The sequence below is a fragment of the Scomber japonicus genome, chromosome 2 (genome assembly GCF_027409825.1).
Source record: "Scomber japonicus isolate fScoJap1 chromosome 2, fScoJap1.pri, whole genome shotgun sequence".
NCBI classification, from domain to species: domain Eukaryota; kingdom Metazoa; phylum Chordata; class Actinopteri; order Scombriformes; family Scombridae; genus Scomber; species Scomber japonicus.
The window spans coordinates 2,465,196-2,588,637 of NC_070579.1; the positions used below are offsets into that span (position 1 = coordinate 2,465,196).

The window sequence follows — 123,442 nt, forward strand, 5'->3', positions numbered from 1 at the left end:
GATTATTAAGTGGTTTCTTAGGTACTGTATGCTCAGGTGTTCATTTATAATGATAATTATAATACTGAGATCTAACATAACAATAATACATTTGATCCAATCTAATTTAGAGTATGTCAGATTAGATTGCATCAGATTCAATGTGAAGGTCAGCACTTCACACTAAAATGACGAGTGATAAGAGGAAGTTGATAAGAGGAAGTAAAAACGTCATAACCAAGCTGCAAAACAAAAAAGCTTAAAGTCCTTAAATATACTAAGAAACACAAATTCAGAGTATGATAAGAGGAAGTAAAAACCTCATAACCAAGATGCAAAAGAAAAAACCACAAATAGACTCAGAAACACGAAGAGTTGCTGGCGACGCAACTCTTTTCACTCCATTCTCAACGACCGACTGAAACACTGGTGAGTACAGCTGATTATATTTACTGTGTTTCAACAACCAGCATGAACACAAAACTTACGTCTCTCCTCACAAGCTAATATACAAACCAACTGTGACTGGTTTCCAGTATCACCTCAGTACTGGGATGAACTGCAACACAGTTAAACAGCTTAAAGTCAGAGTCATTTGTTCCTCTGAGTGACTTTAAAGTTTAATTAGCTGCTATTCTTCAGATTGTTTGTGATTGTGATGTGAATGAACCGTCTTATTGTGATCTCTGTGTGTGGCTTACCTGTTCCATAAAGCACGATTACCCAATAAGCCAGGCTTATTTTGTTATTCTGGCTCATTTTCCAGCAGATTCGGTTCCATAAAGCAAACATAGTCAACTTAACGTGTGTATGTAGGCAAAAATGTTTGGACAAGATATGTAATATTTAAATCCACATGTCTTTAAAAGCTATTTTCCTGGTAGGAGGCGCTGTTTTAAAAGGTATTGGTTGTTGATTAGTACATTTAAAATAATGTATAAAAAGTAAAATAAGACGTGTTTAGTGGATGCATGTCTCAGCTTTTCCCTTTTTCTGTTAATTGATTAAGGTCCAGTCTATATAACGACCTCAACCCATGCCCTGTTTCTCTGTTAGTGAAGGCCTGTCCCTTGATTGAGGAGCTTGTACATGACAGAGCTGCTATAGTACACAGGGCACTGCAACAAGAGTACACCTTCAGAGACAGATCAGACCCATTCAATCAGTCAGCTATTTCCGTCCAGCCTTTCTCTTGGATTTTATTTATTGTTGTTTATGATCATATGTTTAAATTCTTCAAATGTCTTCAGCAGAAGTGTGCAGAGACCAAACTGGAATGCTCTTTTTCTCTCACATGAGGAAGTTTCAGTTCCTGTTTGAGATGTTAATCTCTCTTCATGTGTCTCAGCTCAGCTGACCGGCTCATAAAGACTCCACAGATTAAGTTCTCTCAGTCTGCAGAAGAATCTACAAGCAACAAGACATCAGTCAGGAAAAAGACAGCTGTTGTCTCTCTGTGAGTGTTAAACACATCTTCCTGAATCTCAGACTGTGAGTTATCTTCCATTTATGATTCACATTCATCACACAACCTGACAAAAATCTTCAAACTGATATCAAACAGTCAAACACAGAGTGTGACTGAGACTTTGTTGGTGCTGTCTGACACAGTGTGACATGTAATAAACTTTATTACACAATTTCTTTTAGTCTTGTTGACTGAAAGTTATCAGCTCTTCTAGCCCCACACTCCAATACCAGTTTACAAATCTGAACCGAGCCTTTACTGCTCAGTCAGTCATAAACATTATTACTGTCCTTCAATTCTCACTGTAATTAAACTTTAGAGCACATTTAGCCTGCAATACATGTGATACATTTATAATTTTCATTTTTTATGTTTCTGGTAGTTATTTTTTGGACTAAAAAGTAAGACTAAGCAACAGGTAAGATGAACATTTAAAGAGTTTTTAACTCAAGACAAAGTTTAGTTGGCAGACAGCAGAATGAAAAAGGGAAGCAGGAATGATCAGAGACTTAAACACAACGACAGGTGAAAGTCTGGCTGTGGACTGGTGTTTGTGGGAATGGCAAATCTTTCATGTTGAAAATATTCTGTAATTTTAACAGGCAAAGATGGTGAGAAAGAAGGACCTCTTGAAAACTCTGGAGGGTTTGAAAGATGAGGAATTCGAGGACTTCAAGTGTCTCCTAAAGTATGAAAGTCTGGCAGGCTACCAAACCATCAAAGCATCCTGGCTGCAGAATGCAGAGAGACGACACACCGTGGATCTGATGGTGCAGACCTACCAACTTCCTGGAGCTGTGGAGGTGACCAAGAAGCTTTTAGAGAAGATCAACAGGAATGATCTGCTGCAGAGTTTATCAGACATAAGCTCAGGACCAGAAGGTCAGTCACAGGAAGAGTAGAAAAGTCTTCACTTCCACTCTGATACAGTCATTCTCAGTTTAATCGAAGCTTGACAAGCGCAGTTTCAGGAGCGGGAACACACACCAATTACACCCCTTCCGGCTCCTATATAAACAGACCTAACAGCTTCCCCCTCGTTCACTCTCGCTTTCGAGTTTCACGTGCAGGCAGTCTCAGTCAAGCTTTCATGGTCATCCCAGAAACAGATCGTACTTCCCGCATTGCATCAACACAACTTGAACAAATGCTACGATTACTACTCCAAGAGTGAACTCACCACGGATCACGAACTACAGATCAACCCGTCCGACTTGACTGAAGATTCGTGGGAAACCGGTTCTCCTCTCGTCACACAGCAGCAGACCGCAGCCCAGCGTCCCGCGGGGCACATGCCGGCCCCGCAGTCACATACCGGCCTTGCAGGCTCTTCAACCCACACGATGTGACACTCCCGGTAGATCTCCGGCTTCCTCTCCTCCACTAGCGAGGGCAAAAACCAGGGAAGCAACGCACAAAGCCGCTGGAGCAGCAGCTTCAACTCTCCCCTCCTCAGCCGCTTCAACAGTCCAGATAACTCTCCACCACACCGGACTCGCACTCTCCGTCCGGCCGCCTTTACATCATCAAACGGACCCCGACATCAGCGACCGAACTGCCAATGATTCCTGCATAGGATGCATTCCCTATCAACCTTAGCCACATTAAACTAAAGCTTCATTGTTTACTCAGCATCAACAACAGCAACCGGCGCTCCCGCCTTCCGGGTTTTCGTCTAAGCCAATCACCGCCCGGTTCGGCACGCGTGACGTCACAGAGCCCCGTAGCCCCACGGCCACAGCGCCCCCCGGCAGGGGCCAGGTAGTATTGCGCTACTCATTCTACTCAGACTTGTCAGTATTATCGTTTTGGTGTCATAAAAGAAAAAGAAGGAAAATAATTAATTAATTAATTAATTAATAAATAAATAAATAAAAGTGGCTCCCGAGCAGCAATCCACAAACCAGTGGGTGACGTCACATTGTTACGTCCATTTCTTCTATACAGTCTATGGCATTATACCAACGGCATCAGTCCTGCATTATACGTACTGCATCTCCAGTACTTTGTAGTAAAGATTCATAATTAATTTAAAGTTACTTCCACATTGTCTTTTCCATATACCAGCTGGAAGCTTCTCGCGCAGCTACTCTAACGTCACTTTGCCATTGCACACCGTTACATGTGCTTGAACATTACAAACACTAGGTTGCACGTTGCCAGCATATCGAGTCAATCGTCATTTTAGGCATCATCTGCCATTAAACGCATCGTATTGCACGTTACTAACACAGTTATCACAATACTAACCAAAATCACTCTGTATCGTCCACGTTAAAAGCTGGATCGCAAGCTACTAACACAATTTATCACAAATACAACTAACCTGAAATTGCTTCTATATTGTCTGAGTCATAAACCCCCTGCCGTCTCCTCACTCCAACCGCAGAGCCGCTCCTAGACAGGGACATCAGGCACCGGGATGCCTGCGACCCATGCGGTTTTCTTTACTCCAGCCACAGTGTTCTGTTTAGATGGAACATCAGTCACAGTGATACCAGCAACCACGCCATTTCCTCAATACGACCGCAGCGCTTCGTTTAGACAGGGAAATCAGGCACCGGGATGCCTGCGACCATGCTGTTTTCTAAATCCAACAGCAGCACTTTGCTTAGTCGTCTACATCAGGCACCGGGATGCCTGCGACCTATGCGGTTTTCTTTACTCCAGCCACAGCATTTCGTTTAGACAGGGACATCAGGCACCGGGATGCCTGCGACCCATGTGGTTTTCTAACTCCAACCAGTGTTCCGCTTAGACGGGAACATCGGGCACAGTGATACCAGCAACCATGGTGTTTCCTCACTACGACCCCAGCGCTTCGCTTAGACAGGGACATCAGCCACCGGGACGTCTGCGACCATGCTGTTTTCTAAATCCAACAGCAGCACTTCACTTAGTCGTGTACTTCAGGCATTGAGATGCCTGCGACCGATGCTGTTTCCTTAAATCCAACAGCAGCACAGCGCTTGTTTAGACAGGGACATCAGGCACCGGGATGCCTACGACCCATGCTGTTTATTTGTCCAACCACAGCACTTCGTTCCAACGGGAACATCGGGCACCGGGATGCCTACAACCCTTGCCGTCCCTTCATTCCAATCACAGCACTCGGCTTAGGCCAGAACATCAGCACCAGGATGCCAATGACCCCTGCTGTTTTTCACTACATCTGCACCAACCTTGGCTCGCCTAGTTCGACAGCAGGCAGCTTTTATCATGGACATCCTGCTCTAGTTGCCACAGAAGCCTGCTCTAGTCAAGGCTCCTGGCACCGAGAGCTGCCAGCACTCTGCTCCAACCGGAACATCTGCCCCCGGGCTTCCAGCGCCCCGCTGTCTCATCATCAAGGTACCAGGATAACCCATATTTGACTACACTGATCCCTGCAGCTCATTTCTCCCGGGCAGTGACACCGGGATGTCATTGCCCCCAAGTGCTACTCCCGCAACTTCATCAGACAGAACGATGCATCGTTCTCCGCCAAATGGCCAGCTGAGACCATCCCCTTTCACACGTTTAACGTAAACTACCTGTCGTTCTCTCTCGTCACTTCGACCATTTCATTATCAACGCCCCTTTCATATGTTTAACGTAACCTACACTTCGTCCTATCTCATCACTTCTACCATTTCATTATCAATGCCCCTGTCACACGTTCAAAGTAACATATATATGTCGTCCTATTTCACCACCATAACTATTTCATTATCGACGCGCTATCGTATCGTCCTGTTGCTTCTGTCTTCCTTGTCACGGAACCAATCCTGTCTCGCCGAGCTTCGCTTGTGGTTCCATCTCCTCTCTAGCCGGAACGGTATCTCCTTCTTTTATGATGATCAGCTGACTAACTCCCTTGACATCCAGCTACACTGATGCCGCTCCTTCTGCTGATTTTTGGGGTTTCTACAATGGTAGATGGTCAGTTCCTCCATATTCTGCACTGACTTCAATCTGTAAATCCATCTTTAATACTCCTGATCTTCGAATTCCAAACATTCCGAATTACCAAAAGCTTGGATAAGTTCCAACACTTTCATGACCGACACAACATCATTTCCCCCTCGTTCTATCTCACCACCGTCATCTGCTACATCACCTATGCTCATTCTGCCATGAACATAAAACACCTACTATCAAATCCTACTTCAGCGGTACTAGTTTTTCTCCAAACTAATCACAGGTAATCCCAGTCCAGCCATAAACCATCCCCAAGTAAGTCACTTCTCGCTGGTCTCGTCAGCCAAGAACCAGCCAAACAGCTTTCTCTTACCGCCGATCTGCTGTCCACTTGCTTACACACCATTCGCTGAGGATACCAAACTCCTCACATCGCCCTGACCCTCAAAGCGAGGTTCATATTCCATATTCCATATAGCATCTTCAGTTTCCTTGGATGCTCAGAATTCACTGTGTCACCATCACACTTCGACCCGTGCCGTCTTGCTTGTATCTTGGACTCTCACTATTAACGCTCATTAACGTATCACAGCTATATCTGCTCAGACTCAACGATCTAAGATCCGCACGAGCACGTCTCAAATAATTGAAGGTTTTTGGGGGTTCGTCACTGCCCGGGCGCAGCGGCGGATCCTTCGTCCGACCTCCCCACACCGCATCAAGAATCACCGTATCAAGAATCGTTCCGCATCAAGAATCGTTCCGCATCAAGAATACACAATTCATTCAAATTCTGTCAATAAATCTGTTAAAACGTATCTCGTTGGTGATGTGTTCCTTGCTCGTGAAATCAGTTTTATTAACACTAACACTGTAATATTATTGTCATCCATAAACAGCATATTATAATATTTTATTAATTATTAATTACTGATATCTCTCTCAGTGAATTTCAGTGATGATCTGGGCGCTTCCGAGAACAGAGGACCTTCCTCCCGTCAGACTCCTCCTCCTCGTCCTCCTCCTCGTCTTCTTCCACTTGAAGTTCATGACGGTAAAGCTGCTCAAAGCTGCACATGCTCAGTTGTGTCTGCCTTACACAGAACTACTCTCTGAAAACATGATCACTGTTATTAGTCTTTGGAGCCATTTCTAAACAAACCAACATGACCAAGCTCCAGTGTTTTAATAAAAAGTCTGGATCATACTTACAGGCCAACTTATTATTCTCTTCTTTCTACCACCTGCTGTCTTTTTGTGGGAAAACAGAGGAAATCAGCTGCAGGGCTCTCTTTCAGTTAGGTACAATGTATATTAATTACATTGACTTACATTCTCAGAGCAACAAGCTGCCAAACCAAGAGTCTGTGCTGGAACCAAACTGAAGGCCTGTCTGATGTTTCTGGGGATTCTGGTGTTTCTGGTGATTCTGGTGTGTCGTGTCTTCATCCGCTGTGAGGCTCAATTCAATTCATTAATATATACATATAACTAAAGGAGATGGCAGTGAGTAGAATATGGTCATTTGAAGTGAATGTCTACCTGTTGTGACAGGAAGTTCATCTCAAGCTTTGTAAATGATTGCTCTCTAATATTTCTGTAGTATTGGCATCCAAAGACGGGACTGTGATCAGCGTCCACCATCCATCATCATATAATGAGACAACAACTGTGGCTCAGCTGGAGGAGACGCTCAGCACACAGATGAAGAACCAGTTTGAGGCTGAGCTGAAGAGGGTCCAGCAGTATGCAGTGGATGTGACTCTTGATCCTGATACAGCAAATCCTTATCTCATCCTGTCTGCTGATGGGAAACAGGTTTACTGTGGTGATGTGGAGAAGAAACTCTCAGACAACCCAAAGAGATTTACACTTTATGCAAATGTTTTAGGAAAGCAGAGTTTCTCTTCAGGCAGATTTTACTTTGAGGTTCAGGTTAAAGAGAAGACTAAATGGACTTTAGGAGTGGCCAGAGAGTCGATCAACAGGAAGGGAAACGTCACACTGAGCCGTCAGAATGGTTTCTGGACTATATGGTTGAGAAATGGAAATGAGTACAGTGCTCGTAATAGCCCTGCAGTCCGTCTCTCTCTGAAGTCTCGTCCTCAGAAGGTGGGGGTGTTTGTGGATTATGAGGAGGGTCTGGTCTCCTTTTATGACGTAGATGCTGCAGCTCTTATCTACTCCTTTACTGGCTGCTCCTTCACTGAGAAACTCTACCCATTCTTAAGTCCCTCTAATAATTATGGTGGTAAAAACTCCGCGCCTTTGATCATCCGTCCTGTCAATCAAACTGCCTGATCTCGTTTCTATGATCAACAATTTATTGAGCAGCACCAACAATTAATTTACTTCATGTGTTAATGATTGTTTTACATCCTCTGTGTAAATATGCACAGTAGTCTATACTAGCAGTCAGTGGATTAGAGACCAAACTTGTCTTTTTACTGCTTCAGTATCCTCCCATTATTCATTCATTAACCTCTTCATAGTTGATGGATCCATCATGAGAAACGTGTGAAGAGAAACTTTGTTCAAACCAACAGAGCTTTAAAATCGAGTGAACATCTCAAAGTTTGTAAAGATACCAAGTCTGTATCAAGACTGATGTTAGGGAAATATATCTACAGTGATGTTCAATATATCTATATCTATAGTTTTTCATTAGATGTATTGATGCAGTCATAAAATTCAATATAGTGAGCTTGAATATTTTATTGTGTATCTTTTAGCTTCAAGGTTTGAAAATGACCAGAACAATAATATTCAGTTACAGCCTGATTTCATATTACTCTTTAATTTGCTGAATATTTTAAATTTATTGAATATTTGTAAAAATCCCTTAACTGCTGTTGCTTACTCAAAAATATGATACTGTGTATTAAATTAGAATTGATTGAACTTGTTTTTAAATCTTCATTGATTATATTCTTTCAATGTTTCTACTGTTTTACTTTTGATATCTTTGATGTTTTTATTACCTTCATAGTTTCATGTAAAGAACTTTGGATGGCTGATCTGTGTTTGAATAATTACCAAATAATCCCTCTTACTGATTTTATTCATTTTTTGTTTGTTTTATGTTTTTAATCTATTTTATTGAGTTTTTACTCTAGTTTATAAGTATTTTTTCATTAGATGTATTGATGCAGCCATAAAATTCAATATTGTTTTTATTGAATATTTCATTATGTCTTTTAGCTTCAAGGTTTGAAAATGAACAGAAAAATAATATTCAGTTACAGCCTGATTTTATATTACTCTTTTTTAATTTGCTGAATATTTTAAATTAATGAATAGTTATTGAATATTTGTAAAAATCCTTTGACTGCTGTTGCTTATTCAAAAATATGATACGTGTATTAAATTAGAATTGATCAACTTGTTTTTAAATCTTCATTGATTATATTCTTTCAATGTTTCTACTGTTTTATCTTTGATATCTTTGATTTTTTTATTACCTTCATAGTTTCATGTAAAGAACTTTGGATGGCTGATCTGTGTTTGAATAATTACCAAATAAAATTGTTTAAAAAGCTTCAAAATAAATTCATGATAGATTATTTTAAACATGTGACTTAGTCCATCATTTAGTCCTCAACTTTCTTCCTAAAAGATAGAAAATGTGGATGTATGTCAGAGACTAAAACAGATGCTATAAAGTGAATAAAAAGACATTTTGTGGTGAATGAAACTACTCTGCTATACAGTATCACTGCAGTTAAATTCTGTGCAGAAGAAGAAACTGTGTGTGGAAGTGTTTTATTTTGCTGTCAGAGTCTTCCTCTCAAAGTCACTGAGGTTTGTACAAGTTGTCTGTGTTTCCCTCCTGTGTCCAGCAGAGGGCAGCATAACAGCACACATCAGAGAGAGGACAGTTTGATAAAGGCAGGGACAGACTGCACACACCTCTCAACTTCCTCATCTCATAAATAACTTCCTCATTATTATATGTTCCATCTACTGGTGAAACAGCAACTTGCTAAACATCTCTCAGCCCTCAGAACCCCAGATTAATGAAAGTCTTACAGTTTTGCAAAAAATACACTTAGATATTTTACTACAATATATTGATAGCAGAACTGGCTGTCAGCTCATTACAGATCACCTGATTCAGCAACAGTTAAAAGAAAGGAGGAAATAAAATTAGAAATACATGAACAGGTTAAAATATTACAGTGAGCTGAACTTTGGACTGACTGATTCTTTCAGAGCTGAAATAAACCAACACTGCAGAAAAAGAAGATAACAGGAGTTCAATCAGGAGGGAATTCATTTTTTAAAGTGACATTTCTTTTATTGAACATGCATATAATGAAGAAATGTGGTAAAGTCTGTGGTGATTAGACCCCATCATGATGTCATCATATCTATAATGGTATATCCCCTGTTAGAGTCTAGATACTGGTGGTGGTGATGAATAAAGGCAGAGCTGAGATCTGGATGATGAGAGGAAGACCAGATTCTGGTGATCTCAAAACTGACACAGATCAATAGAAAACAATAAGTCAAAAGAAATGTAGATATCTCACAATTATACATGTTGATGAGAGTTTTATTGCCCCCTAACTTGATGTGTGTTAGGAGAAGTGGTTGGAAACCCGGCTGCCGCTGAAGCTATGGTGGTCGCTGTACATATTAACACAGAGGCAGACAACATTAGCTTCCTTTCCACCTGGCTGCAGGATTTTAGGTTCCTCCTAACCACTATGCGCCCTCTGCTGACATCTTTTAGTATTACACAACCACTGTAACCAGCAGAAAGCAGAAAAACAGTTGTGGCATCGGTACAGCCAAAATGATGAAAACCAGCCACACAACGTTACAGGCTAAACGTGTTTAAGCTAGTTTTTTAAGCCTTAAAAACTCATCTCTACAGGTAAAAAGAACCACAGAGAATTACACAACTCATCTATAATAACAATATTAAGAATGAATACACTGCTGTATGCACTTAAACACCATTCAAACTTCAAATTCACACTTTATGATCGCACTGCCTTGAATACGTAACTCTCAGTCAGGATAAATGCAGACTGACGAGAGACGGGAAATGAAGCAGTGTCTGCAGGTCAGCAGAGGGCGCTAGAATACCAACAATACATGAATGGGGGATTTCGGTGAAATTACTGCATATTACAACAAAATACAGAAACAAAAATTACAAAGATAATATTGCAAAACTATCTCTACTCAAAATAAGGTTTGGACAGAACAGAATTGTTTGCCAGTTGTGTTATATTTTTATAGACTTTAATGCGTGATTGAATGAGCTTTCAGCCTTGACAGAGTCTCTTTTCCTTAACTCAGAATTATTTAATGTGGAAATTAAAACCGCTTGATAATCGCCTGAACTATTATGATGCATTTTGTAAAACAGTATTATGGGGGGGGGGGGGGGGGGTGTCGTGTTTTGTATCTGTACAACATTGTAATTCATTCAGGTTGGTTCAAATCTAATCTGTTGTTACGGATGCATGATTTTAGATTTTTGTTGATATGTCCCAGCTCATTTGAACACACAGCTGAGGAGACTATTAAGCATACATTTCACTAAGTATGATCAACAAAGACAATACAGTATACAATACAGTACAGAAGGAGGAACTTTAATAAACCAAGTGGGTGGAGCAGTAGAGTTTTCTTTGAGTTAATAAGACAGACAGGTTTAATGATTAGGATTTAATATCTGATCCACACTCTGGAGCAGAAGGTTGCAGTAATGCACCCAATATGCACTTCTAAACCAAAAAGAAGAAGTTTCTTTCAAAACACATTAGTACATCCTGTCAGCTGTGGCGCTTCCTATCTGTGCAGACAAATAGACCTGCTGCTTCTTCCCACTTTAACCTGAATACTGAACTGGGGCTCGGTCCTCCAGAGGGATCCACAGCCTGTAGAGGAAGCACTTAGACTGAGAGGGTGAAACAGTCTGGAGGGAAGCACAGCCAGTCAGCAAAGGAGAAGTCATTTCATTTTGAAGGCTTTGTCAGCTGATACCAATGATGCACTAGTAGTATCATGCATCCCTCTGTACTATGTCCATTAAAATAAGAGACAATTAATGTGGAGTTCAGGGTTGATTGTTAAAATGTGAGCTTGAACTAACTGAAATATACCTCTTCTCCACTCCTGGAACCAAGTAAAACAGCCAGCAGTCTGCACTTCATACACAGGGTTATGTCAATTGCGACCAGCCTCACCAACAGATAGTGAACTGGTTATAGGGAACTTACAGCTTTGGAGCTGCTGCCTCTGCCAACTGCGTTCAAAGGCCTCCAGTGCTGCTGTCGCAGGCATCTAGCCTGCTCTCACCCCTCGCCAAGGCCTCCTCTGCTGACTCGACACCTCCAGGTATCATCCACTGGTCATCCAAAGGCCTCCTCTGCTGACTCACCACCAGAGGCCTTTACTACGAAGCTGGATTTTCTCTTATCGAGGGAACTTCAGGGTTAACCCTGGGTTTTCCGTACTACGAAGCTGGTTCACTTTTTACCAGGGTAAATCACCATGGTAACTTATGCTGAACGGCTAACCTGCTCCGGAGCAGGTTATCTTCTGGATAAGAGATCAATGAGTACAAAAGCACCACCTCCTGACCAATCAGCTCTCTTAGAAAATGGCCTGCCCATTCTTAAAAGATCCTGTCAACATTGGTACGCGGATCGCGAGAGGAGCGCTTAGGAGAGAAAGAGTTTTTAGGGATAGATGCAATTTTTTAATTGGCCAAAATATATATTTAAAAAATAATCCTTGAGGCACATGAGGGATATTATTCTGTATGTTATGCAGTTGGTTTGAAATCATTCACTCAAATGGTTGAAGCGCAAAATAGGTTTGTATTTTGAATGTTGAATATTAAACTAACTTAATGCCTCTATGAAAGGAAGGGCACTGAGGAAGCACTCTGCCCGAAACGTCTGTGCCGTAATAAAGTGACATTGTGTGATCAGAGTGCTGTCCGTTTATATTGTCAAATGTATTAACATTGTGTAATCTCACGAATTTATGCATTAACAGAGTCTGCAATTTTCTGCCAGCACTCCTTCCTGGCTTTTGCAGCAGCAACAGTGTTGCTTTTGGCCTGGATGATGTGTTTGAATTCTTCATATAGTTGAAGAATAATTGTCTGTTCCTCCATGGTAAAGGGTAAAGTAGTCTGCTCTGCAGGGTTTCTGCATGTTTGTGATTGGTCAGACACTGCAAACACCTCCCCTTTATGTGAGTGTGCAGTGATCCAGATTGGAAAACCCTGGGTTCAATTACCGAGTTGATAACCAGCTTCGTAGTACCGCTTATCAGGATTGCGAATGTAAGTCAACCCAGGTAACGGATAGATATCCTGGAAATGTTAATCCAGCTTCGTAGTACAGGCCTCAGGTATCATTCACTGGTCATCCAAAAGCCTCCAATACACTACTTCATCTGTCCTCCGGCCTGCATGGGCATCCTCCACTACTTGCAAGATGTGTGGGCTCAGTCTAACCTGCTGCTCTGTCTACATAGATGGAGAGAAACCCTCCCCTGGGTCACCATTGGCTGGTGTGGCCAGCCTGTAGCCATTGATTGGCTGAAGCAGATGTCAGTCCATGTCTGCAATCACTGCCTCCATTGTGTTCACCTGTGTCAATTAACTCAAGCATGCTTGTCAATACACTCAAACTAAGAAAATGCTGCACTCACAATAATAACTAAAGAAAGCACTTAAACACAAACATGCAAATAAATGTTTAACATACATGTAAATAAACAAAATACTCAAACACAACAATGATTTCAACTGCAGACAGCAACACAACACAGCATAGTACTCAGTATGACAAGAAGACAGTGGAGTAACAGAAAAGCAACCAAATCTTTCTAAATGAATGATTGACAGGTGTTAGCAGCATATGACTCTTATATAACTTATAGGTATCTGCCTGAACTACTTTAAGTCTCTACTCAGTTTATATTAAAGTTCAATTAAGAGAGTGACCCCAAAATGTTGCCATGAGTTCAAAGAGCAACTGTTTCTCTTATGTGTTAAAGTGTTTGTTTGAAGGAGTCTTATGATGCAAACTTGATCATCATTGGAGGATAAAACCTCCACAGTTCAGCTGATGTTGTAACCACATTTATGTCTAAACACTTCTGTCTCAGTTCTTAGAAAAACACATTTAGCTAGAATAAGGAACCACTACATTTTTTTCATGTTTTCAGTTCAAACTGCCTCGTTAATATACTGAAACATTACAATAATTATAATTACCGTGATGAAGTTAATTTTACTCTTGTTGTCTTTCTCTCTAACAATATTTCTCCAATTTAGGAACAGAAGGATGCTGATGATGATACAGTGACATTATTCTGCAATGTGTTGAAATATGAGTATTGTCAGGACACAGTGGAGTGGCTGTATAAGTGTAATACAAATCAACTGGATGAAACAAAAGGTTCCTGTGAAGCCAAAGTGACATTTAAGACTTCCAAGGTTGATCAGAAGTCATTTAAGTGTAAACTGACTGAATGTAAGTGGCGAGACACGGCTGTGTAACTTCACCCCTCGGTCCTCATGTAAGAAAGAGTATATGTTTTTTTTATTTTAGTGGATTTAAATTCATACAATGATATAATTGTTTCTCAGTTACTGCAGATGTTATAAAATTAGATATTTTTGTCATCTTTTTTTGCGTTTTTCTATCTAATTTCATGGTCAGGCAACTCAGCGGAAACAGAAAACACAACAATAGTAGACAATAACAACAACAACGCGTCTGCAAACAATGATGATGATGATCCAGTAAAACTACCTGGTAGAGACTTGACATTTACATACGTCTCTTTACAGTATTTTGGTGTCTCTTTTTACGTAGAGATTGGTTTGGATTTGTGTAAAAAGAACAACAGGAGAAAAGAAGCATCTTAGAAAGACAAAACAAGCTGTATACTTATTTAACTCTGTGGTGAGTTTGCATGTTCTCTCTGTGTTCCTCCCACCACTAAAGACATGGGTGTTATGGGTGAAGCTTTGATCTCAGTGATTCTCCTTCTCTCTCCCTGTTTAATTATAGGAACTAAATTCTCAACCCCTGGTGACCTTTCAACCCTCCCCTCAACTCCTATCATCCCACCGACCAAGACCGACCCCAGCTCCGACCCCCTCCTCCACCCTAGTCATCCAACCACTATCGACCTCATGCGATTCTTCCAGAAACTTCTTCCCAAACCCAATAAACTAAACACAGAGATTGTGGTCTTTGTTAATGAAGAGTGCGTGCGTCTTCTTCCGCTTTATCCGGGGTCAGATGCCTCCCTGGTGAGGTGTTCAGGGCCTGTCCCACCGGTAGGAGACCCAGGACACGCTGGAGAGACTTTGTCTCTCGGCTGGCCTGGAAACGCCTCGGAATCCTCCGGGAAGAGCTAGACGAAGTGGCTGGGGAGAGGGAAGTCTGGGCTTCTCTGCTTAGGCTGCTGCCCCCACGACATGAACTCCTCTACTTGGGGCAGGATCTTGTCCCCGACCCGGAGAGTGCATTCCACCCTTTTCCGGTTGAGAACCATGGACTCGGATTTGGAGGTGCTGATTCTCATCCCGGCCGCCCCTCCAGGTCTCACTGTCGCTGCCAACGTGAGCATTGAAGCCCCCTAGCAGAACAAAGGAATCCCCAGGGGGAGTACTCTCCAGCACCCCCTCCAAGGAGTCCAAAAAGGGTGGATACTCTGAGCTGCTGTTTGGACCATAGGCACAAACAACAATCAGGATCCCTCCCCCCACCCAAAGGCAGAGGGAGGCTACCCTCTTGTCCACTGGCGTAAACTCCAACATACAGGCACCAAGCCGGGTGGCAATAAGTATTGCCACCCCTGCCCCTGCCCCCCGGCGCCTCTCACCAGTGGCAACTCCAGAGTGGAAGAGAGTCCAAACCCTCTCGAAGACACTGGTTCCAGAGCCCTTGCTATGCGTCGAGGTGAGGCCGACTATATCTAGCCAGAACTTCTCAACCTCGTGCACCAGCTCAGGCTCCTTCCCCACCAGAGAAGTGACGTTCCACGTCCCTAGAACTAGCTTCTGCAGCCGAGGGTCGAACCGCCAAGGTCCCTGCCTTCGGCGGCCGCCCAGCTCGCAGCGCACCCGACCCCTTTGGTCCCTCTCACTGGTGGTGAGTCTGTGGGAGGAGGGTCCCATGTCCCGTCTTTGGGCTGTGCCCGGCAGGGCCCCATGGGCGAAGGCCCGGCCACCAGGCGCTTGCCACCGAGCCCCATCCCCAGGCCTGGCTCCGGGGGGGGGGGCCTTGTGACCCACGTCCGGGCGAGGGACACGCAAAACCATTTTTCTTGATCATCATAGGGGTCTTGTGAGCTACTCTTTGTCTGGCACCTCCTCCCTGACCTATTTGCCATGGGAGACCCTACCAGGGGCATAAAACCCCCGACAACTGAGCTCCTGGGGTAATTGGGACAAGCAAACCCCTCCACCACGACAAGGTAGTAGCTCAGGGAGGGGTGTTTCTAAAACTGCATTTTGAAATTGATTTTGAAATTATTTATTTAGGAATTCATTAGTATATTTTCTAAATGGTTTAAATTGTACAATTAGTTATTAATTAATGAAATGCATTTCTACCGAGCAGCACTTGGTGACAGTGGCAAGAAAAAACTCCCATTTAATGGGAAGAAACCTCAGGCAGAACCAGTCTTCAATGTGCCTTGACCGGTTGGGGATAAAAGGAATAGATAGAAGGAGAAGTAGAAATGAAGAGGAGAGAGAGAAAGTAGAGGAGAGAGAGGCACATAGAAAATCAACATTGAAAGTAGTAGGTCCAGGACAGGAATTGGTCATCCCGACATCCCCACCTCCACCTTTGAAGGGGTGTTCTATATCGATATCTATATCTATATCTATATATATATATATCTACATCTCAAGTCTAAATTTCATAACTGGCTGACATTGAACTGTTCACAAATCCTCAGTCTTTGGTGTTCCTAAGCCCTCAGTGAACCAGGCAGCCACAGCCCTCGTCCCATCTGACTAGATGCAGCCTTACCAACAGACAGTGAACTGGTTATAGAGAACTCACAGCTTTGGACAGAAGCTCCTGCCTCTGCCAACTGCGTTCAAAGGCCTCCAGTGCTGCTGTCTCAGGTGTCCGGCCTGCTCTCACCTCTCGCCAAGGCCTCCTCTGCTGACTCGACACCTCCAGATATCATCCACTGGTCATGCAAAGGCCTCCAATACACTACTGCATCTTTCCTCCAGCCTGCATGGGCATCCTCCACTACTTGCAAGATGTGTGGGCTCAGTCCAAAAAAGCCTCCAGTCTAACCTGCTGCTCTGTCTACCAGGCATGTCAAACTCATTCCACAAAGGGCCATGTGGCTGCAGGTTTTCATTCCAACCAAGCAGGAGCACACATGTGCACCAATCAGCTGACTGAAGAGTGAGTTCAGCTGATTAAATGAGTTGAGCCTGGTGTGCTCCTGCTTGGTTGGCATGAAAACCTGCAGCCACATGGCCCTTTGTGGAATGAGTTTGACATACCTGACATAGATGGAGAGAAACCCTCCCCTGAGTCACTATTGGCTGGTGTGGCCAGCCTGTAGCCGTTGATTGGCTGAAGCAGATGTCAGTCCATGTCTGCAATCACTGCCTCCATTGTGTTCACCTGTGTCAATTAACTCAAGCATGCTTGTCAATACACTCAAACTAAGAAAATGCTGCACTCACAATAATAACTAAAGAAAGCACTTAAACACAAACATGCAAATAAATGTTGAACATACATGTAAATAAACAAAATACTCAAACACAACAATGATTTCAACTGCAGACAGCAACACAACACAGCATAGTACTCAGTATGACAAGAAGACAGTGGAGTAACAGAAAAGCAACCAAATCTTTCTAAATGAATGATTGACAGGTGTTAGCAGCATATGACTCTTATATAACTTATAGGTATCTGCCTGAACTACTGTAAGTCTCTACTCAGTTTATGTTAAAGTTCAATTAAGAGAGTGACCCCAAAAATGTTGCCATGAGTTCAAAGAGCAACTGTTTCTCTTATGTGTTAATAAAGTGTTTGTTTGAAGGAGTCTTGTGATGCAAACTTGATCATCATTGGAGGATAAAACCTCCACAGTTCAGCTGATGTTGTAACCACATTTATGTCTAAACACTTCCGTCTCAGTTCTTAGAAAAACACATTTAGCTAGAATAAGGAACCACTACATTTTGTTCATGTTTTCAGTTCAAACTGTCTCGTTACTAGACTGAAACATTACAATAATTATAATTACAGTGATGAAGTTAATTTTACTCTTGTTGTCTTTCTCTCTAACAATATTTCTCCAATTTAGGAACAGAAGGATGCTGATGATGATACAGTGACATTATCCTGCACTGTGTTGTAATATGAGTATTGTCAGGACACAGTGGAGTGGCTGTATGAGTGTAATACAGATCAACTGGATGAAACAAAAGGTTCCTGCGAAGCCAAAGTGACATTTAAGACTTTCAAGGTTGATCAGAAGTAATTTAAGTGTAAACTGACTGAATGTAAGTGGCGAGACACGGCTGAGTAACTTCACCCCTCGTGCAGCATACATGTGCCTAGCTATCGGAACATACCAGTTGCATAAATACATATCGAAGCCATACCACATAAAGATATGTTCACAGGTTCAGAAGTGCGTCTTACCGGAGCGCCTTGGTAGCTGAATGGTTATGGGACCTTTGCTGCAGGGAGGAGTTATATAACTTATGGGAGTGGTCTCACCATGATTGACAGTTTATGCTGGTTGTATGAAGAATAGAGACTGGTGATTTAACAAGTACACTGGCCACCACTGACTGATAAAACATGCAGCATTTCATACATCAAATGACCTCGGTCTGCGGAGGAAGGAGAAGCTGCTCTGCCCCTTGTGGTACACTGCGTCTGTGTTAGTGGACCAGTCCAGCTTGTTATACAGGTTTACATCTAGATACTTATAGCTTTGTACCACGTCAATGACCTCTCCTTGGATGATGACAGGCTGAAATTGAAGTGTTTTGGAGGTGTTAAGCAGGAGGCAGTTGGCAGTGAAGGCTTCTGCAAGGTCTCTGTTCTCCTGTTCCTGTCCATCTCTGACACACGCCACAATGGCCTTGTCATCAGAGTACTTCCTGAGGTGACATGACTCTGTGCTGTATCTGAAGTCAGCGGTGTACAGAGTTAATAGGAACGGAGCAAGGACCGTTCCCTGAGGAGCCCCAGTGCTGCTCATCACCATCCTGGAGACACTTTCCCCCCCAGGTGAACATACTGTGGTCGTCCAGTCAGATAGTCAGTGATGTTAGGATCCACCCCCTATCACCTCAAGCTAGTCTCTCAATAAAGAAGGTTGGATGGCGTTAAATGCACTTGAAAAGCCAAAGAGAAGAATCCTTACATAACCTCCTGGCACATCCAGATGAGCATAGGCCTTGTGGAGCATATGTCTCCTGTATTACATTACACTGGATTGGGTTACTCTTATTCTGGACTCACTGTTATTATCTTTAACATTTCTGCTCTTCTGAACAGCAATCAGGATGTTATCAAATGGTTGCTTAGGTACTATATGTTCAGGTGTTAATTTATAATGGTAATTATAATACTGAGATCTAACATAACAATAATACATTTGATCCAATCTAATTTAGAGTATGTCAGATTAGATTGCATCAGATTCAATGTGAAGGTTAGCACTTCACACTAAAATGACGAGTGATATGAGGAAGTTGATAAGAGGAAGTAAAAACCTCATAACCAAGCTGCAAAAGAAAAAAGCTTAAAGTCCTTAAATATCCTAAGAAACACGAATGATGAAGAAATGTGTAACAGTTAGCACTTCACACTAAAATGACAGTTGATAAGAGGAAGTAAAAACCTCATAAAAAAGCTGCAAAAGAAAAAAGCCTCAAACATACTCAGAAACACGAAGAGCTGCTGTCGACGCAACTCTTTTCTCTTCATTCTCAACGACCGACTCAAACACTGGTGAGTACAGCTGATTATATTTACTGTGTTTCAAAACTTACGTCTCTCCTCACAAGCTAAAATACAAACCAACTGTGACTGGTTTCCAGTATCACCTCAGTACTGGGATGAACTGCAACACAGTTAAACAGCTTAAAGTCAGAGTCATTTGTTCCTCTGAGTGACTTTAAAGTTTAATTAGCTGCTATTCTTCAGATTGTTTGTGATTGTGATGTGAATGAACCGTCTTATTGTGATCTCTGTGTGTGGCTTACCTGTTCCTTAATGCAGGATTACCCAATAAGCCAAGTTTATTTTGTTAGTCCGGCTCATTTTCCAGCAGATTCGGTTCCATAAAGCAAACATAGTCAACTTAACGTGTGTATGTATGCAAAAATGTTTGGACAAGATCTGTAATATTTAAATCCACATGTCTTTAACTGCTATTTTCCTGGTAGGAAGCGCTGTTTTAAAGGTATTGGTTGTTGATTAGTACATTTAAAATAATTTATAAAAAGTCAACTAAGACGTGTTTAGTGGATGCATGTCTCAGCTTTTCCCTTTTTCTGTTAATTGATTAAGATCCAGTCTATATAACAACCTTAACCCATGCCCTGTTTCTCTGTTAGTGAAGGTGTGTCCCTTGATTGAGGAGCTTGTACATGACAGAGCTGCTATAGTACACAGGGCACTGCAACAAGAGCGCACCTTCAGAGACAGATCAGACCCATTCAACCAATCAGCTTTTTCTGTCCAGCCTTTCTCTTGGATTTTATTTATAGTTTTTTATGATCATATGTTTAAATTCTTCATATGTCTTCAGCAGAAGTGTGTCCTGCAGACTGCTGCTGCTCTGTGGCTCTTTTGTGGTGGATTTTGTGATTGTGAATCCATTAGATCTGTGTTCGACGTTGTGGGCTGCTCATGAATGGCGTGCACACGCAATTAGTCTGAATACTTGTCTTGCCTGTCTTGTATTAGTTTGATTGCGTGAACGTGGATCGGCCTTTATGGAACCACTTTAGCCTGATCTCATTTGTTAGGCTCATTCCCCCAGAAAATTCAGCAGTGTCTGCATTATATTTTCCACAGGCATCTCTCTATAGTATAGACTAAATTAGGTTGTTATAAAAATATAAACATTTAATAATACCGATGGGGGTTTTTTTCTGTCACCTTTCATTATGTCTCGTTTGGGTTGCAAATATTTACTAAATAGAGAAAAACTTGAGTTTTGTGAGACCTTGAGATAACTTACTATAAAAATAGTTTGTAAACCTCAGGGGAGCTAACCTGGAAAAAGGTATCCAGTTGATTGAGTCTCATTATGAGAATGATTCAGTTTCAATAAATATAATAAGTTATACTATATAACTACAAACACAATTACCATATGCCTCCCTGAGCTACTACCTTATCGTGGTGGAGGGGTTTGCATGTCCCAATGACCCTAGGAGCTCAGTTGTCGGGGGCTTTATGTCCCTGGTAGGGTCACCCATGTCCTGGGGGAGGGACCACACAAAACGTAGCTCAAAACAACCCTATATGATATATGATTGAAAACATATATGGAACCACGTTCTCCTCCCCCGGGCACGGGTGACCCCCCCGCCCCTCCACCCCCCACCCCCCACCCCCCACGGAGCCAGGCCTGGGGGTGGGGCTGCGTGGTGAGCATGTGGCGGCCGGGCCTGCAGCCATGGGGCCCGGCCGGGCACAGCCCGAAGAGGTGGTAGACACCGGTGGTGAAGGATGCTGTCAAGCTGAAGAAGGAGTCCATTGGGCCTTTTTGGCCTGTGGGACTCCGGAGGCAGCAGGCAGGTACCGGCAGGCCAAGCGGAGTGCAGCTACGGCGGTCGCTGAGGCAAAAACCCAGACATGGAACGAGTTCGGTGAGGCCATGGAGAACGTCTTCCGGATGGCTTCGAAGAGGTTCTGGACCACCATCCGGCGTCTCAGGAGGGGGAAGCAGTGCATCGTCAACACTGTACGGTGGGGACGGCGGCGATGGCTGCTGACCTCGACTCGGGACATTGTGGATCAGTGGAAGGAATACTTCGTAGACCTCCTCAATCCCACCGAGCCTGGCGACCCGGTTGTGAGCTCTCCTATCTCTGGGACTGAGGTCGCCAAGGTGATCAAAAAGCTCCTCGGTGGCAGGGCCCCAGGGGTGGATGAGATCTGCCTGGAGTTCCTTAAGGCCCTGGATGTTCTTTTAGTCTTGTTGACTGAAAGTTATCAGCTCTTCTAGCCCCACATTCCAATAACAATTTACAAATCTGAACCAAACCTTGTGACAAAGTGGGTGAGAGCACACCATTTGTTCCAATCGACTACATTTGTACCATAACTTATTAATTTAATTATACTTGATGTTCGTTGCTTGAACAATAAGTTAGTCAGTAATCATACTCTGCAGATACTTACTATCCCGGGTTTGTTTGTGTTTTGCAGTATATTTGGTTAAGTTACATCTCAGCAGACTTTTGGTTAAAATAAAACACACTTGTATTGAAGTTAGAGTTTATTGGTTTAGTTTGAGGACATAAGTTTTGTATCATCTTTCTTTGTTACTCACCATACTTACATGTGCTCAGGAAACAAAGGGAGGAGGCGGCCTATGTCTCCTGAATTTATAGACTGGTGACATCATTAGTAATGTCACTAGGGAAGAACCATGTGGAGGGGTGGTTGGTGAATTGTTGTATTAATTAGTAAGATTGTTGTAATTTGATTTAAGTTTCGTTGCAGAGGTAATGGTACCTCCATTACCGTATAAAAGTGATGTCATGTGAATGTTGTTTAACTGCTAATCGTGTTGTTACTTACCTGTTTCAGGAGGGGCTCAGGAATTACCTGAGGAGTGGTATAGTCCACTTTCATTCAGAGGGCAGGCTGATAGAGGGCTCTATATAAGGAGCTGTGAGACTGCTAAGGGGGGTTGTTCTGCTAGAGTGTAGCTGTGTACACATTATTTTAATTTTATTTCATTATGCTTATGAGTTAATTGTTTGTTTTGTAATTAACTCATAAGTTTGTTTTGTTCTTATTGTTTGTACAACTTTTTGTTACATTATATAATTTATAAGAATTAAAATGCCGTTGGACAACTGATTCAGCCTTCTGTGTCTGCCTCCTACTAAAGATTAGACCACTTTGGTCGGCCTGTACCACTAACCTTTACTGCTCAATCAGTCATAAACATTATTATTGTCCTTCAATTCTCACTGTAATTAAACTTTAGAGCACATTTAGCCTGCAATAAATGTGATACATTTAACTTAAACACAATGACAGGTGAAAGTCTGGCTGTGGACTGGTGTTTGTGGCAAATCTTTCATGTTGAAAATATTCTGTAATTTTAACAGGGAAAGATGGTGAGAAAGAGGGACCTCTTGAAAACTCTGGAGGGTTTGAGAGATGAAGAATTTGAGGACTTCAAGTGTCTCCTAAAGTATGAAAGTCTGGCAGGACACCAAAGCATCAAAGCATCCCAGCTGAAGAACGCAGAGAGACGAGAAACTGTGGATCTGATGGTGAAGACCTACCAACTTCCTGGAGCTGTGGAGGTGACCAAGAAGCTTTTAAAGACGATCAACAGGAATGATCTGCTGCAGAGTTTATCAGACATCAGCTCAGGACCAGAAGGTCAGTCACAGGAAGAGTGGAAAAGTCTTCACTTCCACTCTGATACAGTCATTCTCAGTTTAAATCAGTTTTATTGACACGAACGCTGTAATATTATTGTCATTCATGAACAACATATTATAATATTTTATTTTATTAATTATTAATTACCGATATCTCTCTCAGTGAATTTCAGTGATGATTTGGGCGCTTCAAAGAACAGAGGACCTTCCTCCCGTCAGACTCCTCCTCCTCTTCCTCCTCCTCGTCCTCTACTTGAAGTTCATGAAGGTAAATCTGCTCAAAGTTGCACATGCTCAGTAGTGTCTGCCTTACACAGAACTACTCTCTGAAAACATGATCACTGTTATTAGTCTTTGGAGCCATTTCTAAACAAATCAACATGACCAAGCTCCAGTGTTTTAATAAAAAGTCTGGATCATACTTACAGACCAACTTATTATTCTCTTCTTTCTACCACTTGCTGTCTTTTTGTGGGAAAACAGAGGAAATCAGCTGCAGGGCTCTCTTTCAGTTAGGTACAATGTATATTAATTACATTGACTTACATTCTCAGAGCAACAAGCTGCCAAACCAAGAGTCTGTGCTGGAACCAAACTGAAGGCCTGTCTGGTGTTTCTGGGGATTTTGGTGTTTCTGGTGATTCTGGTGTGTCGTGTCTTCATCCCCTGTGAGGCTCAATTCAATTCATTAATATATACATATATAACTAAAGGAGATGGCAGTGAGTAGAATATGGTCATTTGAAGTGAATGTCTACCTGTTGTGACAGGAAGTGACATATTTAGCAGTTTCATCTCAAGTTTTTGGAAATGATTGCTCTCTAATATTTCTGTAGTGTTGGCATCCAAAGACGGGACTGTGATCAGCGTCCACCATCCATCACCATATAATGAGACAACAACTGTGGCTCAGCTGGAGGAGACGCTCAGCACAAAGATGAAGAAGCTGATTGAGGCTGAGCTGAAGAGGGTCAAGCATTATGCAGTGAATGTGACTCTTGATCCTGATACAGCACATCCTAATCTCATCCTGTCTGCTGATGGGAAACAAGTAAATTATGGTGATGTGAAGAAGAATCTCCCAGACAACCCAAAGAGATTTACACGTTATTTAATTGTCTTAGGAAAGCAGAGTTTGTCTTCAGGCAGATTTTACTTTGAGGTTCAGGTTAAAGAGAAGACTAAATGGGATTTAGGAGTGGCTAGAGAGTCGATCAACAGGAAGGGAAACACCACACTGAGCCCTCAGGATGGTTTCTGGACTATATGGTTGAGAAATGGAAATGAGTACAAAGCTCTTGCTGGCCCTTCAGTCTGTCTCTCACTGAAGTCTCAGCCTCAGAAGGTGGGGGTGTTTGTGGATTATGAGGAGGGTCTGGTCTCCTTTTATGACGTAGATGCTGCAGCTCTTATCTACTCCTTTACTGGCTGCTCCTTCACTGAGAAACTCTACCCATACTTCAGTCCCTCTAATAATGATGGTGGTAAAAACTCCGCCCCTCTGATCATCTGTCCTGTCAATCAAACTGCCTGATCTAGTTTCTATGATCAGCAACTTATTAAGCAGCACCAACAATTAATTTACTTCATGTGTTAATGACTGTTTTACATCCTCTGTGTAAATATGCACAGTAGTCTATACTAGCAGTCAGTGGATTAGAGACCCAACTTGTCTTTTTACTGATTCAGTATCCTCCCATTATTCATTCATTAATCTCTTCATAGTTGATGGATCCATCATGAGAAACATTTGAAGAGAAACTTTGTTCAAACCAACAGAGCTTTAAAATCTAGTGAACATCTCAAAGTTTGTAAAGATACCAAGTCTGTATCAAGACTGAATGTTAGGGAAATATATCTACAGTGATGTTCAATATATTTATATCTATCGTTTTTCATTAGATGTATTGATGCAGCCATAAAATTCAATATAGTGAGCTTGAATATTTTATCATGTGACTTTTAGCTTCAAGGTTTTAAATTAACAGAAAAATAATATTCAGTTACAGCCTGATTTCATATTACTCTTTTTTCATTTGCTGAATATTTTAAATTTATTGAATATTTGTAAAAATCCTTTGACTGCTGTTGCTTATTCAAAAATATGATAAGTGTATTAAATTAGAATTGATCAACTTGTTTTTAAATCTTCATTGATTATATTCTTTCACTGTTTCTACTGTTTTATCTTTACATATCTTTGATTTTTTTTACCTTCATAGTTTCATGTAAAGAACTTTGGATGGCTGATCTGTGTTTGAATAATTACCAAATAAAATTGTTTAAAAAGCCTCATAACAAGTTCATGATATATTATTTTAAACATGTGACTTAGTCCATCATTTAGTCCTCAAATTTCTTCCTAAAAGACAGAAAATGTGGATGTATGTCAGAGACTAAAACAGATGCTGTAAAGTGAATAAAAAGACATTTTGTGGTGAATGAAACTACTCTGCTATACAGTATCACTGCAGTTAAATCCTGTGCAGAAGAAGAAACTGTGTGTGGAAGTGTTTTATTTTGCTATCAGAGTCTTCCTCTCAAAGTCACTGAGGTTTGTACAAGTTGTCTGTGTTTCCCTCCTGTGTCCAGCAGAGGGCAGCATAACAGCACACATCAGAGAGAGGACAGTTTGATAAAGGCAGGGACAGACTGAATATAAATTACCGAAGCTCAAACAAACCCAGCAACTCAAAACAGGAGAGACTAGACTGAATGCTCAGAGCTCTATTTATAAAGGAACATTCACACCAATCCAGGTGCTGCCCATCTCTCATGATGAGCTACCTCCCAAACAACCAATCAGAGGCCATGAGGCCGTCACAATGTGAACAATCTGAAGAATTTTCTACAATTTGAACTATTTTAGTATTATGGCAAAGCACACTACAGATGAGAGTGTTTTTCATTATGCCCAACAGTGTGTAGTCTGTTAGACAAACATCTGGTAATATGAATGAAGTGTGTGCCATTTGGTGCAATAGTTTGATTTTGATCATGCTATATGTAGTTTTGGTTGCAGTGCTTCATTTTGCAGGATATACTGTATGAGGTATTTTGCAGTTTGGATGTGTGGTTTTGTGAATTGTGTTAAGTATTTTGATAAAAACCAGCCTAGTTTGTGTTTCAGCAATTGTAAAAAACTGTATTATGTTTTCAGATATCTGTGCAGTCTGTCAACTATTTCACTGACATTGCTGTCAAAGTCTAGATCAAACACCAATAACAAGAGCATGACCTACAAACATATCTACAGGTTTCACTGGAAATAACTTCCTTTCCTGTTTGACTCATCAAAGCGTTGGCAGTTAATTTCAGCTGCTCAGTCTATATATATATATATATATATATGATATGAATGAATGAAAGAAAGAGAAAGAGAGAGAGAGAGAGAGAGAGAGAGAGAGAGAGAGAGAGAGATTACTTGTTGCACTACTGCCATCTAGTGGAATTACATCAGTACTACATCCGCCAATACTATTAGTACCAGGGAGAGAGAGAGAGTGAGAGTGTGTGTGTGTGAGAGTGTGTGTATGTGTGTGTGTGTGTGTGTGTATGTGTGTGTGTATGTGTGAGTGTGTATGTGTGAGTGTGTCTGTATGTGTGCGTGTGTGAGTGTGTATGTGTGAGTGTGTCTGTGTGTGTGTGTGTGTATGTGTGAGTGTGTCTGTGTGTGTGAGTGTGTGTGTGTGTGTGTATGTGTGAGTGTGTCTGTGAGTCTGTGAGTGTGTGTGTATATGTGTGTGAGTGTGAGTGTGTGTAATGTATATCTACTTATCACAGTGTCTGATAAAAGCCGGGTCTGAGGGCATCTAAATGCCCCTAACAGAAACCTGATGAGCACAGGGGTCCGGCCCAACGCTGCTTGCAGCTTTAATGCAATATGTTTACTGATGTCAAACCCAGCAGAGGCAGAGAGTGTGCTCTGGTTAAGAGACAGTGGAGTGGAGGCAAGCTACAGAGCCCTCACATAGAGATGCATTGCTTGCACCTCAAGCTGTTTATTTCGAGTCTCCACCTCCTTTATCCGGAGGGCTAGGCGGAGATCCTCTGTGGACATTTTACCAACAGGAGGACCAGAGGCTTTGTTACATTTCCTGCTTAAAATTGGTCATAACATCATATCCTCATACCATCACCAACAGTACATTTGTTAAATTGAGCACATAATAAATAGTGAGATGATCACACAACACTTGCATCATTTAAATCATTTTACATGTGTTGCATAAGTGTATATGTGCACATGTGTATGTTCCCTAATTCATGGCAATACTGTGTATAATGTATATAGGTGTGTGTGTCTATGTGCACGCATGCATGAAGTCTTAATGAGTACGTGTGTGTGTGTGTGTGTGTGTGTGTGTGTGTGTGTGTGTGTGTGTGTGTGTGTGTGTGTGTGTGTGTGTGTGTGTGTGTTTCAATCTGTGTGTTCATGTCACATGCATGTGTGCATGCACAAGTGCATTAAAGTCACTGAGGTTTGAACTTTGGACGGACTGGTTATTTCAGAGCGGCAGAAGACCTGATATCTGATTTTGAAAACTGTTCTGTGAGCTACAATAAACCAACAGATAAATGAAGATAACAGAAGTTCAATCAGGACAGAAATCATTTTTAGTTACAGTTATTTTATTGTCCCATTGTGATGTCATCTTATTTATAAAGGAGTATCCCCTGTTGGAGTCTAGATACTGGAGGTGGATTAGGGTTATAATTAAGACAGGGCTGAGATGAGAGGATGATTCACACTTCACACTGAAGTGACAGACAACAGGAAATGAACAGGCTGCAGTAAGGGTTAGGGTTAGAATTAAGACAGGGCTGAGATGAGAGGATGATTCACACTTCACACTGAAGTGACAGACAACAGGAAATGAACAGGCTGCAGTAAGGGTTAGGGTTAGAATTAAGACAGGGCTGAGATGAGAGGATGATTCACACTTCACACTTAAGTGACAGACAACAGGAAATAAACAGGCTGCAGTAAGAGGTGGAGCATCACTAAAAAAGAGAAATGTTTCAATTCCTCAAATAAAACTTAATTTGTCAGAAACACGAGGAGCTGCTGTCGACAACTCTCATCTGTCTGAAGAAACAATCTGAGTTCTTCACTTCTCTCTCAACAACTGACTCAAACACTGGTGAGTAAAACTGATAATATTTACTGTGTTCCAACAACCAGCATTAACACAAAACTTAGCAGACGGCTACGGTTACATGAGAAGGTCAGAGGTCGTCTATGAAGCCTTGTTATCTAAGTCACAGTTATTAAAAACCTTTAGTTGAGTTCAGAGCTGCTAACCATGACACAGATCACAGAGCAGAGGCCTGTACTACGAAGCTGGATTTTCTCTTATCGAGGTAACTTCAGGGTTAACCCTGGGTTTTCCGTCCTACGACACTGGTTCACTTCTTACCGGGGTAAATCACCATGGTAACTTAAGCTGGATGGCTAACCTGCTCCGGAGCAGGTTATGTTCTGGATGTTCTTCAGATTATAAGAAGATCCTGCCGACATTGGTGCACGGATCGTGAGAGGAGCGTTTAGGAGAGCAAGGGCTTTTAGGGAGATGCAATCCTTTTGATGTCCTATACGAAAGGTACAGAATGACTTTCAAGCGATATTAAGTTAGTTTAATATTCAGCATTCATTTGACATTAAATGTATAAACCTATTAGGTGCTTCAACTATTTGAGTGAATGATATCAAACCAAGTGTTTGACAAATAGAATAATAAAAATAGAATAATAATAATTAGGCTTCAAAGTTGTGTAAAAATCTGCCTGAATCAGCGCTGAAGCCCCGCCCCCTATCAAGTGTCACCTGTCAATCAAAGTCACCACCTCTACCAGAAACATGGACGCGTCTGAGAGCTTTCTGCTGCTAACTCAGCTGCTAGCTCGGCAGCTAACTCGGCTGCTAGCTTGGCAGCTGACTCGGCTGCTGGCTCAGTGGTTAACATTGAAAACAGTAGGTCCAGGAGAGGAACTGGTCATCCCGACATCCCCACCTCCACCTTTGAAGGGGTGTTCTATGTCTATATCGATATCTCAAGTCTAAATTTGATAACTGGCTGACATTGAACCAGGCAGCCACAGCCCTAGTCCCATCTGACTAGATTTGGGGATGAACCTAGGCAATGTGGAGACGCTGCCCTACATGTCCACTGGCCTACTGACAGAGTCTGGGACTCTTAGGCAAGTCCTCCCTTATCCACTTCTATCACCAGACATGAAGGTTTCACTCACAATCCAACTTTCACCATTAATAAAGCAAAGCAATGTGCAATGAGTCTTTTTTACCTTTTGCTCTACAGACAAAGTTTAAAGAAGCAATTCTGCAACAGGAAGTATCTTCCGCGGGGAGATGCTTTCAGCAAGCCTCTAACCACAGGAAGCGCTGTTTATACACGTCCTACTACAGACCCCACGTGCAGCATGCATGTGCATAGCTATTGGAACATACCAGTTGCATAAATACATATCGAAGCCATACCACATGAGGATATGTTAACAGGTTCAGAAGTGCGTCTTACCGGAGCGCCTTGGTAGCTGAATGGTTATGGGACCTTTGCTGCAGGTCATTCATCTCTCTCTTTCTCTGTTTCCTTTCTACCTCTTTCCCATCTACTAAAATAAATCTATATACATTGATGTTTCATGTTTCAAAATAGACTAACCAAATGTAAATGACTACATGCTTTACGCTTAAATGATTCATAACAAATGAGTAACTTAAACAGACCATTAAATGGTTAACAGAGCTATATAACCACATTTAGATACAGGATCCTGGAACACTTTTCTATACAAAGACATTAAAATAAAATAAATAAGGGTTACAACTCTGTATATTAGACAAAGAATAGTAACAAATTAGGATATTATTTAATTTACATTAGATAATGCATCCACAATCTGGAACGTTACTATTTCTCCTTACATAAATTAACTCAGGTATCTGGTACAATAAATAAGAAAACAATCAGTTAATGGTCAATACTCGACACATCAAGAAAATAATCATGAAAGGTAAAAAGTCCATGAAGAACTCACATGAGTTCTCCTTTGTTTCTCTCTGGTATGGTGTGGAGGGAAAAAGGGGTTGCAGGCCTGAAGCCCTCAGTGAACCAGGCAGTCACAGCTCTAGTCCCATCTGACTAGATTTGGGGATGAACCTAGGCAATGTAATATGTTCTGGTCAACCGTGTCAGATGCAGCACTGAGATCCAGTAATACTAACATGGAAATACTGCCATTAACCTGAAGTCCTTAACAAGAGCAGTCTCAGTGCTGTGGTCAAGCTGCTGCTCAACTAAGTGTGAAAACCACAAAGAAAAGTAGAGCATGACGTGTGGGAAACTACGAAGAGAGGCTAAAATAGAAGAGGTGTCAATAAATGCTCAAAGTGAAGGGCAACTGTTATAGCTGTAAAAGTTATGCATCTAACAATGTATGTGGAGACGCTGCCCTACATGTCCACCGGCCTACTGACAGAGTCTGGCATTCTTAGGCAAGTCCTCCCTTATCCACTTCTATCACCAGACATGGAGGTTTCGCTCAAAATCCAACTTTCACCATTTATCAAGCAATGCAATGGGCAGTGAGAATTAAAGTCTATTTTAACTTTTGCTCTACAGACTAAGTTTAAAGAAGCAATTCTACAACAGGAAGTATCTTCTGTGGGGTGATGCTTTCGGCAAGCCTCTAACCACAGGAAGCGCTGGTCATACACGTCCTCACACAGACCCCACATGCAGCATGCATGCACCTAGCTATCGGAACATACCAGTTGCATATCGAAGCCATACCACATAAACATATGTTCACAGGTTCAGAAGTGCGTCTTACTGGACCGCCTTGGTAGCTGAATGGTTATGGGACCTTTGCTGCAGGGAGGAGTTATATAACTTATGGGAGTGGTCTCACCATGATTGACAGTTTATGCTGGTTGTAGGTAGAATAGAGACTGGTGATTTAACAAGTACACTGGCCACCACTGACTGATAAAACATGCAGCATTTCATTACATACATCAAATGACCTTGGTCTGCAGAGGAAGAAGAAGCTGCTCTGCCCCTTGTGGTACACTGCATCCATGTTAGTGGACCAGTCCAGCTTGTTATACAGGTTTACTCCTAGATACTTATAGCTTTGTACCGTGTCAATGACCTCTCCCTGGATGATGACAGGCTAAAGGGGGGCTTAGTTCTACCACCATCTCCTTTGTTTTGGCAGTGTTCAGCAGATGGCAGTTGACATTGCTCCAGACAGTGAAGGCTTCTGCAAAGTCTCTTCAAGGAATTTGGGGGCCCCAAGCAAAATGGACTTGGAGGGGATCAAAACAGGGATCATCCCTATGTTCCCCCAGGTCCTATGTTACCCGCTTTGTATGTGACCGGGGAACATAAAGATGATCCCGTCTACAGTTAGCCAATTAGCTGAGTTAGCCGTCGAGTTAGCCGCCGAGCTAGCCGCCGAGTTAGCCTCCAAGCTAGCCGCCGAGCTAGCAGCCCCTACTGTGGGGGGATTCCGATAACAGTGACGCACAGTTTGTTGTTGCATTCAATTCATAACCAGTCGTTGTCTGGCGGCCCCCGGCCAGCTCGGGGCCTAAGGCAATTGCTTGGTTTGCCAAGACACAAATACACACGCCACAATGGCCATGTCATCAGAGTATGTCCTGAGGTGACATGACTCTGTGCTGTATGTGAAGTCAGCGGTGTACAGAGTGAACAGGAAGGTTAAATGCACTTGGAAAATCAAAGAGAAGACTCCTTACATAACCTCTACACCCTCTGCAGGATCCTTGAGGGTGTATGGGAGTTTTCCCAACCAGTCCACATGTGTTTTGTGGACTTGGAGAAGGCATTCCACCGTCCTGTGGGGGGTTCTCCGGGAGTACGGGGTAACGGACCCCTGATACAGGCTGTCCGTTCCCTGTATGACCGGTACGAGTACGAAGCGGCCGGGATGAGAATCAGCACCTCCAAATCCATGTCCATGGTCCTCAACCGGAAAAGGGTGGAGTGCACTCTCTGGGTCGAGGATGAGATTCTGCCCCAAGTGGAGGAAGGGAAGCAGGAAGGATCAGAGACTTAAACACAACGACAGGTGAAAGTCTGGCTGTGGACTGGTGTTTATGGGAATGGCAAATCTTTCATGTTGAATATATTCTGTAATTTTAACAGGGAAAGATGGTGAGAAAGGAAGACCTCTTGAAAACTCTGGAGGGTTTGAGAGATGAGGAATTCGAGGACTTCAAGTGTCTCCTAAAGTATGAAAGTCTGGCAGGCTACCAAACCATCAAAGCATCCCAGCTGCAGAATGCAGAGAGACGAGACACCGTGGATCTGATGGTGCAGACCTACCAACTTCCTGGAGCTGTGGAGGCAACGAAGAAGCTTTTAAAGAGGATCAACAGGAATGATCTGCTGCAGAGTTTATCATATATCAGCTCAGGACTAGAAGGTCAGTCACAGGAAGAGTGGAAAAGTCTTCACTTCCACTCTGATACAGTCATTCTCAGTTTAAATCAGTTTTATTGACACAAACACTGTAATATTATTGTCATTCATAAACAGCATATTATAATATTTTATTAATTATTAATTACTGATATCTCTCTCAGTGAATTTCAGTGATGATCTGGGCACTTCAGAGAACAGAGGACCTTCCTCCCATCTGATTCCTCCTCCTCCTCCTCCTCCTCTTCCTCCTCCTCGTCCTCTACTTGAAGTTCATGAAGGTAAATCTGCTCAAAGCTGCACATGCTCAGTAGTGTCTGCCTTACACAGAACTACTCTCTGAAAACATGATCACTGTTATTAATCTTTGGAGCCGATTCTAAACAAACCAACATGACCAAGCTCCAGTGTTTTAATAAAAAGTCTGGATCATACTTACAGACCAACTTATTATTCTCTTCTTTCTACCACCTGCTGTCTTTTTGTGGGAAAACAGAGGAAATCAGCTGCAGGGCTCTCTTTCAGTTAGGTACAATGTATATTAATTACATTGACTTACATTCTCAGAGCAACAAGCTGCCAAACCAAGAGTCTGTGCTGGAACCAAACTGAAGGCCTGTCTGGTGTTTCTGGGGATTCTGGTGTTTCTGGTGATTCTGGTGTGTCGCGTCTTCATCCGCTGTGAGGCTCAATTCAATTCAATAATATATACATATAACTAAAGGAGATGGCAGTGAGTAGAATATGGTCATTTGAAGTGAATGTCTACCTGTTGTGACAGGAAGTGACATATTTAGAAGTTTCATCTCAAGTTTTGGAAATGATTGCTCTCCAATATTTCTGTAGTGTTGGCATCCAAAGACGGGACTGTGATCAGCGTCCACCATCCATCATCATATGAGACAACAACTGTGGCTCAGCTGGAGGAGACACTCAGTAAAAAGATGAAGGACAAGTTTGAGGCTGAGCTGAAGAGGGTCCAGCAGTATGCAGTGGATGTGACTCTGGATCCTGATACAGCAAATCCTTATCTCATCCTATCTGCTGATGGGAAACAAGTTTACTGTGGTGATGTGAAGAAGAATCTCCCAGACAACCCAAAGAGATTTACACGTTATGCAAATGTGTTAGGAAAGCAGAGTTTCTCTTCAGGCAGATTTTACTTTGAGGTTCAGGTTAAAGGGAAGACTGAATGGGATTTAGGAGTGGCCAGAGAGTCGATCGATAGGAAGGGAGACACCACACTGACACCTCAGGATGGTTTCTGGACTATAGTTTTGAGAAATGAAAATGAGTACAAAGGTTGTAATAACCCTCCAGACCGTCTCTCTCTGAAGTCTCCTCCTCAGAAGGTGGGGGTGTTTGTGGATTATGAGAAGGGTCTGGTCTCCTTTTATGACGTAGATGCTGCAGCTCTTATCTACTCCTTTACTGGTTGCTCCTTCACTGAGAAACTCTACCCATGCTTCAGTCCTAGTCTTAATTATGTTGGTAAAAACTCTGCCCCTCTGATCATCTGTCCTGTCAATCAATCTGCCTGATCTATTTTCTATGATCAGCAATTTATTGAGCAGCACCAACAATTAATTTACTTCATGTGTTAATGATTGTTTTACATCCTCTGTGTAAATATGCACAGTAGTCTATACTAGCAGTCAGTGGATTAGAGACCAAACTTGTCTTTTTACTGCTTCAGTGTCCTTCTACTATTTATTCATTAACCTCTTCATAGTTGATGGATCCATCATGAGAAACGTGTGAAGAGAAACTTTGTTCAAACCAACAGAGCTTTAAAATCTAGTGAACATCTCAAAGTTTGTAAAGATACCAAGTCTGTATCAAGACTGAATGTTAGGGAAATATATCTACGGTGATGTTCAATATATCTATATCTATAGTTTTTCATTATATGTATTGATGCAGTCATAAAATTCAATATAGTGAGCTTGAATATTTTATTGTGTGTGTTTTAGCTTCAAGATTTTAAATGAACAGAAAAATAATATTCAGTTACAGCCTGATTTCATATTACTCTTTTTCAATTTGCTAAATATTTTAAATTTATTGAATATTTGAGAAAATCCTTTGACTGCTGTTGCTTATTCAAAAATATAAGTGTATTAAATTAGAATTGATCAACTTGTTTTTAAATCTGCATTGATTTTATTCTTTCAATGTTTCGACTGTTTTATCTTTGATTATTTTATTCTCTAATTATTTTATTGTTGATGTTTCATGTAAAGAACTTTGGATGGCTGATCTGTGTTTGAATAATTACCAAATAAAAGTTCATGATATGTTGTTTTAAACATGTGACTTAGTCCATCATTTAGTCCTCAACTTTCTTCCTAAAATACATAAAATGTGGATGTATGTCAGAGACTAAAACAGATGCTGTAAAGTGAATGAAAAGACATTTTGTGGTGAATGAAACTACTCTGCTATACAGTATCACTGCAGTTAAATCCTGTGCAGAAGAAGAAACTGTGTGTGGAAGTGTTTTATTTTGCTATCAGAGTCTTCCTCTCAAAGTCACTGAGGTTTGTACAAGTTGTCTGTGTTTCCCTCCTGTGTCCAGCAGAGGGCAGCATAACAGCACACATCAGAGAGAGGACAGTTTGATAAAGGCAGGGACAGACTGCACACACTTCTCAACTTCCTCATCTTATAAATAACTTCCTCATTATTATATGTTCCATCTACTGGTGAAACAGCAACTTGCTAAACATCTCTCAGCCCTCAGAACCCCAGATTAATGAAAGTCTTACAGTTTTGCAAAAATACACTTAGATATTTTACTACAATATATTGATAGCAGAACTGGCTGTCAGCTCATTACAGATCGCCTGATTCAGCAACAGTTAAAAGAAAGGAGGAAATAAAATTAGAAATACATGAACAGGTTAAAATATTACAGTGAGCTGAACTTTGGACTGACTGATTCTTTCAGAGCTGAAATAAAACAACACTGTAGAAAAAGGAAATAACAGGAGTTCAATCAGGAGGGAATTCATTTTTTAAAGTGACATTTATTTTATTGAACATGCATATAATGAAGAAATGTGGTAACGTCTGTGGTGATTAGACCCCATCATGATGTCATCATATTTATAATGGTATAGGCTATCCCCTGTTAGAGTCTAGATACTGGTGGTGGTGATGAATAAAGGCAGAGCTGAGATCTGGATGATGAGAGGAAGACCAGATTCTGGTGATCTCAGAATTGAAACAGATCAATAGAAAACAATAAGTCAAAAGAAACGTAGGTATCTCACAATTATACATGTTGATATGAATCAGTCCATGAATTATTGCTGGATGGTCTGGTATGAAGCAAAGATTGAGACAACAGGACTGATTGATACGGAGAAGCTGCAGCTGAGAGTCCAGGTGAACAGAGTTAACTGATGAGGAGGCTGATTAGCAGGAGAAGGAGTTGAGGAGGAGTTGATGTGAGTTTTATTGCCCCCTAACTTGATGGGTGTTAGTCCAAGTGGTTGGAAACCCGGCTGCCGCTGAAGCTATGGTGGTCGCTGTACATATTAACACAGAGGCAGAAAACATTAGTTTCCTTTCCACCTGGCTGCAGGATTTATTCTGCAATGCTGCCTCTGTGGGGTTTTAGGTTCCTCCTAACCGCTATGCGCCTTCTGCTGACAGCTTTTAGTATTACACAACCACTGTAACCAGCAGAAAGCAGAAAAACAGTTGTGGCATAAGTACAGCCAAAATGATGAAAACCAACCACACAACGTTACAGGCTAAACGTGTTTAAGCTAGTTTTTTAAGCCTTAACAACTCATCTCTACAGGTAAAAAGAACCACAGAGAATCACACAACTCATCTATAATAACAATATTAAGCATGAATACACTGCTGTATGCACTTAAACACCATTCAAACTTCAAATTCACACTTTCTGATCGCGCTGCCTTGAATACGTAACTCTCAGTCAGGATAAATGCAGACTGACGAGAAACGGGAAATGAAGCAGTGTCTGCTAATGGCCAGCAGAGGGCGCTAGAATACAACCTAATACAGTACTCCCAATACCAACAACACAAGAATGGGGGATTTCGGTGAAATTACTGCATATTACAACAAAATACATAACATAAGAAACAAAAATTACAAACATGATATTCCATCTGTTACATAAACTGGCAGTGAGTTCACCCTTAACCATCAAAACTATCTCTACTCAAAACAAGGTTTGGACAGAACAGAAGTGTGGCTGGTTGGGAGAGGAGGAGGACGACGAGGAAAAGCCTGCTGCCACCAGACAGGCATGAACCCCTTCCACCAATCATCGCTGCATCATGGTGCACACCTATCTGCATATAAAAATTAAAAATTAAAAAAATCTAAACAAAGGCACACACAGCAGACAGAAACAAATGGCCACAGTCATAACAGTTTTCTTTGTCTCCTTTTTCAGGTGTAAATGTAGACTTTCTGTTCTCCACTATGTATTCAATCTAAACACAATAAATCTATAGATGTTTTATAAGAGCTGGATCCATGAGTTTCCTGCTCGGCCCACAGACTTTACATATCCTTTGGGGATATCGATATGGTAAATACAACTCCTTAAAAAGGCTTGTTGCGACATCCCCAACAGTTTCAGCTGTTGACCCTTCGTCTCTCTTATCGTTCTCACATTTTACCATGATGATGTATCTCTGTTAAAGAAGTACTCAAACAGACACGTCAACCGTTCACAGCAACACAATGGTTGAATTCAAATGGATTAAAATATCTTTATTTCTGATTGTGCGTCTTCAGTTTAGAAGTAAGGATACAAATAATACATATTTACAGTTATTTCCTCATTAAAGCTGATTTTTCATGTTTCTCTCTGTCGTCTTCTCAGCAGCAGTAACAGGACAAGATGACTACATCACTGTCAGAGATGGAGATGACGTCACTTTGCCTTGTAAAAATGTGATAGAGGGTCAGGACAAATGTGACAGAACTACCTGGATGTACAGTCAAGGACAAGGGTCACCAGAAGTAGAGCTGATTACCCTTGGAAATATTAATAACAATGTCAACGATAAATCACACAGACTGAGTGTTACAGCGGACTGCTCTCTGGTTATAACGAATGTCACATTTAACGATGTTGGTCGTTACGTCTGCAAACAGTTCGACACATCAGGACAACAACAAGGTCCAGACTCTGTGGTTTATCCGTCTGTTGTTACCAGTGAGTATTCATTTCTTTAAGTTTTCAGCTCCAACTGTCTTTTACTCTTGTTGTCTTTTTCTCACAAAATTGTGATGATAAAGTGACATTATCCTGTTCTATGATGACGTATGGAGAATGTCTAGGCAGAGTGATGTGGCAGTTTGAGGGTAATAGTGATGATTTCCCAGACGTGGGGGGGTTTGGAGTTCCCTGCAGATCCCATGTGAAATTTACAGCTTCCAGTCCTGAGGAGCCCCAGTGCTGCTCATCACCATCCTGGAGACACCCCCCCCCCCCCCCCCCCCAGCTGAACAAACTGTGGTCGTCCAGTCAAATAGTCAGTGATATTAGGATCCAGCCCCATCACCTCAAGCTAGTCTCACAATAAAGAAGGTTGGATGGTGTTAAATGCACTTGAAAAGTCAAAGAGAATAATCCTTACATAACCTCCTGGCACATCCAGATGAGCATAGGCCTTGTGGAGCATATGTCTCCTGTATTACATTACGCTGGATTGCATTACTCTTATTCTGGACTCACTGTTATTATCTTTAACATTTCTGCTCTTCTGAAAAGTCCTCAATCTGAGTTACTTAATCTGAAACTGTTAAAAGCCAACAGCGATCAGGATGATTATTAAGTGGTTGCTTAGGTACTGTATGTTCAGGTGGTCATTTATAATGATAATTATAATGCTGAGATCTAACATAACAATAATACATTTGATCCAATCTAATTCAGAGTATGTCAGATTAGATTGCATCAGATTCAATGTAATTAGATTTGACCAAAATTTAAAGCAGAATTTACCGTCAGCTCATTGAAAGTGCTTTAACGTGCACATAATGAAGAAATGAGGAAAGATCAGCACTTCACATTAAAATAAGGAGTGATAAGAGGAAGTTGATAAGAGGAAGTAAAAACCTCATAACCAAGCAGCAAAAGAGAAAACCCACAAATATACTCAGAAACACGAAGAGCTGCTGTCGACGCAACTCTTTTCTCTTTATTCTCAACGACCGACTCAAACACTGGTGAGTACAGCTGATTATATTTACTGTGTTTCAACAACCAGCATTAACACAAAACTTACGTCTCTCCTCAAAAGCTAATATACAAACCAACTGTGACTGGTTTCCAGTATCACCTCAGAACTGGGTTGAACTGCAACACAGTTAAACAGCTTAAAGTCAGAGCCATTTGTTCCTCTGAGTGACTTTAAAGTTTAATTAGCTGCTATTCTTCAGATTGTTTGTGATTGTGATGTGAATGAACCGTCTTATTGTGATCTCTGTGTGTGGCTTACCTGTTCCATAAAGCACGATTACCCAATAAGCCAGGCTTATTTTGTTAGTCTGGCTCATTTTCCAGCAGATTCGGTTCCATAAAGCAGACATAGTCAACTTAACGTGTGTATGTATGCAAAAATCTTTGGACAAGATATTTAAGATTTAAATCCACATGTCTTTAAAAGCTATTTTCCTGGTACGAAGCGCTGTTTTAAAAAGGTATTGGTTATTGATTAGTACATTTAAAATAATGTATAAAAAGTCAACTAAGACGTGTTTAGTGGATGCATGTCTCGGCTTTTCCCTTTTTCTGTTAATTGATTAAAGTCCAGTCTATATAACGACCTCAACCCATGCCCTGTTTCTCTGTTAGTGAAGACGTGTCCCTTGATTGAGGAGCTTGTACATGACAGAGTAGGCCACTCTGAATAGGTGCGTTTTTAGGCGGGATTTAAAGGTGGAGACGGAGTCTGAAGTGCGAATGTCTGGTGGGAGAGAGTTCCATAGGCGGGGGGCAGATCGGATGAAAGCTCTTGACCCCATGGTGGTTAAGTTGGCAGATGGGGCGAAGAGCTGGTTGGCAGAGGAGGATCGGAGAGTTCGAGAAGGTGTGTAGATGTGAATAAGTTCAGAGAGATATGATGGTGCCAGATTGTGAAGGTTCTTGAATGTGAGGAGTAGAATCTTAAAGTCAATGCGGGATTTGATAGGGAGCCAGTGAAGTTGCTGCAGGGCAGGAGTGATGTGTTCTGGTTATGATATGAGCGGCTGCGTTCTGTACCAGTTGGAGTTTGTGGAGAGATTTCCACGGAAGACCAAAGAGGAGAGAGTTACAGTAGTCCAGACGGGATGTGATCAGGGTGTTTACCACATGTGTTTTGTGGATTTGGAGAAGGCATTCGACCGTGTCCCTCGGGGAGTCCTGTGGGGGGATCTCCGGGAGTATGGGGTATCGGACCCCCTGATATGGGCCGTCTGTTCCCTGTATGACCGGTGTCAGAGCTTGGTCCGCATTGCCGGTAATAAGTCGGACTCGTTTCCAGTGAGGGTTGGACTCCGCCAGGGCTGCCCTTTGTCACTGGTGACCTCAGGATTGGGTCACTGCTTTTTGCGGATAAAGTGGTCCTGTTGGCTTCATCAGACCGTGACCTCCAACTCTCACTGGACTGGTTCGCTGCAGAGTGTGAAGCAGCCGGGATGAGAATGGTCCTTAGCCGGAAAAGGGTGGAGTGCACTCTCCGGGTCGGGGATGAGATCCTGCCCGAAGTGGAGGGGTTCAAGTACCTCGGGGTCTTGTTCACGAGTGAGGGAAGGATGGAGCGTCAGATCGACAAGCGGATCGGTGCAGCGTCTGCAGTAATGCAGACTCTGCACAGATCCGTCGTGGTGAAGAGGCAGCTGAGCCGAACCAAGTGGCTGCTTAGGCTGCTGCCCCCGTTACCCGACCATATCAATAGTTCGTACAGATTGAAGGATTTTGTAGTTATGTGTAAAGGAGAGTTTGGCAATATTCACTCCTGTACAACATTAAATAGACACTCTGTGTGTGTGTGTGTGTGTGTGTGTGTGTGTCTGTGTGTGTGTGTCTGTGTATGTTCATGTGAAAACAGGCAAAACTCAAAAGATTTAAAATGGCTGATGGACTCATGTTCAAGATGGTGTCTGAGACCACATGTTGCTTTATTGGGCAACAGGCAAAGACACAGCAGTTGAACTCAGATCGTATGTTGACTGAGGTCACGGAAACTTGGCCAGAAACAAAGAGTATGTGAAGCAGAGCTCTAAACCTTTTGTTAAATGTGTGTAGCTTAAATTTATTTCAGTTCAGTTTTATTTATATGGCCTCAAACCACAACAGAAGTTATCTCAGGGCACCAGGGTTCAAAATTTTAAAAAATTACAATATGATGCAAACAGACACAAACTGGTATTTCTAGACACAGAATGTGCAGACCTCTTGTATTCTTTAGACCAGAGGGGGAAATCCAGACTGAAATGAAAAAATGACCATGACAATAATCAAGTAGGAATTATTCATCACTGATTGGGTCCATGTGGGTTTTCTGTTGGTTGCCCACAGTCCAAAGTCCAAGAGGGCACGATGACTATGGGACCCACATGGGCATGTTTGCCGGGTGGTTTATAGTCCATGTGAATTGAATGTAAATTGAATGTGTCACGAGTTGTGTAGAGACACAACATACTGGAATACTTTTAACCTATCATGCTCTTTTTCTCTCACATGAGGAAATGTGTAGTTTTAGTTCCTGTTTGAGACGTTCATCTCTCTTCGTGTCTCAGCTCTGCTGACTGGCTCATAAAGACTCCACAGATTCAGTTCTCTCAGTCTGCAGAAGAATCTACAACCAAGAAGACATCGGTCAGGAAAAAGACAGCTGTTGTCTCTCTGTGAGTGTTAAACACATCTTCCTGAACCTCAGACTGTGAGTTATCTTCCATTTATGATTCACATCCATCACACAATCTGACAAAAATCTTCAAACTGATATCAAACAGTCAAACACAGAGTGTGACTGAGACTTTGTTGGTGCTGTCTGACACAGTGTGACATGTAATAAACTTACACAACTGATGTTGTGGCACAATTTCTTTTAGCCTTGTTGACTAAAATTTATCAGCTCTTCTAGTCCCACACTCCAATACCAGTTTACAAATCTGAACCAAGCCTTTACTGCTCAATCAGTCATAAACATTGTTATTGTCTTTCAATTCTCACTGTAATTAAACCTTACAGCACATTTAGCCTGCAATACATGTGATACATTTAACTTAAACACAATGACAGGTGAAAGTCTGGCTGTGGACTGGTGTTTGTGGGAATGGCAAATCTTTCATGTTGAAAATATTCTGTAATTTTAACAGGAAAGATGGTTAGAAAGGAAGACCTCTTGAAAACTCTGGAGGATTTGAGAGATGAGGAATTCGAGGACTTCAAGTGTCTCCTAAAGGAGGAAAGTCTGGCAGGACACCAAACCATCAAAGCATCCCAGCTGCAGAATGCAGAGAGACAAGACATCGTGGATCTGATGGTGCAGACCTACCAACTTCCTGGAGCTGTGGAGGCGACCAAGAAGCTTTTAAAGACGATCAACAGGAATGATCTGCTGCAGAGTTTATCAGACATCAGCTCAGGACCAGAAGGTCAGTCACAGGAAGAGTGGAAAAGTCTTCACTTCCACTCTGATACAGTCATTCTCAGTTTAAATCAGTTTTATTGACACGAAGGCTGTAATATCATTGTCATTCATAAACAGCATATTATAATATTTTATTAATTATTAATTACTGATATCTCTCTCAGTGAATTTCAGTGATGATCTGGGCGCTTCAAAGAACAGAGGGCCTTCCTCCTGTCTGACTCCTCCCCCTCCTCTTCTTCCTCCTCTTTCTCTACTTGAAGTTCATGAAGGTAAATCTGCTCAAAGCTGCACATGCTCAGTAGTGTCTGCCTTACACAGAACTACTCTCTGAAAACATGATCACTGTTGTTAGTGTAACCCTCTTGTAGGAAACACATTCAATGATTAGGTTCGAAAAGAGCTCATTTGTCATAGACCTAAATAACCAGAATGAACAACACCAAACACCCAGAATTTGCAAAAGTAAACTCTTTAGTGAGTATTATGAGGTAAAGGTTTACAACATTTGAATAAACAGTAATATGAAAAATAATAAAGAAAAGAAAATGGCGCCTTTCAAATATTAAAGTCTTATTCCCCTTTTAGTTAAGTACCGGTACTGTTTTGTGTTTCAAGATGTTTCTCTGATCAATCCATGTGTGTTGTCCCTTTATGTATCACTGTTGTGTGACAGTCACCAACTGTAGTTAGTAGAATTTCTCAAGGATCTGCGGGAGGCTCGCCATCTATGGATCATCGAATCACTCCATCCAAGCTCTGGATCCTCTTCATATGCAGGGACTTCTATGAAGACCAGGGGTCTCCAAAAAACCTGACCTGTTTATTTAAGTAAACAGGACCTTTAAGTTAAATCTAATTGTTGTACAACATAACTAAAGCATAATGACAGTTTCCTTTATCTTTTAATCTACATTACACTAAAGTTCAAATATTTTCAAGTTATAAATCAAGTGCTTATAAATGAATCATTGAATAATAATTCAAACATTTAAACAATAATTTTAAATCATGAGCAAATGTATTCATCATGAGTTTCAATTTTAGAGATCATGAGATTAACTTTTTAACTCACAACTGAGGTTTTAAGTGCAATTCTTAACACTATAATTCTTATAACAAAATAAATTCCCTTTTCTTAAAGTTAGAAAAATAAATCCTTCAAACATTTCCTTTAAAACACATATTGACACAAGTGCTAATCACATAAACACGTACTTTGTGCTGCCTGCAGTCACATGTACTAAAAATTATACTGTTAACTAATTAGCAATGTTCATTTTAGTGCATTAAATACAGACTAAAGAATGAAATAATTACACCATGAAACATAATGCAACAATTCACTAAAGTATCTCCACATAGCTAACCCGTTCAGACATAAACAGCAGCAGCAGCGGCTAACATATCACTCTCACCGATGCGTTTTCTTCCAATGCCGAGTGTCGTGGGCTCTCAACTCTCAAGAAGGGAAAAGCGGTTCGTCTGCGTTACCGCTGAATCACAGTGCTAAACTGTAAACAAAGAGACTAATTGAAGCTAACAATAACTTTAATAATTTGCGGTAGCTTTACTACAATCAATATCTTACCGCTTTTGCTCAGTAGATAGCTGTCTGTTCGCTGCTGCGGCTGGAGTCAAAAGGAAGTGGAACATGCTGCTTACTGACTTATTTTCTACAAAATAGGTTGAACGTGCTCGCTAATTGGCTAATCAACGGTTAGCTGCATTTGTTTGGTCAGACCGTGAACCTGAGTGCCGCCTTCAAGTGTGGTTGAAAACCAGTGTTGCATTCAAGTGCGACTAGGAAAAACATGTTACATTCGAGTGCAACTCGGAAAAAACATTAAAGATGTTTTAACACATAACAGTAAATTAAACATTAATTTCCTTTTCAGGATAACTCTATGGTTTAGTTAACCGGGTTTTACACCTGGGTTACATTAGTATTTGGAGCCATTTCTGAACAAACCAACATGACCAAGCTCCAGTGTTTTAATAAAAAGTCTGGATCATACTTACAGGCCAACTTATTATTCTCTTCTTTCTACCGCCTGCTGTCTTTTTGTGGGAAAACAGAGGAAATCAGCTGCAGGGCTCTCTTTCAGTTAGGTACAATGTATATTAATTACATTGACTTACATTCTCAGAGCAACAAGCTGCCAAACCAAGAGTCTGTGCTGGAGCCAAACTGAAGGCCTGTCTGGTGTTTCTGGGGATTCTGGTGATTCTGGTGTGTTGTGTCTTCATCCCCTGTGAGGCTCAGTTCAATTCATTAATATATACATATAACTAAAGGAGATGGCAGTGAGTAGAATATGGTTATTTGAAGTGAATGTCTACCTGTTGTGACAGGAAGTGACATATTTAGCATTTTCATCTCAAGTTCTGGAAATGATTGCTCTCTAATATTTCTGTAGTGTTGGCATCCAAAGACGGGACTGTGATCAGCGTCCACCATCCATCATCATATGAGACAACAACTGTGGGGACAACTGAGGGGACAACTGTGGTTCAGCTGGAGGAGACGCTCAGCACACAGATGAAGACGCTGTTTGAGGCTGAGCTGAAGAGGGTCCAGCAGTATGCAGTGGATGTGACTCTTGATCCTGATACAGCACATCCTGAACTCATCCTGTCGGCTGATAGGAAACAAGTATATCATGGTGATGTGAGGAAGAATCTTCCAGACAACCCAAAGAGATTTACACGTTATGCAATTGTGTTAGGAAAGCAGAGTTTCCCTTCAGGCAGATTTTACTTTGAGGTTCAGGTTAAAGAGAAGACTAAATGGGATTTAGGAGTGGTCAGAGAGTCGATCAACAGGAAGGGAAACATCACTTTGAGTCCTAAGGATGGTTTCTGGACTATATGGCTAAGAAAAGGAAATGAGTACAAAGCTCTTGATAGCCCTTCAGTCGTTCTCTCTCTGAATCCTCAGCCTCAGAAGGTGGGGGTGTTTGTGGATTATGAGGAGGGTCTGGTCTCCTTTTATGACGTAGATGCTGCAGCTCTTATCTACTCCTTTACTGGCTGCTCCTTCACTGAGAAACTCTACCCATACTTTGATCCCTGTTTTAATGATGGTGGTACAAACTCTGCCCCTCTGATCATCTGTCCTGTCAATCAAACTGTCTGATCTAGTTTCTATGATCAGCAATTTATTGAGCAGCACCAACAGTTAATTTACTTCATGTGTTAATTATTAAGTTTTACATCTACAGTGTAATGAAGAGTTGGATTCTACTTTTAACTTCAGTATCCTCCCATTATTCATTCATTAATCTCTTCATAGTTGATGGATCCATCATGAGAAACATGTGAAGACAAACTTTGTTCAAACCAACAGAGCTTTAAAATCGAGTGAACATCTCAAAGTTTGTAAAGATACCAAGTCTGTATCAAGACTGAATGTTAGGGAAATATATCTACAGTGATGTTCAATATATCTATATCTATATTTTTTCATTAGATTTATTGATGCAGTCATAAAATTCAATATAGTGAGCTTGAATATTTTATTGTGTGTCTTTTAGCTTCAAGGTTTGAAAATGACCAGAAAAATAATATTCAGTTACAGTCTGATTTCATATTAATCTTTTTTAATTTGCTGAATAGTTTAAATTTATTGAATATTTGTGAAAATCCTTTGACTGCTGTTGCTTATTCAAAAATATGATACTTGTATTAAATAAAAATTGATCAACTTGTTTTTAAATCTTCATTGATTATATTCTTTGATTGTTTCTACTGTTTTATCTTTGATTGTTTTATTCTCTAATTATTTTATTGTTGATGTTTCATGTAAAGAACTTTGGATGGCTGATCTGTGTTTGAATAATTACCAAATAAAATTGTTTAAAAAGCCTCATAACAAGTTCATGATATATTTTTTTTAAACATGTGACTTAGTCCATAAGTTAGTCCTCAACTTTCTTCCTAAAAGACAGAAAATGTGGATGTATGTCAGAGACTAAAACAGATGCTGTAAAGTGAATAAAAAGACATTTTGTGGTGAATGAAACTACTCTGCTATACAGTATCACTGCAGTTAAATCCTGTGCAGAAGAAGAAACTGTGTGTGGAAGTGTTTTATTTTGCTATCAGAGTCTTCCTCTCAAAGTCACTGAGGTTTGTACAAGTTGTCTGCGTTTCCCTCCTGTGTCCAGCAGAGGGCAGCATAACAGCACACATCAGAGAGAGGACAGTTTGATAAAGGCAGGGACAGACTGCACACACCTCTCAACTTCCTCATCTTATAAATAACTTCCTCATTATTATATGTTCCATCTACTGATGAAACAGCAACTTGCTAAACATCTCTCAGCCCTCAGAACCCCAGATTAATGAAAGTCTTACAGTTTTGCAAAAATACACTTAGATATTTTACTACAATATATTGATAGCAGAACTGGCTGTCAGCTCATTACAGATCGCCTGATTCAGCAACAGTTGAAAGAAAGGAGGAAATAAAATTAGAAATACATGAACAGGTTAAAATATTACAGTGAGCTGAACTTTGGACTGACTGATTCTTTCAGAGCTGAAATAAACCAACACTGCAGAAAAAGATGATAACAGGAGTTCAATCAGGAGGGAATTCATTTTTTAAAGTGACATTTATTTTATTGAACATGCATATAATGAAGAAATGTCTTAAAGTCTGTGGTGATTAGACCCCATCATGATGTCATCATATTTATAATGGTATATCCCCTGTTAGAGTCTAGATACTGGTGGTGGTGATGAATAAAGGCAGAGCTGAGATCTGGATGATGAGAGGAAGACCAGATTCTGGTGATCTCAAAATTGACACAGATCAAGAGAAAACAATAAGTCAAAAGAAACGTAGGTATCTCACAATTATACATGTTGATGTGAGTTTTATTGCCCCCCTAACTTGATGGGTGTTAGGAGAAGTGGTTGGAAACCCGGCTGCCGCTGAAGCTATGGTGGTCGCTGTACATATTAACACAGAGGCAGACAACATTAGCTTCCTTTCCACCTGGCTGCAGGATTTATTCTGCAATGCTGCCTCTGTGGGGTTTTAGGTTCCTCCTAACCGCTATGCGCCTTCTGCTGACATCTTTTAGTATTACACAACCACTGTAACCAACAGAAAGTAGAAAAACAGTTGTGGCATCGGTACAGCCAAAATGATGAAAACCAGCCACACAACGTTACAGGCTAAACGCGTGTAAGCTAGTTTGTTAAGCCTTAAAAACTCATCTCTACAGGTAAAAAGAACCACAGAGAATTACACAACTCATCTATAATAACAATATTAAGCATGAATACACTGCTGTGTGCACTTAAACAACATTCAAACTTCAAATTCACACTTTCTGATCGCGCTGCCTTGAATACGTAACTCTCAGTCAGGATAAATGCAGACTGACGAGAGTCGGGAAATGAAGCAGTGTCTGTTAATGGCCAGCAGAGGGCGCTAGAATACAACCTAATACAGTACTCCCAATACCAACAACACATGAATGGGGGATTTCGGTGAAATTACTGCATATTACAACAAAATACAGAAACAAAAATTACAAAGATGATATTCCACATGTTACATAAACTGGCAGTGAGTTCACCCTTTACCATCAAAACTATCTCTACTCAAAACAAGGTTTGGACAGAACAGAAGTGTTTGCCAGTTGGGTTATATTTTTACAGTCTTTAATGTGTAGTTGAATTACCTTTAAGTCTTGACAGAGTCTCGTAAAAAAGTATTATGGCTTTACTATAAAAGGTGAATATTGTTTGTAATAAACTGATATAAATTGTAGGGGAGGGTTCATGTTTTGTATTTGTACAACATTGTTGTAATTCATTCAGGTTGGTTCAAATCTTATTTGCAAGAGAGAATATCTACTGTTATGGATGCATGATTTCAGATTTTTGTTGCCATTTCCCAGCTCATTTGAACACACAGCTGAGGAGACTATTAAGCATAGATTTCACTAAGTATGATCAACAAAGACAATACATGAAGGAGGAACTTTAATAAACCAAGTGGGTGGAGCAGTAGAGTTTTCTTTGAGTTAATAAGACAGACAGGTTTAATGATTAGGATGTAATATCTGATCAACACTCTGGAGCAGAAGGTTGCAGTAATGCACCCAATATGCACTTCTAAACCAAAAAGAAGAAGTTTCTTTCAAAACACAGTAGTACATCCTGTCAGCTGTGGCGCCTCCTATCTGTGCAGACAAATAGACCTGCTGCTTCTTCCCACTTTAACCTGAATACTGAACTGGGGCTCGGTTCTCCAGAGGGATCCACAGCCTGTGGAGGAAGCACTTAGACTGAGAGGGTGAAACAGTCTGGAGGGAAGCACAGCCAGTCAGCAAAGGAGAAGTCATTTCATTTTGAAGGCTTTGTCAGCTGATACCAATGATGCACTAGTAGTATCATGCATCCCTCCGTACTATGTCCATTAAAATAAGAGACAATTAATGTGGAGCTCACAAAAATGTGAGCTTGAACTAACTGAAATATACCTCTTCTCCACTCCTGGAACCAAGTAAAACAGCCAGCAGTCTGCACTTCATACACAGGGTTATGTCAATTGCGACCAGCCTCACCAACAGATAGTGAACTGGTTATAGGGAACTTACAGCTTTGGACAGAAGCTCCTGCCTCTGCCAACTGCGTTCAAAGGCCTCCAGTGCTGCTGTCGCAGGCATCTAGCCTGCTCTCACCCCTCGCCAAGGCCTTCTCTGCTGACTCAACACCTCCAGGTATCATCCACTGGTCATCCAAAGGCCTCCTCTGCTGACTCACCACCAGAGGCCTTTACTACGAAGCTGGATTTTCTCTTATCGAGGGAACTTCAGGGTTAACACTGGGTTTTCCGTACTACGAAGCTGGTTCACTTTTTACCGGGGTAAATCACCATGGTAACTTATGCTGAACGGCTAACCTGCTCCGGAGCAGGTTATCTTCTGGATAAGAGATCAATGAGTACAAAAGCACCACCTCCTGACCAATCAGTTATCTTAGAAAATGGCCTGCCCATTCTTAAAAGATCCTGTCAACATTGGTGCGCGGATCGCGAGAGGAGCGCTTAGGAGAGAAAGAGTTTTTAGGGATAGATGCAATTTTTTATCAATTGTTTGACATCATTCACTCAAATGGTTGAAGCGCATAATAGGTTTGTATTTTGAATGTTGAATATTAAACTAACTTAATGCCTCTATGAAAGGAAGGGCACTGAGGAAGCACTCTGCCCGAAACGTCTGTGCCGTAATAAAGTGACATTGTGTGATCAGAGTGCTGTCCGTTTATATTGTCAAATGTATTAACATTGTGTAATCTCACGAATTTATGCATTAACAGAGTCTGCAATTTTCTGCCAGCACTCCTTCCTGGCTTTTGCTGCAACAGTGTTGCTTTTGGCCTGGATGATGTGTTTGAATTCTTGATATTGTTGAATAATAATTGTCTGCTCCTCCATGGTATAGTTGTCTGCTCCGCAGGGTTTCTGCATGTTTGTGATTGGTCAGACGCTGCAAACACCTCCCCTTTATGTGAGCGTGCAGTGATCCAGATTGGAAAACCCTGGGTTCAATTACCGAGTTGATAACCAGCTTCGTAGTACCGCTTATCAGGATTGCGAATGTCTGGGTAAGTCACCCTAGGTAACGGAGAGATATCCTGGGTATGTTAATCCAGCTTCGTAGTACAGGCCTCACGTATCATTCACTGGTCATCCAAAAGCCTCCAATACACTACTGCATCTGTCCTCCGGCCTGCATGGGCATCCTCCACTACTTGCAAGATGTGTGGGCTCAGTCTAACCTGCTGCTCTGTCTACATAGATGGAGAGAAACCCTCCCCTGGGTCACCATTGGCTGGTGTGGCCAGCCTGTAGCCGTTGATTGGCTGAAGCAGATGTCAGTCCATGTCTGCAATCACTGCCTCCATTGTGTTCACCTGTGTCAATTAACTCAAGCATGCTTGTCAATACACTCAAACTAAGAAAATGCTGCACTCACAATAATAACTAAAGAAAGCACTTAAACACAAACATGCGAATAAATGTTGAACATACATGTAAATAAACAAAATACTCAAACACAACAATGATTTCAACTGCAGACAGCAACACAACACAGCATAGTACTCAGTATGACAAGAAGACAGAGGAGTAACAGAAAAGCAACCAAATCTTTCTAAATTAATGATTGACAGGTGTTAGCAGCATATGACTCTTATATAACTTATAGATATCTGCCTGAACTACTGTAAGTCTCTACTCAGTTTATATTAAAGTTCAATTAAGAGAGTGACCCCAAAAATGTTGCCATGAGTTCAAAGAGCAACTGTTTCTCTTATGTGTTAATAAAGTGTTTGTTTGAAGGAGTCTTATGATGCAAACTTGATCATCATTGGAGGATAAAACCTCCACAGTTCAGCTGATGTTGTAACCACATTTATGTCTAAACACTTCCGACTCAGTTCTTAGAAAAACACATTTAGCTAGAATAAGGAACCACTACATTTTTTCCATGTTTTCAGTTCAAACTGTCTCGTTAATATACTGAAACATTACAATAATTATAATTACAGTGATGAAGTTAATTTTACTCTTGTTGTCTTTCTCTCTAACAATATTTCTCCACTTTAGGAACAGAAGGATGCTGATGATGATACAGTGACATTATCCTGCACTGTGTTGTAATATGAGTATTGTCAGGACACAGTGGAGTGGCTGTATGAGTGTAATACAGATCAACTGGATGAAACAAAAGGTTCCTGCGAAGCCAAAGTGACATTTAAGACTTCCAAGATTGATCAGAAGTCATTTAAGTGTAAAATGACTGAATGTAAGTGGCGAGACACAGCTGTGTAACTTCACCCCTCGGTAAGAAAGAGTATATGTTTTTTTTATTTTAGTGGATTTAAATTCATACAATGACATAATTGTTTCTCAGTTACTGCAGATGTTATAAAATAAGATATTTTTGTCATCTTTTTGGCGTTTTTCTATCTAATTTCATGGTCAGGCAACTCAGCGGAAACAGAAAACACGATAATAGTAGACAACAACAACAACAACGCGTCTGCAAACAACGATGATGATGATCCAGTAAAACCACCTGGTAGAGACTCGACATTTACATACGTCTCTTTACAGTATTTTGGTGTCTCTTTTTACGTAGAGATTGGTTTGGATTTGTGTAAAAAGAACAACAGGAGAAAAGAAGCATCTTAGAAAGACAAAACAAGCTGTATACTTATTTAACTCTGTGTGAGTTTGCATGTTCTCTCTGTGTTCCTCCCACCACTAAAGACATGGGTGTTATGGGTGAAGCTTTGATCTCAGTGATTCTCCTTCTCTCTCCCTGTTTAATTATAGGAACTAAATTCTCAACCGCTGGTGACCTTTTAACCCTCCCCTCAACTCCTATCATCCCACCGAACAAGACCGACCCCAGCTTCGACCCCCTCCTCCATCATCCAACCACTATCAACCTCATGCGATTCTTCCAGAATCTTCTTCCCAAACCCAATAAACTAAACACAGAGATTGTGGTCTTTGTTAGTGAAGAGTGCGTGCGTCTTCTTCCGCTTTATCCGGGGTCAGATGCCTCCCTGGTGAGGTGTTCAGGGCCTGTCCCACCGGTAGGAGACCCAGGACACGCTGGAGAGACTTTGTCTCTCGGCTGGCCTGGAAACGCCTCGGGATCCTCCGGGAAGAGCTAGACGAAGTGGCTGGGGAGAGGGAAGTCTGGGCTTCTCTGCTTAGGCTGCTGCCCCCACGACTTGAACTCCTCCACTTGGGGCAGGATCTTGTCCCCGACCCGGAGAGTGCATTCCACCCTTTTCCGGTTGAGAACCATGGACTCGGATTTGGAGGTGCTGATTCTCATCCCGGCCGCCCCTCCAGGTCTCACTATCGCTGCCAACGTGAGCATTGAAGCCCCCTAGCAGAACAAAGGAATCCCCAGGGGGAGTACTCTCCAGCACCCCCTCCAAGGAGTCCAAAAAGGGTGGATACTCTGAGCTGCTGTTTGGACCATAGGCACAAACAACAATCAGGATCCCTCCCCCCACCCAAAGGCAGAGGGAGGCTACCCTCTTGTCCACTGGCGTAAACTCCAACATACAGGCACCAAGCCTGCCCTGCCCCTGCCCCCCGGCGCCTCTCACCAGTGGCAACTCCAGAGTGGAAGAGAGTCCAAACCCTCTCGAAGACACTGGTTCCAGAGCCCTTGCTATGCGTCGAGGTGAGGCCGACTATATCTAGCCAGAACTTCTCAACCTCGTGCACCAGCTCAGGCTCCTTCCCCACCAGAGAAGTGATGTTCCACGTCCCTAGAACTAGCTTCTGCAGCCGAGGGTCGAACCGCCAAGGTCCCTGCCTTCGGCGGCCGCCCAGCTCGCAGCGCACCCGACCCCTTTGGTCCCTCTCACTGGTGGTGAGTCTGTGGGAGGAGGGTCCCATGGCCCGTCATTGGGCTGTGCCCGGCCGGGCCCCATGGGCGAAGGCCCGGCCACCAGGCGCTTGCCACCGAGCCCCATCCCCAGGCCTGGCTCCGGGGGGGGGGGGGGGGGCCTTGTGACCCACGTCCGGGCGAGGGACACGCAAAACCATTTTTCTTGATCATCATAGGGGTCTTGTGAGCTACTCTTTGTCTGGCACCTCCTCCCTGACCTATTTGCCATGGGAGACCCTACCACGGGCATAAAACCCCCGACAACTGAGCTCCTGGGGTAATTGGGACAAGCAAACCCCTCCACCACGACAAGGTAGTAGCTCAGGGAGGGGTGTTTCTAAAACTGCATTTTGAAATTGATTTTGAAATTATTTATTTTGGAATTCATAAGTATATTTTCTAAATGGTTTAAATTGTACAATTAGTTATTGATTAATGAAATACATTTTTACTGAGCAGCACTTGGTGACAGTGGCAAGAAAAAACTCCCATTTAATGGGAAGAAACCTCAGGCAGAACCAGTCTTCAATGTGCCTTGACCGGTTGGGGATAAAAGGAATAGATAGAAGGAGAAGTAGAAATGAAGAGGAGAGAGAGAAAGTAGAGGAGAGAGAAGCACATAGAAAATCAACATTGAAAGTAGTAGGTCCAGGACAGGAATTGGTCATCCCGACATCCCCACCTCCACCTTTGAAGGGGTGTTCTATATCAATATCTATATCTATATCTATATCTATATCTTTATATATATATATATATCTATATCTCAAGTCTAAATTTCATAACTGGCTGACATTGAACTGTTCACAAATCCTCAGTCTTTGGTGTTCCTAAGCCCTCAGTGAACCAGGCAGCCACAGCCCTCGTCCCATCTGACTAGATGCAGCCTTACCAACAGACAGTGAACTGGTTATAGAGAACTCACAGCTTTGGACAGAAGCTCCTGCCTCTGCCAACTGCGTTCAAAGGCCTCCAGTGCTGATGTCTCAGGTGTCCGGCCTGCTCTCACCTCTCGCCAAGGCCTCCTCTGCTGACTCGACACCTCCAGATATCATCCACTGGTCATGCAAAGGCCTCCAATACACTACTGCATCTTTCCTCCAGCCTGCATGGGCATCCTCCACTACTTGCAAGATGTGTGGGCTCAGTCCAAAAAAGCCTCCAGTCTAACCTGCTGCTCTGTCTGCATAGATCAGGCATGTCAAACTCATTCCACAAAGGGCCATGTGGCTGCACGTTGTCATTCCAACCAAGCAGGAGCACACATGTGCACCAATCAGCTGACTGAAGAGTGAGTTCAGCTGATTGGTGCACATGTGTGCTCCTGCATGGTTGGCATGAAAACCTGCAGCCACATGGCCCTTTGTGGAATGAGTTTGACATACCTGACATAGATGGAGAGAAACCCTCCCCTGAGTCACTATTGGCTGGTGCGGCCAGCCTGTAGCCGTTGATTGGCTGAAGCAGATGTTAGTCCATGTCTGCAATCACTGCCTCCTTTGTGTTCACCTGTATCAGTTAACTCAAGCATGCTTGTCAATACACTCAAACTAAGAAAATGCTGCACTCACAATAATAACTAAAGAAAGCACTTAAACACAAACATGCAAATAAATGTTGAACATACATGTAAATAAACAAAATACTCAAACACAACAATGATTTCAACTGCAGACAGCAACACAACACAGCATAGTACTCAGTATGTCAAGAAGACAGAGGAGTAACAGAAAAGCAACCAAATCTTTCTAAATTAATGATTGACAGGTGTTAGCAGCATATGACTCTTATATAACTTATAGGTATCTGCCTGAACTACTGTAAGTCTCTACTCAGTTTATATTAAAGTTCAATTAAGAGAGTGACCCCAAAAATGTTGCCATGAGTTCAAAGAGCAACTGTTTCTCTTATGTGTTAATAAAGTGTTTGTTTGAAGGAGTCTTATGATGCAAACTTGATCATCATTGGAGGATAAAACCTCCACAGTTCAGCTGATGTTGTAACCACATTTATGTCTAAACACTTCTGTCTCAGTTCTTAGAAAAGCACATTTAGCTAGAATAAGGAACCACTACATTTTATTCATGTTTTCAGTTCAAACTGCCTCGTTAATATACTGAAACATTACAATAATTATAATTACAGTGATGAAGTTAATTTTACTCTTGTTGTCTTTCTCTCTAACAATATTTCTCCACTTTAGGAACAGAAGGATGCTGATGATGATACAGTGACATTATCCTGCACTGTGTTGTAATATGAGTATTGTCAGGACACAGTGGAGTGGCTGTATGAGTGTAATACAGATCAACTGGATGAAACAAAAGGTTCCTGCGGAGCCAAAATGACATTTAAGACTTCCAAGATTGATCAGAAGTCATTTAAGTGTAAACTGACTGAATGTAAGTGGCGAGACACGGCTGTGTAACTTCACCCACTCCAGAATCTTCTTGCCAAACCCAATAAACTAAAACACAGAGATTGTGGTCTTTGTTAGTGAAGAGTGCGTGCGTGCGTCTTCTTCCGCTTTATCCAGGGTCAGATGCCTCCCTGTTGAGGTGATGCCTCCCTGTTGAGGTGTTCAGGGCCCGTCTCACCAGTAGGAGACCCAGGACACGCTGGAGAGACTTTGTCTCTCGGCGGGCCTGGAAACACCTCGGGATCCTCCAGGAAGAGCTAGACGAAGTGGCTGGGGAGAGGGAAGTCTGGGCTTCTCTGCTTAGGCTGCTGCCCCCACGACTTGAACTCCTCCACTTGGGGCAGGATCTCGTCCCCGACCCGGAGAGTGCATTCCACCCTTTTCCGGTTGAGAACCATGGACTCGGATTTGGAGGTGCTGATTCTCATCCCGGCCGCCCCTCCAGGTCTCACTGTCGCTGCCAACGTGAGCATTGAAGACCCCCAGCAGAACAAAGGAATCCCCAGGGGGAGTACTCTCCAGCACCCCCTCCAAGGAGTCCAAAAAGGGTGGATACTCTGAGCTGCTGTTTGGACCATAGGCACACACAACAATCAGGATCCATCCCCCCACCTGAAGGTGAAGGGAGGCCACCCTCTCGTCTACTGGGGTAAACTCCAATATACAGGCACCAAGCCGGGGGGCACTAAGTATTGCCACCCCTGCCCGGCGCCTCTCACCAGTGGCACCCCCTCTCGTAGACACTGGTTCCAGAGCCCTTGCTATGCGTCAAGGTGAGGCCGACTATATCTAGCCAGAACTTCTCAACCTCGCGCACCAGCTCAGGCTTCATCCCCACCAGAGAGGTGACGTTCCACGTCCCTAGAACTAGCTTCTGCAGCCGAGGGTCGAACCGCCAAGGTCCCTGCCTTCGGCGGCCGCCCAGCTCACAGCGCACCCGACCCCTTTGGTCCCTCTCACTGGTGGTGAGTCTGTGGGAGGAGGGTCCCATGTCCCGTCTTTGGGCTGTGCCCGGCCGGGCCCCATGGGCGAAGGCCCGGCCACCAGGCGCTCGCCACCGAGCCCCACCCCCAGGCCTGGCTCCGGGGGGGGGGGGAGCCTGGTGACCCACGTCCAGGCAAGGGACATGCAAAACCATTTTTCTTGATCATCATAGGGGTCTTGTGAGCTACTCTTTGTCTGGCCCCTCCTCCCTGACCTATTTGCCATGGGAGACCCTACCACGGGCATAAAACCCCCGACAACTGAGCTCCTGGGGTAATTGGGACAAGCAAACCCCTCCACCATGATAAGGTAGTAGCTCAGGGAGGGGTGTTTCTAAAACTGCATTTTGAAATTGATTTTGAAATTATTTATTTTGGAATTCATAAGTATATTTTCTAAATGGTTTAAATTGTACAATTAGTTATTGATTAATGAAATGCATTTCTACCGAGCAGCACTTGGTGACAGTGGCAAGAAAAAACTCCCATTTAATGGGAAGAAACCTCAGGCAGAACCAGTCTTCAATGTGCCTTGACCGGTTGGGGATAAAAGGAATAGATAGAAGGAGAAGTAGAAATGAAGAGGAGAGAGAGAAAGTAGAGGAGAGAGAAGCACATAGAAAATCAACATTGAAAGTAGTAGGTCCAGGACAGGAATTGGTCATCCCGACATCCCCACCTCCACCTTTGAAGGGGTGTTCTATATCGATTATATATATCTCAAGTCTAAATTTCATAACTGGCTGACATTGAACTGTTCACAAATCCTCAGTCTTTGGTGTTCCTAAGCCCTCAGTGAACCAGGCAGCCACAGCCCTCGTCCCATCTGACTAGATGCAGCCTTACCAACAGACAGTGAACTGGTTATAGAGAACTCACAGCTTTGGACAGAAGCTCCTGCCTCTGCCAACTGCGTTCAAAGGCCTCCAGTGCTGCTGTCTCAGGTGTCCGGCCTGCTCTCACCTCTCGCCAAGGCCTCCTCTGCTGACTCGACACCTCCAGATATCATCCACTGGTCATGCAAAGGCCTCCAATACACTACTGCATCTTTCCTCCAGCCTGCATGGGCATCCTCCACTACTTGCAAGATGTGTGGGCTCAGTCCAAAAAAGCCTCCAGTCTAACCTGCTGCTCTGTCTACCAGGCATATCAAACTCATTCCACAAAGGGCCATGTGGCTGCACGTTGTCATTCCAACCAAGCAGGAGCACACATGTGCACCAATCAGCTGACTGAAGAGTGAGTTCAGCTGATTAAATGAGTTGAGCCTGGTGTGCTCCTGCTTGGTTGGCATGAAAACCTGCAGCCACACGGCCCTTTGTGGAATGAGTTTGACATACCTGACATAGATGGAGAGAAACCCTCCCCTGAGTCACTATTGGCTGGTGCGGCCAGCCTGTAGCCGTTGATTGGCTGAAGCAGATGTCAGTCCATGTCTGCAATCACTGCCTCCATTGTGTTCACCTGTGTCAATTAACTCAAGCATGCTTGTCAATACACTCAAACTAAGAAAATGCTGCACTCACAATAATAACTAAAGAAAGCACTTAAACACAAACATGCAAATAAATGTTGAACATACATGTAAATAAACAAAATACTCAAACACAACAATGATTTCAACTGCAGACAGCAACACAACACAGCATAGTACTCAGTATGACAAGAAGACAGAGAAGTAACAGAAAAGCAACCAAATCTTTCTAAATGAATGATTGACAGGTGTTAGCAGCATATGACTCTTATATAACTTATAGGTATCTGCCTGAACTACTGTAAGTCTCTACTCAGTTTATATTAAAGTTCAATTAAGAGAGTGACCCCAAAAATGTTGCCATGAGTTCAAAGAGCAACTGTTTCTCTTATGTGTTAATAAAGTGTTTGTTTGAAGGAGTCTTATGATGCAAACTTGATCGTCATTGGAGGATTAAACCCCCACAGTTCAGCTGATGTTGTAACCACATTTATGTCTAAACACTTCCGACTCAGTTCTTAGAAAAACACATTTAGCTAGAATAAGGAACCACTACATTTTGTTCATGTTTTCAGTTCAAACTGTCTCATTAATACACTGAAACATTACAATAATTATAATTACAGTGATGAAGTTAATTTTACTCTTGTTGTCTTTCTCTCTAACAATATTTCTCCACTTTAGGAACAGAAGGATGCTGATGATGATACAGTGACATTATCCTGCACTGTGTTGAAATATGAGTATTGTCAGGACACAGTGGAGTGGCTGTATGAGTGTAATACAGATCAACTGGATGAAACAAAAGGTTCCTGCGAAGCCAAAGTGACATTTAAGACTTCCAAGATTGATCAGAAGTCATTTAAGTGTAAATTGACTGAATGTAAGTGGCGAGACACAGCTGTGTAACTTCACCCCTCGGTCCTCATGTAAGAAAGAGTATATGTTTTTTTTATTTTAGTGGATTTAAATTCATACAATGACAATTGTTTCTCAGTTACTGCAGATGTTATAAAATTAGATATTTTTGTCATCTTTTTGGCGTTTTTCTATCTAATTTCATGGTCAGGCAACTCAGCGGAAACAGAAAACACGTCAATAGTAGACAACAACAACGACACGTCTGCAAACAATGATGATGATGATCCAGTAAAACCACCTGGTAGAGACTCGACATTTACATACGTCTCTTTACGTTTATGTTACTCTTATTCTGGACTCACTGTTATTATCTTTAACATTTCTGCTCTTCTGAAAAGTCCTCAATCTGAATTACCTAATCTGACACTGTTAAAAGCCAACAGCGATCAGGATGTTATCAAGTGGTTGCTTAGGTACTGTATGTTCAGGTGGTCATTTATAATGATAATTATAATGCTGAGATCTAACATAACAATAATACATTTGATCCAATCTAATTCAGAGTATGTCAGATTAGACTGCATCAGATTGTAATTAGATTTGACTACAATTGAAAGCAGAATTGACCGTCAGCTCATTGAACGTGCTTTGAACGTGCACATAATGAAGAAATGTGGAAAGGTCAGCACTTCACATTAAAATAACAAGTGATAAGAGGAAGTTGATAAGAGGAAGTAAAAACCTCATAACCAAGCTGCAAAAGAAAAAAGCTTAAAGTCCTTAAATATACTAAGAAACACAAATGAGGAAGAAATGTGTAACTGTCAGTACTTCACACTTAAATGACAGTTGATAAGAGGAAGTAAAAACCTCATAAAAAAGCTGCAAAAGAGAAAAGCCTCAAATATACTCAGAAACGCGAGGAACTCTTTTCACTTCATTCTCAACGACCGACTCAAACACTGGTGAGTACAGATGATTATATTTACTGTGTTTCAACAACCAGCATTAACACAAAACTTACGTCTTTCCTCACAAGCTAAAATACAAACCAACTGTGACTGGTTTCCAGTATCACCTCAGTACTGGGATGAACTGCAACACAGTTAAACAGCTTAAAGTCAGAGTCATTTGTTCCTCTGAGTGACTTTAACGTTTAATTGGCTGCTATTCTTCAGATTGTTTGTGATTGTGATGTGAATGAACTGTCTTATTGTGATCTCTGTGTGTGGCTTACCTGTTCCTTTTAGCAGGATTACCCAATAAGCCAGGTTTATTTTGTTAGTCTGGCTCATTTTCCAGCAGTTTCGGTTCCATAAAGCAAACATGTCTTTAACTACTATTTTCCTGGTAGGAAGCGCTGTTTTAAAGGTTTGGTTGTTGATTAGTACATTTACAATAATGTATAAAAAGTCAACTAAGACGTGTTTAGTGGATGCGTGTCTCAGCTTTTCCCTTTTTCTGTTAATTGATTAAGGTCCAGTGTATATAACGACCTCAACCCATGCACTGTTTCTCTGTTAGTGAAGACCTGTCCCTTGATTGAGGAGCTTGTACATGACAGAGCTGCTATAGTACACAGGGCACTGCAACAAGAGTGCACCTTCAGAGACAGATCAGAACCATTCAATCAATCAGCTATTTCCGTCCAGCTTTTCTCTTGGATTTTATTTATAGTTTTTTGTGATTATATGTTTAAATTCTTCATATGTCTTCTGCTGCTCTGTGGCTCTTTTGTGGTGGATTTTGTGATTGTGAATCCATTAGATCTGTGTTCGACGTTGTTGGGTGCTCATGAATGGCGTGCACACGCAATTAGTCTGAATACTTGAGGCTGTCTTGTATTAGTTTGATTGCGTGAACGTAGATCGGCCTTTAAAAATATAAACATTTAATAATACCGAAGGGTGGTTTTTTCTGTCACCTTTCATTATGTCTCGTTTGGGTTGCAAATATTTTCTAAATAGAGAATAACTTGAGTTTTGTGAGACCTTGAGATAACTTACTATGAACATAGTTTGTAAACCTCAGGGGAGCTAACCTGGAAAAAGGTATCCAGTTGATTGAGTCTCATTATGATAATGATTCAGTCTCAATAAATATAATAAGCTATACTATATAACTACAAACACAATTACTATACCCCTCCCTGAGCTACTACCTTATTGTGGTGGTGGGGTTTGTGTGTCCCAATGACCCTAGGAGCTCAGTTGTCAGGGGCTTTATGCCCCTGGTAGGGTCAGCCATGTCCTGGGGGAGGGACCAGACAAAACGTAGCTCAAAACAACCCTATATGATATATGATGGAAAACATATATGGAACCACGTTTCCCTCACCCGGACGCGGGTCACCGCCCCCCCCCCCCCCCTCCAAGAAGCCAGGCCTGGGGGTGGGGCTGGGTGGTGAGCCCCTGGCGGCCGGGCCTAGCCCGAAGAGGTGGTAGACACCGGTGGTGAAGGATGCCGTCAAGCTGAAGAAGAAGTCCATAGGGACTTTTTGGCCTGTGGGACTCCGGAGGCAGCAGGCAGGTACCGGCAGGCCAAGCGGAGCGCAGCTACGGCGGTCGCTGAGGCAAAAACCCGGACATGGGGCGAGTTCGGTGAGGCCATGGAGAACGTCTTCCGGATGGCTTCGAAGAGGTTCTGGACCACCATCCGGCGTCTCAGGAGGGGGAAGCAGTGCATCGTCAACACTGTGTACGGTGGGGACGGCGGCGTGCTGCTGACCTCGACTCGGGACATTGTGGATCAGTGGAAGGAATCCTTCGTAGACCTCCTCAATCCCACCGAGCCTGGTGACCCGGGTGTGAGCTCACCTATCTCTGGGACTGAGGTCACCAAGGTGATCAAAAAGCTCCTCGGTGGCAGGGCCCCGGGGGTGGATGAGATCTGCCTGGAGTTCCTTAGGGCCCTGGATGTTCTTTTAGTCTTGTTGACTGAAAGTTATCAGATCTTCTAGCCCCACACTCCAATACCAGTTTACAAATCTGAACCAAACCTTTACTCTAAACATTATTATTGTCCTTCAATTCTCACTGTAATTAAACTTTAGAGCACATTTAGCCTGCAATACATGTCATACATTTAACTTAAAGACAACGACAGGAGAATGTCTGACTGATTGGGTCCATGTGGGTTTTCTGTTGGTTGCCCACAGTCCAAAGTCCAAGAGGACAAGATGACTATGGGACCCACATGGGCATGTTTGCTGGGTGGTTTATAGTCCATGTGAATTGAATGTAAATTGAATGTGTCATGACTTGTGCAGAGACCAAACATACTGGAATACTTTTAAGCAACCATGCTCTTTTTCTCTCACATGAGGAAATGTGTAGTTTTAGTTCCTGTTTGAGACATTCATCTCTCTTCGTGTCTCTCAGCTCTGCTGACTGGCTCATAAAGACTCCACAGATTCAGTTCTCTCAGTCTGCAGAAGAATCTACAACCAACAAGACTTCAGTCAGGAAAAAGACAGCTGTTGTCTCTCTGTGAGTGTTAAACACATCTTCCTGAACCTCAGGCTGTGAGTTATCTTCCATTTATGATTCACATTCATCACACAATCTGACAAAAATCTTCAAACTGATATCAAACAGTCAAACACAGAGTGTGACTGAGACTTTGTTGGTGCTGTCTGACACAGTGTGACATGTAATAAACTTACAAAACTGATGTTGTGGCACAATTTCTTTTAGCCTTGTTGACTAAAAGTTATCAGCTCTTCTGGCCCCACACTCCAATACCAGTTTACAAATCTGAACCAAGCCTTTACTGCTCAATCAGTCATAAACATTGTTATTGTCCTTCAATGCTCACTGTAATTAAACCTTACAGCACATTTAGCCTGCAATATATGTGATACATTTAACTTAAATACAATGACAGGTGAATGTCTGACTGTGGACTGGTGTTGGTGGGAATGGCAAATCTTTCATGTTGAAAATATTCTGTAATTTTAACAGGGAAAGATGGTGAGAAAGAAAGACCTCTTGAAAACTCTGGAAGGTTTGAGAGATGAGGAATTCGAGGACTTCAAGTGTCTCCTAAAGTATGAAAGTCTGGCAGGCTACCAAACCATCAAAGCATCCCAGCTGAAGAATGCAGAGAGACGAGACACCGTGGATCTGATGGTGAAGACCTACCAACTTCCTGGAGCTGTGGAGGCGACCAAGAAGCTTTTAAAGACGATCAACAGGAATGATCTGCTGCAGAGTTTATCAGACATCAGCTCAGGACCAGAAGGTCAGTCACAGGAAGAGTGGAAGAGTCTTCACTTCCACTCTAATAAAGTCATTCTCAGTTTAAATCAGTTTTATTAACACGAACGCTGTGATATTATTGTCATTCATAAACAGCATATTATAATATTTTATTAATTATTAATTACTGATATCTCTCTCAGTGAATTTCAGTGATGATCTGGGCGCTTCCGAGAACAGAGGACCTTCCTCCCGTCCGACTCCTCCTCGTCCTCTACTTGAAGTTCATGAAGGTAAATCTGCTCAAAGTTGCACATGCTCAGTAGTGTCTGCCTTACACAGAACTACTCTCTGAAAACATGATCACTGTTATTAGTCTTTGGAGCTGATTCTAAACAAACTAACATGACCAAGCTCCAGTGTTTTAATAAAAAGTCTGGATCATACATACAGACCAACTTAGTAGAAATCAGCTGCAGGGCTCTCTTTCAGTTAGGTACAATTAATTACATTGAATTACATTGACTTACATTCTCAGAACAACAAGCTGCCAAACCAAGAGTCTGTGCTGGAACCAAACTGAAGGCCTGTCTGGTGTTTCTGGGGATTCTGGTGTTTCTGGTGATTCTGGTGTGTCGCGTCTTCATCTGCTGTGAGGCTCAATTCAATTCATTAATATATACATATAACCAAAGGAGATGGCAGTGAGTAGAATATGGTCATTTGAAGTGAATGTCTACCTGTTGTGACAGGAAGTGACATATTTAGCAGTTTCATCTCAAGTTTTGGAAATGATTGCTCTCTAATATTTCTGTTGTGTTGGCATCCAAAGACGGGACTGTGATCAGCGTCCACCATCCATCATCATATAATGAGACATCAACTGTAGTGACAACTGAGGCGACAACTGTGTTGATAACTGAGGGGACAACTGAAGGGACAACTGTGGCTCAGCTGGAGGAGACGCTCAGCACACAGATGAAGAACCAGTTTGAGGCTGAGCTGAAGAGGGTCCAGCAGTATGCAGTGGATGTGACTCTTGATCCTGATACAGCGAATCCTAATCTCATCCTGTCTGCTGATGGGAAACAAGTTTACTGTGGTGATGTGAAGAAGAATCTCCCAGACAACCCAAAGAGATTTACACGTTATGCAATTGTGTTAGGAAAGCAGAGTTTGTCTTCAGGCAGATTTTACTTTGAGGTTCAGGTTAAAGAGAAGACTGAGTGGGATTTAGGAGTGGCCAGAGAGTCGATCAACAGGAAGGGAAACATCACACTGACACCTCAGGATGGTTTCTGGACTATAGTTTTGAGAAATGGAAATGAGTACAAAGGTTGTAATAGCCCTACTGTCGAGCTCTCTCTGGAGTCTCAGCCTCAGAAGGTGGGGGTGTTTGTGGATTATGAGGAGGGTCTGGTCTCCTTTTATGACGTAGATGCTGCAGCTTTTATCTATTCCTTTACTGGCTGCTCCTTCACTGAGAAACTCTACCCATACTTCAGTCCTGGTAATAATTATGGTGGTAAAAACTCCGCCCCTCTGATCATCTGTCCTGTCAATCAAACTGCCTGATCTAGTTTCTATGATCAACAACTTATTAAGCAGCACCAACGGTTAATTTATTTCATGTGTTAATGGTTGTTTTACATCCTGTGTGTAAATATGCACAGTAGTCTATACTAGCAGTCAGTGGATTAGAGACCAAACTTGTCTTTTTACTGCTTCAGTGTCCTCCCACTATTTATTTATTAACCTCTTCATAGTTGATGGATCCATCATGAGAAATGTGAAGAGAAACTTTGTTCAAACCAACAGAGCTTTTAAAATCTAGTGAACATCTCAAAGTTTGTAAAGATACCAAGTCTGTATCAAGACTGAATGTTAGGGAAATATATCTACAGTGGTGTTCAATATATTTATATCTATAGTTTTTCATTAGATGTATTGATGCAGTCATAAAATTCAATATAGTGAGCTTGAATATTTTATTGTGTGTCTTTTAGCTTCAAGGTTTTAAATGAACAGAAAAATAATATTCAGTTACAGCCTGATTTCATATTACTCTTTTTTTAATTTGCTGAATATTTTAAATTTATTGAATATTTGTGAAAATCCTTTGAATGCTGTTGCTTATTCAAAAATATGATACATGTATTAAATTAGAATTGATCAACTTGTTTTTAAATCTTCATTGATTATATTCTTTCACTGTTTCTACTGTTTTATCTTTTGATATCTTTGATTTTTTTATTACCTTCATAGTTTCATGTAAAGAACTTTGGATGGCTGATCTGTGTTTGAATAATTACCAAATAAAATTGTTTAAAAAGCCTCATAACAAGTTCATGATATGTTATTTTAAACATGTGACTTAGTCCATCATTTAGTCCTCAACTTTCTTCCTAAAAGACATAAAATGTGGATGTATGTCAGAGACTAAAACAGATGCTGTAAAGTGAATAAAAAGACATTTTGTGGTGAATGAAACTACTCTGCTATACAGTATCACTGCAGTTAAATCCTGTGCAGAAGAAGAAACTGTGTGTGGAAGTGTTTTATTTTGCTATCAGAGTCTTCCTCTCAAAGTCACTGAGGTTTGTACAAGTTGTCTGTGTTTCCCTCCTGTGTCCAGCAGAGGGCAGCATAACAGCACACATCAGAGAGAGGACAGTTTGATAAAGGCAGGGACAGACTGCACACACCTCTCAACTTCCTCATCTTATAAATAACTTCCTCATTATTATATGTTCCATCTACTGGTGAAACAGCAACTTGCTAAACATCTCTCAGCCCTCAGAACCCCAGATTAATGAAAGTCTTACAGTTTTGCAAAAATACACTTAGATATTTTACTACAATATATTGATAGCAGAACTGGCTGTCAGCTCATTACAGATCACCTGGTTCAGCAACAGTTAAAAGAAAGGAGGAAATAAAATTAGAAATACATGAACAGGTTAAAATATCAATCTAATATTTCAATCTAACACACAATAAATCTATAGATGTTTTATAAGAGCTGGATCCATGAGTTTCCTGCTCAGCCCACAGACTTTACATGTCCTTTGGGGATATCGATATGGTAAAAACAACTCCTTTAAAAGGCTTGTTGCAACATCCCCATCTGTTTCAGCTTCGTCTCTTTTATCGTTCTCACATTTTACCATGATGTTGTACCTCTGTCAAAGAAATACTCGAACAGACACGTCGACCGTTCACAGCAACACAATGGTTGAATTCAAATGGATTAAAATATCTTTATTTCTGATTGTGCTTCTTCAGTTTAGAGGTAAGGATACAAATAATACATATTTACAGTTATTTCCTCATTAAAGCTCATTTTTCATGTTTCTCTCTGTCGTCTTCTCAGCAGCAGTAACAGGACAAGATGACTACCTCATTGTCAGAGATGGAGATGACATCACTTTGCCTTGTAAAAATGTGATAGAGGGTCAGGACAAATGTGACAGCACTACCTGGATGTACAGTCAAAGACATTGGTCACAAGAAGTAGAGCTGATTACCCTTGGAAATATTAATGCCAACGATAAATCAGACAGACTGAGTGTTACAGCGGACTGCTCTCTGGTTATAACGAGTGTCACATTTAACGATGTTGGTCGTTACGTCTGCAAACAGTTCGACACATCAGGACAACAACAAGGTCCAGACTCTGTGGTGTATCCGTCTGTTGTTACCAGTGAGTATTCATTTCTTTAAGTTTTCAGCTCCAACTGTCTTTTACTCTTGTTGTCTTTTTCTCACAAAATTGTGATGTTAAGGTGACATTATCCTGTTCTATGATGACATATGGAGAATGTCTAGGCAGAGTGATGTGGCAGCTTGAGGGTAATAGTGATGATTTCCCAGACGTGGGGGGGTTTGGAGTTCCCTGCAGATCCCATGTGACATTTACAGCTTCCAGTCCTGAGGAGCCCCAGTGCTGCTCATCACCATCCTGGAGACACTTTCCCCCCCAGGCGAACAAACTGTGGTCGTCCAGTCAGATAGTCAGTAATCCAGCTGGTGATGTTAGGATCCAGCCCCATCACCTCAAGCTAGTCTCTCAATAAAGAAGGTTGGATGGTGTTAAATGCACTTGAAAAGTCAAAGAGAAGAATCCTTACATAACCTCCTGACACATCCAGATGAGCATAGGCCTTGTGGAGCATTTGTCTCCTGTATTACATTACACTGGATTGTGTTACTCTTATTCTGGACTCACTGTTATTATCTTTAACATTTCTGCTCTTCTGAAAAGTCCTCAATCTGAGTTACTTAATCTGAAACTGTTAAAAGCCAACAGCGATCAGGATGTTATCAAGTGGTTGCTTAGGTACTGTATGTTCAGGTGTTCATTTATAATGATAATTATAACGCTGAGATCTAACATAACAATAATACATTTGATCCAATCTAATTCAGAGTATGTCAGATTAGATTGCATCAGATTCAATGTAATTAGATTTGACCAAAATTTAAAGCAGAATTTACCGTCAGCTCATTGAAAGTGCTTTAACGTGCACATAATGAAGAAATGAGGAAAGGTCAGCACTTCACATTAAAATAAGGAGTGATAAGAGGAAGTTGATAAGAGGAAGTAAAAACCTCATAACCAAGCAGCAAAAGAGAAAACCCACAAATATACTCAGAAACACGAAGAGCTGCTGTTGACACAACTCTTTTCTCTTTATTCTCAACGACCGACTCAAACACTGGTGAGTACAGCTGATTATATTTACTGTGTTTCAACAACCAGCATTAACACAAAACTTACGTCTCTCCTCACAAGCTAAAATACAAACCAACTGTGACTGGTTTCCAGTATCACCTCAGTACTGGGATGAACTGAAACACAGTTAAACAGCTTAAAGTCAGAGTCATTTGTTCCTCTGAGTGACTTTAAAGTTTAATTAGCTGCTATTCTTCAGAGTGTTTGTGATTGTGATGTGAATGAACCGTCTTATTGTGATCTCTGTGTGTGGCTTACCTGTTCCATAAAGCACGATTACCCAATAAGCCAGGCTTATTTTGTTAGTCTGGCTCATTTTCCAGCAGATTCGGTTCCATAAAGCAAACATAGTCAACTTAACGTGTGTATGTAGGCAAAAATGTTTGGACAAGATCTGTAATATTTAAATCCACATGTCTTTAACTGCTATTTTCCTGGTAGGAAGCGCTGTTTTCAAGGTATTGGTTGTTGATTAGTACATTTAAAATAATGTATAAAAAGTCAACTAAGTCGTGTTTAGTGGATGCATGTCTCAGCTTTTCCCTTTTTGATTAAGGTCCAGTCTATATAACGACCTCAACCCATGCACTGTTTCTCTGTTAGTGAAGACGTGTCCCTTGATTGAGGAGCTTGTACATGACAGAGCAGCTATAGTACACAGGGCACTGCAACAAGAGTGCACCTTCAGAGACAGATCAGACCCATTCAATCAATCAGCTATTTCTTCATATGTCTTCAGCAGAAGTGTGTCCTGCAGACTGCTGCTTCTCTGTGGCTCTTTTGTGGTGGATTTTGTCATTGTGAATCAGTGGCGGCTGCTGGTGTTTTAAACAGGGGAAGCTCACTTTACATCTTCATCATAAAACTTGTCATATTGAAGAGAGGCAGTTACAAGAAAAGGAGTGTTTAATTGAGGCTGTTGTATGCTTCATCTATGCCATAAAACCACATCAACACACAAACACTTAACACCTGAATTATTCAACATAAACGTGTTAATTCATATTTAATATATAAGACCTAATCTAATCTAATTAATTAGACCAATCATATTGTTTTCTGTACCATTTTGCAATGTAACTCTCCTCTCTGCTCGGACTGCAACTGGGACTGCTGTACGAGGCTGCTGTGAACCTGACTGTGAGTGCTTTGGGACGGGGGGGGGGCAGGGCTCGCAGCAGCACCCGCTGCTCGTTGAGGACAGAGTGATACGTGCTTTCATGTCAGAGTCTCTAAAACATCAGAAAACTCTCTAATAACACCAGAAAAACTCGCTAGATTTGTCGATAGTCGCTTTTGAGAAAAAAAGTCGCCAAGAAGAGTTGGAAAGTCGCCAGATTTAGCGAGAAAGTCAAGCTACAAAACTACACTCAGAAGAGTCAGCCTATCCAAAGCTGTCTGTCAAGGGCTTTGAGACCTACAAAACATTTCATCCAATCATCATACAGAAGCAGAGCGTCCGACCCCGCCCACTGCTCCATTGACCGCCAGAGACGCTCAGCGTCCAGGGGCGGGACGAGTTTGTCGTATATTATCGTATTCAATGAGCGTCTTATCCTGGCTTGTCCCGCCCTAGCCCAAAACAGCTGTTGGGAGAAGCTTCATTGAACATCATTGACGCTCAGCGTCCGCAGCGGACTGCAATGGTGTGATGGGAAATCACGTCGGAAAATAAGTGTTGGCAATAAACAGCTGGTTACAGGAAGTCATAGTTGTAAAATTGAACGCATTCAAGTGCAGATTTGATGTAAATATAATTTTAGTGTGAATTTAATATGACAGTTGTGACAATTTATTTGATGAAATTTTAGGGGAAGCCGAGCTTCCCTTGTTGTCTCAGAGCAATCGCCCCTGTTGTGAATCCATTTGATCTGTGTTCGACATTGTGGGCTGCTCATGAATACTTGAGCCTGTCTTGAATTAGTTTGATTGCGTGAACGTAGATCGGCCTTTATGGAACCGCTTTAGCCTGATCTCATTTGTTAGGCTCATTTCCCCAGAACATTCAGCAGTGTCTGCATTATATTTTCCACAGGCATCTCTCTATAGTATAGACTAAATTAGGTTGTTATAAAAATATAAACATTTAATAATACTGAAGGGTGTTTTTTTCTGTCACCTTTCATTATGTCTCGTTTGGGTTGCAAATATTTATTAAATACAGAAAAACTTGAGTTTTGTGAGGCCTTGAGATAACTTACTGTGAAAATAGTTTGTAAACCTCAGGGGAGCTAACCTGGAAAAAAGGTATCCAGTTGATTGAGTCTCATTATGAGAATGATTCAGTTTCAATAAATACAATAAGCTATACTATATAACTGCAAACACAATTACCATACCCCTCCCTGAGCTACTACCTTATCGTGGTGGAGGGGTTTGCATGTCCCAATGACCCTAGGAGCTCAGTTGTCGGGGGCTTTATGACCCTGGTAGGGTCACCCATGGCAAACAGGTCCTGGGGGAGGGACAAGACAAAGCATAGCTCAAAACAACCCTTATGATGGAAAACATATATAGGAGCCCGTTCCTTCCCTGTATTACCGGTGTCAGAGCTTGGTCCGCATTGCCGGTAATAAGTCGGACTCGTTTCCGGTGAGGGTTGGACTCCACCAGGGCTGCCCCTTGTCACCAATTCTGTTCATAATCTTTATGGACAGGATTTCTAAGTGCAGTCAGGGCATTGAGGGGGTCTGGTTTGGTGACCTCAGGATTGGGTCACCTCCAACCGTGATGGGATGGGAATCAGCACCTCCAAATCCGAGTCCATGGTCCTCAACCCGGAAAAGGGTGGAGTGCACTCTCCGGGTCGGGAATGAGATCCTGTCCCAAGTGGAGGAGTTCAAGTACCTCGGGGTCTTGTTCACGAGTGAGGGAAGGATGGAGCGTGAGATCGACAAGGCGGATCGGTGCGGTGTCTGCAGTAATGCAGGCTCTGTACAGATCCATCGTGGTGAAGAGGGAGCTGAGCCGAACCAAGTGGCTGGGGAGAGGGAAGTCTGGGCTTCCCTGCTTAGGCTGCTGCCCCCGTTACCCGACTCCGGATAAACGGAAGAAGACGGACGGACGGACAATTACCATATCAATAGTTAGTACAGGTTGAAGGATTTTGGAGTTATGTGTAGAGGAGAATTTGGCAATATTCACTCCTGTACAACATTAAATAGACAGTGTGTGTGTGTGTGTGTGTGTGTGTGTGTGTGTGTTCATGTGAAAACAGGCAAAACTCAAAAGATTTAAAATGGCTGATGGACTCATGTTCAAGATGGTGTCTGAGACCACATGTTGCTTTATTGGGCAACAGGCAAAGATACAGCGGTTGAGCTCAGATCGTATGTTGACTGAGAGCACGTATACTTGGCCAGAAACAAAGAGTATGTGAAGCAGAACTCTAAACCTTTTGTTAAATGTGTGTAGCTTAAATTTATTTCAGTTCAGTTTTATTTATATGGCCTCAAACCACAACAGAAGTTATCTCAGGGCACCAGGGTTCAAAATTTAAAAAAATTACAATATGATGCAAACAGATACAAACTGGTATTTATAGACACAGAATGTGCAGACCTCTTGCATTCTTTAGACCAGAGGGGGAAATCCAGACTAAAATGAATAAATGACCATGACAATAATCAAGTAGGAATTATTCACCACTGATTGGGTCCATGTGGGTTTTCTGTTGGTTGCCCACAGACCAAAGTCCAAGAGGGCAAGATGACTATGGGACCCACATGGGCATGTTTGCTGGGTGGTTTATAGTCCATGTCAATTGAATGTGTCACGAGTTGTGCAGAGACACAACATACTGGACTACTTTTAACCTATCATGCTCTGTTTTTCTCTCACATGAAGAAATGTGGGGTTTTAGTTCCTGTTTGAGACGTTCATCTCTCTTCATGTCTCTCAGCTCTGCTGACTGGCTCATAAAGACTCCACAGATTCAGTTCTCTCAGTCTGCAGAAGAATCTACAACCAACAAGACTTCAGTCAGGAAAAAGACAGCTGTTGTCTCTCTGTGAGTGTTAAACACATCTTCCTGAACCTCAGACTGTGAGTTATCTTCCATTTATGATTCACATTCATCACACAAACTGACAAAAATCTTCAAACTGATATCAAACAGTCAAACACAGAGTGTGACTGAGACTTTGTTGGTGCTCTCTGACACAGTGTGACATGTAATAAACTTACACAACTGATGTTGTGGCACAATTTCTTTGAGTCTTGTTGACTGAAAGTTAAACATAAACACAATGACAGGTGAAAGTCTGGCTGTGGACTGGTGTTTGTGGGAATGGAAAATCTTTGATGCTGAAAATATTCTGTAATTTTAACAGGAAAAGATGGTGAGAAAGAAGGACCTCTTGAAAACTCTGGAGGATTTGAGAGATGAGGAATTCGAGGACTTCAAGTGTCTCCTAAAGTATGAAAGACTGGCAGGCTACCAAACCATCAAAGCATCCCAGCTGCAGAATGCAGAGAGACGACACACCGTGGATTTGATGGTGCAGACCTACCAACTTCCTGGAGCTGTGGAGGCGACCAAGAAGCTTTTAAAGACGATCAACAGGAATGATCTGCTGCAGAGTTTATCAGACATCAGCTCAGGACCAGAAGGTCAGTCACAGGAAGAGTGGAAGAGTCTTCACTTCCACTGTTCCGTGTTCTCCCCACGGAAAGGGCAACCCAGTGTACAAAACGGATATTACTCGGTATTCCACATTTGTTTTTGTTTATTTTTTCCACAAAAGGGAACCAGTCAGGTAATAAACCTAAAAAGAATGAGGAATGCAGCGTTTCAAATTTCATGTGCATACTACAAACACAGCCCATCAATCTTTTACCTCAATAGCCCAATAAGCAACAATAAGTAACATTAAATAACATTAACCCATATCCCATTATAAATAACATTTATCAAATCATACATTCATCAAAATACAAATATATAAATCATTTCATTTCGAAATACTAATTTCATAATTTGAATGTGCGCTTCACAAGTCAAATATTAAGCACCATATTAAATTCAATCAAAAAGCAAAAAGTGCATTCGTTTTGTATAGGCTAAGCAGGAAACTACAGCTGAACTACAGCTCCCAAAATGCCCCACGGCAAACCAGGAAATATACCGGCCCGCGATTCATTCAAACATTTATAAAGCTAAGGAGAATAGATACAAACGGACACACGGAAGGTACAATGCAATATTAGAAGTCTAAATGTCAGCTTTACATCCCACAGCTTGCCACCGCATCAGCTTTTAACTTTGGAGAATAGCGTTGTCTTTATCACTTGACTGAACTGCTTAACTTCCGTCTACCGGAGCATAGCGTCTCTAACATGCAACGGACATAAGCACAATAAACAACATAGCATGGCGACAGCAGACGACATGAAGCGTACAACATAAAAACAGACAAGAAAGCATTTGAAATTAAGAGAGAACTTACCAAGTTTATTGTCATTATTGTCATTCATAAACAGCCCATTATAATATTTTATTTTATTAATTATTAATTACTGATATCTCTCTCAGTGAATTTCAGTGATTATCTGGGTGCTAAAGAGAACAGAGGACCTTCCTCCCGTCCGACTCCTCGTCCTCTACTTGAAGTTCATGAAGGTAAATCTACTCAAAGCTGCACATGCTCAGTAGTGTCTGCCTTACACAGAACTACTCTCTGAAAACATGATCACTGTTGTTAGTATTTGGAGCCATTTCTAAAAAAACTAACATGACCAAGCTCCAGTGTTTAAATAAAAAGTCTGGATCATACTTACAGACCAACTTATTATTCTCTTCTTTCTACCACCTGCTGTCTTTTTGTGGGAAAACAGAGGAAATCAGCTGCAGGGCTCTCTTTCAGTTAGGTACAATGTATATTAATTACATTGACTTACATTCTCAGAGCAACAAGCTGCCAAACCAAGAGTCTGTGCTGGAACCGAACTGAAGACCTGTCTGGTGTTTCTGGGGATTCTGGGGATTCTGGTGATTCTGGTGTGTCGTGTCTTCATCTGCTGTGAGGCTCAATTCAATTCATTAATATATACATATAACTAAAGGAGATGGCAGTGAGTAGAATATGGTCATTTGAAGTGAATGTCTACCTTCTGTGACAGGAAGTTCATCTCAAGTTTTGGAAATGATTGCTCTCTAATATTTCTGTAGTGTTGGCATCCAAAGACGGGACTGTGATCAGCGTCCACCGTCCATCATCATATAATGAGACAACAACTGTAGTGACAACTGAGGGGACAACTGAGGGGACAACTGTGTTGACAACTGTGGGGACAACTGAGGGGACAACTGTGGGGACAACTGAGGGGACAACTGAGGGGACAACTGTGGTGACAATTGAGGGGACAACTGAGGGGAAAACTGTGGCTCAGCTGGAGGAGACGCTCAGCACAAAGATGAAGAACCAGTTTGAGGCTGAGCTGAAGAGGGTCCAGCAGTATGCAGTGAATGTGACTCTTGATCCTGATACAGCTCATCCTGATCTCATCCTGTCTGCTGATGGGAAACAAGTATATCATGGTGATGTGATGAAGAATCTCACAGACAACCCAGAGAGATTTAAACGTTATTCAAATGTGTTGGGAAACCAGAGTTTGTCTTCAGGCAGATTTTACTTTGAGGTTCAGGTTAAAGGAAAGACTAGATGGGATTTAGGAGTGGCCAGAGAGTCGATCGACAGGAAGGGAAAAACCTCTCTGAGCCCTCGGAATGGTTTCTGGACTATATGGTTGAGAAATGAAACTGAGTACAAAGCTCTTGAATACCCTGCAGTCCGTCTCTCTCTGAAGTCTCATCCTCAGAAGGTGGGGGTGTTTGTGGATTATGAGGAGGGTCTGGTCTCCTTTTATGACGTAGATGCTGCAGCTCTTATCTACTCCTTTACTGGCTGCTCCTTCACTGAGAAACTCTACCCATTCTTCAATCCCTGTAATAATAATGGTGGTAAGAACTCCACCCCTCTGATCATCTGTCCTGTCAATCAAACTGCCTGATCTAGTTTCTATGATCAGCAATTTATTGAGCAGCACCAACAATTCATTTACTTCATGTGTTAATGACTGTTTTACATCCTCTGTGTAAATATGCACAGTAGTCTATACTAGCAGCCAGTGGATTAGAGACCAAACTTATCTTTTTACTACTTCAGTGTCCTTCTACTATTTATTCATTCATTAACTTCTTCATAGTTGATGGATCCATCATGAGAAACATGTGAAGAGAAACTTTGTTCAAACCAACAGAGCTTTAAAATCTAGTGAACATCTCAAAGTGTGTAAAGATACCAAGTCTGTATCAAGACTGAATGTTAGGGAAATATATCTACAGTGATGTTTAATATATATATATATATAGTTTTTCATTAGATGTATTGTACAATCATAAAATTCAATATAGTGAGTTTGAATATTTTAGTCTTTTAGCTTCAAGGTTTGAAAATGAACAGAAAAATAATATTCAGTTACAGCCTGATTTCATATTACTCTTTTTTAATTTGCTAAATATTTTAAATGTATGAATATTTGTGAAAATCCTTTGACTGGTGTTGCTTATTCAGAAATATAATAAGTGTATTAAATTAGAATTTATCAACTTGTTTTTAAATCTTCATTGATTATATTCTTTCAATGTTTCTACTGTTTTACTTTTGAGTATTGTAAAGAACTTTGGATGGCTGATCTGTGTTTGAATAATTACCAAATAAAATTGTTTAAAAAGCCTCATAACAAGTTCATGATATGTTATTTTAAACATGTGACTTAGTCCATCATTTAGTCCTCAACTTTCTTCCTAAAAGACAGAAAATGTGGATGTATGTCAGAGACTAAAACAGATGCTGTAAAGTGAATAAAAAGATATTTTGTGGTGAATGAAACTACTCTGCTATACAGTATCACTGCAGTTAAATCCTGTGCAGAAAAAGAAACTGTGTGTGGAAGTGTTTTATTTTGCTATCAGAGTCTTCCTCTCAAAGTCACTGAGGTTTGTACAAGTTGTCTGTGTTTCTCTCCTGTGTCCAGCAGAGGGCAGCATAACAGCACACATCAGAGAGAGGACAGTTTGATAAAGGCAGGGACAGACTGCACACACCTCTCAACTTCCTCATCTTATAAATAACTTCCTCATTATTATATGTTCCATCTACTGATGAAACAGCAACTTGCTAAACATCTCTCAGCCCTCAGAACCCCAGATTAATGAAAGTCTTGTAGTTTTTCAAAAATACACTTAGATATTTTACTACAATATATTGATAGCAGAACTGGCTGTCAGCTCATTACAGATCGCCTGATTCAGCAACAGTTAAAAGAAAGGAGGAAATAAAATAAGAAATACATGAACAGGTTAAAATATTACAGTGAGCTGAACTTTGGACTGACTGATTCTTTCAGAGCTGAAATAAACCAACACTTCAGAAAACGAAGATAACAGGAATTCAATCACGAGGGAATTCATTTTTTTAAGTGACATTTATTGTATTGAACATGCATATAATGAAGAAATGTGGTAAAGTCTGTGGTGATTAGACCCCATCATGATGTCATCATATCTATAATGGTATATCCCCTGTTAGAGTCTAGATACTGGTGGGGGTGAATAAAGGCAGAGCTGAGATCTGGATGATGAGAGGAAGACCAGATTCTGGTGATCTCAGAATTGACACAGATCAATAGATGCCATAAGTCAAAAGAAACGTAGGTATCTCACAATTATACATGTTGATATGAATCAGTCCGTGAATTATTGCTGGACGGTCTGGTATGAAGTAAAGATTGAGACAACAGGACTGATTGATACGGAGAAGCTGCAGCTGAGAGTCCAGGTGAACAAAGTTAACTAATGAGGAGGCTGATTAGCAGGAGAAGGAGTTGAGGACGAGTTGATGTGAGTTTTATTGCCCCCTAACTTGATGGGTGTTAGTCCAAGTGGTTGGAAACCCGGCTGCTACTGAAGCTATGGTGGTCGCTGTATATATTAACACAGAGGTAGACAACATGAGCTTCCTTTCCACCTGGCTGCAGGATTTATTCTGCAGCGCTGCCTCTGTGGGGTTTTAGGTTCCTCCTAACCGCTATGCGCCCTCTGCTGACATATTTTAGTATTACACAACCACTGTAACCAGCAGAAAGCAGAAACAGTTGTGGCATCTGTACAGCCAAAATGATGAAAACCAGCCACACAACGTTACAGGCTAAACGTGTTTAAGCTAGTTTTTTAAGCCTTAAAAACTCATCTCTACAGGTAAAAAGAACCACAGAGAATTACACAACTCATCTACAATAACAATATTAAGCATGAATACACTGCTGTGTGCACTTAAACAACATTCAAACTTCAAATTCACACTTTATGATCGCTCTGCCTTGAATACGTAACTCAGTCAGGATAAATGCAGACTGACGAGAGACGGGAAATGAAGCAGTGTCTGCTAATGGCCAGCAGAGGGCGCTAGAATACAACCTAATACAGTACTCCCAATACCAACAACACAAGAATGGGGGATTTCGGTGAAATTACTGCATATTACAACAAAATACAGAAACAAAAATTACAAAGATAATATTGCAAAACTATCTCTACTCAAAATAAGGTTTGGACAGAACAGAATTGTTTGCCAGTTGTGTGTGTGTGTGTGTGGGGGGGGGGTGTCGTGTTTTGTATCTGTACAACATTGTTGTAATTCATTCAGGTTGGTTCAAATCTAAAAATCTAATCTGTTGTTACGGATGCATGATTTTAGATTTTTGTTGATATGTCCCAGCTCATTTGAACACACAGCTGAGGAGACTATTAAGCATAGATTTCACTAAGTATGATCAACAAAGACAATACATGAAGGAGGAACTTTAATAAACCAAGTGGGTGGAGCAGTAGAGTTTTCTTTGAGTTAATAAGACAGACAGGTTTAATGATTAGGATTTAATATCTGATCCACACTCTGGAGCAGAAGGTTGCAGTAATGCACCCAATATTGCACTTATAAACCAAAAAGAAGAAGTTTCTTTCAAAACACAGTAGTACATCCTGTCAGCTGTGGCGCTTCCTATCTGTGCAGACAAATAGACCTGCTGCTTCTTCCCACTTTAACCTGAATACTGAACTGGGGCTCGGTTCTCCAGAGGGATCCACAGCCTGTGGAGGAAGCACTTAGACTGAGAGGGTGAAACAGTCTGGAGGGAAGCACAGCCAGTCAGCAAAGGAGAAGTCATTTCATTTTGAAGGCTTTGTCAGCTGATACCAATGATGCACTAGTAGTATCATGCATCCCTCCGTACTATGTCCATTAAAATAAGAGACAATTAATGTGGAGCTCACAAAAATGTGAGCTTGAACTAACTGAAATATACCTCTTCTCCACTCCTGGAACCAAGTAAAACAGCCAGCAGTCTGCACTTCATACACAGGGTTATGTCAATTGCGACCAGCCTCACCAACAGATAGTGAACTGGTTATAGGGAACTTACAGCTTTGGACAGAAGCTCCTGCCTCTGCCAACTGCGTTCAAAGGCCTCCAGTGCTGCTGTCGCAGGCATCTAGCCTGCTCTCACCCCTCGCCAAGGCCTTCTCTGCTGACTCGACACCTCCAGGTATCATCCACTGGTCATCCAAAGGCCTCCTCTGCTGACTCACCACCAGAGGCCTTTACTACGAAGCTGGATTTCTGCATGTTTGTGATTGGTCAGACGCTGCAAACACCTCCCCTTTATGTGAGCGTGCAGTGATCCAGATTGGAAAACCCTGGGTTCAATTACCGAGTTGATAACCAGCTTCGTAGTACCGCTTATCAGGATTGCGAATGTCTGGGTAAGTCACCCTAGGTAACGGAGAGATATCCTGGGTATGTTAATCCAGCTTCGTAGTACAGGCCTCACGTATCATTCACTGGTCATCCAAAAGCCTCCAATACACTACTGCATCTGTCCTCCGGCCTGCATGGGCATCCTCCACTACTTGCAAGATGTGTGGGCTCAGTCTAACCTGCTGCTCTGTCTACATAGATGGAGAGAAACCCTCCCCTGGGTCACCATTGGCTGGTGTGGCCAGCCTGTAGCCGTTGATTGGCTGAAGCAGATGTCAGTCCATGTCTGCAATCACTGCCTCCATTGTGTTCACCTGTGTCAATTAACTCAAGCATGCTTGTCAATACACTCAAACTAAGAAAATGCTGCACTCACAATAATAACTAAAGAAAGCACTTAAACACAAACATGCGAATAAATGTTGAACATACATGTAAATAAACAAAATACTCAAACACAACAATGATTTCAACTGCAGACAGCAACACAACACAGCATAGTACTCAGTATGACAAGAAGACAGAGGAGTAACAGAAAAGCAACCAAATCTTTCTAAATGAATGATTGACAGGTGTTAGCAGCATATGACTCTTATATAACTTATAGGTATCTGCCTGAACTACTTTAAGTCTCTACTCAGTTTATATTAAAGTTCAATTAAGAGAGTGACCCCAAAAATGTTGCCATGAGTTCAAAGAGCAACTGTTTCTCTTATGTGTTAATAAAGTGTTTGTTTGAAGGAGTCTTATGATGCAAACTTGATCGTCATTGGAGGATAAAACCTCCACAGTTCAGCTGATGTTGTAACCACATTTATGTCTAAACACTTCCGTCTCAGTTCTTAGAAAAACACATTTAGCTAGAATAAGGAACCACTACATTTTGTTCATGTTTTCAGTTCAAACTGTCTCGTTAATATACTGAAACATTACAATAATTATAATTACAGTGATGAAGTTAATTTTACTCTTGTTGTCTTTCTCTCTATATTTCTCCAGTTTAGGAACAGAAGGATGCTGATGATGATACATTGACATTATCCTGCACTGTGTTGTAATATGAGTATTGTCAGGACACAGTGGAGTGGCTGTATGAGTGTAATACAGATCAACTGGATGAAACAAAAGGTTCCTGCTAAGCCAAAGTGACATTTAAGACTTCCAAGATTGATCAGAAGTCATTAAAGTGTAAATTGACTGAATGTAAGTGGCGAGACACAGCTGTGTAACTTCACCCCTCGGTCCTCATGTAAGAAAGAGTATATGTTTTTTTATTTTAGTGGATTTAAATTCATACAATGACAATTGTTTCTCAGTTACTGCAGATGTTATAAAATTAGATATTTTTGTCATCTTTTTTTAATTTCATGGTCAGGCAACTCAGCGGAAACAGAAAACACGTCAATAGTAGACAACAACAACAACAATGACGACACGTCTGCAAACAACGATGATGATGATCCAGTAAAACCACCTGGTAGAGACTCGACATTTACATACGTCTCTTTACGTTTATGTTACTCTTATTATGGACTCACTGTTATTATCTTTAACATTTCTGCTCTTCTGAAAAGTCCTCAATCTGAATTACCTAATCTGAAACTGTTAAAAGCCAACAGCGATCAGGATGTCATCAAGTGGTTGCTTAGGTACTGTATGTTCAGGTGTTCATTTATAATGATAATTATAACGCTGAGATCTAACATAACAATAATACATTTGATCCAATCTAATTCAGAGTATGTCAGATTAGACTGCATCAGATTCAATGTAATTAGATGTGACTACAATTGAAAGCAGAATTGACCGTCAGCTCATTGAACGTGCTTTGAACGTGCACATAATGAAGAAATGAGGAAAGGTCAGCACTTCACATTAAAATAACAAGTGATAAGAGGAAGTTGATAAGAGGAAGTAAAAACCTCATAACCAAGCTGCAAAAGAAAAAAGCTTAAAGTCCTTAAATATACTAAGAAACACGAATGATGAAGAAATGTGTAACTGTCAGCACTTCACACTTAAATGACAGTTGATAAGAGGAAGTAAAAACCTCATAAAAAAGCTGCAAAAGAGAAAAGCCTCAAATATACTCAGAAACGCGAGGAACTCTTTTCACTTCATTCTCAACGACCGACTCAAACATTGGTGAGTACAGCTGATTATATTTACTGTGTTTCAACAACCAGCATTAACACAAAACTTACGTCTCTCCTCACAAGCTAATATACAAACCAACTGTGACTGGTTTCCAGTATCACCTCAGTACTGGGATGAACTGCAACACAGTTAAACAGCTTAAAGTCAGAGTCATTTGTTCCTCTGAGTGACTTTAAAGTTTAATTAGCTGCTATTCTTCAGATTGTTTGTGATTGTGATGTGAATGAACCGTCTTATTGTGATCTCTGTGTGTGTCTAACCTGTTCCTTAAAGCACGATTACCAAATAAGCCAGGCTTATTTTGTTATTCTGGCTCATTTTCCAGCAGATTCGGTTCCATAAAGCAAACAGTCAACTTAACGTGTCTATGTAGGCAAAAATGTTTGGACAAGATATGTAAGATTTAAATCCACATGTCTTTAACTGCTGTTTTCCTGGTAAAAAGCGCTGTTTTAAAGGTATTGGTTGTTGATTAGTACATTTAAAATAATGTATAAAAACTCAACCAAGACGTGTTTAGTGGATGCATGTCTCAGCTTTTCCCTTTTTCTGTTAATTGATTAAGGTCCCGTCTATATAACGACCTCAAACCATGTCCTGTTTCTCTGTTAGTGAAGACGTGTCCCTTGATTGAGGAGCTTGTACATGACAGAGCTGCTATAGCACACAGGGCACTGCAACAAGAGCGCACCTTCAGAGACAGAACAGACCCATTCAATCAATCAGCTATTTCCGTCCAGCCTTTTCTCTTGGATTTTTATTTACATATGTCTTCAGCAGAAGTGTGTCCTGCAGACTGCTGCTGCTCTGTGGGGTTTGCGTGTCCCAATGACCCTAGGAGCCCGTTCGTTCCCTGTATGACCGGTGTCAGAGCTTGGTCCGCATTGCCGGTAATAAATCGGACTTGTTTCCGGTGAGGGTTGGACTCCGCTAGGGCTGCCCTTTGTCACCAATTCTGTTCATAATCTTTATGGACAGGATTTCTAGGTGCAGCCAGGGCATTGAGGGGGTCTGGTTTGGTAAACTCAGGATTGGGTCACCTCCAACCGTGACCTCCAACTCTCACTGGACTGGTTCGCTGCAGAGTGTGAAGCAGCCGGGATGAGAATCAGCACCTCCAAATCCGAGTCCATGGTCCTTAGCCGGAAAAGGGTGGAGCACACTCTGGGTTGGGGATGAGATCCTGCCCCAAGTGGAGGAGTTCAAGTACCTCGGGGTCTTGTTCACGAGTGAGGGAAGGATGGAGCGTCAGATCGACAGGCAGATTGGTGAGGCGTCGGCAGTTATGCAGACTCTGCACAGATCCGTCGTGGTGAAGAGAGAGCTGAGCTGAACCAAGTGGCTAGGGAGAGGGAAGTCTGGGCTTCCCTGCTTAGGCTGCTGCCCCCGTTACCCGACTCCGGATGAACGGAAGAAGACGGACGGACGGACAATTACCATATCAATAGTTAGTACAGGTTGAAGGATTTTGGAGTTATGTGTAGAGGAGAGTTTGGCAATATTCACTCCTGTACGACATTAAATAGACAGTGTGTGTGTGTGTGTGTGTGTGTGTGTGTATGTGTGTGTGTGTGTGTGTGTGTGGTCATGTGAAAACAGGCAAAACTCGAAAGATTAAAAATGGCTGATGGACTCATGTTCAAGATGGTGTCTGAGACCACATGTTGCTTTATTGGGCAACAGGCAAAGATACAGCGGTTGAACTCAGATTGTATGTTGACTGAGAGCACGTATGCTCACCACATAGGAATATGTGCTGACACAACATATGAATATGTGTTGACTGAGAGCACGTAAACTTGGCCAGAAACAAAGAGTATGTGAAGCAGAACTCTAAACTTTTTGTTAAATGTGTGTGTAGCTTAAATTTATTTCAGTTCAGTTTTATTTATATGGCGTCAAACCACAACAGAAGTTATCTCAGGGCACCAGGGTTCAAATTTTTTTAAAAATACAATATATATAAGTATTCTTTAAACCAGTGGGGGAAATCCAGATTAAAATGAAAAAATGACCATGACAATAATCAAGTAGGAATTATTCACCACTGATTGGGTCCATGTGGGTTTTCTGTTGGTTGCTCACAGTCCAAAGTCCAAGAGGGCAAGATGACTATGGGACCCACATGGGCATGTTTGCTGGGTGGTTTATAGTCCATGTGAATTGAATGTAAATTGAATGTGTCACGAGTTGTGCAGAGACACAACATACTGGACTGCTTTTAACCTATCATGCTCTTTTCCTCTCACATGAGGAAATGTGTAGTTTTAGTTCCTGTTTGAGACGTTCATCTCTCTTCATGTGTCTCAGCTCTGCTGACTGGCTCATAAAGACTCCACAGATTCAGTTCTCTCAGTCTGCAGAAGAATCTACAACCAACAAGACTTCAGTCAGGAAAAAGACGGCTGTTGTCTCTCTGTGAGTGTTAAACACATCTTCCTGAATCTCAAACTGTGAGTTATCTTCCATTTATGATTGACATTCATCACACAATCTGACAAAAATCTTCAAACTGATATCAAACAGTCAAACACAGAGTGTGACTGAGACTTTGTTGGTGCTGTCTGACACAGTGTGACATGTAATAAACTTACACAACTGATGTTGTGGCACAATTTCTTTTAGTCTTGTTGACTGAAAGTTATCAACTCTTCTAGCCTCACACTCCAATACCAGTTTACAAATCTGAACCGAGCCTTTACTGCTCAATCAGTCAGAAACATTGTTATTGTCCTTAAATTCTCACTGTAATTAAACTTTAGAGCACATTTAGCTTTCAATACATGTGATACATTTAACTTAAACACAATGACAGGTGAAAGTTTGACTGTGGACTGGTGTTTGTGGGAATGGCAAATCTTTCATGTTGAAAATATTCTGTAATTTTTACAGGTAAAGATGGTGAGAAAGAAGGACCTCTTGAAAACTCTGGAGGGTTTGAGAGATGAGGAATTCGAGGACTTCAAGTGTCTCCTAAAGTATGAAAGTCTGGCAGGCTACCAAACCATCAAAGCATCCCAGCTGAAGAATGCAGAGAGACGAGACACTGTGGATCTGATGGTGAAGACCTACCAACTTCCTGGAGCTGTGGAGGCGACCAAGAAGCTTTTAAAGACGATCAACAGGAATGATCTGCTGCAGAGTTTATCAGACATCAGCTCAGGACCAGAAGGTCAGTCACAGGAAGAGTGGAAGAGTCTTCACTTCCACTCTGATACAGTCAGTCTCAGTTTAAATCAGTTTTATTAACACAGATGCTGTAATATTATTGTCATTCATAAACAGCATATTATAATATTTTATTAATTATTAATTACTGATATCTCTCTCAGTGAATTTCAGTGATGATCTGGGCGCTTCAGAGAACAGAGGACCTTCCACCCGTCCGACTCCTCCTCCTCTTCCTCCGCCTCGTCTTCTTCCACTTGAAGTTCATGAAGGTAAAGCTGCTCAAAGCTGCACATGCTCAGTAGTGTCTGCCTTACACAGAACTACTCTCTGAAAACATGATCACTGTTATTAATCTTTGGAGCTGATTCTAAACAAACCAACATGACCAAGCTCCAGTGTTTTAATAAAAAGTCTGGATCATACTTACAGACCAACTTATTATTCTCTTCTTTCTACCGCCTGCTGTGTTTTTGTGGGAAAACAGAGGAAATCAGCTGCAGGGCTCTCTTTCAGTTAGGTACAATGTATATTAATTACATTGACTTACATTCTCAGAGCAACAAGCTGCCAAACCAAGAGTCTGTGCTGGAACCAAACTGAAGGCCTGTCTGGTGTTTCTGGGGATTCTGGTGTTTCCGGTGATTCTGGTGTGTCATGTCTTCATCCACTGTGAGGCTCAATTCAATTCATTAATATATACATATAACTAAAGGGGATGGCAGTGAGTAGAATATGGTCATTTGAAGTGAATGTCTACCTGTTGTGACAGGAAGTGACATATTTAGCAGTTTCATCTCAAGTTTTGGAAATGATTGCTCTCTAATATTTCTGTAGTGTTGGCATCCAAAGACGGGACTGTGATCAGCCTCCACCATCCATCATCATATAATGAGACAACAACTATGGGGACAACTGAGGGGACAACTGTGTTGACAACTGTGGGGACAACTGTGGGTCAGCTGGAGGAGACGCTCAGCACACAGATGAAGAATCTGTTTGAGACTGAGCTGAAGAGGGTCCAGCAGTATGCAGTGGATGTGACTCTTGATCCTGATACAGCATATCCTCATCTCATCCTGTCTGATGATGGGAAACAAGTATATCATGGTGATGTGAGGAAGAATCTCACAGACAACCCAGAGAGATTTACACGTTATGCATTTGTTTTAGGAAAGCAGAGTTTGTCTTCAGGCAGATTTTACTTTGAGGTTCAGGTTAAAGAGAAGACGAAATGGGATTTAGGAGTGGCCAGAGAGTCGATCAACAGGAAGGGAGAAACCTTTCTCAGCCCTAAGTATGGTTTCTGGACTATATGGTTGAGAAATGGAAATGAGTATGAAGCTCTTGATGACCCTTCAGTCGATCTCTCTCTGAAGTCTCCTCCTCAGAAGGTGGGGGTGTTTGTGGATTATGAGGAGGGTCTGGTCTCCTTTTATGATGTAGATGCTGCAGCTCTTATCTACTCCTTTACTGGCTGCTCCTTCACTGAGAAACTCTACCCATACTTTGGTCCCTGTAATAATGATGGTGGTAAAAACTCTGCTCCTCTGATCATCTCTCCTGTCAATCAAACTGTCTGATCTAGTTTCTATGATCAGCAATTTATTAAGCAGCACCAACAGTTTATTTACTTCATGTGTTAATGATTGTTTTACATCCTCTGTGTAAATATGCACAGTAGTCTATACTAGCAGTCAGTGGATTAGAGACCAAACTTGTCTTTTTACTGCTTCAGTATCCTCCCATTATTCATTCATTAATCTCTTCATAGTTGATGGATCCATCATGACAAACATGTAAAGAGAAACTTTGTTCAAACCAACAGAGCTTTAAAATCTAGTGAACATCTCAAAGTTTGTAAAGATACCAAGTGTGTATCAAGACTGAATGTTAGGGAAATATATCTACAGTGATGTTCAATATATTTATATCTATATTCTTTCATTAGATGTATTGATGCAGTCATAAAATTCAATATAGTGAGTTTGAATATTTTATTGTGTATCTTTTAGCTTCAAGGTTTGAAAATGAACAGAACAATAATATTCAGTTACAGCCTGATTTCATATTACTCTTTTTTAATTTGCTGAATATTTTAAATTAATTGAACTTGTTTTTAAATCTGCATTGATTATATTCTTTCACTGTTTCTACTGTTTTATCTTTGATTATTTTATTCTCTAATTATTTTATTGTTGATGTTTCATGTAAAGAACTATGAAATGGCTGATCTGTGTTTGAATAATTACCAAATAAAATTGTTTAAAAGCCTCATAACAAGTTCATGATATGTTATTTTAAACATGTGACTTAGTCCATCATTTAGTCCTCAACTTTCTTCCTAAAAGACAGAAAATGTGGATGTATGTCAGAGACTAAAACAGATGCTGTAAAGTGAATGAAAAGACATTTTGTGGTGAATGAAACTACTCTGCTATACAGTATCACTGCAGTTAAATCCTGTACAGAAGAAGAAACTGTGTGTGGAAGTGTTTTATTTTGCTATCAGAGTCTTCCTCTCAAAGTCACTGAGGTTTGTACAAGTTGTCTGTGTTTCCCTCCTGTGTCCAGCAGAGGGCAGCATAACAGCACACATCAGAGAGAGGACAGTTTGATAAAGGTAGGGACAGACTGCACACACCTCTCAACTTCCTCATCTCATGAATAACTTCCTCATTATTATATGTTCCATCTACTGGTGAAACAGCAACTTGCTAAACATCTTTCAGCCCTCAGAACCCCAGATTAATGAAAGTCTTACAGTTTTGCAAAAATACAATTAGATATTTTACTACAATATATTGATAGCAGAAATGGCTGCTCATTACAGATCGCCTGATTCAGCAACAGTGAAAAGAAAGGAGGAAATAAAATTAGAAATACATGAACAGGTTAAAATATTACAGTGAGCTGAACTTTAGACTGATTCTTTCAGAGCTGAAATAAACCAACACTGCAGAAAAAGAAGATAACAGGAGTTCAATCACGAGGGAATTCATTTCTTTTAAGTGACATTTATTTTATTGAACATGCATATAATGAAGAAATGTGGTAAAGTCTGGTGATTAGACCCCATCATGATGTCATCATATCTATAATGGTATATCCCCTGTTAGAGTCTAGATACTGGTGGTGGTGATGAATAAAGGCAGAGCTGAGATCTGGATGATGAGAGGAAGACCAGATTCTGGTGATCTCAGAATTGACACAGATCAATAGAAAACAATAAGTCAAAAGAAACGTAGGTATCTCACAATTATACATGTTGATGTGAGTTTTATTGCCCCCTAACTTGATGGATGCCGCTGAAGCTATGGCTGACACCTTGCCTGAGTCAGTGTTCAACCTTATGTCATTTAACACTCTAATAAGAGCTGTTTCTGTACTGTGGTGAGGTCGGAAGCCTGATTGAAATTTGTCATAAAGGCCACTGAAGTTCAAGAAATTGCTGTGAATCAACCTGTCAATCAGGACGTAGCCACGCCCTAATACATACCCTGCTTTATCGTCACATATAAAATCAGGGAGGCCAAAATGTCCCAAATGAACATCATACTGCATTGAAGAAGGCTTTAAACTAGCGATTGAGACCATAAACACATTTTGAAAACGTTTACTGAGGTTAGAAATCAAGTGAGAAGTTGGTGAATTCTCCATTGACTTGTATAGAGACGGTCGCCCCCTGGTGGCCTTTTGATAGAATGCAGCTCTAAGTTACTTCCTGGTTGGCCTCATTTCAGAGGACTGGAGCTCCTGGTTGGCATACAAGTCTTTGCTGACCCTGTCAATAACTCAGGTAGCCTGTGAGCGGTCATTTTCAACACTCCGCTACCGAATAGGGAAGAACTGGAAGTGGCTGTGGAGAGGGAAGTCTAGGCTTCCCTGCTTAGGCAGCTGCCCCCACGACCCAACCAGGATAAGTGGTAGAAGATGGATGGACATTGTTTTTTTGTGAGCATATTTTTGTTCACTCCAATGTAAATATATCTGCTGTGCAAATGTTGCTCTGACTTGTTTGGTGAAAATTGGTGTGTTTGTGCGTGTATATTACCACCAATACTATGTTAGTGCAAGACCAGGGAGAGAGAGAGAGAGAGAGAGAGAGTGTGTGTGTGTGTGAGTGTGTTTGTGAGTTTGTGTGTGTATGTGTGAGTGTGTATGAGTGTGTATGTGTGAGTGTGTGTGAGTGTCTGTATGTATGTGTGTGTGTGTGTATGTGTGAGTGTGTGTAATGTATATCTACTTATTACAGAGTCTAAATGCCCCTAACAGAAACCTGATGAGCACAAGGGTCCGGCCCAACGCTGCTTGCAGCTTTAATGCAATATGTTTACTGATGTCAAACCCAGCAGAGGCAGAGAGTGTGTTCTGGTTAAGAGACAGTGGAGTGGAGGCAAGCTACAGAGCCCTCACATAGAGATGCATTGCTTGCACCTCAAGCTGTTTATTTCGAGTCTCCACCTCCTTTATCCGGAGGGCTAGGCGGAGATCCTCTGTGGACATTTTACCAACAGGAGGACCAGAGGCTTTGTTACATTTCCTGCTTAAAATTGGTCATAACATCATATCCTCATACCATCACCAACAGTACATTTGTTAAATTGACACATAATAAATAGTGACATGATCACACGACATGTGCATCATTTAAATCATTTTACATGTGTTGCATAAGTGTATATGTGCACATGTGTACATGTGTATGTTCCCTAATTCATGGCAATACTGTGTATAATGTATATAGGTGTGTGTGTCTATGTGCACGCATGCATGAAGTCTTAATGAGTATGTGTGTGTGTGTGTGTGTGTGTGTGTGTGTGTGTGTGTGTGTGTGTGTGTGTGCATGTGTGTGCGTGTGTTTTTCAATCTGTGTGTTCATGTCACATGCGTGTGTGCATGCACAAGTGCATTAAAGTCACTGAGGTTTGAACTTTGGACGGACTGGTTATTTCAGAGCTGCAGAAGACCTGATATCTGATTCTGAAAACTGTTCTGTGAGATACAATAAACCAACAGATAAACGAAGATAACAAGTTCAATCAGGAGAGAAATCATTTTTAGTGACACTTATTTTATTGTCCCATTGTGATGTCATCTTATTTATAAAGGAGTATCCCCTGTTGGAGTCTAGATACTGAGATGAGAGGATGATTCACACTTCACACTAATGTGACAAACAACAGGAAATGAACAGGCTGCAGTAAGGGTCAGGGTTAGAATGAAGACAGGGCTGAGATGAGAGGATGATTCACACTTCACACTGAAGTGACAGATAGCAACAGGAAATGAACAGGCTGCAGTAAGAGGTGGAGCATCACTACAAAAGAGAAACGTTTCAATTCCTCAAATAAAACTTAGTCTGTCAGAAACACGAGGAGCTGCTGTCGACAACTCTCATCTGTCTGAAGAAACAATCTGAGTTCTTCACTTCTTTCTCAACAACTGACTCAAACACTGGTGAGTAAACCTGATAATATTTACTGTGTTTCAACAACCAGCATTAACACAAAACTTAGCAGACGGCTACGGTTACATGAGAAGGTCAGAGGTCGTCTATGAAGCCTTGTTATCTAAGTCACAGTTATTAAAAACCTTTAGTTGAGTTCAGAGCTGCTAACCATGACACAGATCACAGAGCAGAGGCCTGTACTACGAAGCTGGATTTTCTCTTATCGAGGTAACTTCAGGGTTAACTCTGGGTTTTCCGTACTACGAAGCTGGTTCACTTCTTACCGGGGTAAATCACCATGGTAACTTAAGCTGAACGGCTAACCTGCTCCGGAGCAGGTTATGTTCTGGATGTTCTTCAGATTATAAGAAGATCCTGCCGACATTGGTGCACGGATCGTGAGAGGAGCGTTTAGGAGAGCAAGGGCTTTTAGTGATAGATGCAATCCTTTTGATGTCCTATACGAAAGGTTCAAAATGACTTTCAAGCGATATTAAGTTAGTTTAATATTCAACATTCATTTGACATTAAATGTATAAACCTATTAGGTGCTTCAACTATTTGAGTGAATATCAAACCAAGTGTATAACAAATAGAATAATAAAAATAGAATAATAATAATTAGGCTACAAAGTTGTGTAAAAATCAGCCTCTTTCTCTGCTCCCAAACGCTGTGGGCGTGACCGCCGAGTCCGTTGAAGCCCCGCCCCCTACCAAGTGTCACCTGTCAATCAAAGTCACCACCTCTACCAGAAAAATGGACGCTACGTTTGAGAGCTTTCTGCCGCTAGCTCACCTGCTAACTCAGCTGCTAGCTCGGCAGCTAACTCGGCTGCTGGCTCAGTGGTTAACATTGAAAATAGTAGGTCAAGGAGAGGAACTGGTCATCCCCACATCCCCACCTCCACCTTTGAAAGGGTGTTCTATGTCTATATCGATATCTATATCTATATATATCTATATCTCAAGTCTAAATTTCATAACTGGCTGACATTGAACTGTTCACAAATCCTCAGTCTTTGGTGTTCCTAAGCCCTCAGCGAACCAGGCAGCCACAGCCCTAGTCCCATCTGACTACAGCCTGGCACTCTTAGGCAAGTCCTCTCTTATCCACTTCTATCACCAGACCAGATGGAGGTTTCGCTCACAATCCAACTTTCACCATTTATCAAGCAATGCAATGTGCAATGAGAATTAAAGTCTATTTTAACTTTTGCTCTACAGACTAAGTTTAAAGAAGCAATTCTGCAACAGGAAGCATCTTCTGCGTTGTGATGCTTTCAGTAAGCCTCTAACCACAGGAAGCGCTGATCATACACGCGCTACCACAGACCCCACGTACAGCATGCATGTGCCTAGCTATTGGAACATACCAGTTGCATAAATACATAGACATATCGATACAAATAGACTTAGAAACACGAAGAGCTGCTGTCGACGCAACTCTTTTTACTTCATTCTCAACGACCGACTCAAACACTGGTGAGTACAGCTGATTATATTTACTGTGTTTCAACAACCAGCATTAACACAAAACTTACGTCTCTCCTCACAAGCTAATATACAAACCAACTGTGACTGGTTTCCAGTATCACCTCAGTACTGGGATGAACTGCAACACAGTTAAACAGCTTAAAGTCAGAGTCATTTGTTCCTCTGAGTGACTTTAAAGTTTAATTAGCTGCTATTCTTCAGATTGTTTGTGATTGTGATGTGAATGAACCGTCTTATTGTGATCTCTGTGTGTGGCTTACCTGTTCCATAAAGCACGATTACCCAATAAGCCAGGCTTATTTTGTTAGTCTGGCTCATTTTCCAGCAGATTCGGTTCCATAAAGCAAACATAGTCAACTTAACGTGTGTATGTATGCAAAAATGTTTGGACAAGATCTGTAATATTTAAATCCATTAAAGTTTAACTAGCTGCTATTCTTCAGATTGTTTGTGATTGTGATGTGAATGAACCGTCTTATTGTGATCTCTGTGTGTGGCTTACCTGTTCCATAAAGCACGATTACCCAATAAGCCAGGCTTATTTTGTTATTCTTGCTCATTTTCCAGCAGATTCGGAGAGAATATGGTTCCATAAAGCAAACAGTGTCAGGTTCAGGCAACCTGAAACACTTAAAATATCAAACAAAGGAGACAAGACAACAGGATTAGAGTTTCTACTTGCAAGGAGAACGCCAGAGATCTGCTCAGTTTCAATCTCCAACTCGTTCTGAGCAAACCTTGCCGAACCCTTTTTTTATTGGTTTCAGGATTTCCCTAATTTACATAGTCATTTTTGCTCTAAGGAGTGGGGGTCACAAGTCAGTCACACACAGTTTAAAGATTTTCTGATCAGAGTCACAAGTTAATCAATGGTGGTCACACACTTCCAGGACTTCCTCAGCAGGGTCACAGGTTGGTCACAGAACTTCCAAGACGTCTTGAGCAGGGTCACAGGTCCTGAAAAACAACTTTAAAACAGCACGCTTGTAGACTATAAAGACTAATGATTATAGAAAGGGTAAATATGGGATAACTTATATACGATAATTCCAACACATAGTCAACTTAATGTGTAAGATATGTAATACTTAAATCCACATGTCTTTAACTGCTATTTTCCTGGTAGGAAGTGCTGTTTTAAAAGGTATTGGTTGTTGATTAGTACATTTAAAATAATGTATAAAAAGTCAACTAAGACGTGTTTAGTGGATGCATGTCTCAGCTTTTCCCTTTTTCTGTTAATTGAAAAAAGGTCCAGTCTATGTAATGACCTCAACCCATGCCCTGTTTCTCTGTTAGTGAAGACGTGTCCCTTGATTGAGGAGCTTGTACATGACAGAGCTGCTATAGTACACAGGGCACTGCAACAAGAGCGCACCTTCAGAGACAGATCAGACCCATTCAATCAATCAGCTATTTCCGTCCAGCCTTTTCTCTTGGATTTTATTTAGATCTGTGTTCGACGTTGTGGGCTGCTCATGAATGGCGTGCACACGCAATTAGTCTGAATACTTGAGCCTGTGTTGAATTAGTTTGATTGCGTGAACGTGGATCGGCCTTTATGGAACCGCTTTAGCCTGATCTCATTTGTTAGGCTCATTCCCCCAGAACATTCAGCAGTGTCTGCATTATATTTTCCACAGGCATCTCTCTATAGTATAGACTAAATTAGGTTGTTATAAAAATATAAACATTTAATAATACCGAAGGGTAAATTTCTGTCAGGTGTCAAATCTTCCAGAAATTTAAAAGGTTGCACGACAACGCCACCCTGGGAATTTCACCCAGGGAGTAGACACAGGTTCGCTCTATTCAATAGGCTTTGAGACGTGGTTCAAGGTATAAAAATAATTTTTTTATTTACAATTATTTAAAATAATATCATCAAACTCACTCACACCAAAGGAAGGAAACTAAGTCAGGTCAGAGGCTTACCGGGTGGATAAGTAGTAGACGGGAGTAGTTCACCCAAAATAGAATAAAATAAAATAAAAGTCACCCACACACACACACTGAAGTATCCACCACCAAAGAGCACAGCACACCAACGAAGGGGAGACACCACCACCAGTCACCGCCACCACCACCGGCCTCCGACATTGAAACAAAGATAAAATAATTAATGGAGGGGTTGCAACTCAAACAAAACACTAAATAAACAAATCAAATTTAGAAACAGAAATGAATATAAATATATTTATGTAAAATATAAAATAACTAAACCCTTAATTAAAACACTTAATTCAAAGAAAATACACAATATAATTAAACACAAAAAACAAAATCAAAAGAAAATAAATAAACCTATGCAAATAACCCAAATTAATTCATACAACCCACACCTCACACTCATACAACGGAACAAATAAAAACACGGAGTCACTTAGCCCAAGCATGCGTGGCTATGCCATGCAAAGCTGCTGTGGCAACCAGACTGCAGCAAGAGTCTTTTAATGGAGAGCCAGCAGCTTAATTGTTCGTTGAGAGAAGGCCGCAGTCAAAACGCCGCCTTAGTAGGCCGCACAGCAGAGCAGCAGCAAAGCAGCAGCCAAACAAACAGAGCAGCAGCAAGCAGGCAAAAAGAGCCGAGACAAAGCAGCAGCAGTCCGATCTGTGGTTCCACCTGACCAAAACATAATGTTAGCACTATTCAATTTAAACTGAAAATGATACAGTTGCGGGAGAGACAAATGTACCTGTAGCAGAAATGGAGGCGCACACACACTCATACAGGCAGGAGGAGGAGCGCGACAGATCCGGACATCAGCATTTCCTATGACCACACTAGCATTAGCTGTTGAACACAACCACCACTATGCAGAGAGAGGGGACACTTACCACGCCAAAGGAGAGCTCATGAACAACACAGAGCAACACCTGCAGCAGCACACATGCTGTAGCGGAGAGGAAGAACGACCTCTTACCCGGAAGTGATGTGGCAGCTAGAGAGCAAGAGAGAGCCGTCCTAAATACGGGCCTCTGCCCTGGGATAGGCTAACAGGCCATCGGGGTGCGTTCAAGATCGTACAATGCATAGGCTCAGCAATACTGCCACACTGTCACCTTTCATTATCTCTCGTTTTGGTTGCAAATATTTACTAAATAGAGAACAACTTGAGTTTTGTGAGGCCTTGAGATAACTTACTGTGAAAATAGTTTGTAAACCTCAGGGGAGCTAACCTGGAAAAAGGTATCCAATTGATTGACTCTCATAATGAGAATGATTCAGTCTCAATAAATATAATAAGTTATACTATATAACTGCAAACACAATAACCATACCCCTCCCTGAGCTACTACCTTATTGTGGTGGAGGGGTTTGCGTGTCCCAATGACCCTAGGAGCCTGTTCGTTCCCTGTATGACCGGTGTCAGAGCTTGGTCCGCATTGCTGGTAATAAGTCGGACTCGTTTCCGGTGAGGGTTGGACTCCGCTAGGGCTGCCCTTTGTCACCAATTCTGTTCATTATCTTTATGGACAGGATTTCTAAGTGCAGCCAGGGCATTGAGGGGTGCTGGTTTGGTGACCTCAGGATTGGGTCACCTCCAACCGTGACCTCCAACTCTCACTGGACTGGTTCACTGCAGAGTGTGAAGCAGCCGGGATAAGAATCAGCACCTCCAAATCCGAGTCCATGGTCCTCAACCCGGAAAAGGGTGGAGTGCACTCTCCGGGTCGGGGATGAGATCCTGCCCCAAGTGGAGGAGTTCAAGTACCTCGGGGTCTTGTTCACGAGTGAGGGAAGGATGGAGCGTGAGATCGACAGGCCGATTGGTGCGGCGTCTGCAGCAATGCAGACTCTGCACAGATCCATCGTGGTGAAGAGAGAGCTGAGCTGAACCAAGTGGCTGGGGAGAGGGAAGTCTGGGCTTCCCTGCTTAGGTTGCTGCCCCCGTTACCCGACCCCGGATAAACGGAAGAAGACGGACGGACGGACAATTACCATATCAATAGTTATTACAGGTTGAAGGATTTTGGAGTTAAGTATAAAGGAGAGTTTGGCAATATTCACTCCTGTACAACATTAAATAGACAGTGTGTGTGTGTGTGTGTGTGTGTGTGTGTGTGTGTTCATGTGAAAACAGGCAAAACTCAAAATATTTAAAATGGCTGATGGACTCATGTTCAAGATGGTGTCTGAGACCACATGTTGCTTTATTGGGCAACAGACAAAGACACAGCAGTTGAGCTCAGATCGTATGTTGACTGAGGTCACGGAAACTTGGCCAGAAACAAAGAGTATGTGAAGCAGAACTCTAAACCTTTTGTTAAATCTGTGTGTAGCTTAAATTTATTTCAGTTCAGTTTTATTTATATGGCCTCAAACCACAACAGAAGTTATCTCAGGGCACCAGGGTTCAAAATTTTAAAAAATGACAATATGATGCAAACAGACACAAACTGGTATTTATAGACACAGAATGTGCACACCTCTTGTATTCTGTAGACCAGAGGGGGAAATCCAGACTAAAATGAATAAATGACCATGACAATAATCAAGTAGGAATTATTCACCACTGATTGGGTCCATGTGGGTTTTCTGTTGGTTGCCCACAGTCCAAAGTCCAAGAGGGCACGATGACTATGGGACCCACATGGGCATGTTTGCTGGGTGGTTTATAGTCCATGTGAATTGAATGTTAATTGAATGTGTCACGAGTTGTGCAGAGACACAACATACTGGACTACTTTTAAACTATCATGCTCTTTTTCTCTCACACGAGGAAATGTGTAGTTTTATTTCCTGTTTGAGACGTTCATCTCTCTTCATGTCTCTTAGCTCTGCTGACCGGCTCATAAAGACTCCACAGATTCAGTTCTCTCAGTCTGCAGAAGAATCTACAACCAACAAGACTTCAGTCAGGAAAAAGACAGCTATTGTCTCTCTGTGAGTGTTAAACACATCTTCCTGAATGTCAGACTGTGAGTTCCATTTATGATTCACATTCATCACACAATCTGACAAAAATCTTCAAACTGATATCAAACAGTCAAACACAGATTGTGACTGAGACTTTGTTGGTGCTGTCTGACAAAGTGTGACATGTAATAAACTTACAAAACTGATGTTGTGGCACAATTTCTTTTAGTCTTGTTGACTGAAAGTTATCAGCTCTTCTAGCCCCACACTCCAATACCAGTGAACCAAGACTTTACTCTAAACATTATTATTGTCCTTCAATTCTCACTGTAATTAAACTTTAGAGCACATTTAGCTTTCAATACATGTGATACATTTATGATTTTCATTTTTTATGTTTCTGGTAGGTATATTTTGGACTAACAAGTAAGACTAAGCAACAGGTAAGATGAACATTTAAAGAGTTTTTAACTCAAGGCAAAGGTTAGTTGGCAGACAGTAGAATCAAAAAGGGAAGCAGGAAGGATCAGAGACTTAAACACAAGGACAGGTGAAAGTCTGGCTGACTTTGTGGGAATGGCAAATCTTTCATGTTGAAAATATTCTGTAAATTTAACAGGAAAAGATGGTGAGAAAGGAAGACCTCTTGAAAACTCTGGAAGGTTTGAGAGATGAAGAATTCGAGGACTTCAAGTGTCTCCTAAAGTATGAAAGTCTGGCAGGACACCAAACCATCAAAGCATCCCAGCTGCAGAATGCAGAAAGAAGAGACACCGTGGATCTGATGGTGAAGACCTACCAACTTCCTGGAGCTGTGGAGGCGACCAAGAAGCTTTTAAAGACGATCAACAGGAATGATCTGCTGCAGAGTTTATCAGACATCAGCTCAGGACCAGAAGGTCAGTCACAGAAAGAGTGGAAGAGTCTTCACTTCCACTCTGATACAATCATTCTCAGTTTAAATCAGTTTTATTGACACTAACGCTGTAATATTATTGTCATTCATAAACAGCATATTATAATATTTTATTAATTATTAATTACTGATATCCCTCTCAGTGAATTTCAGTGATGATCTGGGCGCTTCAGAGAACAGAGGACCTTCCTCCCATCCGACTCTTCCTCCTCCTCTTCCTCCTACTCGTCTTCCTCTACTTGAAGCTCATGAAGGTAAATCTGCTCAAAACTGCACATGCTCAGTAGTGTCTGCCTTACACAGAACTACTCTCTGAAAACATGATCACTGTTGTTAGTATTTGGAGCCATTTCTAAACAAACCAACATGACCAAGCTCCAGTGTTTTAATAAAAAGTCTGGATCATACTTACAGACCAACTTATTATTCTCTTCCTCCTACCACCTGCTGTCTTTTTGTGGGAAAACAGCGGAAATCAGCTGCAGGGCTCTCTTTCAGTTAGGTACAATGTATATTAATTACATTGACTTACATTCTCAGAGCAACAAGCTGCCAAACCAAGAGTCTGTGCTGGAACCAAACTGAAGGCCTGTCTGGTGTTTCTGGGGATTCTGGTGTTTCTGGTGATCCTGGTGTGTCGTGTCTTCATCCGCTGTGAGGCTCAATTCAATTCATTAATATATACATATAACTAAAGGAGATGGCCGTGAGTAGAATATGGTCATTTGAAGTGAATGTCTACATGTTGTGACAGGAAGTTCATCTCAAGTTTTGGAAATGATTGCTCTATTTCTGTAGTGTTGGCATCCAAAGACGGGACTGTGATCAGCATCCACCATCCATCACCATATAATGAGACAACAACTGTGGCTGAGCTGAAGAGAGTCCAGCAGTATGCAGTGGATGTGACTCTTGATCCTGATACAGCACATCCTGATCTCATCCTGTCTGCTGATGGGAAACAAGTATATGATACTGATGTGACGAAGAATCTCCCAGATAACCCAGAGAGATTTTCTCGTGGCGCTAATGTTTTAGGAAAGCAGAGTTTGTCTTCAGGCAGATTTTACTTTGAGGTTCAGGTTCAAGAGAAGACTGACTGGGATTTAGGAGTGGCCAGAGAGTCGATCAACAGGAAGGGAAAAGTCCCACTGAGCCCTCAGAATGGTTACTGGACTATATGGTTGAGAAATGGAAATGAGTACAAAGCTCTTGCTGGGCCTGATGCCATTCTCTCTCTGCAGTCTCCTCCTCAGAAGGTGGGGGTGTTTGTGGATTATGAGGAGGGTCTGGTCTCCTTTTATGACGTAGATGCTGCAGCTCTTATCTACTCCTTTACTGGCTGCTCCTTCACTGAGAAACTCTACCCATTCTTCAGTCCCTCTAGTAACGATGGTGGTAAAAACTCTGCCCCTCTGATCATCTGTCGTGTCAATCAAGCTGCCTGATCTAGTTTCTATGATCAGCAATTTATTGAGCAGCACCAACAGTTAATTTATTTCATGTGTTAATTATTAAGTTTTACATCTACAGTGTAATGAAGAGTTGGATTTTACTATTAACTTCAGTATCCTCCCATTATTCATTCATTAATCTCTTCATAGTTGATGGATCCATCATGAGAAACGTGTGAAGAGAAACGTTGTTCAAACCAACAGAGCTTTTAAAATCTAGTGAACATCTCAAAGTTTGTAAAGATACCAAGTCTGTATCAAGACTGAATGTTAGGTAAATATATCTACAGTGATGTTCAATATATCTATATCTATAGTTTTTCATTAGATGTATTGATGCAGCCATAAAATTCAATATAGTGAGCTTGAATATTTTATTGTGTGATCCTTTGAATGCTGTTGCTTATTCAAAAATATGATACGTGTATTAAATTAGAATTGATTGAACTTGTTTTTAAATCTTCATTGATTATATTCTTTGATTGTTTCTACTGTTTTACTTTTGATATCTTTAATTTTTTATTACCTTCATAGTTTCATGTGAAGAACTTTGGATGGCTGATCTGTGTTTGAATAATTACCAAATAAAATTGTTTAAAAAGCCTCAAAATAAGTTCATGATGTAATTTTAAACATGTGACTTAGTCCATCATTTAGTCCTCAACTTTATTCCTAAAAGACAGAAAATGTGGATGTATGTCAGAGACTAAAACAGATGCTGTAAAGTGATGAAAAGATATTTTGTGGTGAATGAAACTACTCTGCTATACAGTATCACTGCAGTTAAATCCTGTGCAGAAGAAAAAACTGTGTGTGGAAGTGTTTTATTTTGCTATCAGAGTCTTCCTCTCAAAGTCACTGAGGTTTGTACAAGTTGTCTGTGTTTCCCTCCTGTGTCCAGCAGAGGGCAGCATAACAGCACACATCAGAGAGAGGACAGTTTGATGAAGGCAGGGACAGACTGCACACACCTCTCAACTTCCTCATCTTATAAATAACTTCCTCATTATTATATGTTCCATCTACTGGTGAAACAGCAACTTGCTAAACATCTCTCAGCCCTCAGAACCCCAGATTAATTAAAGTCTTGCAGTTTTTCAAAAATACACTTAGATATTTTACTACAATATATTGATAGCAGAACTGGCTGTCAGCTCATTACAGATCGCCTGATTCAGCAACAGTTAAAAGAAAGGAGGAAATAAAATTAGAAATACATGAACAGGTTAAAATATTACAGTGAGCTGAACTTTGGACTGACTGATTCTTTCAGAGCTGAAATAAACCAACACTGTAGAAAAAGAAGATAACAGGAGTTCAATCAGGAGGGAATTCATTTCTTTTAAGTGACATTTATTTTTATTGAACATGCAGATAATGAAGAAATGTGGTAAAGTCTGTGGCGATCAGACCCCATCATGATATCATCATATCTATAATGGTATATCCCCTGTTAGAGTCTAGATACTGGTGGTGGTGATGAATAAAGGCAGAGCTGAGATCTGGATGATGAGAGGAAGACCAGATTCTGGTGATCTCAGAATTTACACAGATCAATAGAAAACAATAAGTCAAAAGAAACGTAGGTATCTCACAATTATACATGTTGATATGAATCAGTCCGTGAATTATTGCTGGACGGTCTGGCATGAAGTAAAGATTGAGACAACAGGACTGATTGATACGGAGAAGCTGCAGCTGAGAGTCCAGGTGAACAGAGTTAACTGATGAGGAGGCTGATTAGCAGGAGGAGGAGTTGAGGAGGAGTTGATGTGAGTTTTTTTGTCCCCTAACTTGATGGGTGTTAGGAGAAGTGGTTGGAAACCCGGCTGCCGCTGAAGCTATGGTGGTCGCTGTACATATTAACACAGAGGCAGACAACATTAGCTTCCTTTCCACCTGGCTGCAGAATTTATTCTGCAGCGCTGCCTCTGTGGGGTTTTAGGTTCCTCCTAACCGCTATGCGCCCTCTGCTGACAGCTTTTAGTATTACACAACCACTGTAACCAGCAGAAAGCAGAAAAACAGTTGTGGCATCGGTACAGCCAAAATGATGAAAACCAGCCACACAACGTTACAGGCTAAACGTGTTTAAGCTAGTTTTTTAAGCCTTAAAAACTCATCTCTACAGGTAAAAAGAACCACAGAGAATTACACAACTCATCTATAATAACAATATTAAGCATGAATACACTGCTGTGTGCACTTAAACAACATTCAAACTTCAAATTCACACTTTATGATCGCGCTGCCTTGAATACGTAACTCTCAGTCAGGATAAATGCAGACTGACGAGAGACGGGAAATGAAGCAGTGTCTGCTAATGGCCAGCAGAGGGCGCTAGAATACAACCTAATACAGTACTCCCAATACCAACAACACAACAATGGGGGATTTCGGTGAAATTACTGCATATTACAACAAAATACAGAGACAAAAATTACAAAGATGATATTCCACATGTTACATAAACTGGCAGTGAGTTCACCCTTAACCATCAAAACTATCTCTACTCAAAACAAGGTTTGGACAGAACAGAAGTGTGGCTGGTTGGGAGAGGAGGACGACGAGGAAAAGCCTGCTTCATGCCGCATCATGGTGCACACCTATCTGCATGTAAAAGAAACAAATGGCCACAGTCATAACAGTTTTCTTTGTCTCCTTTTTCCAGGTGTAAATTTAAACTTTCTGTTCTCCACTATGTATTCAATCTAACACACAATAAATCTATAGATGATTTATAAGAGCTGGATCCATGAGTTTCCTGCTCGGCCCACAGACTTTACATATCCTTTGGGGATATCGATATGGTAAATACAACTCCTTTAAAAGGCTTGTTGCGACATCCCCATCTGTTTCAGCTGTTGACCCTTCATCTCTCTTATCGTTCTCACATTTTACCATGATGATGTATCTCTGTTAAAGAAGTACTCGAACAGACACGTTGACCGTTCACAGCAACACAATGGTTGAATTCAAATGGATTACAATATCTTCATTTCTGATTGTGCTTCTTCAGTTTAGAGGTAAGGATACAAATAATACATATTTACAGTTATTTCCTCATTAAAGCTCATTTTTCATGTTTCCCTCTGTCGTCTTCTCAGCAGCAGTAACAGGACAAGATGACTACATCATTGTCAGAGATGGAAATGACGCCACTTTGCCTTGTAAAAATGTGATAGAGGGTCAGGACAAATGTGACAGTACTACCTGGATGTACAGGCAAGGACAAGGGTCACCAGAAGTAGAGCTGATTACCCTTGGAAATATTAATAACAATGTCAACGATAAATCAGACAGACTGAGTGTTACAGCAGACTGCTCTCTGGTTATAACACATGTCACATTTAACGATGTTGGTTGTTACGTCTGCAAACAGTTCAACACATCAGGACAACAACAAGGCCCAGACTCTGTGGTTTATCCGTCTGTTGTTACCAGTAAGTATTCATTTCTTTAAGTTTTCAGCTCCAACTGTCTTGTTAGAAGCTAATTTTACTCTTGTTGTCTTTTTCTCACAATATTTCCCCAGTTGATGAACAGAAGGATGCTGATGATAAAGTGACATTAACCTGTTCTATGATGACATATGGAGAATGTCTAGGCAGCGTGATGTGGCAGTTTGAGGGTAATAGTGATGATTTCCGAGACGTGGGGGGGTTTGGAGTTCCCTGCAGATCCCATGTGAAATTTACAGCTTCCAGTCCTGAGGAGCCCCAGTGCTGCTCATCACCATCCTGGAGACACTTTTCCCCCCAGGTGAACAAACTGTGGTCGTCCAGTCAAATAGTCAGTAATCCAGCTGGTGATGTTAGGATCCAGCCCTATCACCTCAAGCTTGTCTCTCAATAAAGAAGGTTGGATGGTGTTAAATGCACTTGAAAAGTCAAAGAGAAGACTCCTTACATAACCTCCTGACACATCCAGATGAGCATAGGCCTTGTGGAGCATATGTCTCCTGTATTACATTACGCTGGATTGCATTTCTCTTATTCTGGACTCACTGTTATCATCTTTAACATTTCTGCTCTTCTGAAAAGCCCTCAATCTGAATTACCTAATCTGAAACTGTTAAAAGCCAACAGCGATCAGGATGTTATCAAGTGGTTGCTTAGGTACTGTATGTTCAGGTGTTCATTTATAATGATAATTATAACGCTGAGATCTAACATAACAATAATACATTTGATCCAATCTAATTCAGAGTATGTCAGATTAGACTGCATCAGATTCAATGTAATTAGATTTGACCAAAATTTAAAGCAGAATTTACCGTCAGCTCATTGAAAGTGCTTTAACGTGCACATAATGAAGAAATGAGGAAAGGTCAGCACTTCACATTAAAATAACAAGTGATAAGAGGAAGTTGATAAGAGGAAGTAAAAACCTCATAACCAAGCAGCAAAAGAGAAAACCCACAAATAGACTCAGAAACACAAAGAGCTGCTGTCGACGCAACTCTTTTCTCTTCATTCTCAACGACCGACTCAAACACTGGTGAGTACAGCTGATTATATTTACTGTGTTTCAACAACCAGCATTAACACAAAACTTACGTCTCTCTTCACAAGCTAATATACAAACCAACTGTGACTGGTTTCCAGTATCACCTCAGAACTGGGATGAACTGCAACACAGTTAAACAGCTTAAAGTCAGAGTCATTTGTTCCTCTGAGTGACTTTAAAGTTTAATTAGCTGCTATTCTTCAGATTGTTTGTGATTGTGATGTGAATGAACCGTCTTATTGTGATCTCTGTGTGTGGCTTACCTGTTCCTTAATGCAGGATTACCCAATAAGCCAAGTTTATTTTGTTAGTCCGGCTCATTTTCCAGCAGATTCGGTTCCATAAAGCAAACATAGTCAACTTAACGTGTGTATGTAGGCAAAAATGTTTGGACAAGATCTGTAATATTTAAATCCACATGTCTTTAAAAGCTATTTTCCTGGTAGGAAGCGCTGTTTTAAAGGTATTGGTTGTTGATTAGTACATTTAAAATAATGTATAAAAAGTCAACTCAGACGTGTTTAGTGGATGCATGTCTCGGCTTTTCCCTTTTTCTGTTAATTGATTAAGGTCCAGTCTATATGACGACCTCAACCCATGCCCTGTTTCTCTGTTAGTGAAGACGTGTCCCTTGATTGAGGAGCTTGTACATGACAGAGCTGCTATAGTACACAGAGCACTGCAACAAGAGTGCACCTTCAGAGACAGATCAGACCCATTCAATCAGTCAGCTATTTCCGTCCAGCCTTTTCTCTTGGATTTTATTTATAGTTTTTTGTGATTATATGTTTAAATTCTTCATGTCTTCAGCAGAAGTGTGTGCTGCTCTGTGGCTCTTTTGTGGTGGATTTTGTGATTGTGAATGCATTAGATCTGTGTTCGACGTTGTGGGCTGCTCATGAATGGCGTGCACACGCAATTAGTCTGAATACTTGTCTTGCCTGTCTTGTATTAGTTTGATTGCGTGAACGTGGATCGGCCTTTATGGAACCGCTTTAGCCTGATCTCATTTGTTAGGCTCATTCCCCCAGAAAATTCAGCAGTGTCTGCATTATATTTTCCACAGGCATCTCTCTATAGTATAGACTAAATTAGGTTGTTATAAAAATATAAACATTTAATAATACCGAAGGGTGTTTTTTTCTGTCACCTTTCATTATCTCTCGTTTGGGTTGCAAATATTTACTAAATAGAGAAAAACTTGAGTTTTGTGAGGCCTTGAGATAACTTATTATGAAAATACTTTGTGAACCTCAGGGGAGCTAACCTGGAAAAAGGTATCCAGTTGATTGAGTCTCATTATGAGAATGAGGTGTTGAGGGGTGCTGGTTTGGTGACCTCAGGATTGGGTCACCTCCAACCGTGACCTCCAACTCTCACTGGACTGGTTCGCTGCAGAGTGTGAAGCAGCCGGGATGAGAATCAGCACCTCCAAATCGGAGTCCATGGTCCTTAGCCAGAAAAGGGTGGAGTGCACTCTCTGGGTCGGGGATGAGATCCTTCCCCAAGTGGAGGAGTTCAAGTACATCGGGGTCTTGTTCACGAGTGAGGGAAGGATGGAGCGTGAGATCGACAGGCGGATCGGTGCGGCGTCTGCAGCAATGCGGACTCTGCACAGATCCGTCGTGGTGAAGAGAGAGCTGAGCTGAACCAAGTGGCTGGGGAGAGGGAAGTCTGGGCTTCTCTGCTTAGGCTGCTGCCCCCGTTACCCGACCCCGGATAAACGGAAGAAGACGGACGGACGGACAATTACCATATTAATAGTTAGTACAGGTTGAAGGATTTTGGAGTTATGTGTAGAGGATAGTTTGGCAATATTCACTCCTGTACGACATTAAATAGACAGTGTGTGTGTGTGTGTGTGTGTGTGTGTGTGTGTGTGTGTGTGTGTGTGTGTGTGTGTGTGTGTTCATGTGAAAACAGGCAAAACTCAAAAGATTTAAAATGGCTGATGGGCTCATGTTCAAGATGGTGTCTGAGACCACATGTTGCTTTATTGGGCAACAGACAAAGATACAGCGGTTGAGCTCAGATCGTATGTTGACTGAGGTCACGGAAACTTGGCCAGAAACAAAGAGTATGTGAAGCAGAACTCTAAACCTTTTGTTAAATCTGTGTGTAGCTTAAATTTATTTCAGTTCAGTTTTATTTATATGGCGTCAAACCACAACAGAAGATATCTCAGGGCACCAGGGTTCAAAATTTTAAAAAATTACAATATGATGCAAACAGACACAAACTGGTATTTATAGACACAGAATGTGCAGACCTCTTGTATTCTGTAGACCAGAGGGGGAAATCCAGACTAAAATGAAAAAATGACCATGACAATAATCAAGTAGGAATTATTCACCACTGATTGGGTCCATGTGGGTTTTCTGTTGGTTGCCCACAGTCCAAAGTCCAAGAGGGCAAGATGACTATGGGACCCACATGGGCATGTTTGCTGGGTGGTTTATAGTCCATGTGAATTGAATGTAAATTGAATGTGTCACGAGTTGTGCAGAGACACAACATACTGGAATACTTTTAACCTATCCTGTTCTTTTTCTCTCACATGAGGAAATGTGTAGTTTTAGTTCCTGTTTGAGACGTTCATCTCTCTTCGTGTCTCAGCTCTGCTGACCGGCTCATAAAGACTCCACAGATTCAGTTCTCTCAGTCTGCAGAAGAATCTACAACCAACAAGACTTCAGTCAGGAAAAAGACAGCTGTTGTCTCTCTGTGAGTGTTAAACACATCTTCCTGAACCTCAGACTGTGAGTTATCTTTATGATTCACATTCATCACACAATCTGACAAAAATCTTCACACTGATATCAAACAGTCAAACACAGAGTGTGACTGAGACTTTGTTGGTGCTGTCTGACACAGTGTGACATGTAATAAATTTACACAACTGATGTTGTGGCACAATTTCTTTTAGTCTTGTTGACTAAACGTTATCAGCTCTTCTAGCCCCACACTCCATTACCAGTTTACAAATCTGAACCAAGCCTTTACTTCTCAGTCAGTCATAAACATTGTTATTGTCCTTCAATGCTCACTGTAATTAAACCTTACAGCACATTTAGCCTGCAATACATGTGATACATTTAACTTAAACACAATGACAGGTGAATGTCTGACTGTGGACTGGTGTTGGTGGGAATGGCAAATCTTTCATGTTGAAAATATTCTGTAATTTTAACAGGGAAAGATGGTGCGAAAGGAAGACCTCTTGAAAACTCTGGTGGATTTGAGAGATGAAGAATTCGAGGACTTCAAGTGTCTCCTAAAGGAAGAAAGACTGGAAGGCTACCAAACCATCAAAGCATCCCAGCTGCAGAATGCAGAGAGACGAGACACCGTGGATCTGATGGTGCAGACCTACCAACTTCCTGGAGCTGTGGAGGCGACCAAGAAGCTTTTAGAGAAGATCAACAGGAATGATCTGCTGCAGAGTTTATCAGACAGCAGCTCAGGACCAGAAGGTCAGTCACAGGAACAGTGGAAGAGTCTTCACTTCCACTCTGATACAGTCATTCTCAGTTTAAATCAGTTTTATTAACACTAACACTGTAATATTATTGTCATTCATAAACAGCATATTATAATATTTTATTAATTAATAATTACTAATATCTCTCTCAGTGAATTTCAGTGATGATCTGGGCACTTCAGAGAACGGAGGACCTTCCTCCTGTCTGACTCCTCCTCCTCCTCTTCTTCCTCCTCTTTCTCTACTTGAAGTTCATGAAGGTAATCTGCTCAAAGCTGCACATGCTCAGTAGTGTCTGCCTTACACAGAACTGCTCTCTTAAAACATGATCACTGTTGTTAGTCTTTGGAGCCATTTCTAAACAAACCAACATGACCAAGCTCCAGTGTTTTAATAAAAAGTCTGGATCATACTTACAGACCAACTTATTATTCTCTTCTTTCCACCACCTGCTGTCTTTTTTTGGGGAAACAGAGGAAATCAGCTGCAGGGCTCTCTTTCAGTTAGGTACCATGTATATTAATTACATTGACTTACATTCTCAGAGCAACAAGCTGCCAAACCAAGAGTCTGTGCTGGAACCAAACTGAAGACCTGTCTGGTGTTTCTGGGGATTCTGGTGTTTCTGGTGTGTTGTGTCTTCATCCCCTGTGAGGCTCAATTCAATTCATTAATATATACATATAACTAAAGGAGTTGGCAGTGAGTAGAATATGGTCATTTGGAGTGAATGTCTACCTGTTGTGACAGGAAGTGACATATTTAGCAGTTTCATCTCAAGTTTTTGGAAATGATTGCTCTCTAATATTTCTGTTGTGTTGGCATCCAAAGACGGGACTGTGATCAGCCTCCACCATCCATCATCATATAATGAGACAACAACTGTGGGGACAACTGAGGGGACAACTGAAGGGACAACTGAGGGGACAACTGTGGCTCAGCTGGAGGAGACGCTCAGCACAAAGATGAAGAACCAGTTTGAGGATGAGCTGAAGAGGGTCCAGCAGTATGCAGTGGATGTGACTCTTGATCCTGATACAGCACATCCTAAACTCATCCTGTCTGCTGATGGGAAACAAGTACATCATGGTGATGTGAAGAAGAATCTCCCAGACAACCCAGAGAGATTTACACTTTATGCTGATGTGTTTGGAAAGCAGAGTTTCTCTTCAGGCAGATTTTACTTTGAGGTTCAAGTTAAAGAGAAGACTGATTGGGATTTAGGAGTGGCCAGAGAGTCGATTGACAGGAAGGGAGAAATCCCACTGAGCCCTCAGTATGGTTTCTGGACTATATGGTTGAGAAATGGAAATGAGTACAAAGCTCTTGATAACCCTTCAGTCGATCTCTATCTGAAGTCTCCTCTTCAGAAGGTGGGGGTGTTTGTGGATTATGAGGAGGGTCTGGTCTCCTTTTATGACGTAGATGCTGCAGCTCTTATCTACTCCTTTACTGGCTGCTCCTTCACTGAGAAACTCTACCCATTCTTAAGTCCTAGTTTTAATTATGGTGGTAAAAACTCCGTCCCTCTGATCATCTGTCCTGTCAATCAAACTGCCTGATCTAGTTTCTATGATCAGCAATTTATTGAGCAGCACCAACAATTAATTTACTTCATGTGTTAATTATTAAGTTTTACATCTACAGTGTAATGAAGAGTTGGATTTTACTATTAACTTCAGTATCCTCCCATTATTCATTCATTAATCTCTTCATAGTCGATGGATCCATCATGAGAAACATGTGAAGAGAAACTTTGTTCAAACCAACAGAGCTTTAAAATCTAGTGAACATCTCAAAGTTTGTAAAGATACCAAGTCTGTATCAAGACTGAATGTTAGGGAAATATATCTACAGTGATGTTCAATATATCTGTATCTATAGTTTTTCATTAGATGTATTGATGCAGTCATAAAATTCAATATAGTGAGCTTGAATATTTTATTGTGTCTTTTAGCTTCAAGGTTTTAAATGAACAGAAAAATAATATTCAGTTACAGCCTGATTTCATATTACTCTTTTTTAATTTGCTGAATATTTTACATTTATTGAATATTTGTAAAAATCCTTTGACTGCTGTTGCTTATTCAAAAATATGATAAGTGTATTAAATTAGAATTGATTGAACTTGTTTTTAAATCTGCATTGATTATATTCTTTCACTGTTTCTACTGTTTTATCTTTTGATATCTTTGATTTTTTATTACCTTCATAGTTTCATGTGAAGAACTTTGGATGGCTGATCTGTGTTTGAATAATTACCAAATAAAATTGTTTTAAAAGCCTCATAACAAGTTCATGATATGTTGTTTTAAACGTGTGACTTAGTCCATCATTTAGTCCTCAACTTTCTTCCTAAAAGACATAAAATGTGGATGTATGTCAGAGACTAAAACAGATGCTGTAAAGTGAATAAAAAGACATTTTGTGGTGAATGAAACTACTCTGCTATACAGTATCACTGCAGTTAAATCCTGTGCAGAAGAAGAAACTGTGTGGAAGTGTTTTATTTTGCTGTCAGAGTCTTCCTCTCAAAGTCACTGAGGTTTGTACAAGTTGTCTGTGTTTCTCTCCTGTGTCCAGCAGAGGGCAGCATAACAGCACACATCAGAGAGAGGACAGTTTGATAAAGGCAGGGACAGACTGCACACACCTCTCAACTTCCTCATCTTATAAATAACTTCCTCATTATTATATGTTCCATCTACTGGTGAATCAGCAACTTGCTAAACATCTCTCAGCCCTCAGAACCCCAGATTAATGAAAGTCTTACAGTTTTGCAAAAATACACTTAGATATTTTACTACAATATATTGATAGCAAAACTGGCTGTCAGCTCATTACAGATCGCCTGATTCAGCAATAGTTAAAAGTTATTTAAATTAAATTAGAAATACATGAACAGGTTAAAATATTACAGTGAGCTGAACTTTGGACTAACTGATTCTTTCAGAGCTGAAATAAACCAACACTGCAGAAAAAGAAGATAACAGGAGTTCAATCAGGAGGGAATTCATTTTTTAAAGTGACATTTATTTTATTGAACATGCATATAATGAAGAAATGTGTTAAAGTCTGTGGTGATTAGACCCCATCATGATGTCATCATATCTATAATGGTATATTCCCTGTTAGAGTCTAGATACTGGTGGTGGTGATGAATAAAGGCAGAGCTGAGATCTCGATGATGAGAGGAAGACCAGATTCTGGTGATGTCAGAATTGACACAGATCAATAGAAAACAATAAGTCAAAAGAAACGTAGGTATCTCACAATTATACATGTTGATATGAATCAGTCCGTGAATTATTGCTGGACGGTCTGGTATGAAGTAAAGATTGAGACAACAGGACTGATTGATACGGAGAAGCTGCAGCTGAGAGTCCAGGTGAACAGAGTTAACTGATGAGGAGGCTGATTAGCAGGAGAAGGAGTTGAGGAGGAGTTGATGTGAGTTTTATTGCCCCCTAACTTGATGGGTGTTAGTCCAAGTGGTTGGAAACCCGGCTGCCGCTGAAGCTATGGTGGTCGCTGTACATATTAACACAGAGGCAGACAACATTAGCTTCCTTTCCACCTGGCTGCAGGATTTATTCTGCAATGCTGCCTCTGTGGGGCTTTAGGTTCCTCCTAACCGCTATGCGCCCTCTGCTGACATCTTTTAGTATTACACAACCACTGTAACCAGCAGAAAGCAGAAAAACAGTTGCGGCATCGGTACAGCCAAAATGATGAAAACCAGCCAAACAACGTTACAGGCTTAACGCGTTTAAGCTAGTTTTTTAAGCCTTAACAACTCATCTCTACAGGTAAAAAGAACCACAGAGAATCACACAACTCATCTATAATAACAATATTAAGCATGAATACACTGCTGTGTGCACTTAAACAACATTCAAACTTCAAATTCACACTTTCTGATCGCGCTGCCTTGAATACGTAACTATCAGTCAGGATAAATGCAGACTGACGAGAGACGGGAAATTAAGCAGTGTCTGCTAATGGCCAGCAGAGGGCGCTAGAATACAACCTAATACAGTACTCCCAATACCAACAACACATGAATGGGGGATTTCGGTGAAATTACTGCATATTACAACAAAATACAGAAACAAAAATTACAAAGATGATATTCCACATGTTACATAAACTGGCAGTGAGTTCACCCTTAACCATCAAAACTATCTCTACTCAAAACAAGGTTTGGACAGAACAGACGTGTGGCTGGTTGGGAGAGGAGGACGATGAGGAAAAGCCTGCTGCCACCAGACTGGCACGAACCCCTCTGCATGTAAATTTTTTTTAAAACAAACACACACACACACACACAGCAGGCAGAAACAAATGGCCACAGTCATAACAGTTTTCTTTGTCTCCTTTTTCAGGTGTAAATGTAGACTTTCTGTTCTCCACTATGTATTCAATCTAACACACAATAAATCTATAGATGTTTTATAAGAGCTGGATCCGTGAGTTTCCTGCTCGGCCCACAGACTTTACATATCCTTTGGGAATATCAATATGGTAAATACAACTCCTTTAAAAGGCTTGTTGCGACATCCCCATCTGTTTCAGCTGTTGACCCTCGTCTCTCTTATCGTTCTCACATTTTACCATGATGATGTATCTCTGTTAAAGAAGTACTCAAACAGACACATCGACCGTTCACAGCAACACAATGGTTGAATTCAAATGGATTACAATATCTTCATTTCTGATTGTGCTTCTTCAGTTTAGAGGTAAGGATACAAATAATACATATTTACAGTTATTTCCTCATTAAAGCTCTTTTTTCATGTTTCTCTCTGTCGTCTTCTCAGCAGCAGTAACAGGACAAGATGACTACATCATTGTCAGAGATGGAGATGACGTTACTTTGCCTTATAAAAATGTGATAGAGGGTCAGGACAAATGTGACAGCACTACCTGGATGTACAGGCAAGGACAAGAAGTAGAGCTGATTACCCTTGGAAATATTAATAACAATGTCAACGATAAATCAGACAGACTGAGTGTTACAGCGGACTGCTCTCTGGTTATAACGAATGTCACATTTAACGATGCTGGTCACTACGTCTGCAAACAGTTTCGACACATCAGGACAACAACAAGGTCCAGACTCTGTGGTTTATCCGTCTGTTGTTACCAGTGAGTATTCATTTATTTAAGTTTTCAGCTCCAACTGTCTTTTACTCTTGTTGTCTTTTTCTCACAATATTTCCCCAGTTGATGAACAGAAGGACGCTGATGATAAGGTGACATTAACCTGTACTATGAGGACATATGGAGAATGTTTAGGCAGTGTGATGTGGCAGTTTGAGTGTAATAGTGATGATTTCCGAGACGTGGGGGGGGGGGGTCCTGAGGAGCCCCAGTGCTGCTCATCACCATCCTGGAGACACTTTCCCCCCCTGGCGAACAAACTGTGGTCGTCCAGTCAGATAGTCAGTGATGTTAGGATCCACCCGCATCACCTCAAGCTTGTCTCTCAATAAAGAAGGTTGGATGGTGTTAAATGCACTTGAAAAGTCAAAGAGAAGAATCCTTACATAACCTCCTGACACATCCAGATGAGCATAGGCCTTGTGGAGCATATGTCTCCCGTATTACATTACGCTGGGTTGCATTACTCTTATTCTGGACTCACTGTTATTATCTTTAACATTTCTGCTCTTCTGAAAAGCCCTCAATCTGAGTTACCTAATCTGAAACTGTTAAAAGCCAACAGCGATCAGGATGATTATTAAGTGGTTGCTTAGGTACTGTATGTTCAGGTGGTCATTTATTTTTTTTTATTTTTTTGATGATTCTTTTTATTGGAAGGATTTACACAGGTAACAACATACCAGTACAACATGACAGAAGACTTCCAACCCAACATTTTCCCCCATTTTTTCCCTCCCACAATCCCAACCCACTCTCAGGTGACTCAGGTGGTCATTTATAATGATAATTATAACGCTGAGATCTAACATAACAATAATACATTTGATCCAATCTAATTCAGAGTATGTCAGATCAGATTGCATCAGATTCAATGTAATTAGATTTGACCAAAATTTAAAGCAGAATTTACCGTCAGCTCATTGAAAGTGCTTTAACGTGCACATAATGAAGAAATGAGGAAAGGTCAGCACTTCACATTAAAATAAGGAGTGATAAGAGGAAGTTGATAAGAGGAAGTAAAAACCTCATAACCAAGCAGCAAAAGAGAAAACCCACAAATAGACTCAGAAACACGAAGAGCTGCTGTCGACGCAACTCTTTTCTCTTCATTCTCAACGACCGACTCAAACACTGGTGAGTACAGCTGATTATATTTACTGTGTTTCAACAACCAGCATTAACACAAAACTTACGTCTCTCCTCACAAGCTAATATACAAACCAACTGTGACTGGTTTCCAGTATCACCTCAGTACTGGGATGAACTGCAACACAGTTAAACAGCTTAAAGTCAGAGCCATTTGTTCCTCTGAGTGACTTTAAAGTTTAATTAGCTGCTATTCTTCAGATTGTTTGTGATTGTGATGTGAATGAACCGTCTTATTGTGATCTCTGTGTGTGGCTTACCTGTTCCATAAAGCATGATTACCCAATAAGCCAGGCTTATTTTGTTAGTCTGGCTCATTTTCCAGCAGATTCGGTTCCATAAAGCAAACATAGTCAACTTAACGTGTGTATGTAGGCAAAAATGTTTGGACAAGATCTGTAATATTTAAATCCATATGTCTTTAAAAGCTATTTTCCTGGTAGGAAGCGCTGTTTTAAAGGTATTGGTTGTTGATTAGTACATTTAAAATAATGTATAAAAAGTCAACTAAGACGTGTTTAGTGGATGCATGTCTCGGCTTTTCCCTTTTCCTGTTAATTGAAAAAAGGTCCAGTCTATATAATGACCTCAACCCATGCACTGTTTCTCTGTTAGTGAAGACGTGTCCCTTGATTGAGGAGCTTGTACATGACAGAGCTGCTATAGTACACAGGGCACTGCAACATGAGTGCACCTTCAGAGACAGATCAGACCCATTCAATCGATCAGCAATTTCCGTCCAGCCTTTTCTCTTGGATTTTTTTTAGATCTGTGTTCGACGTTGTGGGCTACTCATGAATGGCGTGCACACGCAATTAGTCTGAATACTTGAGCCTGTCTTGAATTAGTTTGATTGCGTGAACGTAGATCGGCCTTTATGGAACCGCTTTAGCCTGATCTCATTTGTTAGGCTCATTCCCCCAGAAAATTCAGCAGTGTCTGCATTATATTTTCCACAGGCATCTCTCTATAGTATAGACTAAATTAGGTTGTTATAAAAATATAAACATTTAATAATACTGAAGGGTGTTTTTTTCTGTCACCTTTCATTATCTCTCGTTTGGGTTGCAAATATTTACTAAATAGAGAAAAACTTGAGTTTTGTGAGACCTTGAGATAACTTACTATGAAAATAGTTTGTAAACCTCAGGGGAGCTAACCTGGAAAAAGGTATCCAGTTGATTGAGTCTCATTATGAGAATGAGGTGTTGAGGGGTGCTGGTTTGGTGACCTCAGGATTGGGTCACCTCCAACCGTGACCTCCAACTCTCACTGGACTGGTTCGCTGCAGAGTGTGAAGCAGCCGGGATGAGAATCAGCACCTCCAAATCGGAGTCCATGGTCCTTAGCCAGAAAAGGGTGGAGTGCACTCTCTGAGTCGGGGATGAGATCCTGCCCCAAGTGGAGGAGTTCAAGTATCTCGGGGTCTTGTTCACGAGTGAGGGAAGGATGGAGCGTGAGATCGACAGGCGGATCGGTGCGGCGTCTGCAGTAATGCGGACTCTGTACAGATCCGTCGTGGTGAAGAGAGAGCTGAGCTGAACCAAGTGGCTGGGGAGAGGGAAGTCTGGGCTTCCCTGTTTAGGTTGCTGCCCCCGTTACCCGACCCCGGATAAACGGAAGAAGACGGACGGACGGACAATTACCATATCAATAGTTAGTACAGGTTGAAGGATTTTGGAGTTATGTGTAGAGGATAGTTTGGCAATATTCACTCCTGTACGACATTAAATAGACAGTGTGTGTGTGTGTGTGTGTGTTCATGTGAAAACAGGCAAAACTCAAAAGATTTAAAATGGCTGATGGGCTCATGTTCAAGATGGTGTCTGAGACCATATGTTGCTTTATTTGGCAACAGGCAAAGATACAGCGGTTGAGCTCAGATCGTATGTTAACTGAGGTCACGGAAACTTGGCCAGAAACAAAGAGTATGCGAAGCAGAGCTCTAAACCTTTTGTTAAATCTGTGTGTAGCTTAAATTTATTTCAGTTCAGTTTTATTTATATGGCGTCAAACCACAACAGAAGTTATCTCAGGGCACCAGGGTTCAAAATTTAAAAAAAAATTACAATATGATGCAAACAGACACAAACTGGTATTTATAGACACAGAATGTGCAGACCTCTTGTATTCTTTAGACCAGAGGGGGAAATCCAGACTAAAATGAAAAAATGACCATGACAATAATCAAGTAGGAATTATTCACCACTGATTGGGTCCATGTGGGTTTTCTGTTGGTTGCCCACAGTCCACAGTCCAAGAGGGCAAGATGACTATGGGACCCACACGGGCATGTTTGCTGGGTGGTTTATAGTCCATGTGAATTGAATGTAAAGTGAATGTGTCACGAGTTGTGCAGAGACACAACATACTGGAATTCTTTTAACCTATCATGCTCTTTTTCTCTCACATGAGGAAATGTGTAGTTTTAGTTCCTGTTTGAGACATTAATCTCTCTTCATGTGTCTCAGCTCTGCTGACCGGCTCATAAGGACTCCACAGATTCAGTTCTCTCAGTCTGTAGAATAATCTACAACCAACGAGACTTCAGTCAGGAAAAAGACAGCTGTTGTCTCTCTGTGAGTGTTAAACACATGTTCCTGAACCTCAGACTGTGAGTTATCTTCACATTCATCACACAATCTGACAAAAATCTTCAAACTGATATCAAACAGTCAAACACAGAGTGTGACTGAGACTTTGTTGGTGCTGTCTGACACAGTGTGACATGTAATAAACTTACACAACTGATGTTGTGGCACAATTTCTTTTAGTCTTGTTGACTGAAATTTATCAGCTCTTCTAGCCCCACACTCCAATACCAGTTTACAAATCTGAACCAAGCCTTTACTGCTCAGTCAGTCATAAACATTGTTATTGTCCTTCAATTCTCACTGTAATTAAACCTTACAGCACATTTAGCCTGCAATACATGTGATACATTTAACTTAAACACAACAACAGGTGAAAGTCTGGCTGTGGACTGGTGTTGATGGGAATGGCAAATCTTTCATGTTGAAAATATTCTGTAATTTTAACAGGGAAAGATGGTGAGAAAGAGGGACCTCTTGAAAACTCTGGAGGGTTTGAGAGATGAGGAATTCGAGGACTTCAAGTGTCTCCTAAAGTATGAAAGTCTGGCAGGCTACCAAACCATCAAAGAATCTCAGCTGGAGAATGCAAAGAGACGAGACACCGTGGATTTGATGGTGCAGACCTACCAACTTCCTGGAGCTGTGGAGGCGACCAAGAAGCTTTTAAAGACGATCAACAGGAATGATCTGCTGCAGACTTTTTCAGACATCAGCTCAGGACCAGAAGGTCAGTCACAAATCAGTTTTATTAACATGAATGCTTTAATATTATTGTCATTCATGAACAGCATATTATAATATTTTGGGGTTGAGTATAGCTCAGTGGGTAGAGCACCTGCCCCATGTGTTGAGGCTGCAGTCCTCGCTGCAGGCCACCCTGGTTTGAATCCTGCACCGAGCAGTCCTTTCCTGCATGTCATTCCCCCCTCTCTGCCTCCAGTTTCCTGTCTCTCTCCACTTACCTGTACATAAAAGGCAAAAAAACCAAAACATATAATATTTTATTAATTATTAATTACTGATATCTCTCTCAGTGAATTTCAGTGATGATCTGGGCGCTTCAAAGAACAGAGGGCCTTCCACCCGTCCGACTCCTCCTCCTCTTCCTCCTCCTCGTCCTCTACTTGTAGTTCATGAAGGTAAATCTGCTCAAAGCTGCACATGCTCAGTAGTGTCTGCCTTACACAGAACTCCTCTCTGAAAACATGATCACTGTTATTAGTCTTTGGAGCCGATTCTAAACAAACCAACATGACCAAGCTCCAGTGTTTTAATAAAAAGTCTGGATCATACTTACAGACCAACTTATTATTCTCTTCTTTCTACCGCCTGCTGTCTTTTTGTGGGAAATCAGAGGAAATCAGCTGCAGGGCTCTCTTTCAGTTAGGTACAATGTATATTAATTACATTGACTTACATTCTCAGAGCAACAAGCTGCCAAACCAAGAGTCTGTGCTGGAACCAAACTGAAGTCCTGTCTGGTGTTTCTGGGGATTCTGGTGTTTCCGGTGATTCTGGCGTGTCGTGTCTTCATCTGCTGTGAGGCTCAATTCAATTCATTAATATATACATATATAACTAAAGGAGATGGCAGTGAGTAGAATATGGTCATTTGAAGTGAATGTCTACCTGTTGTGACAGGAAGTGACATATTTAGCAGTTTCATCTCAAGTTCTGGAAATGATTCCTCTCTAATATTCTGTTGTGTTGGCATCCAAAGATGGGACTGTGATCAGCGTCCACCATCCACCATCATATGAGACAACAACTGTGGCTCAGCTGGAGGAGACGCTCAGCACAAAGATGAAGAACCAGTTTGAGGCTGAGCTGAAGAGGGTCCAGCAGTATGCAGTGGATGTGACTCTTGATCCTGATACAGCACATCCTAAACTCATCCTGTCTGCTGATGGGAAACAAGTATATCATGGTGATGTGAGGAAGAATCTCCCAGACAACCCAGAGAGATTTTCCACAAATGTCTGTGTTTTAGGAAAGCAGAGTTTGTCTTCAGGCAGATTTTACTTTGAGGTTCAGGTTACAGAGAAGACTAAATGGGATTTAGGAGTGGCCAGAGAGTCGATCAACAGGAAGGGAAACACTCCACTGAGCCCTCAGTATGGTTACTGGACTATATGGTTGAGAAATGGAAATGAGTACAAAGCTCTTGCTGGGCCTGCAGTCCGTCTCTCTCTGGAGTCTCGTCCTCAGAAGGTGGGGGTGTTTGTAGATTATGAGGAGGGTCTGGTCTCCTTTTATGACGTAGATGCTGCAGCTCTTATCTACTCCTTTACTGGCTGCTCCTTCACTGAGAAACTCTACCCATACTTTGGTCCTGGTTTTAATGATGGTGGTAGAAACTCCGCCCCTCTGATCATCTGTCCTGTCAATCAAACTGCCTGATCTAGTTTCTATGATCAGCAACTTATTGAGCAGCACCAACAATTAATTTACTTCATGTGTTAATGATTGTTTTACATCCTCTGTGTAAATATGCACAGTAGTCTATACTAGCAGTCAGTGGATTAGAGACTAAACTTGTCTTTTTTCAACTTCAGTGTCCTTCTACTATTTATTCATTAATCTCTTCATAGTTGATGGGTCCATCATGAGAAACTTTGTTCAAACCAACAGAGCTTTAAAATCTAGTGAACATCTCAAAGTTTGTAAAGATACCAAGTCTGTATCAAGACTGAATATTCAGTTACAGCCTGATTTCATATTACTCTTTTTTAATTTGCTGAATATTTTAAATTTATTGAATATTTGTGAAAATCCTTTGACTGCTGTGGCTTATTCAAAAATATAAGTGTATTAAATTAGAATTGATATTCATTGATTATATTCTTTCACTGTTTCTACTGTTTTATCTTTTGGTATCTTTCATTTTTTTTATTACCTTCATAGTTTCATGTAAAGAACTTTGGATGGCTGATCTGTGTTTGAATAATTACCAAATAAAATTGTTTAAAAAGCCTCATAACAAGTTCATGATATGTTATTTTAAACATGTGACTTAGTCCATCATTTAGTCCTCAACTTTCTTCCTAAAAGACAGAAAATGTGGATGTATGTCAGAGACTAAAACAGATGCTGTAAAGTGAATAGAAAGATATTTTGTGGTGAATGAAACTACTCTGCTATACAGTATCACTGCAGTTAAATCCTGTGCAGAAGAAGAAACTGTGTGTGGAAGTGTTTTATTTTGCTATCAGAGTCTTCCTCTCAAAGTCACTGAGGTTTGTACAAGTTGTCTGTGTTTCCCTCCTGTGTCCAGCAGAGGGCAGCATAACAGCACACATCAGAGAGAGGACAGTTTGATAAAGGCAGGGACAGACTGCACACACCTCAACTTCCTCATCTTATAAATAACTTCCTCATTATTATATGTTCCATCTACTGATGAAACAGCAACTTGCTAAACATCTCTCAGCCCTCAGAACCTCAGATCAATGAAAGTCTTACAGTTTTTCAAAAATACACTTAGATATTTTACTACAATATATTGATAGCAGAACTGGCTGTCAGCTCATTACAGATCGCCTGATTCAGCAACAGTTAAAAGAAAGGAGGAAATAAAATAAGAAATACATGAACAGGTTAAAATATTACAGTGAGCTGAACTTTGGACTGACTGATTCTTTCAGAGCTGAAATAAACCAACACTGCAGAAAAAGAAGATAACAGGAGTTCAATCAGGAGGGAATTCATTTTTTAAAGTGACATTTATTTTATTGAACATGCAGATAATGAAGAAATGTCTGTGGTGATTAGACCCCATCATGATGTCATCATATCTATAATGGTATATCCCCTGTTAGAGTCTAGATACTGGTGGTGGTGATGAATAAAGGCAGAGCTGAGAGCTGGATGATGAGAGGAAGACCAGATTCTGGTGATCTCAGAATTGACACAGATCAATAGAAAACAATAAGTCAAAAGAAACGTAGGTATCTCACAATTATACATGTTGATGTCAATCAGTCCGTGAATTATTGCTGGACGGTCTGGTATGAAGCAAAGAGTGAGACAACAGGACTGATTGATACGGAGAAGCTGCAGCTGAGAGTCCAGGTGAACAGAGTTAACTAATGAGGAGGCTGATTAGCAGGAGAAGAGTAGAACTGAGACACTTCTTCAGGTGTAAATGTGGATTGTGTTTCTGTCACATCCTGTTGTAGCTCGTGTTTTATTTTGAAGTATTTCTCCCTTTGTGTATTTTGTCAGTTCTACTTCCTGTGCTTCCCCTGCCTTAGTTGATTGCCTCATGTGTTTCACCTGTCTTGTTTCTCCCACCTGTGTCCTGTTTATTACCTCATCATGTCTATGTAGGTTTTAGTTTTCAGTTCAGTCTTTGTCAGAGTCTCTGTGTTTTGTTCTGTGTTTTGTCGTCTGTTTTCCCTGTGAGTTAGTTCCTACTGAGTTATTTAGTTGTTTCTCCTGAGTCTGCTTTTTGGGTCCACTTAAAAGCACTACTGAGTCATCACAATGTAAAGTCTGTGTTTTGTCATGCCCCAGTCTAGGGCAGGGTTATTATAGTTAACGAAAACCAAGACTAAAACTAAAACTAGCAATGAAAAAGTAATTTAGTAAACTGAAATTAAAATAAAAACTACAATGAACAATGTAAAATTAACTGAAACTAAACTGAGTTGCAGATAAATTCAGCTTCGTTGTCGTTTCATTTTCTCCGTCGATTACTTCCTGTCCTGCAGCAGTCACAGTTAAAGAATGAAATTAAAAAGGACTTGATAAACCATCAGCTTCTACAAATCAAGACTTTCTCTTAATACCTGAAAAACTAAAACTAAATAAAAACTAAACCGAAACTACTAAATCACTTGTTGAACTAACTAAAACTAAACTGAAATAAAAAAGGAGGAAACTGAAAAACTTAATAAAAAGAAAAAGAACATTTCCAAACTATAATAACCTTGGTCTAGATGTGCCTATAGGACATAACGTGAGTAGGCTCCATCCTCCACAAATGCCAAGTAGCCACGAGCAAAATTGGGTTATAAGGAAAATATATTTACACAAATATATAAATTAACCTATAAATATAAATAATATATTTATCTTCAGGGTGGACTGAGGCCAAAATAACAAATAAAACAATCCTATCTAGAAAGTAAGAAAATGCCCTAAGAAAACAAATGACTTTTTTTTTGTTTTTAGGCTCTTTTATCAAACTGTCCACCTGTGCCTGTGTCTATGTAACTGGGTCGGTCTGCCTTGTGTTCTGTTAAAATTAGTCCAAAAATGAGTCTTTTATCTCTGCAACACACCTGCAGACTCAACATGTGAATGACACAAAATACAATAAAATATGAGCATAAAATAAGTGCCACAAACTTGTCTCAAATTATGTGACAAAATCACATTGTTAGCTTCAATATTAACAGAATGAAATGTGAAATAATAATAATGTGAATGTAAAACAATTGAAACATTCATCAAAATACATATATCATACAATGAAACACTTGAAAGCTTTCCTCTATCACACCTGAAAATGAAAAATACATTTAGTGAGCTGATAATGGGAGTACATTACAACATACACATACCTGTTAAAATGAGTCCAAAAGACAGAAACACGTTGTTTTTAGGTTCTTTTATCTCTGCAACACACCTAACATGAAACAACAAGCTCAAGTGTTTGTCCCACAAGCCAAAATGATGAAAACCAGCCACACAACGTTACAGGCTAAACGTCTTTAAGCTAGTTTTTTAAGCCTTAAAAACTCATCTCTACAGGTAAAAAGAACCACAGAGAATTACACAACTCGTCTATAATAACAATATTAAGCATGAATACACTGCTGTGTGCACTTAAACACCATTCAAACTTCAAATTCACACTTTCTGATGGCGCTGCCTTGAATACGTAACTCTCAGTCAGGATAAATGCAGACTGACGAGAGACAGGAAATGAAGCAGTGTCTGCTAATGGCCAGCAGAGGGCGCTAGAATACAACCTCATACAGTACTCCCAATACCAACAACACATGAATGGGGGATTTCGGTGAAATTACTGCATATTACAACAAAATACAGAAACAAAAATTACAAAGATGATATTCCACATGTTACATGAACTGGCAGTGAGTTCACCCTTAACTCTCTTTGTCTCCTTTCTTCCAGGTGTAAATGTAAACTTTCTGTTCTCCACTATGTATTCAATCTAACAAACAATAAATCTATGGATGTTTTATAAGAGCTGGATCCATGAGTCCATGAGTTTCCTGCTCGGCCCACAGACTTTACATTGTGATGACGTCACTTGAGGAAAGCTTTACATAAATATATAAAACCTCCATAAATCAAAACGTCATAATAATAAAAAAGAGTAAGCAGTCTCTTTTTTTAATGGTGCTCTATGGGGAAATGATTTTTGGGACACTGGGGCAATCTGTTTATTACATCACTGTTTTATTGTGTATATTGTGTAGTTTTAATGGTTGGTGATGTCAGATGTGTGTATATTGTGTATGTTGTGTATATTGTGTAGATACAGTCAGTATGAATCTCTACAGATCCACAATGTTTATATGTGAACAGTTGATGACGTTAATACTGTCAATTTACATTACTGTAAATGGTTAAACTGTGTGTGTGTGTGTGTGTGTGTGTGTTTGTGTGTGTGTGTGTGACAGCTTGGACGAGGACTTCCTGCCGTGTGTGTCTGTGTCAGAGCTTCGTCTTCAAATCTCAATCTGTCTTCTGCTGAGACGACAGACTGCTCACACACACACACACACACACACACACACACACACACACACACCGAACAGACACACATACACACAAACATGCTCACACACACACACTCACACTCACACACACACACACACACACACCGAACAGACACACATACACACAAACATGCTCACACACACACACACACACACACACACTCAAAATAAATTTACATCCACTAAAGGTTTAAAGCCGTGTGTTTGACTTCTTTTACTTTGAAAAATACATTTACAACAAATATTATAATATTATTTTAAATGTGAGATTAATGTGAAATGCTGTCAGCTGTTACAAAACAAAGAACATTCATCAATATATTTAATAAATAAAGCAAAGTTTAGTTTTTATCATACTAATACTTTAATTTTAACACCACCAGAAAAAGTTTACCAATAGATTAAATAACAAAAAATATAAATATATTAAAAATATAACAAAATAAAATAAATATAATTTGATAATGAAAATACAAATAAAAACCCAACAAGTATCAATATATAATAATAATAAATAAATATTATGACATCATTATCAAATTTTACCAATAGGTTAAATTACACAGCAAATAATATTAAAAAATATAGTAAAATACAATTAAAAAAATATATAATAAGAAAATAAAAATAGAAATAAAACCCCAATAAGAGCCAATACATAATAATATATAAATGTTTTATTATTTAGTAAATTATTATTATTTAAATCTTCACCATTAAAAACAGATGATCCAGATATAATATATAAATAAAGACACATAAGATAAAAATATTGCTTTAATTATAAAAGACATTATATAGATTAGTTGTAACATATAAAACTACATATATTATTTATTTTAGTTTTATTTAACTTAAAATCAGTTTTTTTAATTCGCTGTAATTCCTCTCTTGTCCTGCAGGAGGCGCTGTGGCTCCACGAGCTCTGTGTGACATCACTGAGGAAAAACCCTGTTTACACACACACACACACTCTTTCACAAACGCACAGACACACACAGACACACTCACACATACACACACACACACGTACACTCACTCACTCACTCACTCACACATACACAGACACACATCACACACACATACACACATCACACACACATACACACACACAGACACACATATATATACACACAGACACAGTAACACACACACATACACACATCACACACACATACACACACACAGACACACATATACATACACACAGACACAGTAACATACACACACACACACACACACACACACACACACACACACACACACACACGCAGGAAAAATCTCCCAAAAAACCCAAAACACATGAGTCTGTCCTGAGCTCTCAGTCACAGCAGAGTGTTTTCTTCATCATCATCATCATCATCATCATCATCATCATCATCATCATCATTATCATTATCATCATCATCGTCATCATCATCGTCACAGAGTCGTAAAAATGACCACAGACTCTCTGAGAGAAATGATTCAACAGTTTTTTTAGGAAATAACAGAAATGTGCTCATTTGGGAATGTTTGAGTGTCTTTAGATTAAATTACAGAGTTCAGTCGACCGCTTTTATTTTATTTATACATTTATACACACGAGCAACTAAATGTGCTTTATATACAGTATGATATAATATTAAAACATACAATTAAAAATTAAATAGAGCATAAAATAATGACTTGCATGAAAATGATTAAAATGTAAATTGATTTAACAGAGCTCAATCACAATGTTTTTAACCACAACCAAACATGATAGCTTAGTTAGCGTCATCAGAGACATTATAATAAGAGCCTTAGAAGGACTTTGGCGTCATACACCGTTGGAAACCTCAGACTATTGGCTAAAAGGTTAGGGCTCTCTTCTTCCACCGCCATAGTGGGGAAAGGACTGTGGACAAAATGTCGTCCCACAAGACTTTCAGGATCAAACGCTTCCTCGCCAAGAAGCAGAAACAGAACAGGCCAATCCCTCAGTGGATCAGAATGAAGACTGGAAACAAGATCAGGTACAACTCCAAGAGGAGACACTGGAGGAGGACCAAGCTCGGCCTGTAAACATGAGGATCTGTGGATCCAATCATCCCTCCATCCTAACAACATCTGCCAGGACCTCCAGCTGCTGGGCCTGAGTGCAGGGAGGGAGCCATGTTATCTGGAGCGGCAGTCTTTTTGTACAAATACTCTGGTTATACTCATGTTTGACAATAAAAGATCTGTGATCAAACTGAAAAAAAAAAAAAAAAAAAAAAAAAAAAAAAAAAAAAAAAAAAAAAAA

General features: G+C 41.0%; 7 protein-coding genes across 7 annotated transcripts; all 7 read left to right on the forward strand.

Annotated features, from left to right (window-relative positions):
* Positions 1–22,706: 22,706 nt before the first annotated feature.
* Positions 22,707–24,610, forward strand: LOC128378502 (zinc-binding protein A33-like). The gene is made up of 3 exons (XM_053338052.1): positions 22,707–22,980; positions 23,537–23,650; positions 23,819–24,610. The coding sequence occupies exons 1-3, from the start codon at positions 22,707–22,709 to the stop codon at positions 24,514–24,516; spliced, it is 1,086 nt and encodes a 361-aa protein (XP_053194027.1). The 3' UTR covers positions 24,517–24,610.
* A 12,512-nt stretch (positions 24,611–37,122) lies between these two features.
* Positions 37,123–101,380, forward strand: LOC128378512 (uncharacterized). Its single transcript, XM_053338065.1, has 3 exons — positions 37,123–37,244; positions 37,326–37,661; positions 101,061–101,380. The coding sequence occupies exons 1-3, from the start codon at positions 37,184–37,186 to the stop codon at positions 101,378–101,380; spliced, it is 717 nt and encodes a 238-aa protein (XP_053194040.1). The 5' UTR covers positions 37,123–37,183.
* LOC128375277 (E3 ubiquitin-protein ligase TRIM21-like) lies at positions 41,821–45,229 on the forward strand. The gene is made up of 4 exons (XM_053335586.1): positions 41,821–42,094; positions 44,241–44,345; positions 44,511–44,575; positions 44,672–45,229. The coding sequence occupies exons 1-4, from the start codon at positions 41,821–41,823 to the stop codon at positions 45,227–45,229; spliced, it is 1,002 nt and encodes a 333-aa protein (XP_053191561.1).
* On the forward strand, positions 84,254–84,949 carry LOC128375288 (E3 ubiquitin-protein ligase TRIM21-like). Its single transcript, XM_053335599.1, has one exon. It carries the CDS (start codon positions 84,254–84,256, stop codon positions 84,929–84,931), a length of 678 nt encoding a protein of 225 aa, XP_053191574.1. The 3' UTR covers positions 84,932–84,949.
* A 3,168-nt stretch (positions 101,381–104,548) lies between the features above and the next one.
* On the forward strand, positions 104,549–107,077 carry LOC128378518 (E3 ubiquitin-protein ligase TRIM39-like). The gene is made up of 5 exons (XM_053338079.1): positions 104,549–104,758; positions 105,228–105,507; positions 105,668–105,775; positions 106,061–106,165; positions 106,347–107,077. Exons 2-5 carry the CDS (start codon positions 105,234–105,236, stop codon positions 107,075–107,077), a joined length of 1,218 nt encoding a protein of 405 aa, XP_053194054.1. The 5' UTR covers positions 104,549–104,758; positions 105,228–105,233.
* Positions 107,078–114,874: 7,797 nt separating this feature from the next.
* Positions 114,875–116,885, forward strand: LOC128378652 (E3 ubiquitin-protein ligase TRIM21-like). The gene is made up of 3 exons (XM_053338220.1): positions 114,875–115,148; positions 115,847–115,960; positions 116,142–116,885. Exons 1-3 carry the CDS (start codon positions 114,875–114,877, stop codon positions 116,819–116,821), a joined length of 1,068 nt encoding a protein of 355 aa, XP_053194195.1. The 3' UTR covers positions 116,822–116,885.
* Positions 116,886–123,023: 6,138 nt separating this feature from the next.
* Positions 123,024–123,391, forward strand: LOC128373606 (60S ribosomal protein L39). Its single transcript, XM_053333737.1, has one exon. It carries the CDS (start codon positions 123,067–123,069, stop codon positions 123,220–123,222), a length of 156 nt encoding a protein of 51 aa, XP_053189712.1. The 5' UTR covers positions 123,024–123,066; the 3' UTR covers positions 123,223–123,391.
* Positions 123,392–123,442: the final 51 nt, after the last annotated feature.

Bases quoted from the DNA above. Each gene is read 5' to 3' on its own strand.
- LOC128373606 (XM_053333737.1), top strand. From the start codon at position 123,067: ATGTCGTCCCACAAGACTTTCAGGATCAAACGCTTCCTCGCCAAGAAG.
- LOC128378502 (XM_053338052.1), top strand. From the start codon at position 22,707: ATGGTGAGAAAGAGGGACCTCTTGAAAACTCTGGAGGGTTTGAGAGAT. The intron at 22,981-23,536 runs GTCAGTCACAGG...TTACATTCTCAG, and splicing joins CATCAGCTCAGGACCAGAAG to AGCAACAAGCTGCCAAACCA. The intron at 23,651-23,818 runs GTGAGGCTCAAT...ATATTTCTGTAG, and splicing joins GTGTCGTGTCTTCATCCCCT to TGTTGGCATCCAAAGACGGG.
- LOC128378518 (XM_053338079.1), top strand. From the start codon at position 105,234: ATGGTGCGAAAGGAAGACCTCTTGAAAACTCTGGTGGATTTGAGAGAT. The intron at 105,508-105,667 runs GTCAGTCACAGG...TATCTCTCTCAG, and splicing joins CAGCAGCTCAGGACCAGAAG to TGAATTTCAGTGATGATCTG. The intron at 106,166-106,346 runs GTGAGGCTCAAT...TGGCATCCAAAG, and splicing joins GTGTTGTGTCTTCATCCCCT to ACGGGACTGTGATCAGCCTC.
- LOC128375288 (XM_053335599.1), top strand. From the start codon at position 84,254: ATGGGGACAACTGAGGGGACAACTGTGTTGACAACTGTGGGGACAACT.
- LOC128375277 (XM_053335586.1), top strand. From the start codon at position 41,821: ATGGTTAGAAAGGAAGACCTCTTGAAAACTCTGGAGGATTTGAGAGAT. The intron at 42,095-44,240 runs GTCAGTCACAGG...TTACATTCTCAG, and splicing joins CATCAGCTCAGGACCAGAAG to AGCAACAAGCTGCCAAACCA. The intron at 44,576-44,671 runs GTGGGGACAACT...AAGAGGGTCCAG, and splicing joins CATCATATGAGACAACAACT to CAGTATGCAGTGGATGTGAC.
- LOC128378652 (XM_053338220.1), top strand. From the start codon at position 114,875: ATGGTGAGAAAGAGGGACCTCTTGAAAACTCTGGAGGGTTTGAGAGAT. The intron at 115,149-115,846 runs GTCAGTCACAAA...TTACATTCTCAG, and splicing joins CATCAGCTCAGGACCAGAAG to AGCAACAAGCTGCCAAACCA. The intron at 115,961-116,141 runs GTGAGGCTCAAT...TGGCATCCAAAG, and splicing joins GTGTCGTGTCTTCATCTGCT to ATGGGACTGTGATCAGCGTC.
- LOC128378512 (XM_053338065.1), top strand. From the start codon at position 37,184: ATGGTTGAATTCAAATGGATTAAAATATCTTTATTTCTGATTGTGCGT. The intron at 37,245-37,325 runs GTAAGGATACAA...TCGTCTTCTCAG, and splicing joins TGTGCGTCTTCAGTTTAGAA to CAGCAGTAACAGGACAAGAT. The intron at 37,662-101,060 runs GTGAGTATTCAT...ATATTTCCCCAG, and splicing joins TTATCCGTCTGTTGTTACCA to TTGATGAACAGAAGGATGCT.